Source organism: Haliotis rubra, unplaced genomic scaffold (genome assembly GCF_003918875.1).
Source record: "Haliotis rubra isolate DU_JTF1 unplaced genomic scaffold, ASM391887v1 Scf344, whole genome shotgun sequence".
In the NCBI taxonomy this organism is placed as follows: Eukaryota; Metazoa; Mollusca; class Gastropoda; order Lepetellida; family Haliotidae; genus Haliotis; species Haliotis rubra.
Genome location: NW_025767018.1, coordinates 962,223 through 1,106,401, shown reverse-complemented (window position 1 = coordinate 1,106,401; position 144,179 = coordinate 962,223). Strand labels below are relative to the sequence as shown.

The 144,179-nt window shown below is 39.7% G+C and overlaps 6 protein-coding genes across 6 annotated transcripts; 4 read left to right on the top strand and 2 right to left on the bottom strand.

Annotated features, from left to right (window-relative positions):
* Positions 1–40,448: 40,448 nt before the first annotated feature.
* Positions 40,449–42,940, bottom strand: LOC124284782 (zinc finger protein 383-like). Its single transcript, XM_046720894.1, is given in 3 exon segments — positions 40,449–41,781; positions 41,783–42,092; positions 42,405–42,940. Coding segments are annotated over 3 exon segments (786 nt in total). The 5' UTR covers positions 42,504–42,940; the 3' UTR covers positions 40,449–41,404.
* Positions 42,941–77,227: 34,287 nt separating this feature from the next.
* Positions 77,228–100,517, bottom strand: LOC124284789 (zinc finger protein 271-like). Its single transcript, XM_046720900.1, has 2 exons — positions 100,375–100,517; positions 77,228–79,882 (listed from the first exon to the last, which is right to left on the bottom strand). Exon 2 carries the CDS (start codon positions 79,588–79,590, stop codon positions 78,316–78,318), a length of 1,275 nt encoding a protein of 424 aa, XP_046576856.1. The 5' UTR covers positions 79,591–79,882; positions 100,375–100,517; the 3' UTR covers positions 77,228–78,315.
* Positions 100,518–100,616: 99 nt separating this feature from the next.
* Positions 100,617–133,877, top strand: LOC124284744 (zinc finger protein 845-like). Its single transcript, XM_046720849.1, has 3 exons — positions 100,617–100,873; positions 126,559–127,690; positions 132,469–133,877. The coding sequence occupies exons 2-3, from the start codon at positions 126,586–126,588 to the stop codon at positions 133,563–133,565; spliced, it is 2,202 nt and encodes a 733-aa protein (XP_046576805.1). The 5' UTR covers positions 100,617–100,873; positions 126,559–126,585; the 3' UTR covers positions 133,566–133,877.
* Positions 107,243–110,076, top strand: LOC124284746 (zinc finger protein 70-like). Its single transcript, XM_046720851.1, has 2 exons — positions 107,243–107,615; positions 110,006–110,076. The coding sequence occupies exons 1-2, from the start codon at positions 107,243–107,245 to the stop codon at positions 110,074–110,076; spliced, it is 444 nt and encodes a 147-aa protein (XP_046576807.1).
* Positions 124,306–125,400, top strand: LOC124284745 (gastrula zinc finger protein XlCGF8.2DB-like). Its single transcript, XM_046720850.1, has one exon. The coding sequence runs from the start codon at positions 124,306–124,308 to the stop codon at positions 125,398–125,400; it is 1,095 nt and encodes a 364-aa protein (XP_046576806.1).
* Positions 133,878–136,382: 2,505 nt separating the features above from the next.
* Positions 136,383–142,650, top strand: LOC124284743 (zinc finger protein 721-like). Its single transcript, XM_046720848.1, has 2 exons — positions 136,383–137,451; positions 140,423–142,650. The coding sequence occupies exons 1-2, from the start codon at positions 136,447–136,449 to the stop codon at positions 141,506–141,508; spliced, it is 2,091 nt and encodes a 696-aa protein (XP_046576804.1). The 5' UTR covers positions 136,383–136,446; the 3' UTR covers positions 141,509–142,650.
* Positions 142,651–144,179: the final 1,529 nt, after the last annotated feature.

Here is a 144,179-nt window from a genome sequence, read left to right as displayed (position 1 = left end):
CGCGATGGGTGGCCTTATTTCACTGCAAGGACAGGGATTCGTTTGAGGAGTGTTTGAGAGAGAACGATGTGATGAGTAAACATGATAGGGAACGGGTGAAGAAACAGCTCGCTGAAACTAAACATGCTAAGCTCGTGCTCAAGACCGACCAACCCGTGGCCTATAGGGTGTTTTAGCTTAGCAATGCTAAGTAAAAGCTTAGCAAATGCTTAGCGTTTAGCACTTATCATTTATAGTTATAGTTATGGTTGTTTTTGAAGTGTTCTTCGTGTGCAACTTAACCTTCATTTCTCTGTGTTTCGCCTATACCGTATATTATATAGTTAAAACTAAAACTTGCTTGTTACATTATAAGATGGAGTGTGATGAACAGCTCGAACAACTGTTGGTGCCAGTGGGTGATGATAAGAGTGATGACAAGCGAGAGAGACTGGTGGCGTTAGTTGTTGGTGGCAAAGCCAAACATTACTTTGGGGACTACACTCCCGATAAAATTCACAAAATGTCAGCCGAAGAAATCGATAAGCTGTACGCGAGATATGAGGCTAGACTCGGAGCCGAGATGACGAAAACTATAGGATCGGCTATGACCCAGATATACACTGGTATTGCGTCATACTTTCTTCCAATTCCCCCGGAGCGTCGACTTTACCTCTGGGAAGACCTTGAGAAAGACCCTTTTATTGAACACGCCTTGAGATCTATCAGCTGCGTGCTGTACCACAAATACGGTATGTTGTTAGCCCCGGGTGACGGCGGCGATTTTCACGGCAAAGCATTGCCAATTTAAGGAGGGGAAAAATAATAATAGTATAGATGGATACTGCACAGGAGGAGACCCCACAAATGGAGGAGACCACCACGTTGGGGGAAACCCCCAGGGAGGTGAACCCTCCAGAGGTGAACCCACCCCAACCCCCTATAGTCACAAGGCAGAAGAACCCTAAGAGAGTAGCTGCTGGTAAAAAAAGGTGGTGTCACCAACATAAAAGTAAGTACACTCGACTCTTGTTGATTGTAGGTGTAACTGCTGCCGTGGTGGCTATCTTATGGTTATATACACGGCCCAGGGATCCCCCGGAGAAACCCCCGTAATTAGAGGTCAACCCACATATCAATCAATAAAATATATATTTTTATACCATATACATAATGTCTGAGGGGAAAATGTTCGTCAACGACGCATACCACGCCCCCGTGGTCGCCAGTCTAGCCGTAGGGTACGCTCGGTTGACCAAAATGGTGCTTAAACAACCAACTATCAAGCTAGATTTCAACCTGCAGGATATGGGTATGCTCATAATGAACCTTGGTATGGCGATGGCCACAAAGGACATCCTAGTAAAACAAGGGATACTACCTGAACATATTATGAAGTAAATATAGGATGGCTACAATCGCCATGATGGTCGGTGGGGCGTTAGTAAATGCCCTAGCATTTTCCGGGAGTAATTTCCTCTTCTCAAAACTACAAGAGTCACACGCGGCTGAGATACAGGCAGAGCGTAAGAGGCACGACCTTGCTATTGAGAAATTACAGGCGGCACAATCCGAGAACGCTAAAAAACGTGTTCAGAGGATCGATTACATTAACGAACAACTCAGGCGTGAGAACCATGCTGTTCAAACATTCCATGATGTCGACGACGCAGCAAGAGAATACTACCTACTAACAGGTAAACAGCTGGAACCACTCAATAAACCCACACTCGCTCAGTACTACACACCATCCAATGGGCAAATGGACTGTGAACTGGTCTTCATAGCGCTGGGTATAGCAGCGACTGCGTTGGTTGCAAAAACAATTAGACTAAGTACTCATATAAGTATGCTAAAGATGAGACCTGCTCCATACCGATGCGAATACATACTTATAGGGAAGAAAGAAGCCTGTGGTAGGAGATGCAGGACTGAGGGGAACTGTTGTTTCCACATGGGAAGCCCTATAAACTACACGTGTTCTGTGTGTGGTATAGGGGTTAAAGGGCACTACTGCCTATGCAAAGCTCACGGAGCAAACGTAGTCAGACATCATCTCATCTACGAGAATAAAAAGGCCTACATAAAAGAACGTAGGCGACTTCACAGGATAAGTCCCCAATTAGAGACATCGAATCTCTGGTCAAAAACATACTCAAAAATGAACTCAACTTATGGGGACGCTTCAGATTTCAGGTCATATTGGAAGTGGTATGGATTAAGGAGGGTGTTAAGTATACTCTCCCCTTCACATGCGGGCCGGGGCATCACGACTCAATACCAGATAAATTGTTTTACAAGTATACAGGAATACCTACACAACTTCAAGGAATACTATATCCATCAGTGTAAGTACTGGATCGAAACGGCCCATCTAAGTATAGCTGATTGGGGCGACGGAGAGGATATAACCCTCTGATTTTATGAGTGCCTCACTATATTTTTTTATCAAGGTTGGAGGAGTTACCTCCCTTGCCGGCGGCCCAATTAGAGATTGATATACCTAGGTGTGTACGCAACTATGACTACTGTTAGTGAGCTCAAGCAGATCGCCAGGCACCGTGGTGTAATTGGTTATTCTCGAATGACCAAACCAGCATTGTTGAGATTACTTAACATACAAGCACCTCCCACGGTAAAACGATTAAAAGCCCAAGCAAAAGAGCTTGGATTCACGGGTTATTCCCACCTGGGGAGAGCCGGGTTAGTCGCATTGTTATCACATGACCCCGTAGCAAAACCTCCCACTGTAAAACAATTAAAAGCTGAGGAAACCACAGCTTGTAGAATTATTACGGCAGAATAGAGCTATTGACCTACAGTTCATACCCACTGAGCGCGCTGTAGGCAACTATTTGAGAGGCTGGCGCATGCATGTTGATAGGAACATAGACATCACAGATATCAAGCCTCTGATAGCTGATAAAGTCAACCAGGAACTAAACAATCTGGGAAGTATCAAGTTTCAGATCACAGTGAAAATGTCACTCGATAAGAACGTGGGGAATGGGGTCACTGAGTACATTCAGCCTTACTTCCGAGGTAAACAAGAAATCGTGACTCACACAGAGACCATAGACGCATCAATCGATACCAGTTTTCAGCAGATACGAGAATACCTAGAAGCTACACACACTTGGGGTCAGGGTGGGTTGTTGATAAAATCGATAATGTCTATCTAGACATAGCTAACTACGTGCCGTTCAGAGGCGGGTCATACCTAGACTTGCTCCCCCCTACTATAAAAAAAAAATGCCATGGTCAACGTCAAGAATAGAGGAGACGATTGCTTGAGGGTACCTATCAGGGCAGACTTGTATCCAGTTGACACTCATTCAGACAGGCTTTCTAGCTATCCCCAAGACGATGGACTCAACTGGGATGGTATAGATGAACCAACCCCCCTATCCCAGATCACCAAAGTAGAAAAACAGAATGATATAGCCATAAGCGTCTTTGGGCACGAAGGTAACACAACAATAGTACACAGGGTCAGCCCAGTGTTGGGGGAGGAGGGTCGCCACGTTACCAATATATTCATGACCCAGCGAGGTGAAAAGTATCACTACATGCGGATAAAACATCTCAGCAGGCTATTGCACGACCAGTCGAAACACGTTGGGAAAAAACACTTTTGTGTACGATGCCTGCACGGTTTCAGCCGAGCTGATTTATTAGAATCCCACCGGGAGGATTGCCAAGGTGTGCGGCAGACGGCCATACAAGTCGACATGCCTAAGGAAGGTGACAATATCCTAAAATTCGACAACCACAAGAACCAAATGTCTGTGCCTTATATCATCTATGCCGACTTTGAAGCCTTGGTCAAACCTGTTGAGGTTGCCGGGGGCCGGGCTGTTGGGGGTACCCCAACCACACAGAAAACACAAGAGCATGAGGCCTGTGGGTTTGGATACGTAGTCATCCGTTGTAATGGGGAAACGAAAGCTCCCGTAGTGTACAGGGGTCCCGACGCGGCTGAAAAGTTTCTAAAGTGTTTGCAGGAGGAAGAAAAAATTATTAGGAATGCACTGTATACAGTCGCTCCCATGCGTATGACCAAAGCCGACCGGCTAGCTCACACCTGTAGCACTAATAGACCGATCCAGTCTGTCAATCAAAACTGGCGCATGCGTCAATTTTGGCCAATCAGCAGGCCGGGCGCGTTGTGTGGATTTGTCAGACTTATTTCCAGGGTCAAACGATGCATCCGAAGCGATGTGCTTCAAATTATGCCATTTACACTCGCTATATTTATTACATATTGCTGCGATTTGATGTGTACCTTAACAAAACCATTACGGTCAAGACAACAAAAATGGAGGCGGATCAAGAAACGCGATAGGCCTGACGATCAGTTAAATGTCTGCACCATCGCTCAGGAAACCTACGCCTGCCTGCTGATGAGAATTTGCACGAATTTGCACACTTTTGCACATGTGCAAAATCATTACCAATTGATGACAACAAATAGCAGTTTAATACTTTGCAAGTGTTATAAACACGGACAATTCTTGTGACTACAAAATTGTTTTTGCTTCACGCTTTTAGTCACTACTAGGCATTGAGTTGGTACGCCACAAAGCTCAAAAGAGACAGGCGAAAAGCCGTGACACAATGTAAACAAATTTTCATTTCGGTTAGGTTCAACCGAAATAGCAAAACATGTTACATGAAAGAACAATGTGGCGGATATTGTCCCCTTCGCCTTAGATATTCTTCAATTTGTCACACATTTTAGGATGTTTTAAGTTTCATAAGCACAATCTGAAGGCCTACAGTATCTTGTTAACAGAGCAAAATATTCGATGAGTAATATTTTTTATTCAAACGGAAATATTGTCAGTGTCAGCAGTTGCCTATCATGCAATATCCAAGTATCAAAATTAGTTCATATGAGTGCCTATAAAACCATGCTTTAAATATTTCAGATTTTTTATAAAGAATTCCATGGGACTTTGACCTGAATTACCATCCTCCAGGTTGATCGAATACGAAAACTATGTGAGAAGAATAGTGACTTTCTGGAGTATTGGACAGAGTGAAATAAAGTGTATATCTTGTAAAGTGTACAACTGTAATTTTGATTAATTCACTGGAAATGATATCAAGGTACATGTTTTCAGAATCTTGCTTTTTTTAGTAAACGTGGAAGGGAAATAAAATTAATAATAATCTAATCAATAATAAATAATTGTTTAATTGATTGACATATCAGATTTTTAGATTTTAAGGCAGAACTAGGCAAACAAACACCATACATATCAAGGCAGGACAATCACTTGGTATTAACTTAGTTTCTTGGCTCCTGCTTTTAGATGTTTTTTTTTAAATACTACATTTACTAATAAGATAATTCTGAAAGTGATTGCTAGTATCATAACTCATTAAAGTTATTTTAACATCCAGAATATTTGAAAAAGCAAAGGCTACATTTTGGTCAAACCCTGGACAGGCATTATCTAGTCCTGGAACAGAATAACTTTCAAAAATCTCAGGTGACTTTTCATGTAATGGAATAAAGATTGAAACATATATTAAACCCATATTTGATGTAATTCTTCTGATAAATCATAAGTTTTTTAGGAGGTTACTACTATTTGAAGACTGAGCCAAAGTTAGTGTTTATTAAGATGGTGGATTTGGACAAATTGTTCAAGGTTTGTTGATGGTTATTTGCAAAATGAGCTTCATATTAAATTGCACACAGGTTTGTAGGAGGTGAACGCTTTCAGGACATTTTCATGTCTGTTTTCCTAAACCTTTGTTATGACTTTTACCAAATTTTGAATCAACTTTACTATAATTTTTATGACACCAGTAAGTATCTCAGAAAAGGAAATAGATCAAAATCAGTGTTATGTCCTCTAGGGATATGGTCTCAGATCTAATAAAACAAAGATTATCATTGTTTAATTAAGAAGCAATAATTGTATTGATAGAAGGCTTTGAACATAGGATATATTCTTTGCACCTTATTTACACTAGTAGTTAGCAGTTAAACATCTCTGATGAAAAAACAATAGATCTACATTTGTATTTTGTGTAACATTCTATTTCAATGCTAGTTAATTGTTCGAATAACTGTGGATTCTCTGTTCCAAAATTTTGCATCACATGTTTCCTATTTCTGGAAGATGGGTCAGCTAGTGTACAGGTGCAGACTGTATCTTGGATCTTCTTTGTGTTCTGGTGCTGTGACATACCTGTACATAAACGCTGGCAGTTTATGAAGTCCAGTATTGTGGAAGTTTGTATGTAAATTAGAATTCCACAACAAAGTACATATAGAAAAATAAATGGAAATGATGATTAAAAAAATGATTTCCTTATATTCAGTGTCATTTTATTATGGTGTACAGAGAGAAACTCGACTGAGAGTTGCTGCAGATCAGCTGTTGAATATTTGCTTCTGGGTATGTCCAGATACGTCCATGGAAACATATTGTTTACAAGCCCAATTACCTTTTCCAGATTTCCAAATAAGATCAAATAGGTTATGCTGTGATTGATTTGTTAACATTAATTGTACAGACAAATAAGGTGCATGAAGTAGTAGACGGAAATATTTTCTGCTTTTTATTTACCATTCTCTTAATTCATTAAAAGATAGAAACCCATGTTTTCAGATTATTGAACTACATTTGAACAACGCAAACGGATAAGTAAAGTAGCCACGCCGCAGTGTTGATAATCTATTTATAGATACCAAACGATGTGCAACATGACCATGTGGTTGTGTTCACGAAGTTTTAAAAATTATAAACCCAAACAACAAAATTCAGTTATCCTTTCCCTGCTAATATCTGTGACGGAGGTGAATTGCCAGATAGATTAATTGAGTCGAAAGAAATTACGCTTCCTACAGTCTCAGCAGCTAGTCGAGACGCCTTTTCAGCGGGCATGTAACTCATTTTCACTCGCCAGTTGTAATCTGCCAGCTAAAATATATTAAAAATCACATACGTATAACTTGCCTCTTTAAATAACATTCACAAACGACGGATACCAAAGTATCACAAGCAGAATTCATCAACAACGTTCGCAATCACGTAACGTTTCGCCGGCGGTGATGCCATTGTGATTTGCCAGTGGTTGTCCCCCCTAACGTCAAAAACGAAGTGGGCGGGGCTTATCGGCCGAGACTGGATCGGTCTATTGTCACGTGTGTGACTCACCACTGAACGGTGATTCGGTGAGAGATCACTGCCACATAACCGGTAAGTATAGAGGCGCCGCTCACAGCGCATGCAACCTCAAGCTTAGAATCAACCCCAAGACAATAAACATCCCCGTGGTCTTTCACAACTTGAGAGGGTACGACTCTCATTTGATCATGCAGGCCATCGCGAGGGTTGACGGCAACCTGACGTGCATCCCCAACAACATGGAGAGATGCATCTCCTTCAGCTTGAATTGTCTGAGGTTCATCGACTCGGTTCAGTTCCTCCTGTCGTCACTCGACAGTCTGGTCAAGGCCAACGATACCTTCCCTATCACCGATCGATACACCGACGCCGAGACTAGACCCCTGCTGATGAGGAAGGGTGTGTACCCCTATGAGTACATGGATGGCTGGGCCAAGTTCGCCGAGACCAGACTACCCCCCATCAGAGAATTTTACAGCAACCTGACCCCCCGGCAATATCCCAAGACGATTACTCACATGCTATTAACGTATGGAATAAACTGGGCTGTAAGAATCTACGTGACTATCACGACCTATACTTGAGGACAGATGTACTGCTGTTAGCCGATGTGTTTGAGACGTTTAGGCGGACATGTTTCAAGCAGTATAAACTCGACCCCGCATGGTATTACACCAGCCGAGGTCTGTCGTGGGATGCCTTGCTCAAAAAGACTGAAGTTAAGTTGGAATTGCTCACAGATTACGACATGCACCTATTCATTGAGAAAGGCTTGTGAGGTGGGATTTCCATGGCAACCAAACGATATGCGAAAGCAAATAATCAATACGTGAAGGGCTACGACCCGAGCAAGCCAACCAATCATATTCTCTACCTCGATGCCAACAACCTGTACGGCTGGGCCATGAGTCAGTATCTACCCACAGGGGGATTCGAATGGGCATCGCATGAGGTCGATGTTATGAGCATCGTACCAGATTCGAACAAAGGTTATATCCTCGAGGTTGACTTGGAATACCCCAAGGCATTACACACATCACACAACAGCTACCCCTGAACCCCGAACGTATGAGGGTTAACCCAGACTGAATGTCTGAGTATCAACATAACTTGTTAGGTGGGCGGGTGGCAGACGTTGAAAACCTCGTGCTCAACTTAATGAATAAGACCAAGTACATCGTTCACTATCGCAACCTACAGCTGTACCTGTCGTTGGGTATGAGGCTGACCAAAATACATAGGGTGCTCATGTTCAACCAGAGCCCCTGGATGGAGCCTTACATCAGAATGAACACAGACCTCCGAAAGCTTGCCACCAGTGATTTTGAGAAAAATCTCTACAAGCTCATGAACAACTCGGTGTTTGGTAAGACTATGGAGAACCTGAGGAAACGCGTGACCGTGAAGCTGGTTCGGTCGAATGAGGAAGACAAGCTCAGGAGACTGATAGCCAGTCCGGCATTCAACTGTAGCAAAATATTCACCCATGACCTAGTTGCCCTACACATGAAGAAAAGCCACATAAAATTCAACCGGACTGTTTACGTAGGGATGAGCATCCTCGATTTATCCAAACACCTGATGTACGACTTTTACTACAACGAGCTGAAGAAACAGTACGGCGACAGGTGTGAAGTGCTGTACACTGACACAGATTCCCTGTTGATGGAGATTCGAACCGAGGATGTGTACGAGGACATGAAGAAACGCCTAGATTTGTACGACACCAGTGACTACCCCAAGGACCATGCCATACACAGCACGGTAAATAAAAAGGTCCTAGGTAAGATGAAGGACGAGTGTGCTGGCACGCCCATAGCCAAGTACATAGGTTTGAGGCCTAAGATGTACTCCATCCTGAAGGCCGACAATGGTGAGATCCGGAAGGCTAAGGGTGTTAAGAAGTATGTGGTGAAACAACACATCAAACACGCCAGATTCAAGGAAGCCCTGTTCAAGACCCGTACCTTTAGGCATAAAATAAACACACTTAGAAGTGATGGGCATAGGATATACGGACTGACTATAAACAAGACGTCCCTGTCGCCGATGGACACTAAACGTTGGATAGCTATTGATGGGATAAACACGTACGCGTACGGGCATGAGAAAATTGAACCAAGAACATAGGTGTACATATTGGGATGTCACGGAACCAAAGAAAGTTTGAGGCTATTTACTACAGCCCACGTGGGTACTGGAAAGGAGCTAGCGCTGTACATAAGCTGGCTAAAATGGCGTGAGTACCCCCGGAGGAGGCCAAAGCGTGGCTTGAAAAACAAGCCCTTTGGCAGATCTATTTATCGCCACCACGCTACGTGCGTAGAAGGAAGTTTGGTATTAACATACCCAATAGCGTTCACCAGGCAGACCTCCTATTCCTACCCCACGACAGGGTGAGGCGCAAAACCTACAAGTATGCCCTGACTATCGTGGATGTGGCCAGCCGGTATAAGGAAGCGGAGCCTTTAACCGCGAAAGATTCGAATCAGGTGGCTCAAGCCATGGAGCGCATATACAAGCGCAGTCCACTGACGTGGCCAACAGAGCTCCAAGTTGACCCCGGCCGGGAGTTCATGGGTGTTGTGTCACACCTGCTGGATAAACACGATACCAAGGTCAGGCGTGGCACGGCCGGAGCCCATCGCTGCCAAGCCATAGTTGAGAGATTCAATAGGACTTTGGCTGAGCTCTTATTCAGGCATCAGTACGCTCAAGAAATAAGTCTAAATAAACCCAACACCGAATGGACCGCGTGGCTACCTCAGGTGGTGTCTGCCATAAACCATGAAATCACCCGTCTCACTGGTAAGAAGCCGACAGACGCTATCAAACTAAAATCAATAGTGGCAGAATCGGCTGCACCATTGCGTGGGAAAGAGAAACAGATACCAGATAGGGCCCTAGTGAGGTACCTATACCAGCCGGGGGAACACGAGGGTGATAGCCGTAAGCGAGCCACTGACCCAATATGGTCAGTCAAAACTTACAACATAGATAAAGTGGACATGAAAGACGACGAGCCGAACTTGTACTACTTGAGAGATGGGCCAGGGAGAGGGTTTGTTAGAGAAGAATTATTGATCATACCGTATGGTACAATGTTACCTCCTGCCAACGTGACATAGCGGCACAGTGCGGTACAGTAGTGCCACGTGTGGGCGGGAAATCAACGGGGGCTCAAAAGTAGTAGATGCAATGGTAGCAAGATCTAAGGGCCTGACAAAAGCCATATTTGTGAAATAAGGCTTTGCAGAGGCTTTTGTTGGACTTGGTCCAGGACTATCATTGTATATACTACTAATGCATTATTACGGCTTCGAAAAATAAAATACTAATAAAACACTTTTCTATGTAATGGTGCAAATTACTGAATGGCAAAACTATATATGTAAATTTATAAAATTACAAAATACAAAATACACAAAACATAACACCTCAGCAGCCCGTAATACAAATAAATATGAGCGTATTAGTGAAAAAAGAAAAATATTTCAAACTGGTGCTTGCAAAATATTGCGCATACGCCGGTATACAACTACTGGAAACTCTCAACATCGTTGGGCTTATGCAATGACATAGCTGGTAGAGATGAAACACCCGTGAGCGGAGCTTATACGCACTCGCTGAGCCAGACAACCGTGTTGCCATGCAGGCGTCATAGGGCATTGTTTCGAGAACGTGTTTTCGAACAAAATCACATTACATTACGTAAACGGGTATTATGACGTATTTTTAAAGTTTGTGGTCCTGTATTCTAAAGGTAGGCCAGCATATCATTTGCAGGCTTAAACTGCTTATCTCTTACGTACGTCAATATCTCTCCCGATGTCATTTAAGTGTCTTTTCAGGGCAGAACAAACATTTTTTAAAGTGTTCTTGTGATACTCGGCAGCATGTGCAGCCGGCATATTTTGGCATCTTGTTTCCTGGGCCCCGTTCCTCAAAGCCATCGTAGCGCTACGACTGTCGTAAATCTATGTTAAAGTATGGGAGTTACGATCACCTTAGCGCTACGATCGCTTTGTGAAACGGGGCCCAGGTTTTTAGGCTGTACCTCAGTGTAGAAAAATCTCAACTTTGTGTTAAGTTCCTCTGGTGTAATTGTTGAAAAATCCACAGTCCTCCCCTCGCTCTCGAACGACCAATCTAAATAAACAGAACGAAAACAATATCTATAAACCTGACTATGACAGACCCAACTATGTAAACTTTGAACTAGGTAACTTTATAGCAAATCCCTTTTCTCGGTTAGATCTACATGATTTAATCTCATTCTGATAATTGTTCCATTTTTAAAATTACAACTTTGTGCTGATGAACTGTGTTTTGTTTTGAGAAAATATACATAGGATGGAATTTGAAAATAATGTTTATATGTGTTGCGCAGTGGAATTGAAAACTAAACTAACTAAAATTAAAGTACCAAAATATACTATTTGGGGAACTAAACGTGACTCTCTTGATTAAACTGATGAAATACAAATGGGGAACTAAACGTGAATCTCTTATAACAAATGTTAATGAGGCAAGAAACTTAATGTGATACCTTAAATTCTATTATCTACACTATCTGGCTCTATTGCAGCGTAAGTCTACTATATACAGTATCTAGCTCTGTAGCAACTAGCTATATGGAACTTCTATTTCGATGCACTAATACATTCTTTATATCAGTCTATCTAACTACTATTTTGACGAGCTGTCACCCAACTCAAGAAACAACCGAACTCAAGGGAAACCTGAACTCAACTGACGTCTAAACTCAATTACGTCTTAACCCAAGCCTAACCTGTACACAACTGACCGATTTGACCGTTTCCCACGTGGTCAAGAGCACGTGGTCTGACTGCACGTGAAAAGTCATGCTTCTCGGTGAGCCACGAAGCATGGTGCGTTTTCGCGATCTGTTCCAGCTGTTTTGTCTTCAGACCAATATGAATTGTGTATATCTATCTTGGAATAGTTTAAAACACCATTTTGTGTTTCTTTTTGTGGATGTTGATTGTTTGTAGTCGTCCATTCGAAGTAAATCATTATTTGATAAAACGTTTGAAACGATGTGTTTGGGATGGCTTATCATCGACTTGCATTGCACACGTCATCTCGTGATTTGCCGATGTTTTAGTAGATCTGGTGTTATCTCTAACAAACTTTCAATTTCTTCCAGGTCTAAATCATCCGGAAAATCAATGTTATCCGTGCTAAGAGTTGCAACGTTTCCGTTGGATTGATCTTCGAAAATCGACTCAAAATTCCCCAGATCAAACTTCCGTACTTGGAATCGGCCATCTTTTTGGAATGTAAACAAGACAAGTTGCAGACGACTGTTCGCTGACTGCACGTGGTAACCTCAGTAACCAGTCAAATAACGTATTATGACAAACACTTTTTTTTATTAAATAAACACTTTATTAACGTTCACGGATAATTTTTAGTTGTTTGTTTATGTTAACCACAATGTTTAAGGTACCCGAGTACAAGGGAATTCCCTCGCTGTGTAAAGGTATTCCCCGACATTCCTCAGGTCCGAAAGTTGTCCGGTTCGGTGGGCGTGGCTTATTTTTTTCAGATTCATTGGGAAATGAAATCAAAAGAAATGTTCCCAGTTGACCAATCAGATTGCCAGAATTTTAGTGAACACAATAAAAATTCTTACGGAATGGCTCATATCTGTTTACATTTCGTCTATGTTATGATTTCCGTCCGTCGAAAGAGTAAAATGATGTTTCCGTCACTGCTTGTGATAGTGCCTATAGTTATTTTCTTCATTGTCTATAGTAAACACACGGCTGATACTAGCTAAGATACATAGCGTTCATGTCAGCACCTCCATTGGCCGCAATGGTGGAAATCCTTGGTTTCTTCTCTCAACTTTCAACCTTGAATACCAGTAAATAAAGTGCATATCAATGTTAATTATTAATTATCACTTTGATTTAACATGAGTTTGAACTTGTACCTTCAAAAGAATAAACTCCATGCACAATTACATATCCTTATCATTGTTTATGTTAGCAATAAACAGCAATAATCTAATGTTATATGAAGCATTGAAAACTCACCAGCAATTCCTTTGAAAACAGCTGTTGAAAGAGCAAGGGTGGTCTGTCAGTCTAGATTGGAAACGAAAGTCTCCGTACAATCGTTTTAATTGCCTAAAAATGTATGAACATTTGTTGTAAACAAGCAACGAGGTATGGAACACGTGTCACTATTTTAGGAAGGGATATCCCCATCGCGTCGCAGGTCACGTGATTCAAAATGGCAGCGCTCATATGTGAGCGATTGACTGAGACTGACTGACTGAGTTTAGTTTTACGCCGCTTTTAGCAATATTCCAGCAATATCACGGTGGGGGACACCAGAAATGGGCTTAACGATTGACTGAGATGTTTGATGGCTTGTAAATATATATTTTTAGATATCTTGATAACGAAAATAGGGTGCACGTGTAGGTATAAGTACAAAGAAGTCATTCATATAAGTTTTTCGTGCGCAAAAATCGTAACGAGTGCGCGAAAGTGCGACAAAGTATTTCCACTATTGCGGCCTATGGAGGTGCTGCGTAGCGTTCATGTCAGTGAACGCTATGTATCTCAGCTAGGCTGATACAAGGTCGTTGTAAGGGGGAAGAGTTGCGTGGGTCACAGGAGCGCATCCGACCAGAACAACAAGCCTGGTCGATAGTGGATATAGCGACTGGTAACACATAGATACCGACGATTACCAACAAACATGACCTTCAGAGGCATTTGAATTGTCATCTGTTGAATTTACTTACGTTCGAGTGGCAGCACTATGTACGAACTCCCGGCTTCGGAGTGTAAAAGAAAATATAACTACCAGATTTTCCGCTGTGAGCGTGGCTGTAGCTATTTTTAGAAAAGACTGGTTTCCTGTCTCTCTCCTCAACAACATGGTCCCCTGCCGGCTCCCTCCTAGTAGCGAAGGCAGTGTAGCGCCAGCGCAGAATACGTGGGGAACCCAGGCTGACACCTCAACAGAGGCCGGGACCAGTCTGTTTTCACTGTGACCATGTACTTTGCCTCAAAACAGGGTTCAGACATCACTTATCACCAAATCAACATTATGATGTTAACCACGCACAATATAGATTTAAAAAGTTAACATATATATTTATGTATCATTGTTATGAAACTAACCTGTATTTATCACGTGTCTGTATCTCAGTGCAAAGGTTAATTTGGAAGATGCGTAACGAATTTTGATCAAATATCATTTGAAGGTTATATTGCTTTGTTTTGTTATGAGGAATTTATCTTTATCGATTACATATCAATTCAGGCTTTCAATCACTGATCAAATGTTGGCCGGTTCAAGTTAGAGACATCCAATACACTATAACTGGAATCCAATCAGCCACCTAACCTCAGGTCTCAAGTTTTATTTACACAGCGTTATGTCGCACCTTTTGTATAAAATCAGTTCATCACTGCGCCAGGGTTTGTTTATCTTGTGATTGGAAAATCATTGTAAGGGTAAAATGCATATGACCATTTTAGCAAAGTTTCCGCAGTATCACCACGTATGACAACAGAAATGGGCTTCACACATTTCACCCATGTGGGAAATCGAACCTGTATCTTCGGCGTGGCGAGTGAATGGTTTATAGCTACGCCACAGCCCGGGACGATTGTTGAAATTGAGGATATCTAACCATTATGCTTTCTATTTGAACATAATAAATGAGCAAACGCACACTAAAACAGAAGCTAACCTTAATGTAACTGTGTTGTAATACCAGCTCCGGATTCATACAGAACTGTGGGACAAAATATGTTACTTTAAGAAACGTTGTTTTTTCATATTGTGATCAACTTCTTTTGGTGATCGAAAATACGATCTGGTGAAATCGGGGTTAGAACGGGATCTTAAGCAACTCATGCTTGTGGTAACAAACGATTAACGGGATCGGATAGCCAGGCTTGCTGACTTGGTTGATACATGTCATTGTATCCCAGTTGCATAGATCGATGCTAGCGATGTCAGTCACTGGCTTGTCTGGTCCAGGCTCAATAATATACAGACTGTCAACATATTACTGGAAAAGGGCTGAGTGCGGCGTTACATAAAGGACAACCAAACAATGTTAGCGTGTAATAGGTTGTCAACCTTAGGTTCAATAGTTGGTGTTAAAACATTGACAAAGAAACGTTACAACGGAATTCAATATACATTGAACAATAGCCTGACAAACATACGGACGAAGCTGAAAATATACAACGTTAACAGAATCTCAAGCTCAAGAAATCTAAAACAATAATCATAACCCATAGAACGTCAGTGCAAAAGAATACCAAGTCTTGACTAGCCTCAGAAACAAATTATGTTTGATGTAAAGCAAAACTACCTGTAAAAGTTATGTGAATGTATCACTGAAAATCAGTGATGACACCAGGTGTCACACTGAACGTATATGACACCAGGCGTCACACTGAACGTATATGACACCAGGCGTCACACTGAACGTATATGACACCAGGCGTCACACTGAACGTATATGACACCAGGCGTCACACTGAACGTATATGACACCAGGCGTCACACTGAACGTATATGACACCAGGCGTCACACTGAACGTATATGACACCAGGTGTCACACTGAACGTATATGACACCAGGTGTCACACTGAACGATGAACGTATATGACACCAGTCACACTTTCATTATATATGACACCAGGAGGAGTCACACTGAACGTATATGACACCAGCGTCACACTGAACGTATATGATAACTGATGTTGAAGCCCCATAAGAAAATGTGTCACCTTAAAAGAGAAAAAACGAGTTAAGGAGAAAATGTGTCTTCAGAATGCATTTGATTCCAAAATATTTGTTTAGATGTTGGCAGGCACTCTGCATCTATTTATACAGTGGGGGGATACACAGCTATCTCTCATTGAGTCTTTGTATAGCATTTCTATGTGATACACATTTAGATCTACGTATACGGAACACGATGTTTCTAACTGATGAAAGAGTAAGTATATTCTTCACCTGATGGAGTAAGCATCCTCACCACTATATGAAGGTGTAAGCATACAAACTAACGGGCAAAAGAAATCACTGATGTTACAAAACGACAAACCACGATTTGAAAAAGGGATTTCGACTTCCCCGTTAGTGTATTATATTCGTCACCTGATGAAGAAGTATGTATATTCTACACATGACGAAAGTGTACGTATGTTCTTCACCAGATGAAGAAGTAAGTATATTCTACACATGACGAAAGTGTAATGCAAGTGCTGTTCTTCACCAACTCTGATGAAGAAGTATGTATATTCTACACATGACGAAGTTGATTTTAGAGTATTATAACAAGGGCATCAGATCAGCTAAAGTGATTTCAAGTAGAACAGGCACCTCTTTGTCCACTGTTTATTGTGTTTTGAAATATATTGCAAATGGATATGGCATTGAGCACCGGGGAGGCGCAGGTAGGCCCAGAAAATTGACTGTCGGTGACAGGAGGCGGCTTGGTATTCTTATTTCTAAAAACAAACGAAGGAGTTTAGAAAACTTAAGGCTGGATATGATTGATAGAGGAACTGTGGCTGTCTGTAAGGATACAATTAGAACTGAGCTGCATGCAATGGGTTGGCAGAAAAGTCGAGGAATTCCATCACCGATCATGAAACCTGAACAAAAGGAGCGAAGGTTGAACTGGTGCTTACAGCATAGAAATTTTAACTGGGACAATGGGATTTTCTCAGATGAAAGTTCTATGTGGCTGTTTCCTAATACACTGAAATTCTGGACCAAACAAACTGAAAAACCTTTGTATCAGCGACAAAATACTAACTGTTTACCTGTCTTTGAATCTGAAGTAATGGTCTGCTAATATTCACATTTAATACGTGAGTAATGAGTGAAAAAAAAAAATATTTACAATCTTTAAATTCTCAATAATTTCTGGTTGTACTGTATATTCTTCACCTGATGGAGGAGTAAGTATATTCATCACCCAACAAAGGTGTAAATTATATATTCTTCATCTGATGAAGGTGTAAGTATATTCTTCACCTGATGAAGGTGTAAGTATATTCTTCACCTGGTGAAGGTGTAAGTATATTCTTCACCTGGTGAAGGAGAAAGTATACTGAAAGGCAAAAGAAACGTCGTAATATTAGAGTATCAATGGACATTTGAGTATCAATGGAGTACTTGAACCTATTTTTTTAAATATACACCAGAAGTCAAGTTTGAGGAAACATGAATCATGGTCGTATAGCCTGCATTGCCCAATAAAGTATTGTTTGAAATTGAAGTTAGAAATGTTTTTGTTTTTTGGAGAGGGAAAGTTCCCACAAACACAACATTGAAATCGAGATGCACGTGCATCATAAATGCATTCAGGCATAAATTGCCGGCTTGAATGGCAATCGTTCACTTGTTTTCTGAACACAGCAGCTATGACTAGGTTAACGAGATCAACCACAACAAGCTATTGGACGTCTGCACGCTGGTCAACATGCTCCAGTCATTGCTAATGACTTCAGTTGCAGTTTACGAACAATAGAACGCCTTAGAGAGTAATGATACAACTCCACCAGCAGCACTAATGACCGGCCCACGAGTGGTCAAACCCGTGTAACAACACGCCGCCAGGACCGGCCATATCGCCCATCAACACGCAAGACCTATTCGCAAGGGCCAGAGAAACAGCTTCGGTGACCATAGGAAACCACCAGCGACCAGTCAGTGACCTACCATTCGGCGACGTCTCCAAGCCAGGAACCTGTTTTGTCGATGTCCTGCCAGGAGACCTATATTCACCCAACGTCACTGCCAGGAACGTATCCAAGTGGACACAACAGCGGGTAAAACTGTCTGGGGGACAATGGAGACGGGTTATCTTCTCTCATGGAAGTCGGTACTGCATTTCAGAGGCGTATTATTTTTCAAAAATAGGTTCAAATGTTCCATTGATACTTAAATGTCATTTCCAATATTACGACATTTCTTTTGCCTTTTAGTATATATTCATCACACGATGAAGGTCGAGTTGCATATATTCTTCTAAAGTCATAAGTGTACTCTTCAAATAATGAAGGTGTGAATATATTTTTCACCTGATGGAGTAAGTATATTCTTCATCTGATGAAGGAGTAAGTATATTCTTCACCCGATGAAGGAGTAAGTACAATCTTCAAACAAAGAAACTTGACATAGGAACAATTTGAATATTTGGAGCTAACCAATCCATGTTGAGTCCCAACATGTGGAGAAATGGTTGCTGACAACAAAACGTTTAAACAAGAAAGGTTGAACAAAAACGTAACGTTACATTCATGTTTGTAGTGAATCGTAAAAACTCATCGTTGATGAAATGCACGTGCATCATGAAATTGTGTATAATTCTGAGCTGAAGGCTATGACTGTAGGCTTCAAAAAAGCCATATGAACGGTACACCACATGCATTGCTTTTAGTCAATATAGACAACAGAAGAATGACAACACTGCCAGAAAATCAACCACACAACGCCATCGGCTGTTTACATGGAGGGGGATCGCAGCATGAGGTGGCAAGGCACTTTGGCGTGTCCAGCCCGACCATCTCAAACTTATGGACCCGATACAACATTATTGACCCAGATCAGGTCGACCCGGATCGCTACATACGGTTGAGACATCTTCCTTCACGCATCACGACTGCAACATCCACAACAACCCAAATCCCTGGACTGCACTGAATCGGTTACGAAACGTCTTGCTCCACATATTACAAAAATTGACCGGCGACCTGTTGAGGGAGTCGTGGTTTTTGGTCAGTGTGTCATTCTCCAGCCTGGATTGTAATGCAAATAGGCACCCGATGTCTACATTATGTCAGGTGGTATGAGTCGTAGTGATTGCAGTCTGATAATACACGTCATACTTATTGGTTGTCAATATACTAATGTGTTTCATTAATATCGCAAGAATCTGACTCTGTACTGAAGTCAATAAGCCAATCCCGTATGAGACGAAGCATAATCCTAATCAAACGTACGATGTAGGTACTGAGTAATAATACAAGCCCTGTGTGCTTTTGCCATTCTGAAACACAAAATGCGTCCAGGATGTTGTCACGGTAGTACCGTCCACTGAGACATCCGTGTAGGACAAAAAACAGTACTGTTGCCAAATTACGTATGTGTGTATTCACCTTATAGATTATAGATGTAGAAATACACACCATGCTTATTGGTCGTCATCATACTTCCGTGTTTCATTGATATCGAGAGAATCGGACTCTATACTCAGACGAAGCATACTCCTAATTAAACGTACGATGTCGGCACAGAGTAATAATACTGTGCTTTTGTCATTCTGAAACACAAAATGCCTGATGTTGTCACGGTAGTAGTGTCCACTGGCACGTCCGTGAAGAACAAAGATGTTCTGCCACCCACAAATCGATCGTTCTCTCTGAGGTTAACGGCATGAAAACACCCATTCCCTCCACATCACACTCTGTCAAGGAAGTCCAAATTAAAATTTGATTCATTTGACAACTGGTCAAGTGCTGGACTTGACAGTAAATATGTCTTGCAGTAATATGACAGTCCGCCAATCATGGGATCACACGTGGACATCGGGCATGCAGGTGGTTCTGTGGAGCCAATAACAAATCGTCTGTCCACTCACTGAGACGCCTGCGTTCTACTGGTCGCCCTTAGTCGACCAGATGAACACTTGTCATTAGCCTTATTTCTCCCTCGTTATTACAATCTGCTAATTCTTACTTTGAAAGGATGAGAGCTCATGCCACAACACTTCGTCATGATCCGACTTCCTACATGCCAATTGCGTGTAGCAGTTCCTGACAGATTTCGCACGTCAAACAACATTTAACTGTGTTTAAAACCAACTTCAGTCACTTTGTGAATGCTCTTGTGTTTCTAAAGGTCAACTGATTGTGTAAGTTTTCCCCCAGATTCAACACATTCACATGACTTGATTCGTGTGTGAATCTTCGTGTGTCTCTGCAGACTATTTGATCGTGGAATTTTTTTCCCACATTCCACACATTCATAAGGCTTGATTTCACTGTGAATCCTCATGTGTGACTGCAGATGCCCTGTTTCTGTAAAATTTTTCTCACATTCAACACATTTGTAAGGCTTGATTCCTGTGTGAGTCTTCATGTGTTTCTGCAGAATGCCTGATCGTGCAAATGTTTTCCACATTCACCACATTCATAAGGCTTGATTCCAATGTGAATCCTCATGTGTCTCTGCAGGCTATTTGATTGTGTGAATTTCCCCCCCCACATTCAACACATTCATAAGGTTTTACTTCTAAGTGAGTCCGCATGTGTGTCTGAAGATAACATGATAGTGTGAATGTTTTCTGACATTCTGCACACTGATAATGCTTGATTCCTCGGTGAATCCTCATGTGGGACTGCAGATGACCTGATCGTGTAAATGTTTTCCCACATTCAAGACATTCATAAGGCTTGATTCCTGTGTGAATCCTCATGTGAATCTGCAAGCAACCTGATTGCATAAATGTTTTCTCACACACAATGCACTGATAAGGCTTGATTCCACTGTGAATCGTCATGTGTCTCTGCAGATGACCTGATTGTGTAAATTTCTTCCCACATTCTACACATGCATAAGGTTTTACTCCACTGTGAATCCTCATGTGGTTCTGCAGATGACCCGATAGTGTGAATGTTTTCCCACATTCAGCACACTGATAAGGCTTGATTCCACTATGACAGAGCATGTGCTTTTTCAAGTCACCTGATTTCAAAAACGTTTTCCTAAACTCACTACATGTAAGAGACTGCTTTGTTGGACCACTATGTTTTTCATGATTCTAAAAAAACATCTATTTCCAGGGTTCCAATAACAGTTTCTTGCATCAGATCACCAGTTTCCAGGGTTCCAGTAATGGGTTCTGTCATGATATCACCAGTTTCCAGTAACGGGTTCTGTCATGATATCACCAGTTTCCAGGGTTCAAGTAACGGGTTCTGTCATGATATCACCTGTTTCCAGAGTTCCATTAATGGGTTCTTCCTTGGGATCACCTGCAGTTTCCATGGTGTCAATGAAAACTTCTTTCTTGAGATCACCTGTTTCCAGTAAACCCCTTTGTTTCAATGACAGAGAAAGGATTCTGTTGATTGCAGTCAACTTCCATCATTAACTGTTGATGTTATGGTGTTTACTGCAAACGTATATTCACACTCTTATAACATCTTGGGTAGGGACCAAAAACAATATGATGGTAAAGTTTATTTTTCAATGCCAAGATTGTCACCAGAGGGCTGAGAACGGGTGTTGGGCATGTTACAGGCTTGGAAGATCAAGCAAGATTATTTCCAGATGATTTGGTTGCCATCATAAGACTTGCCAACAGGTACCAACTAACAGGAACCACCAGGGACCGCCAACGTCCAGGCCAAGCACGTTACCACCCCTCGCCAAGATAGAGACATTGCTCGGCACCATATTCAGGATTGTACGTTGCCGGCTGCCAGAACCGCCAAAGCTGTCCAAGGCTGACGTGGTATGATCAGTGCTTCCACCGTCCGACCCCGTCTCCGTGTGGCAAGATTACAGTGTCGACGCCCTTTTGTTGTACCCATCCTGACTGATAGACTAGCCGTGAACGCCGACGATGGGCTGAACAGCATTGTTTATGGTTGTTACCACGTTGGCATGGTGTTGTGTTCTCTGACGAGTCATGTTTTCACTTGCGAAATACTTAAGGGCGTCTACGGGTATGGCGCCGACGGGGAGAACGTTACCATTAGGAATGTGTTGTGCAAACTGATCGGTGGGGTGGAGGCATTATGGTGTGTGTGTGTGATCAGTTATCATCACAAAACCGCTCTGGTAGTTTGTCGTGGCACAGTGAATGCCTTTACTTCCGTGACACCATTCTTCAGAACAACATCGTTCCCTTCTTTAACCAACATCAAGCTCTGCACACATTCCAGCAGGACAATGCTTGAGCACACACTGCACGTGTGGCAACACAGTTTCTGCCAAACAACAACATTTCTCTACATCCATGGCCTGCATTGTCACCAGATTTGTCTCCCATTGAACACTTTTGGGATTACATCGGCCAACGCCTCTCACGTCGCCTACAGAACAACAACCACAAGAGTGGATTGCCTCAAAACATTATTCAGAGACTTATCAGTTCAATGAGGAGACGTTGCACAGCTTGTGTTGCTGCTAACAGTGGTCATACACGTTACTGACTTTCCAATTTGACTCCATCATTCTTTCATGGTCAGCTGCATTAAAACTTCACTGTGTTTTGCTGGATTGGTTCTTGTTTCTTTTCCTTACCAATCACTGGACTACAAAAGTATGTAAAATTTACACCGATTGCTCATATATGCTCTTGGAAATCCAAACTGATACATGTGGTGCGTTTTCATTGATGTTCAGTATATGTATCATTTAGATGGCAGATATCATAAGGAGTGACACACCCTATCATTCAGATGGCAGATATCATAAGGAGTGACACACCCTATCATTTTAAACACCTGGAACGTTTTTAGATCCAGTAACAGAATCTTTCGTGGGGAGACAAGTTTTAAACATAATTTTTCAACAACATGTATTGTTATCTTGGAATTAAATGTCGGGTCATATCGCTATGATCGGGAAAAATAATATATACACAGTTTAAATTATACTTCCTGCTGGATATGGAAAAACGTTGTGCTATGAAATTCATGGCCATTCAGTTCTGTGTATTATGTATACGAGTGTTAAAGACTCCAGTAAATTTATGTTCCTAACATACTAGTAATCCTTTAAAGATGTTAAATCTGCAAATGCACTTTGTGCAATTCGAACCCCCCCCCCCCCGAAAGAACTACATGTTTTTTCTTTATTGTTTTTTGCATTAACAACTATAACCAGGATAAAATGATAAATGACACAAACCAATAATTTTCGATGACTGAGCGGATGCAATGAACCAATCATCAGTTATGTGATTTTAACCAATTCTCAACACTAATCAACAGAATGAAAGGTGGGAAGGGTATATTGGAAATATAACTTACATCACACAGAATTAAAGGTGGGAAGAGTATATCGGATATAAAACTAACCCACACATAAAGAAAGACAGGAAATGTATATCATATATAAAACTAAACCACACAGAATGAAAGATGTGACAGGAAGGGTACATCGGATTTAAAACTGACCCACACAGAATGAAACACGCGAATGGTATATCGGATATAACACTAAACCACACAGAATGAAAGACAGGCGTGAATGGTATATCACATATATAAACATCCAAGGGGATAAGTGTTGATCAAAGATCAGCAGAACCTTTAATCTAAAGCTAATCTAAAGGGTGGGGTGGGGGGGGTGGGGGTGGGGATATTGTCTGGATTTGTTTGTTTTGTCTGTATGTTTTCCCCAAATCTGAGTCTCATGCGAAAACATACAGACAAATTGACAGATCTGAAACGTTAAAAAATATGTGCATGAACCCCTTCTAACTCTTTCAGAGTACCTCTGCAGCAAGATATTATTGTGTTGCCAAGTTTAATGGGTTAGATAATTTAAAAAGCCAAAGTGATTTGTGATTGGTAGGCTCAACTTCCAAGCATAGACACCTGATTGGATAAAAAGCCAACCAAGAGAGGTAATAAAGTCATCGGCTCGAGCCGTAGATGCAGCCAGGGTATAATGGAGATTTATCGGAATGTATACCCTGGAGATTATCGAGGATGGATAGAAGTTGGATATCCCACATATTTCCACATACCTGTCCTACTGAACAAATACAAGAGTTCACATGCTTCTGATCTGCATAACAAACATTTATTGAAGAATACCAAGCATTCCAAACTACATGTTATCACTATTCTTTCACAATTTATAGATTTCTATATTGTAAGAAAAACAATTAAAATCATGTCCAGGACCAACATTTTTACAGAATATTTTAAGATATTTATACATTGTTTTGTCCTAATTTCAATATCAGAAATATATGTGCCACTATCCTGCTTCATGTCATACCAAAAAATATTCTATTTAGCCTTATAGGGTATCTGACCAAAACCAAAAAGAATCTCAAATATAGTAAGCATTACATACACAAAAGCTGGTCTACTAATGTTACATTAATTATCATGTGGATTACATCAGAAAACCAGCCATACTTTTAAAAGCTGTACTTTCATTGCATTAAGATGGCATAACATTTGTCCCACCTGCCCTTGTGCACATGGGTGATCTTATGCTTTGTACCTTTGGCCATGTCACCTCTGATACTGAATAAAATCCTTGTTCTTGTTCTATTTTCATTGTCCTTTATTACATAAGTTTGGAAGAAATCAGCTTTAGAATGGTATGCTTTTACAATATTGTATAGAATGAAATGAATGTTATTTCCACAGAAAACATACAGAATTTTGCTTAAAGGCCGGGGTTCAAACCTATACACAGATGGGGTGTGGCCTCCTTGGATTGTCAAAGCTGTCCTTAAATGCAAAGCAATGTAGTATTCAAGTACATTCCACAAAATATCACAAAATGACTCACCGGTTCAGGCTGATATTAAGTCATAGTATAAAGAAGTATGTTGTGAAGACTCACAGCAAAAAGTATTGAAGCAGAGAGTCTACAAAACATACATTTTGAAAATATATTTCTCAATTTTAAATCCAGATTTGAATTTCCCACAGTGTCCGTCAAGTGGCTAGAGGAGGTGCGTTTCAAGGGCTGATAACATCTTCACTGCTGAGGGGAAGCAAATTGGAGACTATTTGGAAACCGTGTGTGTGTGTGTGTGTGTGTGTGTGCGTGCGCACGCGTATGCAGTGCGTGCAAGTGCGAGTGTTTTTTGTTTTTGGATGGTTGGTATTGGAGGTTTGCGCCCCGGCCTATCTTTTTTGTTTCGATTGAGCACACAGTACATAACATTGTTGTTCGTTTTAACAATGAAATACTACTCAAAAGTGTTTTTGGTTTTTGAAGCTGCATCATAGGTATGTCATACCATTAGCAATGAGGAAGTTAATGGTCATGATAGTCATGGGGTATCAGAACCTTTGGACCTGGGCTGCAGTCTAAGAGCTCAATACTTCAAGCATATTCCTATAACCTATTAAGATTGTTAGATAGGTTAGGAGATGGCAAGAATTACTTATGATAATTACCTTTCCCATCTTCAGTAATACCTGCACTCTGATAAATAGACAGACAGGTTTATTCGGTAATTTAGGCCCAAGGCCCATAATACATACATTTGGCAAAAGTAAATACATACTAAGTAAAGCTAAGTAAAGTTTAGTATTGATTTGTTTTACAGTTATTCATTCCTTCTACGGCGAACTTGTGAAAGATATTTACTCAATGATTTTAAAATATGTATATTGTCTGATGACAACAATCGGATGAAGGTTTCAATTGTCGGTGGTTGAATCAGATGTATTGAAAAACAATCAGATCTTTGTTGGGAATATTTTGGACATATTAATAAAATATGGAGTTCATCTTCGATGTAATCAAGGCCAGCAGCATGACAAAAGAGGCAGAGACGTTCATTATACGGGGTGTTTGTATGACGGCCACATTCCACTGCGAGTCTGAAGTTACAGCACCGAAACTGAGTTATGATTTTACGTTGATTTGGTAGCAATTCACTGGTTAAATATGGTTCGACGCTTAGAGATGATTTAAATTGTGAATAGTATTTACATTTGGGTGACGAAAACAGTGATGCATGCCAGTTTTGAGTGAAGCAGTCATAGTCATCTGAACCTGGGCTGCAGTCTAAGAGCTAAATACTTCAAGTATATTCCTATAACCTATTAAGATTGTTAGATAGGTTAGGAGATGGCAAGAATTACTTATGATAATTACCCTTCCCATCTTCAGTAATACCTGCACTCTTATAAATACATGTATAATATTCATGATTTTACTTCAATGCTTTCTTCTTGACAAAAAAATGATAAAACCCCACATTTAACATACACATGTATTTGAATACATTTGATCAAATTTACCAACCAAAATCACTGGATTGCTGAACATGTCAGTCTATCAACCGAAACTTTTCAAGATAAGACCTTACTCCACAGTCCTTCTTACATTTACTTGTCCAATAGTAGACATATTTATCAAAATTCATATTTAATACCTAAATGGGTCACACTTTAACTTTTCAACATATTTTATACATGGGTTAAAATCAAGGCAACATTATCTGTTTACATGCATTGAAAATTAAGAAACTACTTAACCATATACATTCCCATCCAAATTCATTCACAGATTTACAAATTATTTGACAAACATTATCATGTCTCCAACAAAATGTCCCATATGACATAACCACCTTGTTCAAATGAACAGTAGGTTCTCACGCCTTCCATAAAGTCAGTTCCTCCATGGAATTCTTGTTTCAAATCTAGTGCACAGCAACAGATCTCAACAGACAGTTACTCAGTAGCAATTAGGGAAGCATCTGTTGACATGTTTATGGCAAGTCTGCTCAGTCAGTGCTAACACAAGCTGGTCTCTATTCAGTTGATTGAGCCATTTTCAGCTTTAACTAGGAGTTTCCACTTTCACCAATTCAGTTCAGTTAAGTCTAGAAACAGACAAACACTCATATCCAAAGATGATGGTAATTCACCTATACATTTGTTCATTGATTATATTCAACCTTTGATATATTGTACATAATATCATCTGTCAAATACTGGAATGTGTTTCTGCAATACAATCTTAAAATGTTTGCAGCAAACGTGAGAAATACAACAAACATATGACTGTACTCATTTGAAACCAATGAAATGTTACTGTTTTTTTATAGTACATGTACATAACATAGCATTCATGTATAAGGAAAGCATCTTCTATACATGAGACACCTAAACTGAACTGATGACCTTATGGGAACTACACATGTGTTTGCTGTAAATTCCTGCACAGTTACTGTCATGTCAAAAATGAGTGTGTATTCCCAATCACTCAAACACAGCTGCCGAAAAATGCCACCAAAGTTGGTTGTGAAATGTTCGCACCACTTTCTCCCTCAGATGCCAAGACCTCCCTCCCTTCTCTACCCATCCCCAGTGTCAGTGTCTAACTGGTAACTAGTTGAAGGTTGTTGGAATTAATTAAGAGTGTAAAAACATTTCACCTCTGGGTTTATAACCAAAGAGTTCACAATACCTTTCTCAGATAGTACAATGTTTCCTTCATGAAAAGTTGTCATAGTTCAGGCACTGATATAGAAATAACTTCAAAGAAGAAGAACAAGAAGACAAAGTCATCAATATCCCCCGCAATGGCAAAATACTCTTCATGATTATGTCTTCGAGTTATGATTATGTCAAATATTTAGGTGTGTATATAGAAAAGTGGAAGGAGACTATTGAAAGGTTTTTAAAGTTCTGCTCAAGAAAGCAGCACTATCACCAATTTCAGGCTAAGTCAAACCTGTTGCCATGTAAATGCCAAAAATATTGTATTCAGAATTCCAAAACTACCAAAAGGCACCAGTACACCACCAGATCTATCTATGTGCCAAGTTTGGTGAAGAAATAGTGAACGATTTTAGAGTTCTGCTCCGGAAAAGAGCACTACCACCAATTTCAGTCAAAGCTGAACTTGTTGCCATGGAAACGCCAAAAATATTTAATTCAGAATTCCAAAACTACCAAAAGGCACCAGTACACCACCAGATCCATGTATGTGCCAAGTTTGGTAAAGAAATATTGAATGGTTTTAGAGTTCTGCTCCGGAAAAGACAAATGTGCACGGACAGACGGACGGACGGAGTCCATTTTAATACCCCCCCCAAACGCGTTGCGGGGCATAAAATGAAGAATGGCCATCTTCACCTTAACACCAACACAAATAGGTAAGTTAATATTTCATATGTCTACCAGATTTATGAAAACTGACTGAACTGTTCTGTAATATCAGCCTGCAATGTCAAAAATACTGTAATTTACAATTTCTTGCAATTTTTCCAATTAATTTTTGTGTTGGATTGTTTGACACTGTTATACATTCATAGTGAAGAAAGTCTTTTTGATATAGTAATTATCAAAATTCTATTATTATTGTTGTTATTCGTAATTATATATACAGGAGTGGAAATAACTTTAAAATTGCTAGTTTTATTCCGGTACAGTGACACATGTGAAATCATTTGCCCTGATAATTTTCCCACTATACTGGCTGATTTTCTTGTTGATTTCTTAAATAAACAACATAATTAACATTGGAAAGTCAACTGGACACCGGTACATTGGATATACAGATTTGCTTGCCCGACAGAAAAAAACACTGGTCTGGGATGTTGGGCAATGGGTTATTTCCACCCCTGAATATATGGATGGAATTTCAACGATATTTGTAAGAGAAACTCTGTCAATGAAGTCTATTATCCACTTAAAAGGCCAAGAGTAGGAAATGAAGATCTATTGAAGGTTTGAGATTATCTCTTACAAATGTATATATATTTTCATAAGGATGACCCCATGTGTTTTCAAGAATCTGATAATAGTTTATACACATAGTAACATGGGGCTTGAAATTTAGCTTTTGACCCTTCAACTGATTTAGGAAATTACAACACTGTATAAATAATCCAGAAGCTAAATGAAGTAGAAACAGTGGAAACTTATGACCTCAACCATGCTTGAACTTGAAGAGAATTGAAACATGAAATTAAACAAAACAGTCACTGGAAATATAAAGAAAAACACATATAAATTTATGAAGGAATTATGTGTTCTCAAACCTGATATGAGCGAGAGGAAAATGGCTTTTCAGATACATTGATGGTTTATTGAGCGAGTTAAAGGAAAACTTTCATTGAACAAGAAATAATAATTACATAATTCCAAAACTGTATTAGAGAAAACTTCAGAAGTATCAAAGAAGGCATGTTATCAAGTTTAAAAAAATATAGTATATCTTGGAAAAACAAGAAGATGAGATACACAGAACACTGATATGAATAGAATGCAATAGTAGAATGAGCAAAAAATATCCAAGAACATCTCACATCAAAAGAAACCCAATTATCTGATGTTCAACACATGAACAAGACCTCTCATAAATATATTAGGAATGATATACTACACAATATCAAGAAGCAATCCTAATGAAAACTAATAAGGTTCCTGGGGTGAGAACAATATCCAATGATTCATAAATTCAATGAAGATATCCTAAGAAACTGAAGTAGAGACCCACTAGTCTAATAGCCAAGTCTGGTAAAAATGTGTTTTTGTCAAGTAAGAACACACTCATTTTCCGCCCATAAAGTGAAACTGAAAATGCTGAAAATGCTGCCAATTTACTTTATCAGTCCAACAAACTTGACAGATTTTAGAACAGACTGCAAGTACAGCAACCAAAGTTATAGTGTGCCAGAAATAGATATATCACTCATCTAGCATAACATTTAAGGAGCTATTTTCTGTGAACTGTACACTGAATAATGTTATTCTCCTCAACATCAAAGATATTCTATGTATATGATGAAATCGAATCTACGACAAAGAAAATTTTGATTCAAGTACAGAAAATAGCAGCGTTCAACTCCAGAAACTATGCAAGTTCCACGAGCATTGTTTGAGAACAAGGTAAGTATGCAAGATGAATAACAATATAGATATTGTTTACCTTTCTAGCATTATACAGTGTCATGTCATGAGTTTACAGGAGTTGTTTCTACACAGTGTTCCTTGTTCTTTCTCCATGAGGTGAATCTTATCATGTATTGACAGAACCTGATACAGGGCAACTTCAGGTAAGAAAATCTAACATGTCTAGCTTGTTCCTATATCCTTGTTCCAGGTGTTCCAGGCATTGATGTGTAGTTATGTAACAGACTAAAACTAAGAAAGTTCTTAAAAGCCTCAAAGTTAAATGCATATTCATATAATTCACCTAATACTTAGGTTAACATAACTAAATGAAACTGCCATTCCTAATTATTCTTAAACAATTTCATGGTTTATAAGAAATGAGGTAGTGAGTCAATATTTCTTCAAACTCACCAATGCACGTCTGACAAAAAAGTGTTCTCTCCATACAACTTCGACAGGAATGGGTGTGGAGAGTCACACAATGTTTCTACAGAGATGTCTTATATCAGGAATTCTAAGATGCCTAGCGGTTAGAACAATCGAAAAAAAAATACATTATCAGACAATAAAGGTATAGATTTTTTATGACGTAACAATTGAATGACGTTATCCCGTCACTGCGCCATTCTAGTGTGCCCCCTCGTAATCGAACCATTTTACATTACGTCACAATGTAAGCGACGTCACGATGCATGTCAGTTGTCATCGCCTCGTACGGCCTCCTACAATAAACTACACCGTTGCATCCAGTTTCTTGGTTTGCTGTTGCTTCACGCAGCTAACATCACTGGTGGAAACATTACGTTTATGTTTTACGACGGTTAAAATGTGTCATTTCGACTCACAAGTTTTCAGCGACACGGTAACGTTAAGTAATGTTTACATTCCCACAATGCAATTGTGAAATGTCGCTGACTACTCAACTTCCTCTGGATGTACTGATCTAAACTTACGCTGGTAGTAGAAATGTAACGCTCATATTGCCCCATATGGTTTACGCAATGACAGATGTAATTAAAATAATTCAGAGAAGATATTTAATCCGAACGTAAACCGTCATCAAACTGTTATCATTTTTTTTTTTCTGGTAACGTTCATCTTAACGTAGGGGGCAGACACATCAATAGAACAGCGCGCCAGTTAGCCCTGTGCGAGGATTCTTAATTTAGGTCACCGACACCGTCGTTTGTTTTCTGCCTTAATTTAATCATAATTATCTTTAGAAAGTATTAAATTTGGCATCTTAGAAAAGAAATACACTTCGCCCTACCACCATTATAGTGTAATAAAACACACTTTCGCGTCCTCGTGCTTTAACTATAATAGTTCAGGGCAAAAGTGTGTTTTATTACACTATACATGGTGGTAGAGCGAAGTGTATTTCTTAAGTACAGGCAGGAATTGCCTCATGTTACATACCGTGTCGTACCATGTTTTCGGGGTATGTCTTTTCCCCGTAATTTCTCACGTACAGAGAGATGACAGCGGCACCTGTAAGCATAGTCTCCAGAGCAGAAGCTTCCGTGGCAACCGGGACACAAAATGTTTGAAATATCCAGATTTCACGTAAGTTGTCAAAGTACTAAAATTCTACCCTAGAATGTAATGCACTTTCAGAACCTTCATAAATGTGATCATAACTTTTGAAATAAAGCTCGTAACTTGTCAAGCGGACCATCGTCTGCTAGAGTGAAAAGCCAAGCATAAACATCACGTGACTCTAATGGAATGTTGCCGACATAATAAAAAAAACTAAGGAAGACCGAATTGGTACCGGTCATCTCTTACATATTTTTTTCGTGGTGCAGAATTCGTCTCGGCTTGTGACCACTGGGTTCATTTAAAATACTGCTGCGATGTCACTGTACTGCGCAGACAAGACGTGTTTTATCATGTTTATTGTCCCTGCCATGGCGTGCCAAGAATGAATGTGCACATGATTGAATAACTTACCTGTAAATATGTTTATTTTTAACAATTTTCACCAAAAATTACTCAAATAATCAAGAAAAAAATGACCAGTTCACTTGACTTTTCATTAAAATGCCAGGTTGTATTTGTTGACTTCTTGGGAGAAGAATGCATCACCTGGGCTTCCATACAAGGTCGTGACCCTGCGCTATAACGAGTAACCCAAAACATGGTACGTCACTTCTTGCGTTCGCGCTGGCGGACAGACACAAATGTTCGCTGCACACGATCTGCTTATCCTTATTGTGAATTTATAACATGACTGTAATATATAGACATTTTGTAGATTGCCAACGTCGATTTAGTATAATTTCACACACAGACACGCCCCAAGTGCGACCTAGTGTGTGTTGTCTGTCTCACTACACTTCACGGCAAAAAAAAAGATTCTGTATTATGCTACAACAAATGAATAAAAACAAAATGCAAATGCAAATATTAAAACAGACAACAATGTCAGGCTCTCCTTCCTTGTTCCAGGAATGTAGCCATCAATATCCACATAAAGGAATGGCATGCCATTCACCTTCAGCTGACAAAGAATCCTTGTAACAGAAGTCTTGTAACAGTCTAATATGAGAAAAAGTGATATCTCGTTGCAGATTTTTCATATTGGTGTAGCGTCTGATTGGTCACCCAAGATAGCACACCTGGCAACTAATTGCATGATGTCCACCATTCTTTAAAAAAGTAATTTAGTTAGCCAATAATGAACAATCAATCAATGTATTGGCGGTTAATCCTTTGAAGGAAGGATGTTATTTCTACAGAGGCACTTTACGACAGGGTGTATTCAGTATAGATGAGTAAATCTACATACACAAACACTACCTTTTGACAAATCCGCTGTGCATGATAAAGGCCATTAATCAATCAGCGAGTTATCGGTTAAACCTTTGATTGATGTTTGTTTTTGTAACTCAGCTGATAATCCCTCTTGCTGCACTTCCATGCGCATATTACATAAGATGTTAAACATTTGCCACATCAGACTTCATTCTATAATGTTGTGTATTTACTCCAGACACGAGAAGTGCCAAATGGGAACCATTGTCGGGTAATCTGAGGGTGTGACCACTAATTATACCTGTTATAAATTCATCAACTGACCATCAAGTGAATGATGACAAATAATGTGTAGGTTTACCACCAAACATGGGTTACAGAAAGGGAGTAGTAATCGCTGGATTGCATGCAATTTTGATTGCCTGACAAAAAACATATAGGCTGACACTGTCCTGAGGATACAAACCGAACTGCATTGTTGCGTAAGAAATACATATACACATTTTTGCTGTACATACCTATTTACCTAAGCAAATTTTCAGATTTTTCTAGCAATGGCAAGGTGGGGTTGTTTAGTTTATGGACTCAAATACATCAAATGTGTGTTTTTAATATCATAGCATGAGTAATAAACATCATTTGTTTACATGACATGATTGAATATCGAGGTAAAAAGCACAGAATTAGGATCAAATTGGATCAGTCATTATACCATCCAGGCATTAGAAAATCTCAAAATGTTTACACTGCTGGGATTCTTTATTAGTCTGACAAGAACTACCGGGGATATTTTCAAATAACGGGCGTCCACCCTTCCTAATGTCCCACTGTTTAGGTTGAAGAAATTCTGCAATGGTGGACGGTAGCCCAGTCCTAGCGTCCGTCTCGGTCGAGTGAGCAGGTAGTGATCAGCCTGCAGCTTGGTTTCGTAATTAGACTGTTGGCGGGAAACATAATCGCTCTGGATCATTGGCCCTTTAAGTTTAATGTTACACTTTTTAACAGTCCCAAATACCAGTTTGGTGAAATAAATGTTTGACGTAGCCAAAATTACTAGAATGCTTACACAAAAACAATCTCATCTCATATCACGCACTCCTCTCCGATCACTCTGCTCCGCTCCCCTCCACTCAATCCGCTCCACCCACTCAACTCCAGTCACTCCACTCACTACACCCACTCCCCTCTCCACTTCACAAAGTCACTTGGCTCCAGTCATTCCACCCTCTTCCCTCGCTTGACACCCTCCACTCCAAACGCTCCACCCTCTCTGCTCCAGTCACTCCACCCACACCACTCCACTCAATACACTAGGGGTGGGTATTGCAGGGAATTTCGTACTGCGATATATTGTGATGCAAAAGCATGTATTGTGATATGTATTACAATATATTGCAAGAATTATTTTTAACAAAAAAACCTACTTATAATCGAGTTAATGCTTGATTTGTAAAGCAAAACCACAACAAAATCACAATGCTTGATTAGGCTTTAAAAAAACTTTTAATGATGGCAAAATATAAATGTAAATAATCTTTGGCACAAATGGAAATATCCGAAGATTTTCGAGTGTTACGAAGTTTTCCGAATGCATGTCAAAATACCGGTTTTCGATCAGCGTATCGCAATACATATCGTTTTCATGTCTGAATCGGTAAATACCGGTAAACCAGTTATATTGCACAGCCCTACAATACACCCACTTCATTCTTCCTCCCCTCTCCACTTCACTAAGTCATACCTCTCCGCTCACTTCACCATCTTCCTTTGCTTGACTCACCCTGCTCCAATCGCTCCACCCACTCTGCTCCACTCACTACACTACCATCTTCCCTTGCTTGACTCACCCTGCTCCAATCGCTCCACCCACTCTGCTCCACTCACGACATCATCTTCTCTCGCTCCACTCATTCCACTACTCTCACTACATCCTCTTCCCTTGCTTGACTCACTTGGCTCCAATCGCTCCACCCACTCTGCTCTACTCACTACACCATCTTTTCTCGCTCGACTCACTCCACCCACTCAAATCCAGTCACTCCATTCTCTTCCCTCGCTCGACTCACTCACTCAACTCCTGTCTCTCCATATACTCCACTCTACTCACTACACCGCCTTCCCTCGCTTGATTCACTCCACCGACACGACTCCACTCACTCCACCCACTCTGCTTCTCTCACTACACCATCCTCTCTCGCTCGAATCACTTGGCTCTGATTGGTCAGTCCAAAAGGTTAGCTGACGCAGACCTTCTACTAGGTTTTGTTACACTCAGTATAGCAGTGTAACAAATAATACTGAGCCTAAGTTCACTTAGACTGCCAACAAATCCATCAGCTTTCCCTCACCTCTACACAACTCAAACAAATCATCCTCATTCTCCTTACAGCCATAGCTAAGCAGGTCAAATACACAAGACTGAAATCAAGCGACAAGCAAAAATACAACTCACCAACCGTGCGAGAAAAAGTTGTGGCAGTCGTAGTAACCCACTACCTTATTTGGAACATTCGACACGTGCGTCCAGAATTGACCAATCAAAGAAAAGGAACATCATCAGGATTTCCCCTTGATTACTAACGACTGGGTTGATGTTTTGGGACATTACTAAAATTCGTGTTTAAACTATCAGATGAAGTTTTAAAATAAACTTTTGCCACGAAAATGACTTCTAATTTCGTCTAAAATGTCTCCAAACGAAGATCAGCCCGCTCTCGCATGCTTCTCTTATACACATAATGAGTGAGTGAGTATGGTTTTAGGCCGCTTTTAGCAATATCACGGCGGGGGCACCAGAAATGGCTTCACAAGATGTAATTATGTGGGGAATCGAACCCGGGTCTACAGCGTGATGAGCGGACGCTGTAACCATTAGGCTACCCTCCGCTGCGCGCGTGGCTTACTGCCGAGGCAGTATAAACATGTGCCTTCGGCGCCTGCAAGCGCAAAGCTGTCTGTCTACTTCCCAAGGCAGGGACCCGTAAAGTGCAGGTGTCCCAAACTCCTGAAAATATACGCCCCCTCATAACCTGATAACTCGTTATCTTACGGCGGCCATGGTGGGAAAAACTTTTGACCCTTGTCCGTAAATTTAGAAAAGACAGTGAACGAGTAGATGTTATTGGATGCTCTACCTACGAATTGCAAGCTGTTGCATTTACTTACGTTCGAGTGCCACCGCTATGTATGACCTCTCGGCTTTGGGTTGAAACTCAAATATATATAGATTTCCGTTGCGAGCGCGGCTGTAGCTATTTTTAGAAGAGACTGGTTTCCTGCTTCTCTCCTCAACGACCTGGTACCTTGGCGGCTCCCTAATAGTTAGCGAAGGCAGTGTAGCATCAGCGCAGAATACCCAGGGAACCAGGCTAACACCTCAACAGAGGCCCGGGGCCAGTCTGTTTTCACCGTGACCCTCAAAATATATGGTTCAGAGATCACTTATCACCAAATCAATAATATGATGTTAACCACGCACAATATAGATTTAAAAAGTTAACATATATATTATATTTATTATTATTGTTATGAATATATCCTGTATTTATACGTGTCTTTATATTGTTATATTTGGTTATTAGGAATTTATTTTTATCGAGTACATATAAATTCAGTCTTTCAATCACTGATCCAATATTGGCCCGTTCAAGTTGAAGACATTCAATACACTAATTGGAACCCAATCAGCCACCTAACCTCAGGTCTCAAGTCTTTACGCAACATTATGTCTCACCTTATGTATAAAATCAATTCATCAATTTTCGCCGGGGTTTGTTATTAGCAAATCATCGTAATGATGAAATGCATGTCACCATTTTAGAAATATTTCAGCAATATCACCATAGATAACACCAGAAACGGGCTTCACACATTGTACCCATGTAAGGAATCGAACCCGGGTCCTCGGCACGACGAGCGAACGTTTTAACCACTAGGCTACGCCACCGGTCCGGAACGGTTGTTGAAACTGAGGATATCTAACCACGATGTTCTCTGTTTGAGCGTAAAAAATGCCAAAACACACAACAAAACATAGACTAATCTCAGTATAACTTTGGGGCGGTGGGGTAGTCTTGTGGTTAAAGCGTTGGCTCGTCGCGCCGAACACCCGGGTTCGAATCCCCACATGGGTACAATGAGTGAAGCCCATTTCTGGTGTTCCCCATTTCTGGTGTCCCCCGCCGTGATATTGCTGGAATATTGCTAAAAGCGGCGTAAAACCAAACTCAGTCAGTCAGTCAGTAGTGTAACTTTGTTTTAATATTGAATTGCGTGACAAAACAATTTACTTTGAAATGTTGGGTTTTTATATTATGATCACCCTCTTTTGGTGATCGAAAACACGATCCGTGAAGATGTTGTTATAACCTGATCTTCAGAAACCCATGCTTGTGGTAACAAGCGATTAACGGGATCGGATGCTCGCTGACGTGGTTAATGCATATAATCGTATCCCAGTTGCATAGATCGATGCTAGTGACTGGCGTGTCTGGTCCAGGATCAATTATCTACAGACTGTCATCTTTTATTTGGAAAATTGCTGGGAGCGGCGTTACACACAGGACAACCAAACTGTCTTAGCTTGGAGTAGGTTGTCAAACTTAGGTTGGACATTTGGTGTTATAACATAATTCAGTATATACTCGGCGTCATTAATGAAGGGTCAAATGTTTGAAATATGTACAACTGAACGCTTTACAAACTTTCTTAACAGTGTGGTAAAACACATGGAGCCGTTGAAATGTCATTCTTTAACGTTCGATACATTCTGTTACAAATGGCACATTTTTTTATTCAAATAGTCAAGATGGAAATCCATCTGCCACTTAATGTCAGTGATTTGCACGTGCAAGTCGCTCCATCCATGGAAATTTTAGGACAATACACATGCATTCATGCTTTTTCACTGTCGTTCACTGATCAGGTACCTGTTTGAAATCGCAGCTAAAAATGAGACTTGCTGAAAGGGGTGAGACTATAGGCCTTTTGGAATCTGGTCAAACGGAGCGGCAGGTTGCTGTCCGCTTTAATGTGAGTCAGTGTGCTCTTGATAGACTGTGGCAGAGATTTCAAGCCAATGGGTCCCTGCACGTTGACCAGGTCGCCCTAGAGTCGCAACAGTCCGAGATGATAGGCACTGATTAACACTGCGTTACATAACAGATTCCTTAACGCAGCAGATCTTCAGACAGAGCACTTCAGTGTTAACAATGTAACCTGCAGTTCGTCCACCACTTACACAACTAATTAACGTCACTGGTCTCGTGACCTCTTCACATATGAAAGCAGATTCAATTTGTCCTTCTATGATGGTCGGCAGAGTATTTATCGTCGAAATGGACAGCGAATCATAGATGCAACTGTGGCCACGCATAACCGCTTTGGCGGGGGGTCGGTCATAGTTTGGGCAGGGATAACGCCTACTGGACGTACTCCACTGCACATGGTCGACGGTAATCTTACAGGACAGAGTTATCGGGACGAGATTCTGGCTTCAATAGCAGTATCATTACGGCAAGCTACGCATGGTTATTGAGGTCGATCCTCTTTACTGCAAGAACGCTAGGCCTCATAGGGCCAGGATTGTCACGGAATTCCTTAGGCAGCAGGGTGTAGAGCGGTTGGAGTGGAGTGTTCGCCAGACCTCAACCCAATTGAGCATGCCTTTGATGCTCCCACAACGCCACATATAGCTCTATAGTTTGGCATAAAATGAATGTGGACCCGGTTTTTTGTAAATATATCTTCATCTAATTATCCAATCGATCTCAAACTGTGCAAGTGGATGTTTTGTCAGACAACCTAATCACAATGTAAATCACCGATTTTATGCATTTGTATGAAAGAATCTGTCTATGTAACTGTCAACAAAATAAACAGCAGAACGCAGACTGCTTGCAGAGGGAGGGAGCCAATGACCTGTTACAGCGGCAGTGTTGGGTCATGAAGGTAAATAGTTCATGATAGTTACCTGTGCACTGCACAGTGATAGACCGTTTGGATCATTCACATTGACGACTTCTAGCTGTCATCATGAACGCTTATTCAGATGATGCTAAACGTTTAATTAGAAATGTGTTTAATTTTTTTTAAAAGAGAGCAAACGTAGCAAACCGATTTATAAGGTGTCGGATTACATGAAACGCACAACTTTTGCTCTTGGCATGACATTATGATGACACTTTTACTTCTATTACTTCTGAGAAACCTTTCATTACATGTGCTATATATATGTGCGCCTAGTGGCTGCAAGAGTTGTATCTCCCCAGGGAGTTGAGATTGATAATACAATGTGCCGTTGAGACTGACATCCAATCATCGAGGGAAGAAATACCAGCGCTTTGAGCATGCACTAGTTGCCTGGATATGTGCGCTATATAAATATCCTACAATAACAACAATAACATTGAACAATAATCTGACAAACCTACGCACGAAGTTGAACATAAACAACGTTAACAAAATATCAAGCTCAAGAAATGTAAAACAATAATCATAAACCATACAAAAGAAGTTACGTTTGATTTAAAGCAAAAAGTAGCTGTAGATGTAGGCAGTCAAACTGCATCTGTTTATAGTTTGTACAGCTATCTCTCATTGAGTCTTTGTATATATTTTCCCAGTGATACACATTAAGGGGTATATCTACGGAACACAACGTTTCAGAGAATTTCTTATTAATGAAGAAGTATACACTCTTCACCCGATGAAGGGGTAAGCATATTCTTCACTTGATGAAGGAGTAAGTATATTCATCACCCAATGAATGTGTAATTGTATGTATTCTTCACCTGGTAAAGGTGTAATTATATTCTTCACCTGATGAAGCAGTTAGAGGACAGCTGTTCACGTAATGAAGGTGTAAGAATATCCTTCTGAAGAAGGAGTAGGTATACTCTTCACCTGCTGAAGGAGTTGGTATATGCTTCACCCGATTGAGTAGGCATATTCTTCTCTAGAGTAAGGAGGAAGTTTATTCTACATCCGGTGAAGGGATTGCTATATTCTTCACCCTGTGAAGGAGGAAGTACATTCTACATCTGATGAAGGGATTGCTAAATTCTTCACCCGATGAAGGAGTAAGTATATTCTGCACCTGATGAAGGAGTTAGTATATTCTTTACCAAAGGTGTAATTATATATATTTTTCTTCTGATAAAGGAAGAAGTATATTCTTCACTTGGTGAAGGTGTAAGTATACTCTTCAGCTCATGAGGGTGAAAGCAGTAAGTGTACTCTTCACTTAAGGAAGGTGTTGATATATTTTTTGCCCGATTCGGGAGCTTGTATGTTTTTCCACCTCATGAGCGTGTATTATCTTCTTCATCTGATGAAGGAGTAAGCATAAACGTTGCCCGATGAAGGTGTGTGTATATTCGTTATCTGATGGAGTATCGATATTCTTCACCTGCTGATGTAGTATGTATATTGTCCACCTGGTAAAGGGGTATGTATATTCTGCCCCTGATGGAATGTCTATATTCTGCACCTGATGGAAAAAGTGTTTTCTTCATCGAATGAAAGAGGAAGTATATTCTTCATCTGATGAAGGAGTAAGAATATTCCTTGAAAGGTCTTGCTCCACATATTACAGAAATTGACCAGACCTGTGTAGGGGATCGTGGGTTTTGGTCAATGTGTCATTCTACAGCTTGGACTGTAATGCAAATAGGCATCCAATGTCGACACTGTCAGGTGGTATGTGTCCTCAGTAGAAACGTGAGTAACTACCATTTGTGCGAGACATTCAGAAAGTATCGCAAAGATACCTTTGAATGGTACATTTATTCTATTTTGGGATGAGCAAATGTTTGCAGTATCACAGTCTCAAACGTGTACAGTTTTCATATCAACATTTGTGTTGGAATAATCTGGTTCTTCCATTATCATGTCTCTTTTCTTTGAGAGTGAAAAGTATGAATAAACAGTATATTTATTGAATGTTTTACCTAACAGATACAAAGAATCCTATAACTCTCTGAATTTAAAAACGTTGATAAGAAATCATACACTGTTGCTTCAAGCTCGGTTATAGTGACCTTGACCTTGACATGTATAACAGACATATAACGGGCCGGCCAGTCTGTTCCTGTTGACATCACAACGAAAACACATCACACTATTTCTTCACGTATGTGAGGTATACAGTGATAGGAAGTAACGCGGATTTTTACTGCCATGATTGAAAACCATTATGAATGGACACATATATTTGACTACTTCTGGAAGGATGAACATTCTGGAGTCACGCCACTATTTCTATCACAAAGTCACGTTTCAAAGCATTCAATGACAAAATAATTTGAAGAAGAAAACATATTACAAATTTATCTGTACGTCAACCTTAATTCCATTAACTCTTCATACACAATATTGCACAGCAAACTGTACTGTAGCCAAATTACATATGTTAATCACTTGACAGCATGAAAACACCCATTCCCTCCACGTCCCATTCTGTCAAGGAAGTCTTAATTATAATTTAGATTTGATTCCTCCGAAAACAACGACGACTGGTCCAGTGCTGGACTTGATCATAAATATGTCTTCCAGTAATATGATGCTCCGGCAATCGTGGGATCACACGTGGACATCGGGCATGTTGGTGGTTCTGTGGAGCCAATTACAAATCGTCTGTCCACTCACTAAGACGCCTCTTCCTAGTCGACCAGATTAACATTTGTCATCAGCATTATTTCTGTGTGGTGATTGCAATCTGATAATTACATACTGTGAAACGAAGAGAGCTGTTAGCCACAAGGCTTTGTCTTGATCCGACTTTCTACATGAACGCTGTGTATAGCAGCTCCTGACAAGACAGATTTTGCCCATCAAAAAAACATTTAACTGAGTTTTTGTCAGTTTGTGAATCCTCATGTGTTTCTAAAGGTCACCTGCTTGTGTAAATTTTCCCCAGATTCAACACATTCATATGACTTGATTCGTGTGTGAATCTTAATGTGTTTCTTTTGACCACTTGATTGTGCAAATGTCTTCCCACATTCAACACATTCAAAAGGCTTTATTCCTGTGTGAATCCTCATGTGTGACTGCAGATGACTTGATTGTGTAAATGCTTTCCCACATTCAACACATTCGTAAGGTTTTACTCCGGTGTGAATCCTCATGTGTCTTTTAAGTTTCCCTGAAAGTGTAAATATTTTCTCACACACCATACACTGATAAGGTTTGATTCCACTGTGAACCCTCATGTGCTTGTGTAAATTTCCCCCTGATTCAACACAATCACATTCAACACTTGATTCGTGTGTGAATCTTTGTGTGTTTCTGCAGATGACTTGATTCTGTAAATGTTTTCCCACATTCAAGACATTCATAAGGCTTGATTCGTGTGTGAATCCTCATGTGTCCCTGCAGATGACTTGATTGTGTAAATTCTTTCCCACATTCAACACATTCATAAGGCTTGATTCCTGTGTGAGTCCTCATGTGTATCTGCAGATGACTTGATTCTGTAAATGTTTTCCCACATTCAACACATTCATGAGGCTTGATTCCTGTGTGAATCCTCATGTGTTTCTTACGGTTCCCTGAAAGTGTTGTTTCAACAGATCACCAGTTTCCATGGTTCCAATCCTCATGTGTTCTTTCATAAGGTTCATCTGAAAGTGTAAATGTGAATTCTTGATTCACTCACCATACACTGATAAGGTTCTTTCTTGTGAGATCACCTGATTCCAATGTAAATGTTTTACCACATACAACACATTCATAAGACTTGATTCCACTGTGAATCCTCATGTGTTTCTGCAGATTACCTGATTCTGTAAATGTTTTACCACATACAACACATTCATGGGACTTGATTCCAGTGTGAACCCTCATGTGTTTCTGCAGGTTACTTGGGGCTGTAAATGTTTTCTCACACACCAGGCACTGGTGAGGTTTGATTCCATTGTGAATCTCCATGTGTGTCAGCAGAACCAGGGTTCCAGTAACGGGTCTTTCCATTGTTTCAATTGTTTGAAGGGTTGCATTCATGTATTCTTTCATGGGACAGCATGATTCCAGTGTTCCATTAATGGGTTATTTCTTAACAGCACCTGTTTCCAAGTTGTCCAGCAAACCCCGTTAAAAGATTTTATTTGTTTCAATGACAGAGAAAGGATTTCTGTGGCTTGCGTTCAACTTCCTTCATTAACGGTGGATGTTATGGTGTTTACTGAAAACATAAGGAACATTGTCACACTCTTATAACAAGTAGGGCAGAGACCATACACAATATGATGGTATGACACGTAGCATGGTAACAAACCTGATACTGCATAAATGTCTTCCCACACATACAACACACTATAAACAACTTTGCGGAGTGATTTTCAAAAACCGGTTTTGAAAATGTCAACGGTGGGATGCATAATTATCCTCTCTGTTGCCTCACAATGGATTATATTCAGTTGATACGTTTACCATACTTTTACTTATGTTACATATTTAAGGGCTATGGCGAGTACATCATCCCAATCAAAACCAAAAACAATTAGATGTCCTGCAAAGCGACGTACAGGTGATATACACCACTGGGTACAATTTGGTTTAAAGCAATGAGTATATTCGATCATTATTCCGTTTTGCTCAATATTTTCATGTGCACACCCAGTTTAAAAACTCTGCATTGAAATAATTCTTCATGTGAGCATAATTAGGTCTGCCTTTCATCAATATATTTACATAATGATATTGCATGTACAAAATTAATGCCTTTCCATATATTTATATCATTTAGATGACAGATAGCAGGAGTGACACACCCTATCAATAAACACCAATTGCCCTTTATTAGCAGCTTCGGTTAATTTATTGTATTTTTAAGGATTATTTTGAGGGGTTTAGGGTTAATATTGTAGGTAGGTGTCGGGTGCAATGAATGTGAACCGACTCTCAAAATAATCCTAAAAAATAACATAAAATGATTGAAACTGGGGTTTAGGGTCAGCTAGGGACTTATCCAATATGGTAGGTAGGTGTCCGTGTAATGTATATGTACCATCCGTCAAAATAATCTTAAAAAATAACATAAACTGACTGAAGCTGTGAATAACTGAATATGGCGGAAAGGGTCCTGTGTAATGCATTTTCCGCTGGGTATCCTTAATCTGAATGATGAATGACAGCGAATGACGAATGTATTTTTGCACAATGAAGTCTCCCTTGTCATTCGTTATTCTTCAGTTAAATTATCCGTAGTATCACCTTCAGTAAATGGAATGACAAAGATATGAGGTAGAATGACAGAAAACACTGTCATTCTACTTTATATCACTGTCATTCCATTTTCTGAGGGTGATATTACTGATAACTTTACAGAAAACACAGTCATTCTACTTCATATCACTGTCATTCCATTTACTGAGGGTGATATTACTGATAACTTTACAGAAAACACTGTCATTCTACTTCATATCACTGTCATTCCATTTACTGAAGGTGATACTATCGATAGCTTAGCTGAAGAAAAACGAATGACAAGGGAGAACTCATTGTGCAAAAATACATTTGTCATTCAGAATTGGGAGAACTTTCTCCGCCGAAGTACGTACTATGCGTAAGGTAGTTCCGGATCACTAACGAAACAACGACTGCATGTGCCTACGCGAAAAGATGTCTTAAACGCCTAAAGGCAATTTCTGTCTTAGCAATGTTTCATGTTACTCACATCAAAATATGAAATCGATACGATCCTGATTTATTATAGAAAACTGGGAAAAGAAAAGCTGCGCCATTACGGCAGTTGCGAATCATTTCAGGGTATTCCGGATCACGTGACAAAACGAGGCAGTGTTTGGTTACTGGTGCATGTTTGGGGCCAGAAGGGGCTGTGTCAAACAGTAACGCGTGTTTAATTGAACAGATGCATGAACAATATTTATAATGGAGTCTCATTTACGAATAACAAACACTGCAGTTGATAACAGCACCTGCTAGGTAGATAGTTTTAACACTTGCTGCTCATTACAACACACACACATATTCCAGTATCAGGATTCCAGTTACCAACGTGGGCTAAAAATATTCTCTTGGGGTTTATACATATGTGGTTTAAGGTAATGGTATCTTCGATAGTCATATTCAGAAGTTAATCATACTAAGGGGTCGTAGTGTTTGTGGCTGATGAATTAGGTAAAATTCACTAGACGCAGATCTGTTGTGTATCTAATGTACTATTTTAATATTTTGACGTGGCTTTGACATGCGACTTTAACTTGTAAATTACAACTATCAACACAAAATAATCCATTTTCTTTCACAAACTGTAATGCTTTTATTCAGTTAATATGAGCTATTTATTATCGTGAGTTACTGAGAGTAATAATAATAAATTAATACTAACATATTTGAACTCTCTATGTGTGTGTATGTTCATATGTCCTAAAAAGAAACAAACTCGTGTCTATTCCAGTCTCATTGATTCCACCGCTGGCATAAGTAACAGGGCATTTTTAGTTGTCATAAAGCCCAGTCTCTGTAGCCGTGGTTAATCACGTAATGACAAGCATGACCACTCCTCCTCCTTTCTCTGCTGGTGCAGGCCAAGGGAGAGAACTTGGAACAGGTTCTCCAGCTGCTCAGCGAACACACTGTCACACATCAAGAATTCGCCTGAATGACCCTGCAAGACCTCTTAGCACATGACCAATGGGTAGACCAGCTACATCCTTAAGTACAAGATTACGCTTCACATCTGTAACCAAATTATGCATATCTACTGGAAAGGTTTCAGTTGAGGGTATCCAGACCAGACATGCATTTAGGTCATGAATATTTGTCTGTTCCCTGTCCACTGTAAGAGAAGTCACGGGATCTGTTAACGGGGTTCTAATTTTAAACTTATGATAGCCCTTGATCACACAGTTTTGAAGTCTTATTGGCTGCCTTGAAGGTGCATGATAAGATGCTGCCGGTCTTAGTGATTGAGACAGTAATGGACGGACAGGTACTGCAGCAGAGTCTTGTCTTAATGGTTGTGATGAAGACCCCACAGGAGTAACCTAGATACAAAGGAATATTGCTTGACTAAGATCAAAGGAGAGAAATGTAAAATTAATGCGTTTAGGCACACTTGTCTTGTTTAAATGCCTTGTCATGAGAACGTGACATACGTTTCAAACATGCAGTCTCTGGGTGATGTAAATTACTTGCAAAACTTATTTTGACAACATGTAATGACGATACATACATTTATGGAATAGGTTTGAATGTCAAGTTAAAATGTACTCCAAGCGTTGTAAATAATACAAGGCCTACTTCTAGTCGGAAAAAACAATGCACAATCCCTTCTTTTAGAAATACGTATTAGTGAAAGTTATGTAATGTTTCTCTTTGTAAAGGATCTAATATAGTGTCAATGTGATATACCTAGTGTTTAGTACGATTCTCACACAAAGGACACATGAAATGATCATCAGCTGAAACATTGGGATGAGTTGAGCAGTGTGAATGTATCCATCCCTTGCAAGAAACACATTCCACCCAAACGTGACTGTATTGAGCTATACTGTATCTGTACTGTATATGTATACTGTAGCTATGTTTGTATCATACAAAAATACATAAAGTTATTAAACAAAAGAATTATATGAGTTGGAAAGAACAATCTTTTCAACACCTAAGCGTTGTGAAGTTGGTTATTTTCAAGTATTGATAACCCTTTACCTTGCATACTCTTATGTACAGCAAATTGCGAAACAGGTGAAATGAAGATTAACAAATGTTACGTATCTACTTTGTGCAAATTACATCCTCCACAGACCCTAAAGTAAGTATATGTTTTAAATAAAAGGAACCGATGTAACATCGTAAAAATAATTACTTTATTTCAACAGTTATTAACATTTGTCGGCAGTTGAAGGTTTTGAGATGATCCCTATATTCTGGTGATCCGGAACTGACTTAACCACGTGGTCCCATAAATTGCTTATTTCTCTAGAAATATGGCAGATGTAAATAATATTTTTGTTGCTTTATAAAGGTGAAATGTACATGTATGCAATGGAATGTTAACATTTAGCAACTTGATTCTGTTGTTATGTCACACGGGCAGTCCCGAATGAGTTACCTTTTCCTGACGTGCCAACGACAGATGACGCGATGATAGGTGTCCTCGTTACAGGGCGCGCAAGTAAACTTCCGGTTCAGACCAAGTGAAACAAAATATCCTTTATGATATTCAAATATCTGACGGATTAACCTCGTGTTTCACCCGCGACAGCAGGCTCTGAGTTCGTTAAGCTACGCCAAAGATCCTGAATCTTGAAGTGGCGTCATCAGTTTTCGTTCACTTCATTGGTTCTCCGTGAAAACACGAATGTAATCGCAGTATTAGTGCTATGCTGATATTTTTATAATATAAAGTTAATAAACATCCAGTCCAAAAGAATATTTGTAATAGTTCCAATAATAATATTAGAAACTATGGTCGTTATAATTTCATGTCAAAGTTAATCATGATAAGACTTCGCTAGTTACATCACATGTCCAGGCATGTTTCACTCTCCTCCGGTTAAGCTGACAAAGGGCACCAAAACTCATCAGAAGATCTCACTACACACATACGGAGGTGCACAGCTTGAGGTGGACCCAATGACAGCATGCAGGATGAGTACACTGGGCCCATGACACAGAAATATATCAATTGCAGTTTCGAAAATTAAAATCATTTTGAAGAACACTGCCGACACGGCTTTAAAATAACATATCATTTGAGTGTATAAATCCATTGAGGTTTACGGTTTCCAGGTGTTAATGTACGTGGAAGTGGTCCGGAATACCCGTGATCCGGAATACCCTTACCCGCTGTATCTCTGTTTACATTTCGCCTTTGTACTGACTTCCGTCCGTCGAAACAGTGAAAAATGACGCTTTCCGTCACTGAATGTAACAATCGGCGTTGTTGTCGCGATGAATAAACGCCTGTGTCAATAGTTCTTTTCTTCTTCTTATATTTAGTAAATATATGGCTGATACAACGACGTTGTCAGGAGGAAGCAGCTAATTCGACCCGAATTATTGCGAATAAGCATTGTCGACAGTGGACAGGTGGAGATAGCGAACGGTAACATGGACATAACGATCACCAACAAAGGAGACACTTCATAGAGTAGATGTTACTGAATGCTCTACCTTCGAAGGCATTCCATTTGTAATCGGTTGCATTTACTTACGTTCAAGTGCCACCACAATGCAGCGATGTACGACCTCTCGGCTTCGGGGTGAAACTATAGTATACAATGTACAACTACCAGTGTTTCCATTGCGAGCGAGGCTGTAGCTATTTTTAGAAGAGAATAGTTTCCTGCCTCTCTCTTCAGCGACCTGGTACCTTGGCGGCTCCCTAATAGTTAGCGAAATCAGTGTAGCGCCAGCGCAGAATACCCAGGGGTATAGGCTGACAACACTCCGGCGCAGTGATGACTGCATAATATCACTGCGATAGGCTAATTTTGCATATCACGTGACCGGACTTTTCTCTTATTTGTAAACAAACGAGCATATTCGTAAATAGGAAAAGACTGCGATTCGGCGCAGTCTGCATAATGTTTTATTTTGTCAAATAATACACTGCCGCCTTAGATTGGGATGCAGTGACTTAAACAGTGATAAGTATAATCGTTTCATTTCTGATAATGCTTCAGTCAGTTTATGTTATTTTTAAGATTATTTTGACGGATGGTACATATACATTACACCGGACACCTACCTACCATATTGGATAAGTCCCTAGCTGACCCTAAACCCCAGTTTCAGTCATTTTATGTTATTTTTTAGGATTATTTTGAGAGTCGGTTCACATTCATTGCACCCGACACCTACCTACAATATTAACCCTAAACCCCTCAAAATAATCCTTAAAAATACAATAAATTAACCGAAGCTGCGAATAAAGGGCAATTGGTAGGATGCATTCTTACCTGAGGCGTTTAGGGTGTGGGACCTTATCCAGTATGGTAGGTAGGTGTCTGGTGCAATGCACGTGTACCAACAATTCAACAGCGTTATATGTGTTCACACATGTCGACTCCCTTTTGTCACACACTCGTATACATAATGCACATAACTGAATGGCCATGAATATGGTTATTGTAAACATCATATATCTGAAAGAGGTCTAGAATGATATGACAGAATTTCCCACCACAACGTCTTTCCATATCCAGTAGGAAACACAAATATAAATTGTGTATTTATATATTTTTTGTCCCGATCAAGGCGATGTTATCCTGGCATTTTGTTACAAAGACAACCATACAGGTCATTGAAAAACATGGTTCAAACTTGTCTGATAAGTATAATCGTTTCATTTCTGATAATGCTTCTTGTTCCTGCTCACAAGATTATGAAGATGTATTCCACTATTTTTTCATGTGTCCTAAATATAATACCATTCGATACGAATCGTATTTCTATGGGAAAGGTTTCTCCCTGCGGGATGTGCTAAATGGCAATAACTCAGTATCTCATCAGACGAATATGGATATTCTACGGTCAGTCCATCAATTGATTATTACATCAAAACGTTTTGATTCATAAAGTTTTGTAGCTTCTCTTCTTTTTTATTTGTATCAACTGGCCACGAAACAAAACCAAGATAAATTGTTGATATCCATGATTGTTATTATTCAGAGATAACTTGTTATAGCCACTATAAATATGTACAACATTATGGCACAAATGTGAACCTTCACATGTATTATGGAGCGGCATTAATATAAGCCATTTAGGCTTGTTTGCCAATCCTTTTCTTTCTTCTTGAGTAGAATAAAATATGTTTAAACGACATATTTATATATCAGAGACTGAGTGGGGTTGCATCGATTGCTCTCCGTCGGCTTCGATGCACGTGGAGCCGTCAAATACATGTAAACAAAGGATCGCTACGCAAATCAAAATAGTGTTACACCTTTTAGGATATTTTCTCAGTGAAACAATGCCATTCTAACAATGATATTTGATTACATGTGCAGACTCACCAAACATAAAAGAGTTAAGATGATATTATAGATTATATTGAATGGACTGTGTAAGATGTGACGAATCGTCACATCTTTCTGGTCTGTGGCAGAGGTACAATCATTGGTGGCCGCATGGAACTCTGGGTAGGAGAGCGTAGGCTGACACCTCAACAGAGACCGGGGGCCAGTCTGTTTTCACTGTGACTGCACTTTGCCTCAAAACATGGTTCAAAAATCACTTGTCACCAAATCAATATTATGACACAATATAGATTTAAAAAGTTAGCATATATATTTCATGTATTCGTATTGCTGAAGGGGTCGTTGTCGGTATGGGTACTACATGGGTACTGTATACAGAAAAGTACCCTAGCCAAAATCGGAATACTGAAACATACCCTAGGACGATTGCATTCCCATTGTGTCGTATTCTTGACCGGAACTGTCATGCTGTTGTATTAGATACATTTGATTGCGTTATGTAAGTAATGAGAATACGCAGTAACGAATATTTCGCGATGCACATGAATACCACTCGGAATCAGTTGAACGGGAACAACTACATACGGTTTCGGTTTTGGATGTCGGAATATGGACTCGTCCGCCGTTAGGGGTACCCGGTACTTTTCTGTATTTTGACTTTGTTTAGAGTACATTTCTGTATACAAAAACGGACCTGGGGTACATAATGTAGTACCTGTGCCGACAAGGACCCCTTCAGCATTAGTACTGTTACGAATGTAACCTGTATTAATTCCTTGTCTTTATATTGTTATTTTTGGTAATTAGGAATTTATCTTTAGGGGATAACTGTACTGTGTTTGACGAACTGGGGACGTATACCGTTGGTTATATCGCCGATAAAAAGTTAAATTTGCGGCTATATAACCACCGGTATACGCCCCCAATTCGCCAAACACAGTACATTTAACATTATTCTAATTCAACTCATTTTACGCTTTTTTCGTGAAAGAAATTCATTATGTAAACCAGTTCAAAGCTCCTCCAGATCAAAAGGCTAATAATATCACTCTTTGAACACCATCGCGAGAAAAAGTAGGCCCCTTTTTAAACTTCAACAGACTGGATAACAAGTAAAAAATCACAATAAAAAGGCTAACGTTTATTATGTGTACACTGACTAAATCTGACAATAATGAATGAATCACAGTGTTATAGATAAGATAGACGGAATTATCATGAAACCGCCCTCCTGTTATCAAAAATGATTCCTGGGTGCCACAGAGACACGTATGTCCTTCCTCTTCAACCCTCACTTTGAAGTCCAATAAAAATAAAAATATCCCCAACGCACACAAATACACTTCACAGTTTCGCATTCTGTGGGAAATTTCCTGTTTCTTGATACCATCCACTATTATTTTAGAGAAAGCTAAAGTTCTGAAGAAAATGTCGCCATTTTTGACAAAATACGAAATCGCGATTCACAGCGTTATTTGCTGCATGTTTTGAAATGTGAAAATCGGATAATTACTGGGAGTATTGTATTTCAAATATAACATATTAATGATCACTGATATTAGTTTTTCATGAAATCACTTATGATAATTCTGAAACGTTGCCGATGAACATAGAATCGGTTGGGATGTTTTCGAAAATACATTTACACGAACGCCGAAGTGCGCTTTCCGCCATATTGGATAGTGTTTACAAAATCACGTTTTGCAAAGGCCGGTGTTGAGACGCCTATTACATCACGTATATTTCATATTCAGCTTCGATGCATCACTGAATTCCCCATACATTTTAGAATCAAATTGCAACTGGTCTTTGTCACCAATACCAACTGTCTAGTATCCAGGGAAGAATATCAGGATCCCAGCTGGCCCCACTTAATGCAACTTGCTTAACACTCGCACTGGTCAGTGAGATACCATTGCATCACAGTAATGGGATATAAAGGATTCCAGCTGGCCCCACAAGTGTGGAGTTGAACCCGCGTCTTCAGCATGACGAGCGAGCGCTTTAAAGGGGCACTGATCCAGAGCAATTTCCGTCGACTGGTTGTTGCTTTTGTTATTGTTTTTCTCCAGTGAGTACCCGGATGATATCCTAGAATTCATGATATCTACACATCTTATAGATTGCCAACGAGTATCATATTTCACACACACACACACACACCTAAGTGCGACCTAGTGTATGTTGTCTGTCTCATTACACTTCACGGCAAAAAAAAAGATTCTGTTACATGCCATAACAAATAAATAAAACAAAATGCAAATATTAAAATTAAAAAAGACTAAAGTTATATCAACAATATCAGGCTATTCCCTTGTTCTGGGTATGTATCCATCAATATCCACATAAAGGAATGAGATGCCATTCATCTGCAGCTGATAAAGTATCCTGTTCCATGTCATGTGTCTTGTAACAGTCTAATATGCGAAAAAGTGATCTATCGTTTCAGGTTTTCCACATTGGTGTATAGTCCCATTGGTCACCCAAGATAGCACACCTGGCAACTAATTGCATGATGCCCGCCATTCTTTAAAAAAGTTAGACAATAGTTGGTGTCTGCACAGGACGTCGACCCTTGGGTGAAATGTCACGGTTCAGTTAAGAAAAAAGGTCGACGTCCTGTCCATTTGACCATATACCAATTAACAGGGGATTCGAAAAGGGGATGGCCTAAAAGTCGGGCCGGGCCGGGCCACCGGGTAATACTAAAAATGGATTGCAGAATATTAAAACGAAACCTGCACATTTGGGTCGATACTCTTCCTGCCTTCACAAATGCATAGTTTGATTGAAAATGTGTAGTTAATGGTGAAAAAACCCACACAACAACAATGACTACTTACAGAGATTCCCGTAGAAAAGAAACCGTCTTGTTGTTATGTGTTTTCCTTGATATGTCTATGGGGGAAGGTTGCTTACTTCTCTTAGCGTGTGACATCCAGGGGTCCTGGGCAGGAAGTGACAGTGTTTTGACTGCTTTTCTTTCCTTAATTAAGATATTGGGGTTCCCTAATTAACCTTTAATTGTCTCATGCTGAATGAGCACAGGATGTTTATGTTAAAGAGACGTGGATATCGGCGAGTGTCAATGGGCAAATATGACATGATTATATATATTAAAAGAAATATTTGAAATCACAACATTTTGTAATATGTTAGAAAGGATCAAACAAAGTATGCATTCACAAACACAAAAATTCTTATGTGTTTTCATTGTAAACAATACCAGTCCAAATCAGATAGCCAGCGCGTATGCATATGCTTATATTTACTAATACACATGAAACACAAAATGGTATTATATGTACCTAAATACCAATTCATCAAGTAAAGTAAAAGTGAAGCCCCTTTCTCTCTCCATTCCCAACGATTTAGGGGAAAAAAGTCCTCGGAAAACAAAATCAAAAGTGTTTAGTTTTTGTTCGGCCCGACTTGGCCCGTGCTGTCAAAAACAACCTAAACCTCACACGTGTATCTTGAAATGTGTTTATATCCATAGATTAGTAATATATGTACCTACATATCACTTTACAGAGTCTCAAAGCGTTCTATTTGAAGCAAATACGTTTCTTCAAGTGAAGCCCTATTTTCTATACATTCTCAACGACTACACAGTATCACAGTCATGCTTTCGGTCCGGCTTGGCCCGGGTTCTCAAAAACAACTTAAACCCCACACATATGTCCTGATTTGTGTTTAATTCCATAGATTCGTATTATATCTACCTACATATCAATGTGTGATGTTACAAAATGTCACATGTAAAGATAACTGGTTCGTTAAAGTGAGGCCCTTTTCTCTCTCCATTCACAACACAGCCTCAATCAAAAGTGTTTAGTCTCTGTTAAGCCCGACTTGGCCCGTGCTGTCAAAAACACCTTAAACCTCACACATGTATCCTGATTTCTGTCTATATCTCTGGAATAGAGTTATATCTACCTAAGTACGTCTTTATAGAGTCTCAAAGCGATGCATTTGAAGCAAACACGTTGTTTAAAGTAAAGCCCTATTTTCTATACATTCTCAACAACCACACAGTATAACAGTAATGCTTTCGGCCCGGTTTGGCCCGGGCTCTCAAAAACAACTTAAACCACACACATATGTACTGATTCGTGTTTAATTCCATAGATTAGTATTATATCTACCTAAATATCACCGTGTGATGTTACAAAATGCCACATGTAAAGATAACTGGTCCGTTAAAGTGAAGCCCTTTTCTCTCTCCATTCTCAATATAGCCTCAATCAAAAGTGTTTAGTCTCTGTTCAGCCCGACTTGGCCCGTGCTGTCAAAAACAACTTAAACCTCACGCATGCATCTTGAAATGTGTTTATATCCATAGATTTGTATTATATCTAACTGAAAACGTCTTTATAGAGTCTCAAAGCGTAGTATTTGAAGCAAACACCTTGCTCAAAGTGAAGCCCTATTTTCTATACATTCTCAACAAAGACACAGTATCACAAGCTTTTGGTCCGGCTTGGCCCGGGCGCTCAACGCACCTTAAACCTCACAGATGTATCTTGAAATGTGTTTAAATCCATAGATTGGTATTATATCTGCCTCAATACCTCTTTATTGAGGCTCAAAGCTTTGTACATGTATTTGAATCTAACACGTTGCTTAAAGTGAAGCCCAGTGTTCAATCTGGCTCTGTGTGGGCTAATGAAATTAATACACCTGTTAATTACACCTGTATCCAGCTTGCTTAATTGCCCCTTGTCTAATTGCAATCATCTAGGTGTTGTGATTCAATTAACATACTCCATTGTTGCCCTTAATTACCGTTCAGGGGCCTTCAGTGTTATTGATTACTCCACCGTTTCTTCATAACGTTTATCACAGATGGGCATGTAATCACTGACTAAATTAGGAATGCTAAAAATGAGACATTTGTTCTATATATATATAATTATTTATGCTTCCACTCGTGTTATGCTGCGTATGGGATGTTCTCCGTACATGTTCCAGAGTATAAACATTAATGAATACTAGTACCGATACAGATGGCAGGCTGAAGCTATTCGTGATATGATTTACACATAAAATTAACTTAATAAAAATCAGAAGATATTATACCCAATTATATGACATGAAATGCTTGAAAGAGGTGGGTTTTTTTAGTGGTTCAGAATACAGGATGTTCTCCGTACAGTTTCCACAGTATAAACATCACTTCAGTCTAGTACAGATATAGATAGCCGGCTGAAGCTATTCATGACATGATTTGAACATATCAGTAATTTAATAAATATCAGAAGGTATAAGCTAAAATGACTTGCCGTATGAGATGTTATGGTTATATAATTTGAACATACGAAGTATGAAAACACATCCACGGCAATGACACTGTGTTGCCCAGCTCTGGCTCGGGAGAACATTGTTTTCACTGTGAGAACTTTGCCAAAGGTTACTCGGAGATGCCGTTTCCGGATGTTGTAAACTTCAAGCGTTTCAGATAATCCTGTTTTCCTGAACACGCATACAGACAATAGAAGTATTAGAGAGAGCAGTGGGAGAAGTATGTTTTCATTAAATCCACAGTGTCTCGCCTAGCTTACTCCAAATGCTAATGATATTTAGGTAGATATAATACTAATCTATGGATTTAAACACAAATCAGGATACATGCGTGAGGTATAAGGTGCGTTTGAGCGCCCGGGCCAAGCCGGACCGAAGGCTTGTGATACTGTGTCTTTGTTGAGAATGTATAGAAAATAGGGCTTCACTTTGAGCAAGGTGTTTGCTTCAAATACTACGCTTTGAGACTCTGTAAAGTGATATGTAGGTAGATATAACACTAATCTATGGATTTAAACACACATCAGGATACATGTGTGATGGTTTAAGTTGTTTTTGACAGCACGGGCCAAGTCGGGCTGAACAGAGACCAAATACTTTTGATTGAGGCTATGTTGAGAATGGAGAGAGAAAAGGGCTAACTTTAACGAACCAGTTATCTTTACATGTAGCATTTGAAAACATTAAAAAGTGATATTTAGGTAGATATAATACCAATCTATGGATTTAAACACATTTCAAGATACATCTGTGAGGTATAAGGTGCGTTTGAGAGCCCGGGCCAAGCCGGACCGAAAGCTTGTGATACTGTGTCTTTGTTGAGAATGTATAGAAAATAGGGCTTCACTTTGAGCAAGGTGTTTGCTTCAAATACTACGCTTTGAGACTCTATAAAGACGTTTTTAGGTAGATATAATACTAATCTATGGATATAAACACATTTCAAGATACATGTGTGAGGTTTAAGTTGTTTTTGACAGCACGGGCCAAGTCGGGCTGAACAGAGACTAAACACTTTTGATTGAGGCTATGTTGTGTTTGGGGAGAGACAAGGGCTTCACTTTAACGGAGCAGTTTTCTTTACATGTTGCATTTGATAACATTAAAAAAGTGATATTCAGGTAGATATAATACCAGTCTATAAATTTAAACACAATTCAAGATACGTGTGTTACGTTTAAGTTGCTTTTGACGGCTCGAGCCAACCCGGGCGGAAAATTGTGACCGAGATAATGTTGAGAGTGTGGAGATGAGATCGTATCATTTAAATGTGGTCATGCTTTAAATACGATGAATAGTGAATTTATGGGGTGGTATGTGATTGGATATAGATGTTAAAACATTTTCGGGCCGACGGAAATGTGTATCGGAATTGGTTGAAGTATTTATACGTTTTAAATCCCGTTTCGTTTAACGATTCCACTTTTAGAAATAACCTCGGTCAGCCAGTTCACAGGTTTCTCGTCTTCTTGAGTTTTAGCCGATTTACTCGTAATAAAGTTATTATGGTACGCGATTGTGGCTTCCGATTGATCATTATTATCATGAGTGTATGTTGCATTGATTAATTGTAGGCATGGTTTTCGTTAATGGGTTTATTAGCCAATAATAGATTGGCCCGACTTTTAGGCCATCCCTTAGAAAAGACAAAGAAATAATCCAGTGTTTTCGCAAGGCGATAATCCAGATTATGCGGTTGAGAACACAGGCAACAGGAGAAAAGTACTATAATTCGTCCATTTTATTTCGTATACAAAATCATCCAACATGAAGTAGGTGAGATGCACCATTTGCAAACTGGTTCATTTGAAAGATAGTAAAAGTAGATTTATTATTTCTTTTTACACATTCTTTTACACAGACCACGTTACACCAATCTACTGCTATATATAAATTGTTAGAATTGTTAACAAAATCTATTAAACGATATGCAAAACATGGTCACGTACATTATTCAGATTTGATATATCTATTTTACTTTTATATTTTCCTTAGTAACAGATTGAAATCAGGCATTGACAAGATGCTTACCTTTATGTCTACTTGGACACAGGGATGAGCATGGTCACCTTTCACCATCGTCACAATGTCATTGACAGTTGACGCAGTGAAATTACACCTCTTTTCTGTGCACTTCCAGGATATCCAATTTCGCTTCACTCATAAATCCACCAACACACAGGTATCTTCCACCACGAGATGTAACTGTGTATTTGCCATGTCGAAATTGAATGCAATCTACCGCGTGTTCCTTCCTTAAATATGTTCATCATTGTGAATTCACTCTCATATGTATGATAACATTGATGACATTTTGAGTGAACTATGTTCACGCCTTACACGATGCTCCGGTTATGGAAAATCTTAAAACAACACCTACTAGCGGATTAGCGTGACTCTAGCAACGCCTTCAACATCAAAGTTTACTGCGGGTCGACTTCGTGTCCATAAACCCAATAGTGTCCATAGCGCAAAAACAATGTATTGGCGGTTAATCCTTTGAAGGTCGACTTCTGTCCATAAACCCACTTCGTGTCCATAAACCCAATAGTTAGTTAGCCAATAATGAGCAATCAAACAATGTATTGGCGGTTAATCCTTTGAAGGAAGCACTTTATTTTTACAAAGAGACTTTACGACAGGGTGTATTCGGTATATATTAGTAAATCTACATACATAAACACTACCTTTAGATAAATCCGCTGTGCAGGATGAAAGCAATTAATCAATCAGCGTGTTATCGGTTAATCCTTTGATCGATGTTTGTTTTGTAACTCAGCTGGTAATTCCTCTTACTGCACTTCCATGCGCATATTACATAACATGTAATACATTTGCCACATCAGACCTCAATTTATAATGATGAGTATTTACTCCAGACACAAGAAATGCCACATGGGAACCTTTGTCAGGTAATCTGAGTGGTGTTATCACTAATTGTACCTGTTATAAATTCATTAACTGACTATCAAGTGAATGATGACAAATAACGTGTAGGTTTACCACCAAACAAGGGTTTGTGGAAAAATTTGCATCTGTAGTTTGTTTGATATTAATTATTGATTGTATTGTATTATATTTTATGGAGCGGCACTCACATAAGTCGTTGGCTTGTTGTGACAGTCCATACTCATGTCATGTTGATATTTCATGAATAAAATATGTTTATATCAAAATATGTCAGATTAAAAGATAAAGATGAGTTAATGAAAAATTGTGACTCCAGAATGCATTTCTTTCCAAGATATTTGTTTTGCTACTGATGAAGGAATAAGTATATTGTTTTCATCATGAAGGAGTAGGTATACTCTTCAGCTGATGAAAGAGTAAGTATATTCTTCACCCGATAAAGGAATAAATATATTCATCACTTGATAAAGGATTAACATTATTCTTCAACTGATGAAGGAGAAAGTACTAGTATATCCATCATTCAATGAAAATGTAATCATATATATTCTTCACCCGATGAGTACATTTTTCAGCTCATAAGAATGTAGGTATATTATCCACCTGATGAAGGAATAAGCTTCACCCGATGAATGAGTCGGTATATTCTACACCTGAGGAAGGAGTAAGTATATTCATCAACTGATAAAGGAGTAAACATATTCTTCAACTGATGACGGAGTAAGTATATATATTCATCACCCAGCGAAGATTTAATTATATATATTCTTCACCTGGTGAAGGAGAAAGTATATTCATTATTCTATGAAGGTGAAAATACAAATATTGTTCACCTAATGAAGCCATGAGTGTACTATTCAAATAATGAAGGTGCTAATATATCTTTCTCCTGGTGAAGGAAGATGTATATTCTACACCTGACGAAGGACTACGTATATTCTTCACCTGATGAAGGAGTATGTATGTTCTTCACCTGATGAAGGAGTAAGTATACTCTTCCAAAAAAAAAGAAACTTGACATAGGAACAATTTGAATTTTAGGAAAACGTAACGTTACACCTACGTTTGAAGTGAATCGCTAAAACTCAACCAACATGGAATGCAAAGTGCATCAAGAGATTGTGTATTAGCCAGAGCTGAAGCCTATGACTGTAGTTTTTAAGAAGACACATGAATTGCTTTAAGCCACAACAGAATGCCAAGACCGATAGAAGCTCAACGACACAACGCCATCGGCCGTTTACAAGGATGGGCATCTCAGCATGAGGTGGCAAGGCACTTCGGCGTGTCCAGACCAACCATCTCAAACCTATGGACCTGATACGATAATACTGGAAGTGTGTTTTTTGGTTGTGTTTTTTATATATATATATATACTACTCAAAACAAGTTAAGAGTCATGCGATGTCATAATGTAATGTTATTGATGAGGCTGGTTGCATTATACATGAATGAAATGTTACATTCCGTGTATGGTAGTTTATTCAAAACCATTGCAGGACATGGATAAAGGCTGCAGATAACCGTGGTGCCAATAGCCATCATGTGGTAGGGTGTTAAAAATGAACAAATTGAAACATCGAGTGCTTCACAGAAGCGCCACCACTGTGCTTATGGAAGATGATGCTTCATCATGAACAGCATTTGCACATGTTCTTCGTGGGATTAGTGCTGTGCATGCTTATTTTCCCTATAAAACTTGTAATTGTCGCATTGCTATTGTCACTTGAAATTCAACAATGACAAGACGTCAACTGAGCATAACAGACAGAGGAAGAGCTCTAGCTTGGCTTCCAGATGGTGAACCTCAACGCAGTGTGGCTCAGAGACTAGATGTGAGTCAGAGTGTCATAGGAAGGTTATGGCAACGGTTTCGTGTCACTGCAACGCTGAATAATCGACCACGTTCTGGCAGGCCTCCATCAACTGCGTGACCAACTGAGAGCTGCCACAGGTACCCTGGTATCTGATCAGACTGTCAGGAACCGACTGAGGAGGAACAATCTTCGGGCACGGCGACCAGCAGTACGACCACCACGCATTCAGCGAGACGGATGGCAAGACGTGACTCTTGTAGACGCCATGTTCGTTGGCAATGTGCTCAGTGGGCATCAGTTCTTTTCTCCGACGAGTCTAGGTTTACTCTACAGTTCAATGATGGTAGGACTTGTGTGTATCGGCGTCCAGGAGAGAGGTTTGCTGACGTTAACGTCAACCAACGTTTGCCATTGGGTGGCGGGTGTATCATGGTTTGGGGTGCGTTTTCCTTTCATCAAAGGACACCTCTCTGTGTCATTAATGGTAACCTGACCGGAAATCGCTATCTACGGGAGATTATCAGACCCCTTGTTTTGCCACGTTTACAACGTATCGGCGTTGGATCCATATTCCAAAATGACAATGCCCTACCACACTGTGCCCCTGTCGTGACGGACTTCCTTAGACAGAACAATGTTCAGCACATGGAATACCCGGCATATTCAGCAGATTTAGCCCTTATGGACCATGCTTGGGACGAGTTAGGACGTCGGCTTCGTAACATCCACGCCCCTCCAAACAACCACGCAGAACTGGCCCAGCATCTCATTGCAGAATGACAGGCAATACCCCAAGCATTCTTCCAACGTCTGGTGAACAGGATGAGACAGAGGTGCACAGCTTGTCTTAATGCTCGAGATGGTTACATGTTGGCGTTTGAATTTTCACTTCTGACAGTAGGTCACTTTGACCTTATTGATCAGCCATAACTGACATTCCTGCTGTTTTTGTCTCCCGTTATGGTTGTCATGAAATGTGGGCTCGAGTTGTTATATGATCACTACGTTTCACTGTTATTTATATTTGTAGTTATGGCCATTAAAAGTTTTGACCCTTAACTTGTTTTGAGTAGTATATATATTTTTATTTCCACTTCGTGTTATACATGTTTTATATATGATGCTTTCCAGACATTGATAGCTTCTATTTCAAGTTAAACATCTATACATTGTCCAACATGCCACACATACATACATATACATATCTACATATACATATACATATACATATACATATACATATACATATATATAACATTTTCTATACATTGTCGAAAGTACCAACTTCAGTTACCAGTACATATTATAACATCTTGTCCATACAATGTTTTCCATATAATTGTCAAAAGAACAAACATCTACTTCCACAACATGTTAAACATGTTATATGTTCAACGTTATCCCACATTGTCAAAAAATATAAGCATCAATTACCGCTTCATGCTAAACATGTTGTATATACAACGTTCTCCATATATTGTCGAGAGGATATATATCAATGGCTATTGATACAGGTATACACGCCATAATTGTAGGTTAATATCCACAGATATACTGAACATCATTGAAAACGCACCACTTATAAAAGTTTAGATTATTAAAAGCACGTGTAAGGAATTGATATTTTTTGAGTGGATAATAACAGATGGACTACTGACAAAAACAACAACACAGAAAAGACGCTCATTCATTGAAATGTTCCACAGTCAGAAAGGATCAAACACACGTGGGGTCAAATCGAAAAGTCAATATCGCGTGTCACCACCATTTGCATTTGCAGTTCAACGTCTCCTCATTGAGTCAATAAGCGTCCGATTAGAGTTCTTGAGGATGGCATTCCACTTCTGCAGTAGCGCAGTCTGAAGTTCACGGATGTTTTGCATCTGTTGTTGACCAATTTCGTCCCACAAGTGCTCAATGGGGGATACATCTGACGACTGTGCTGGCCAATGAATAACCTGGATGTGTTGCCGGGCCAGATTCTGCATGGAAAGTCTTGTTGTGTGTGCCCGTGCGTTGTCCTGTTGAAAAGTATGGACATCTTGGTGGTGATTGAAAACAGATACGATGTGATTCTGAAGAATCTGCTCATGGTAATAAAGGGCATTAACTCTCCCTTGACAGACATGGAGGCAGTCCTGTGATTGTAATTTATTCCACCCCAGACCATGACGCTCCCACCACCCAAAGGTCTGTCTGAACCACACACTCATCAGCATAACGTTCACCACGTCTACACCAAACACGTAATCGGCCGTCAGCATTACGTAGATGAAGACGTGACTCATCAGTGACTACCACACCATGCCATTGTTGTAAACTTTACTGAAAATGCCTGCTAGCCCATTGTATACGCTCATTACGGTGTCTGTGAGTCAGAATTGGTCCAACGTAAGGACGTCGAGCATGGAGCCCTGTAGCGTGTAGACGGCGTCGCATAGAGTCAGCGCTGATGACCAGTCCTGGCAGTCGGCAATGTTCAATCACTGATATGGACAAGGTCAATATGGCGATCCTGATGGAGCGTCGTAACACGTTGTTGCCAAGGTCATTGAAGGTCACGGGTGCTGCCTGTCTACTGATGTCGTCTATGAAGCCTAACGATGGTGGAGTGGCCAAGTCCAAGTTGTCGAGCAATATCCCCTGCTGCTGGTGCCAACCTGAATCATGCCTAGTGCACGTTCTCTTTCGTGAGGTGTTAACCTCGGCATCTCTGTCCTCGTTTCACAATCGTTAGTGAAGCAATGAGAATCGGTTCTCATACACCTGCTTTAAAGGTCACAGTCAGTATGATTTCAGAATGCAATTCGCGCTTTTTTCATGGCGTGGCTGCATGTTGATGCATTTTGGAATTAAGAGTCATACTGTGGACAGGAATTTGTTTCTAAAGCATTTTTTCAACTGGACATGCCCTTCGACTTCATGTTAGTTATATTTATTGATCATTGTCATGCTGAAATCCATCTTGATGAAAATATGGACAAGTTTAGACTGGTGCGTTTTCAATGATGTTCAGTACGATTACCCAGATTGTATAACTTGTAGCAATGAAAGGCAATGTTGACATAGATGCCATGGTTACATGTGACATTACTTAATAAATATCAGAAGATATTATAACCAATTGTATTGCTTGCATCAATGAATACTAGTATTGACATATATGACATGATTTACATATTCAATTCTCTTAACTTGATAGATTCAGAAGATATTATACTATTGTATGACATGGAATACTTTAGAGATTTTTTGGGGTGAATCAGAATGCAGCACTTCATAAATATAAGTTAAAAAATATTAGGTTCTCTTAATATTTTATGGAATGATGACCAGAATGCATAAAACTTGTCAAGCGTACATGTTGAAAAGGCACTATATTTTGTTGTTTCATAGTATCTGCTTATCTCCCTTTGTACGTGCTTGAAATTTGGAATTACTTCTTTTACCTTTTGGGAATATATGACTTGTTTAACAACGAGACATATGACATTTAATGAGTTATTATTCCTTCCTTTAAAACCAAGTAAGATATTTTCAGAGTTAAATTCAATATTACCTTCTGCTAAAGTTTTAAGCCATTTGGTTAAATCATTCCATATTTCTTTTACAAGGTGCACAATTCAAATTCTTCAATACCAATTCTATGTAAATACTTATTTGTAGGTATAATATTAAATAGTATTTTCATCTGTAACCATTTTAGGTTACTACTTCTAGTACATCTGTTTCCCATCATGTATATATTTTTATCATTTCACTATCATATTTTCTTTCAAAAAGACTCTCCCCTTTCTTTTGTGTACATATGATTTTTCGTAAGTTGGTTCTAGAAGAGAGAGATAAAAGTATCTAGTACCATTGCCGTTATTGATAAGTTTTGATATATTGAAAGGCTTTATTGGAGAAGTGGGTAATGGGTCTAAGTGTACAATATTATGTTTCTTCCTACGTTTCAATGGGTGATTTCATGCTTTGATATTTAAGGATATTTATCTTGATGTTAAAAACTTCCTGCAGTTCATCATGTGTATAGAATTCACCTGTATTTGGGTTGAACAAATCATAAACAAAGTGTATCCCTACATTGTACCAGTTTTTAAAAAAACCCGTTTCCTTACCCACTTTGAATAGGGTATTATTCCAAAGAGATTGCTTTAGGGAATCTGTTGCCTTTTGTGTCTTGTATTGTTTGTTTAAATGTGTGCTACATGCGATAGCTACATCTTTCCAAAAAGTATTTCTTATGTTAGGGATAATAATATTTCTTATGTATTCAGGGCTGGTTAGCCATAGTCTGTTGTGATTTAGTAATATACTGGAAGTGTTAATGACAGACCCAGGTCAACCTAGAGTTACCACCGCAGCCCAGGATCACTACATCCGAATCGGCTACAGGAAGCCGGACCTTTTGCCAGAAGACCAGTTCGACATAACGTCTTGACACGTCGTCACCGGACCGAACATTTACAATGGTGCAGGCAACCAGTGAGAAGGTCGCGGGCAAGATGAGGACAGTTTTGTTCACAGATGAGTCTCCGTTTCTTCTCAGACGTGCTGGGGCGGTGGGGTAGCCTAGTGGTTAAAGCGTTCGCTCGTCACGCCGAAGACCCGGTTCGAATCCCCAACATGGGTACATTGTGTGAAGCTCATTTCTGGTGTCCCACGCCGTGATATTGCTGGAATATTGCTCAAAGCGGCGTAAAACCAAACTCACTCACTCACTCACTCTCAGACGTGCTGATGGACGTTCACATATATATGTTACAGGGAATGTGTGAAATCAGGGATTTCATGTAATCCCCTTAAAGAGACCCCCAGAGATTTCATGTATTACTGAAATATTGGCTCAGGGATTTCATAAAATCCCTGCCCACCTTTATTGAAATAGAGAACACCAAATTTACATTGGCTAGAACCCCAGTTACAGTTCTGGAAACCCTGAGCATTACAATTCGACTGGGAAATCATCACAGACAGGAGAGACACCTTTTTAATTTTTTTATTCATTCAAATCAGTAGATACAAATACACAAAATACATAATGCAAAAGAACTAGTACACAATAAGACAGAAGCTCATATGGGTAGGCATAACACATGCTGGAAATTTCATTACGCTGGGAGTATATGCAATAGTGATGATCATTTTCTGTCAAATCATAATATTTGTCTTATTGGCAATAAACTTTTCCGTCTTGAAAATATCACCCAATATTTTTACAAATGTATTCTTATGATAACTTATTTTTTTAATACTTGATGCATGAATGTATTTTTAACCAGCATGGCCAGCAGTATATGATTCATTAGGTCGGTATTATTTCCGCCAATTAAGACAGTATATTTTTTCAGAGTAAAATTTTCTGATGATTTATCTTCAATATACTCTTTCAGTTTCAACAAGAATGTTTTCACACATTCACATTTCCAGTAAACATGTATCCACTTATTTAACTCGGAACAGATTGATGTAAATAAAGCCGAGATTCAAAAGCGGAGAGACACTTGTTTGTCCATTGTCACAACATTCGTAGAGAGCAGACAGTGAGTAACGTACTCCGGTGTGGGAGTAGCTCGCCTTCTGTTTCTAATCTTTCGATGACGTCGTTAGGCAGTGCGGATGACGTCAGGCAAATCTTAGCAGTACACCCAAAAACGCTTCATACGGACTTCAGTTAAAACCTACATGAAGTGCCGAATTCTTATGACATTGTATAAACTTGATTCCAATGGTCAAGAGTAAAGCCGCGAGAAAATGACCTCGGCACCCCGACTCAATGTAGTAATTAGCCAAGGGTGTCATATGTAAATTGTCAAAGTATTCAACTCCTATGAACTGAGGGATGAATTGAGACTAAACAGCAAATTGTTTTAGTACAAAAAGCTTTAAGCTACAAACATTAATTTCATATGTGTGTGATGGGACATCCTGAAAATCAGTTACTTCATGAAATCCCTTGAAATTTAAGGAAATATATGAAATCCCCGGGGGTCACAGTGATTTCACGAAATCAACGACTCTTTTATGGATTACGTGAAATCCCTGGTTTCACACATTCCCTGTAACATATACAGACATCGGAACGAACGTTACGCCGATAACTGTGTACAGTCGATAGATTTGGTGGTGAAAGTGTCACAGCTCTTGTGGATTGAATGGGGTGGATTGAATGGGGTTTGCTATGTAGACGAGATTTTGCAACGTCACGTCGTTCCCTTCATCAACGTCAACGGTGGATCTTTCCAGCATGGCAATGCTCGACCTCACGTTGCACGCGTTTGCCAGGACTTTCTCCAGCAAAACAACGTTCAGGTGTTATCATGGCCTTCTCGATCACCCGATTTTCTCCCCATGGAACACGCCGCTTTTAGCAATATTCCAGGCAATATAGGCAATATTCACTCTGTGTGTGTGTGTGTGTGTGTGTAACCCAAAAATGGGCTTCACACATTCAGAGTAGTTTCTTACGAATGAAGGAATATGTAATTTTCTGAACAAAATTGATATTTTATACTTATCCTGACTCATGTATTATTGCTTGTCTCCTTCCTCTTGCGAACGTTAGTGGAACACTTGTGTCTCCTATTGAAGCTCCCTTCAAAAAAAAACAGACGTAAAATCACTACTCACCAAGAGTTATCTGTCTGGCCGTTTTGGCGGGAAAGCGGCGCCACCGTACTCCCATGCTTCACTCTCTCCGAATTATGAGCGCGACACTTTAATTTACAGGGAAATCCAAAGTGTCTAGTGGGGAGGTTGGGAGGGCTTACCTCATGATTCAGGATAAGTATAAAATATCAATTTTATTCAGAAAATTACATATTTTTCCTTATCCTGACTCATGTATTATTGCTTGTAGAATCCGTCGGATTTGGTGGTGGGTCAAGCCACTTCTGGATTCCATGTAGTGATTTACGTCTTGCATACCCCCCTATGGGACCTTCCTCGTAGCACTTCTTTTACTGCTAGGCTCTGCTGCTGCTGTAACCCTTCACTTCCAGCTTTCTCTGATGGGGGGACCACAATTGTTAACTTTTTGGTCCTTGCTTCTGTTAACATTTTATGTGGATTTTGCAACTCCATCTCTTGATGCGAGCATCAAGTGGAGAAGCGACCCTTTCCTGTACGAGTATGTCCTTACAAGTACTGGGTCATATCACTTATGCTAGTCTGTCCGAGACGTGCATATAGACTCTAAAGCTGAACTCTCCTGAGTGTAGGCTTTTGCAAGTCATGTGATAAAAGGGCGAGACTCCGTCTCAGCGCCTTTGTGGGACTGTCAATTGTTGTGCTACAACAAGTGGGCCGAAATGGTGAATGCCAGAGACGTCCTCGGTGGCGATGTCCCTCAGGTAGTGGTTGGCAAACACCATGTCCCATTTCCAGAAGCAGCCCTCCATTATCGTGCTGATAGAGCAATTCCCATGTAGAGCGAGTGTTGACGCCAGAGCTCTAACTTCATGTGGGTTGGAGGATCAAGTCCTGCTGCGTTGTAGGCCCGTAGTATGACAGTTCTGATCCAGATTGATATCTTAGAGCGGAAGACCTCCGTCTGTGTCGCTGTCGATATCGGGACGAAAAGACGCTTGAATTTCCGTCTCCTGGACCTGGATCTTTGTAGGTAGACTTTCAATGCTCTCACTGGGCACAAGGATAGGTCCTGCATATCCTGTGGTCCAAGGACTGATGATAGTGTTGGGACGTGGAACTGTCTGTCTGGATGACCTGGCAGTTGATTCTTTGCTATGAAGTCCCATCTCAGTCCCATATGCACGATGTTTTGATTTTCATCAAATCGTGTTTTCTCGAAGTCCAGAGCATGTATTTCCGACATCCTTGCTGCTGTTGCTAAGGCGATCAGGAACAGCGTCTTCTACGTCAAGAACTCGAAGGATGTCCTCTCTAATGGTTCGTAGATGTCACTGGTGAGATGTCGTAGAACTAAACTGAGGTCCCACGCCAGAGCTTTAAATCTCTGTTGTTGGTCCTCCAATTTAAAAGGGCGTAGTAAGGCCACTAACTCTGGTACTTTCGTCAGTTGCACTCGTCCTCATGATGATGACTGAGCTCAATGCCGCTAGGTATGTTGAGTATGTTGACCCTTTTAACCGCTGCGTTTGTCTAGGTGACAAAGGTAGTCTGCGCCTGCTTTGTGTGAGGATGTACTAGTAGATTCGTCCACTCTGGTAGTTGCAGTTGAGGCAGTCCTAGTTCTTGTATGAGAATGGGGAACCATATTCTCGCTGACCAGTAAGGTGCGACCAAAATCAGTTGTAGGTCCTTCGTCTGACTGAGTTTCTGCAACACCCTCGGTATTAGAGCTGGTGGTGGAACCGCGTAAGCATTTAGTCCTTCCCAGGAGATGCTTAGAGCATCCGTTGCCCATGCTCGTGGATCTGGTATTGGTGAGACGAATGTTATCAGTTGATTGTTGAATCTTGTGGCGAATAGGTCTATTAGTGGTGCTCCCATGTCTTGTATGATCTGCTTGAAGAGCTCTGCATGTAGCATCCATTCTGTTGAGGATGGCTGCGTTGGACGGGATAGTGCATCTGCTATCACATTCTTGGCTCCTGGAATGTGGCATGCTCTTATGTGGATGTTCAGGTTGTCTGTTATGCTGGCCAGTTGAAAGCAGAGGTCCAGAAGGTTCGCTGACCTTGTTGATCCTTCTGTGTATGTAGAACGCCACTGTGGAGTTGTCTGTATGTACCGTCAGATGAGCATTCTTCAAAATGCTGGTCCAGTGGAGTATGGCGTTCATCACTGCTTTCATTTCCAGCATGTTGATGTGCAGATCTTTCTCTTCTATGGTCCATATCCCAGCTGACACTTCGTTGTCGAGGTGTGCTCCCCAACCTTGGAGAGATGCGTCCACATAGAGATGCGTCTTGCACTCCGGCTCTGCTAAAAAGGTGCTTCTGCGACCATCCGATCTCTGAGTCCACCATAGTAGATATGGTTTTAATCTGTCCGGGAGTCCGGATCGTCCAGTTGTACATTCACGAAAACCTGTAGTGGGCGTAGTTGTAGACACCCTCTGCTTGTCATGTCCTGTGCTGATGTGAGAAGACCCAACAGACTCTACCACTTCGTAGTAATAACGGAGAGAGTAGTGCTTGTCCGACTCTGTGACTGCCATCGTTGTGAAGTCGATATAAAGTAGTCTGGCTGCCGTCACCCAAAGTCCGTCCAACGTATGTTGCTGCAATTCGTCTGATGAATCGTCTTTAATGTTGACAGGGAAGGTCTCTAACCCCGTGAAGGCAGCCAAATCATGTAGGTCCCGTCTAACTGGACTGTAATTGAGGCCTTCCTCTCTCGTTGACAGGTTGTTGTCACTTGTAACCCATTTCCTAACATGTGAACTACGTCCGACCTCTGCTCAGGGCGTTGTCTCTCATGGTCCAATCAAAATAACCCAGCAGGCACATCAACGTTGTTTCGTTGAAAATAGGTTGATCCTCAACGTTGAAAATAGATTGAAAATAGGTTGTATATGAAAGTTTTTTTGGCGTAGATATCCGGCGATGGAATCAGCGCTTGAAGTTTAACTGATTATCAACGTTGAAAAAGGTTGATCCTCAACGCTGAAAAATAGATTGAAAATAGGTTGTATATGAAAGTTTTTGACGTAGATATCCGAATGGAATCAACGTTGAAGTTTGACCGATTATCAACGCGTTGAGAATAGGTTGATCCTCAGCTGTTGAAAATAGATAGAAAATAGGTTGTATATGAAAGTTTTTGGCGTAGATATCCGGCGTGGAATCAATGTTGAAGTCTGACATATTATTAACGTTGAAAATGGGTTGTTCCTGTAGTTGTGTCTGGGAGGTATTACGCTTTCCCTGTACATACTTTCGCATTTCATCTTTAAACTACAATAAAGTAGCACCAAACTCCTGCATCCAGCTAAAATGCCCAAAAGCTACCTGCAATAAACGGTGTTCAAACTGAAAATTGCAGTAAAAATATTACCTGATAAAATGCTTGTTTAAAATCCACATTCAATATAATGTTCATTTAAGTTTTATGTCAGTTGGATTATAATTCCAGTAAGAAGAAAAGAGTATTCCAAATTAAGAAAACTATTTACTGTTGTATTGTTACCTTGAAAGGTGAAAAATTGTCGAAGACATTTTGTCTGAATTTCAGCTCTTAGACAGACCCTGAATAAACACAATGCAATTACTTTCACCATGAAAGGGATCCAAGATGACCAGGAACTATACCTGAAGACAGCCCATAAAACAAGTCACTTTTCATGAAATCTTTATGAACACACATCGCACACAGAAAGCGTGGTTTAATGCATAATGTAAAACATCACACATGACATAGTCTGTAGGTGATCTCTGTTGTGCTAATAACACAATATCATCTGCATATAGCATCAAAGTGACATTTACGCCACCAATTTCAATACCACAGTTCAGATTTTTCAACACAATTACAACTCCAAAACACAATTATCAGCTCCTCTTCTGCCTGGCGGTCAGGTGGATACTTCCAGAAACGTTCCTAACTCTTTCTTGAAATTTGCTTCGGATGCATTCCCATCTCATTCCCTTGAGATAGGACACATTCTGAAATTTTATATTTAAATACATGAATAAGTTATATGGAAGATATATTGTCTTAAATGATTCAAGTATTTGTTTAATCAATCACTTGAAAGGTTCATTTCCTGCTGTAACTTGGCATGTGAACATATGAACAGCATCAATACAAAATATGACCCGAAAAGTGTAAACAATTTATATTTTCAACCCGAGAAGGAATGGAAGTTTTCTTAAACATTTTCAAAGAAAATCCTCAATTACAAAGTTGATTATTTAATTAGACTATGAATTACTGGTAGGATGAATTAGACTGATGCTTTACTGTCATATATTATTTGCTATGGTCATGATGAAAATGCTGCACTTGGTAATTAACTTACCAGAGATGATTGAATACAACCTTGTACTCTTAAAAGAAAACTTGCCAAGTTTTGCCCCATCAACATTCATTCTTGACATCAAATTGTTTGACATCGCCCCTGCAAAAAAATGGAAGATTGTTGTTATTCTGTCAGATTTAGTTTTCTTTAGAGATTCTCGAAATGATTATTTCAAATTAATAGGAGTTGAACTGATGTAGCAATTTTGCTACCAGGAGTCATAAATTGTAACAAAAGCCATTTTACATTAAATGATAAGAAAACAAAATGGGTGGTGGTTACAGAGTCCAAAAGAACAAGTCTATTGTGGGAGGTCTCCCAACACCATTTGTTCCCAAACACAAGGGGAAGTATGGATCATGGAGTTCACTGAAAACAATAATGAGCTCTCATAAGTATACAATATATTCTCTATATCTACTCTCTCTCTCTCTCTTTGTCATTTGTACACTCATAAAACTCAGATGAAATACAACTTTTTTTATAATTCGTGAAATGTTTAACTTAATCTTATAGGAACGCTTAGAAAATCTCATATAATGAATTATGTGTGCTGTATTATCTGCTGACGTCCATAACTATGCTTCTCTGAATCATGAACAATACAATAATGAGATTAAACTCTACATTGCCAGAAATAATCTATCATACTACATGAATAATAAGACATTGAATAACATCTCACATACACTCCAATCTACACTCAAAAGACTTAAATGTACTTTCGTAAACAAACATCGCTGGCTAACGCTAGAAATTCTTGGAAACAGTGCATCATTGACTCCTCAATTCCAAGAAATGGAAGTCCTACTCTCATTTGACCAAAGGGGGGACAGGTGGCCAAAACATATTGAAATGTAGGTCATACACTGAAAATAACTCTTGATTTAAAACACTACAAATATACACCTTCTCTCCTAATATACTAGGAGTAGATGATCTTAACAAGGGAAAATGTACATAAAATGCTGATATCTAACAACACCTGTACTTTTAAATAATGCACTCTTCCAAATCTCAGTATATTTCACTGCACACATATTAGATTGCAAATAATGAAAAACCTACCCTTTGACAATAATAAAAACATCATATTCAAATTCTACAGCTGACTAAATACCTGAAGAGTGTGTGTTCCCAGCAATAAACATCTCTAATATCTATAAATGTATGACTTCTGTCCTCTCAAGGCTATCTTGCATCCAGCTGTTTTACGGGCGAAAACAATATAGAAAGCGCCAAGCAAGGAGTGCTCATTAAACTAAACATCTCCGAGAAATCATTGTCAATAATTTTTTCTTAAATGATCAACCTTAATATATAAAATGAAAAATAAAGACCAACTATTATCACCAAAAAGACCAAACATTATCACAAATATTCAAACAGTGGTAAATGAAAGAGCATTATCATCTTTCTCTCTTAAAACTTTGTGGTGGATATAATTCGGAAACAAGTGAAATGTTAAAACGTGTTACCTTAGCCTTTGCTCCTTTATGTGATCCACAAAATTGCTGCCACCCAGTCTTCGAGATGAGATTTCTGCAAATTCCATTAAAATAATCTTATTTCATATATTAAATGTTCCTTACATTAAAATTACTTCTTTGTATGTAAGATTTTAACCTTTAAGAGACATGAATTATCATATCCCTTCCAAACAAGTGTAAGAATGAAAGTCTGTGGGTGCAGTTTTGTTAATTGTCCCATCAAAGAATCATTAGTGAAGTTACACTTTTGTGTAAATAAATAAAAGTTCAAATAAATTATATACAATTTCATCCTTAACAAAGACTTTCACAAGACATTTTAAAGTGAAAATTTTCGTTGCATTTCCTTACTTATGCGCTCTCCACCACACCCCTCCCCAATAATATACATATGTTGATAGGTTCAGGGCGTGCTCAATGCATCAGTTACTGATAGATCTATTCAAACTTAACAAATGTTCATATAATAATGGGATGCAATATAAAATGTTGATTAATCCTATCCGATTTTGTATAGCTGCCCTTTAGGGACCGCTTCATAAGGTATGGCTTTGGGGTGATGTTGATTTTCACGCGACAATGTGAATTACAATTCCCCACCCACCCACCCCCAAAAGTGTATGAGTATGTACAGAATAAGAGACGGCCCACCCTGCATGTCATGTACAGTATCTATGACGCCCTCTCCCCTTCCCATAATTTCTAAACATAAAGTGCGGTGTACAAAAAATGCTGACCCCTTTAGCTCCCCCTGAACAAAATGGGTGACACCCCCACCCCACCCTCCAACCCTTACAATCAACACCCCCACCCGCATTTCCATATATTTAATTATGAACGGTTCCTTATATTGATGTAATTTCATTGATTATTTGAAAATGTATGTTTGCAAAATTCAAATCAGGTGATGGGTACGAAAAGGAAATCTTATTCGATTATATAATAAAATGCCAAATATATGCATGCAAATATATTGAAAATAACAAAACAAAATTTTGAGAAACATGTACCGTGACATACCGTAACCTTGTGAGATAAAACATGAGCCCTAATTCGAGTTTCTTGCTACTGCTAGATTTAAAACGGCATTCCTAATGCTTTCATTATACATGAAGGACATACTTACCAAATAAACACCAGCTTGCCGCGGAAGATGGTGAAAATAGAACGATATTGCGTTGAACTTCGCCAAAAAGTGAACTGACAACGATCAGCTGCCTTTGCGCTCGATAATTGTGCGCATGTCCGGATATGGCCAAAGCGAGGCGCGTCGAAGGTCAACATCTGGCTTGTGTTTGAAAGCAAATTGTCGGAATTATACAATTTTCACAGTTTGTGGGAAAATATCAAATGTAATGCAATTTGGATAACTGATGACTTTATACCTAAAACTGCGATTTACATTAATATTTCCGATCCGCTGATCGATGCACAATCAAATAATATATAAGATTATATCTGTCACTAGCTCGATCTTGATCTTTTATGAAAATAATGTTCCGAAGGATAGTTGCTAAGTTGGATACCTATTACCAATATGAATTATGTGTCAAATTTGCCAAAGAAACAATTAGTTGACATTTTGTTGGTTCCTTTACGTTGAAACAACGCTTGACAACTAAACGAATCTCGACTTAACTTTCTTTGGTCGCATGATAAACGCTTGAATCAACGCCTATGAAAGGTTGATCAACCAAACAACCAAAATTCAACGTTGATTCAACGTTGATTCAACGTTATGTGCCCGCTGGGGAAAGCATTTTGATTCCTTTGGCTTCCCGCGATGTGACGTCACGGGTGTAGCAGGAAAAAGGTCCTTGTAGAATCTAGTGCCGCCATTGATATCTTATCACCACTCGGTCTCGTCCATAGCCTTCCGGAGTTACACGAGTGACCACGTGTATCGAGGGTTGAATGGTAAACCCGCAAAATATTTCGCCGCGTAATACCGATGGAGGTAGGCTGTTTTCCTGGCTGCTGTGACTGTTACTTCAGTCCTGAAGATAATGCAGTCGCCCTTTTATACAGATGATCAGCTGAAATCTTCACGTCCTCAGTGCTGCTATTGTAGACTGCATACATCGATCTCCATGAAGCATCGTAATTGTAGAGTTGATGCTGAACTTTGTTGTAAATTCTACCCAGGGAGTCGTTGATGATTTTGTAGTTTCCTAGCCTTAGCAAGGCTGCTGCTGAACCACGCCAGTGTGAATATCTGCCGATCTGTACGGAAGTGAAGATCTCTGTATGGCCATGAGTCTTCTGAGTAGATATATCAATCTATGTGAATCCCGTCCTGGATTCAGTCTGAAGGTCCGTGCCGGTGATGAATTCGGACAAGAGTACCCCTCTTGAACTGCATTACATGTCCCTCAGTCTTTGTGCCGGCGAAGATCTTTCCCTTCTAGGGTGACGCTAGGTCCAGTCCACCATCGTGTCCTGGTTGAATGTCCTTGAAGATCTGCATAGCGATCTGCGTGGCGGTCTACGTGGTGCGTCTGTATGGCGCCCTGTGTGTATGTCATTGTCCGTTAGTCCGGCGGATTGCCTTCCTGTTGTTGATGTCCTTGATGTAGGTAGTCGGTAGTCGAAGGTCCTTTATTAGGCTCATCATCTGTTGACGGTCTCTGAAGATTGTGCCGTCCTGCGCGCAGGTTGCTGACGCCATGTAGCGTTCTGTTGAGAGTCTGAGTACTGCGACGTCTCTGCGTTGTAGATGGCCTGCACTCAGGCTCATTGACGTCCTGTAGAGTTGAGTGCTGCATTCTCTTCCTTAGAGGGTGACGTCTGTATCAGGTCCACTGTTATGAGATTGTTGATTGTCCTTCGCTGGGGATCTGCGTGGAGACCTGCGTGAAGACCTGCGTGGAGATCTGCGTGGAAACCTGTGAGGAGATCTGCGTGAAGACCTGCGTGGAGACCTGCGTGGAGATCTGCGTGGAGATCTGCCTGTTGAGCTGCATCTGTAGGGCGATCTGAGACCTGCGTGGAGGTGAGCGTCTCTTGGTTCGTGAACGCCTCGGTGAAGCCCTTGACGATCTGCGAGATGTTGATGACGTCCTTGAGGCTGTGTCCGAAGGCCTTCGCGAAGGCTGTTCATCTGAGTCATCATCTGAAGATGAGCGCGCCGTCCTGCGCAGATCTGCTCCTGGTTCTGGGTGTCGCTTCGCTGGAGGGCCTCTCCGAAGTATCGTCAGTGTTGGGTCCTTCGTGCAGGTCCAGGTCGTCTCTGCGGGTGATGACTTGAGCATGAGAGCCCTGTGGCTGTCCATCATGCGATGCTCTTCTTTCGGGAAGCGCTTCTCCATCATCTCCATATCTGCTGAGAGAACTGCTGCATGAAGGCCCCGGGTTGAAGATCTGCGATGATTGTAGAGCTGCCCTCTCTGCGCTGGTAGCGATATGGTCCAGGGATCGCTCATCTGCCACCCTCGGACTGCGTGCTGTATCTCTGGGATGATCAGCAGCGGCTCATCATGAAGTCATCTCTCTTCCATCTGGACGATGTCAGCCGAAAGGTCCCCGTAGAGCTGCTAGACGTCTTAGGGGTGTGAGGCTTCATTCTGCGTAGAGGATGGCTTCTTCTTCTTCGTCTGCGTGGAGGGGTTGTCAGATGTAGAGGACCTCTTCTTCGAAGTAATGGCGGACAACATCCCAAGCCCATCCTCCGAGGACACCTCCGGCAGGTCACTGGATGGAAGTAAGTCGTCTGAAAGCAGTAGACAGCTCGTGAAGAACTCAGCCGGTTTATCCATGACTTGTAAAGTAGCCTGGATTGTCACCAGTACGCCTAAGTACAGAGAAATTTTATTTATTAATTTGAATTTCTGTTAAATGCTGATAAAGATTACATCGATAGCTGGAAGTACATGTTGTTGTGCAGGTAGGCCACAGTCAATGCGGGTCTGCAGCAGCGAACCTAAACCTACAACGAAAACAGGTTTTGGTGAAATGTAAACAACTGAACAATCACGTACAAAAAAACGTGAATAAACAGTGAAAATACGAATAAATTTCAAACCATATTGTTGAAGGATACTCCCTAAACCCCTATAAAGGTAATTTATAGGGTAATAACTAAATAATCAAAGGATATAGTGCCGTATAGGAGACACAGGTGCTCTCCCAACCGTCCACTAGGGCGAAGAAGGAGAGAGTGAAGCATGGGAGATACGGTGGCGCTGTTTTCCCGCCAAAACGGCCAGACAGATAACTCTTGGTGAGTAGTGATTTTACGTCTGTTTTTTTATTGAAGGGAGCTTCAATAGGAGATACAAGTGTTCCACTAACGTTCGCAAGAGGAAGGAGACAAGCAATAATACATGAGTCAGGATAAGCAAAAATAAGTAAATTCTTTACCTGATGAAGGAGTAAGTATATTCCTCATCTGATGGAGGAGTAACTATATTCACCACTAAATGAATGTGTAATTATATATATTCTTCACCTGATAAAGGAAGCAGTATATTCTTCATCTGATGGTGAAAGTATATAAATTCTCCACTTGATGAAGCAGTAAGTGTACTCTTCACCTAATGAAGGTTCTAATATATTTTCACCTGATGAAGGAAGAAGTATGATCTTCACCTGATGAAGAGGATGGTATATTCTTCAGCTGATGAAGGAGTAAGGATATTCTTCATCTGATTAAGAAGTATATTTTTCACCTGATTAAGGAATATGTACATTTTTCACCAGATGGTGTGAGTATATTCTTTACGTGATGAATGAGCATGTATATTCATCTACTGAAGGAGTAAGAATAGTCCCCGAAACATCTTGCTCGATACATTACAGAAATTGACCGCAGATTTATTTTAGGGGCTCATGGTGTTTGGTCATTCTACAACCTGACATCTGATGTCAACATTATCTTCGGTGGTATAATGGATTACTGAGCCACCCACAAATCGATCGTTCTGTATGACTGTCTGCCAATCGTGGGCTCACATGTGGACATCAGGCATGCAGGTGGTTCTGTGTAGCCAACTACAAATCAACTGTCCACTCACTCAGATACCTATGCTCTCTGAAGCTCATCTCCAATTTGAGAGGCACTTTGTTGCCTTTAGTCGACCAGATTAACATTAGTCATCAGCCGTATTTCTCTGTCGTGATTGCAATCTGATAATTCCTTACTGTGAAACATTGAAAGCTCACGCCCTAATGCTTTGTCTTGTTCCAATATCCTACATGCCAGTTGAGTGTAGCAGTTCCTGACATGACAGATATCGCATGTCACAAAATGTTTAAGTGAGTTTAAAACCAAATCAAAACAACTTCAGTCTGGTTTAATCACTGAAATATACAGAATGTCATTGACATGTTTTACTGTAAATTCACGTGCAAATCATGGTAAATGCTTGAACAAATTTGGCATTTTAAAAATAGCACACATCCCATCTCTATGCATCAGAAAATGGATTAATTAAATGACAAAACAATAACATATTGGCTGATTTACCGTTTACACACTACACTGATGAGATTTCAATGTACTCAATCAGTTGATTCCACAAAGAATCCTGGGGCAGTTCGGGTAGCCTAGTGGTTAAAACTTCAACATGCGTGTGTTAAGAGAATCTGATTGCGTAAATTTATCCCCACAATCAACACATTTAAAAGGGTTGATTTCTGTGAATTCTCATGTGTTTCTAAAGGTCACTTGAACGTGTAAATCTTCTCCCACATTGAACACATTCATAAGGCTTGATTCCTGTCTCTGAAAATCACTTCTACATGTAAATTTATTCTCACATACAACACATTCATAAAGCCTCATTCCTGTGTGAATTTGCAGGTGTTTCTGAAGGTCACTTGAACATGTAAATGTTTTCTCACACACAATGCACTGATGAGGTTTGATTTCAAAGTGAATCTTCAGGTGTGACTGCAGATGACTTGATTCTTGATCTTTTTCTCATATACAACACATGCATGAGGCTTCATTCCTGTGTGAATTCTCATGTGTCTCTGAAGGCCACTTGAATGTGTAAATTTTCTCCCACATTCAACACATTCATAAGGCTTAATTCCTGTGTGAATTCTCATGTGTCTTTGAAAGTCACCTGAACGTGTAAATTTTCTCCCACATTTAACACATTCATAAGGCTAGATTCCACTGTGAATTTTCATGTGTCTCTGAAGGTCACTTGACCTTGCATATTCATTCCCACATTCAACACATTCATAAGGCTTGATTCCACTGTGAATTCTCATGTGTCTCTGAAGGCCACTTGAATGTGTAAATTTTCTCCCACATTCAACACATTCATAAGGCTTAATTCCTGTGTGAATTCTCATGTGTCTTTGAAAGTCACCTGAACGTGTAAATTTTCTCCTACATTTAACACATTCATAAGGCTAGATTCCACTGTGAATTTTCATGTGTCTCTTAAGGTCACTTGACCTTGCATATTCATTCCCACATTCAACACATTCATAAGGCTTGATTCCACTGTGAATTCTCATGTGTCTCTGAAGGTCACTTGAACGTGTAAATTTTCTCCCACATTCAACACATTCAACACATATTCCACTGTGAATTCTCATGTGTCTTTGAAGGTCACTTGAACGTGCAAATTTATTCCCACATTCAACACATTCAAAAGGTTTCATTCCTGTGTGAATTCTCATGTGTCTCCGAAGGTCACTTGACTGTGTAAATATGTTCTCACACACAATGCACTGATGAGGCTTGATTTCACTTTGAATCTTCATGTGTGTCTGCAGATGACTTGATTCTGTTGGCTTGATTCCTGTGTGAATTATAATATGTCTCTGAAGGCCACTTGAATGTGTAAATTTTCTTCTACATTCAACACATTCATACGGCTTGATTCCACTGTGAATTCTCATGTGTCTTTGAAGGTCACTTGAACATGTAAACTTTCTCCTACATTCAACACATTCATAAGGCTTGATTCCACTGTGAATTCTCATGTGTCTTTGAAGGTCACTTGAACGTGCAAATTTATTCCCACATTCAACACATTCATAAGGCTTGATTTCACTATGAATTCTCATGTGTCTTTGAAGGTCACTTGAACGCGTAAATTTTCTCCTACATTCAACACATTCATAAGGCTTGATTTCACTATGAATTCTCATGTGTCTTTGAAGGTCACTTGAACGCGTAAATTTTCTCCTACATTTAACACATTCAAAAGGCTTGATTCCACTGTGAATTCTCATGTGTCTCTGAAGGTCACTTGACTGTGTAAATGTTTTCTCACACACAATGCACTGATGAAGCTTGATTTCACTTTGAATCTTCATGTGTGTCTGCAGATGACTTGATTCTGTTGGCTTGATTCCTGTGTGAATTCTTATATGTCTCTGAAGGCCACTTGAATGTGCAAACTTTCTCCTACATTCAACACATTTATAAGGCTTGATTCCACTGTGAATTTTCATGCGTCTCTGAAGGTCACTTGAACGTGCAAATTTATTCCCACATTCAACACATTCAAAGGGCTTCATTCCTGTGTGAATTTGCACGTGTTTCTGAAGGATACTTGAACGTTTAAATGTTTTCTCACACACAATGCACTGATGAGGTTTGATTTCACTGTGAATCTTCATGTGTGTGTGAATGTTTTTCAAGATTTCCAGGGTTCCAATCATGGATTCTTTCATGAGATCACCAGTTTCCAGTAATGGGTTCTTTCATAAGATCACCTATTTCTAGGATTCCAGTAAAGGGTTCTTTCATGAGATCACCTGTTTCAAGGGTTGCACTAATGGGTTCTCTCATGAGATCACCTATTTCGAGATCATCTGTTGCCAAGGTGATATTAAATATTCTTTCTTGAGACCTCCTGTTTCCAGCAAACCCTTTAACAGATTTCATTTGTTTCGGTGACAGAGAAAGGATTCTGTGGATTGCTTTCAGCGTCCCATCATTAACCTGTTGAAGTTACGTTGTTTACTGAAAACATAAGAAATGTTGTCACACTCTTATAACAACTAGGGTAGGGACCATACACAATATCATGGTATGACAAGTAGCATGATAACAAACATGATACTGTAAAAATGTCTTCACACACACAACACACTATATACAACTTAGCGGAGTGATTTTCAATAATTAGTATGGAAAATGCCAATGGTGGGATGTATAATTATCCGTTCTATAGTCTCACAATGAATTGTATTCAGCTCCAAACACAACAGCTTAGTGCATGTGGAAGACAGACTTCGGTACTGCTCCCCGTTTACTCTAAAACTCCCGGCGATCTATGCGCGAAATATGATTCAGTTTATGTTTTTTGTTAGGAAACACATATTTCCATGTTCCTTTGGGATTATGTAACTCACATTTCATCCTCCACCATAATTTGGAAGCACCATAAGGGTTACTAATTATTTTTTTACTCGTCAGTTATTCACTTGTTTACATCATGCAGTAATACCCATTCAAGCAAAACTCAAACAAACTTGTAGAGGTTGCTGATTTGTTTTAATAGAGTCCTCCTTGGGGTACATATCAGCATTAACATGTCCATTTTTAATTCCTACTCTGAACAAAGCATTTACAAAATAAAAACTAGGTTTTTGTCTTGTTCGACCACCCCTACAGGGCCTCATGGACCCCACACAGACAAGAGCGGGTAACTCTAGGCCATAACCTCGTACCTCACTTCCCATGCTGAACATAATCAGACAGAATGTGGGGAGGCGGATGGCCGTATCCCAAGGAGGACTCTTATTCAAAGAATCTGCAACCTCTACAGGTTTGTTCGATTCTTTTTCATAAAGATCCTCCATACATATCAGCATAAGACAGACATATCAGCATAAGACAGACTCCTAAACACTGAGTCTTGGGAGTGGCATTATGGCTAGTAAAACGGACCTGATAACAAAAGGAATTCCCGAATTATAAACAGAGTAAGAAATCTCACTTATCTTACCAGGGTAGGGGGTCGAACGTACCAGTTTACAAGCGAGAAAGTCGTAAATGTATTCTGCCAAAATATCTCCCCCTCCCTTCAATTTAAAGGAAGCGGAGCTAAGGGGAAACTGACAATAAACCCAAGAAGAATTTGCCCATATAAGCAAAGGTTTCCAAGGAAAATTGTTTGAGTGCAGTACATAACAAGTGTTTGCCACTGATGTGGCAATGTCCCCAGCCGCTAAAGAATGGAATATCTATATTTACTACTTTTTAATTTTTGGGTCACATACAAGATGCCTGAAATGACTGGTGTCTGCATAATCACCCAATGTAGACTGTCAACATACTTGAAAACATTGGGTGCAATTTTTTATGAGATATCGCCTTTTAGAGCTGTGTATCGTGGTCTAAGTGGCGAGACGATATATCCCGATACCAGTTTACTTAGGCGAGCCGATATATCATGAAAGTATTGGCAAGGAACCTGCGAGACGATTATCATCACGATACAATGGTGGCGATACGATACGTATCCCGATACTTTACAATTTCTAATAGCAGAACATATATGATAGATAAAATGACTTTATCTTTAAAATCTTTATTTCTTATACAGTAGATCTTGTGTTACATTCACACACACTTAAAAAGCTGTTCATTTAATAAAGTTTCAGCATTTAATGCTTTTAAAGTACAGTCAAACATATTCAGTATACTTTGATCTAACATATATAAGTTTGAAACCCAAGCTTCCTTTGGGAAAGTGTGTTTCTGCACCGATGATTTCACAAACAATTGAATGTAATTTATATCAGAATTCAGAATCACTGAAAAAAACTCTTAAGTATGCTTTCTAAATTTTATCTTCTCTTTGTTCTCTTTCTTAACAAAGCTAAGACGTCGTTCGTGTATGTTAATAAATGGTGTTATTTGTCAAACAACTAAAACATATTTCAATTACTAAAGACAAGTATTCTACAGTTCACAGAGTTTGAAACATGTTCACACTCTTTCACTTATACACCAACTCCTTTGTCCATGTAACAAAGATAACAGACACAAACAAATTCCTAAAAGGTTCAATTTGTTTTTAAAATTCAGAAGAATTTCAAAGAGACTCCCTTCCTATTCCTAATGCAATACTCCTTACAACTTTAACTAGTATTGAAGTTGTATCGGGATATATCGTCTCTTGTGGTGATACATCGATGTATCGTGGACCCTTGCGATATAAATATCCTGATATATTGCCTAAATGTGTTTTGTATCGATGCACTCGTATCGCGTAGTTGACGATGCAAACATCGATACTATCGATGAATCGTTACACCACTATCGCCTTTAACGGTCAAAGTATCGTGGTGGCCTTGAAGATAAGGTCAAGGTCACCCAAATAAACTGGTGTCTGTGTAATACCCCAATGTACACTGTCACCAAATTTGAAGACATTGGGTACAACAGTCCATGAGATATCGCGTTAACAAGAGTTAAAAGTGTGAAAAGTGTTGTGGTGACCTTGAAGATAAGGTCAAGGTCACCCCAAATCAACTGGTGTCTGTGTAATCCCCCAATGTATGCTGTCACCAAATTTAAAGACATTTGGTAAAACAGTCCATGAGATGCCGTGTTAAGAAGAGTTTGAAAAGTGTTCAAAATGCCGTGGTGACCTTGAAAATAATGTCAAGGTCACCTAAATTAACTGGTGTCTGCGTAATCACCCAATGTAGGCTGTCACCAAATTTGAAGACACTGGGTACAACAGTGCAGGAGATATCATGTTAACGACAATTTGAAAAGTGGTCAGTGTCGTGGTGACCTTGAAAATAAGGTCAAGGTCACCCAAATCGACTGGTGTCTGCGTAATCACCCAATGTAGGCTGTCACCAAATTTGAAGACATTGGGTACAACAGTTCATGAGATATCGTGCTAACAAGAGTTTGAAAAGTGGTCAAAGTGTCGTGGTGACCTTGAAAATAAGGTCAAGGTCACCCAAATCGACTGGTGTCTGCGTAATCACCCAATGTAGGCGGTCACCAAATTTGAAGACATTGGGTACAACATTTCATGAAATATCGCATTAACAAGAGTTTGAAAAGTGGTCAAAGTGTCGTGGTGACCTTGAAAATAAGGTCAAGGTCACCTAAATCGACTGGTGTCTGCGTAATCTCCCAATGTAGGCTGTCACCAAATTGGAAGACATTGGGTACAACAGTTCATGAGATATCGCGTTAACAAGAATCGGGACGTACGTACGGACGGACGCCATTGAATACATAGTCCCCCATTCCGCGTTGCGGCGGGGGACAATAATGCAAGCTTTTGAGATAAGAAAACACCACCATAAAACCCAACACCAGGGATAGAAGGTAGGCAAGTTTAACTAAAACCCAACACCAAGTAAACAAGTGTTTGCCACTAATATGGCAATGTCCCCCACCGCTAAAGAAGAAATAAATATTTATAACATATTTACTACTTTTTATTTCTTGGTCACATACAAGATGCCTGAAATGACTGGTGTCTGCATAATCACCCAATGTAGGCTGTCAACATACCTGAAGACATTGGGTGCAATGTTTTATGAGATATCACGTTTACACAAAAAAGTGATTAAAGTGTTGTGGTGACCTTGAAAATAAGGTCAAGGTCACCCAAATCGACTGGTGTCTGCGTAATCCCCCAATGAAGGCTGTCACCAAATTTGAAGACATTAGGTACAACAGTTCATGAGATATCACATTATCACACAAGAATCGAGACGCTGCTGAATACCTTGTCCCCCGTTCCGCGCTGTGGCGGGGACAAAAGGCAGAAAATTGAAAACCTCGAAAGCTCAAACGGCTAGAGAGGTGGAACCCTGCCCACTGGTGAGAACTGACTGACCGAACTGAGCACACTCGCTGGAGTGTCTGTCAAGTTGGTAGTGATGGATGAACGTACTGGGTCGGCTCCAAAGAGCCGCAGAGCAGATCTCCTCAATGGGCAGGGACACAGCGTATGCTTTAGACGTGGCAACTGTCATAACCAAATGAGCTTTTAAGACCTTAAGGTGGGATACGACCTTTGTGAGTATAGCCCATACAAATGGCAGAGACAAGCCACCTAGAAATGGTCTGCTTGTTTGCCGGAAGACCAGCCTTGCCCCTGCCGTAACAACAAAACATCCTTACGGATATCCTTTGTTCGTTTGATATAAGCCTTAAGGGTCTTACGGACATCTAAGACGTGAGCACGTCATAGAGAGGTACCTGGCAGGGAAGGCTGAATGAAAGCTGGTAGCTCAATAGACGCTGTTACATGAAAGGTGTTATCTCTCTTAGGACGAATACTAGCCCTGTCTTTATGAAAAACAGTTACCGTGGGATCAGTGGACATTGTATGAACATCGCCTACCTGCCTGCCAGAAGTCACAGCCAGAGAAAAGCTGCCTTCCAGTTGTAAAAAAAGTGGACCAGACAGCCAATCGAAAACGATTGACAAGCCCCAAGAGTGCACCTTCAACAGGAATGTGGAATGACGAAACAGCAGTGGAATTAGACTAACGCTTAGTCTCTGAATATATATAACTTTGATAGTAACAAACAAACCCATTTAAATTGAAAAGGAGCCCCAGGGAGACCAGTGCTGGGATCATAATCAACAAGCATTGTCACTAAGGTGACATAATCCCCTGCCGCAAATTATCAAATCAAACTTATAAAGTAATGAAAGTTTAAGTTAAATGTCAACAAAAACATGACCAGTCAACCTCTCTTGATGTCTTGCTCTTAAGGTGTTCAAACACACACATATTTTCAAGACTGACTTTGACATGAATGTCATAGGGTATGAAATATGCAAAAATAGTACTAAAGAAATTGCTTTTTGAAAATTATTTAAGGGAAGTCTTGAAAGTCTTTGAAGAAGATCCAGTGAACTGTTTTTGAAATATCTTGCTGACAATTCAGGTTAACATGCTCAAATCTTCAAAGGGTCTCTGTGACCTTGAAAATTAAGTGAAGGGCACCAAAATTGACTGGGCCCTGCGCCTTCCCTAGATAAAGCTTGGTTTCATATATGAAGAAAATCCAGTGAACGGTTCTTGAGATAGCTTAACATGCAGGTTTACATGCTGAAATCATCAAAGTGTCGCCATGACCTTGAAAATTATGTGAAGGTCACCAAAATCGACTGGGCCCTGCGCCTTCCCTAGATAAAGCTTTGTATTGAATATGAAGAAAATCCAGTGAACGGTTCTTGAGATAGCTTAACATGCAGGTTTACATGCTGAAATCATCAAAGTGTCACCATGACCTTGAAAATTATGTGAAGGTCACCAAAATCGACTGGGCCCTGCGCCTTCCTAGATAAAGCTTTGTATTGAAGAAAATCCAGTGAACGGTTCTTGAGATAGCTTAACATGCAGGTAAAACGTTAAAGTCCCCTTGTGACCTTGAAATTAAGGTCAAGGTCACCAAACCTGACTTGGACCTTTCTTATACTGTGATGAACCTAGGTACCAATTATGAGTGAGTGAGTGAGTTATTATTTAACGTCACATCGGCAATATTTCAGCCATATCGACCAATTATGAAAAGAATCTAGTGAATGGTTCTTAAGATATTCCAATTCGTACGTACGTACATACGTACGGAGCCTTATACTATATCCCCCGCTTTGCGCTAAACGTGCGGCGGGGGATAATTAGAAGTCACATCATACAACCATCAGATAATGGTATAAGTGACAGGCATATCTATTGGCCCTCGTGTTAACCTCTGTCCCATCTGTTGTCATCATGTGGCTCAGTCAAGCCCCGCTACTGCCTAACAGTTTACAGTCTGGAAAACTCCACAAAGCTCTTGACTGCTCTCAATTCTAGCACATTGATGTGCAGGCTGACTTCCTGAGACTGAATGGCCGCCCAGGAGGCATCCATTTGAATCGAGAAGCATGGTGTCGGGGTGTCCAGAGGGATTCCCCTGGATAAGTTTCCGACTTCCGTCCACCACTGCAAGTGAGGAATTAGCCACTTGCGCGTCTGGAGTAGCGATTCGCAGCTCTCCGAGTGGGGCCACAGCTGAGCTAACACCTGCTGTATAGGTCTCATACTCAGACGTGCATGCCAAACCACATACACTGTGGAGGAGACAATTGCCTGCTCCGTGTTGTATCTTGTCACCATGAACACCAGATCCTGCGTCGGAACGAGTTCTGATTTCTTGAGGTTGATAATCCAGCCCCGTTTCACAAGAATCTCCATCACGCGATGTGTGGAATCTCTGCTCAACTGGTGGCCTAACGCCCTTAGCAGCCAGTCGTCCAGATATGGGTAACAACACCTGCCCTGTGACCTGGCTAGCTGAGCTGGGATTAACATAAGTTTGGTGATCACCCTTGGCGCCATGGTGATGCCGAAGGGGAGCAGGGTTCCCCTTGACACGGAAAACCTGCATATATGATGCAATAAAATTACTAATCAAAACCAAAAAGTTCAATGCTATAGGAAATAAATGTAACTAAATTGATTTCTGATTTCAAACTGATTTGAAAGTACACACGTCGCTTACGCGAAGCTGACATACATTTCTAAACATAAATCCACGTCACTTAGGAGGATCATTCATTTACATAAAGTTCTGTCTCATTTGCACAGAGACAGGGACATCTTTGTAAATCATGTGCCCCCAAATTTTGATTTTGACTCCCCCCCCCCCCAAATTTTGGAGAGTCAACCTGACCCCCAAATATATATGTCTAGGGGGAACCCTAGGGGAGCACACGAAACTGGTAGCAATGCCTGTCGAAGGAGAACTGAAGGTACGTCTTAAGTCAGGGTGCATTGGAACATGGAGGTATGTGTCTTTGAGATCGCTTGACGTAAGCCAGCCCCCTGTCTCGATGGATGAGATCACTGAACGCAGTGTATTTATCTTGAAAGATGGTACCTCTATTAATTCGTTCAGCCCTCTGACATTCAGAATGGGTCTGAACCCTGCAAGGCTGACAGGTAGACAGAGTGGACTGTCACATGAAGTTGCTGTGCTGCACACCGGTAAACCTACTCAAAGGAGCGGTATGCAGACTTGAGTATGGGAGTGTTGGCCAGAAAGGGTGGCAGCCGCCGGCCCTGCCTGGCCAAAGCCAGGAATGAAGAGGTGGCCCAACCGAGGGTAACTCAGGCGTACACACACTCATGCAACATTGGTGGCTCGATTAGTGCCTCCTCCCCTAATTGGTAATGTTTGCCTATCTCAGGTGGATCAAAGCATGAATGTGAACCAGTCAGAAGGGTATTAACTACCTCGCTCACCACTGACGGCAGAATGCGTAGCCTCACCTCAGTCACTCAGATGGGCGCAAAAGCCTCACCCGGAAGACTATACTCCTTGGGGGCAGGCTCTGGCACAGGAACAGAAACCTGAGGCAACACTTCCGCAATGCGCTCACGGACTGGCCTAAGGGACGACCTGAAGGAGTACGTGACCTCCGCCTCTGACCCGTCTCTCCCCTCATCCTCTTCATCCACCTCATTGCGCTCCTCCGCATCCGGACTCTCATAACCGAGAGAGGTCTCAGAATGCACCACAGACGTCGAGCATGAAGGGCTCAGAAGGTCGATCAGGGACAAGAGACCCAAGTTGCCCTGTCCCTGGTTGAAACCCAGGTGCCAGGGAAGAGCCTGCCCCTACTGTTGTAGGAATTTAAAATGGACATTTTAATGCTTAGATGTATCTCAATGAGGATCTCTATGAAAAAGAATCTTATGTTGTACGAGGTTTCATTTTCACTAATTGTGCTATATTAAGGTGCAAACATAATGTAATCTACATCACTTAATAATATCATATAATTGTCAACATTAATTGAAATAGTTCAAACATTAATAGTTCGCTTCATGGCATCATATCCAGGCACATTACCTGCTCACGGCGCTACGGACATTACTATCCCTGGTCATAGGACACCGCCATACTATATGATATTTCTTCAACTCCCTAGGGATCATACAGCCATGCTGCCTGTTACGCGCAATGAACTAATCACTCACATTGACAGCACATCCTCACGGTAGTGTTGGGAATCGGTTGTGATTTCATAATCGATCATCGGTTACAATCGGATTGGCTTAACCGATCAATCATCGGTTAATAATCGGTTAAATGAAATGACAAGAATAACCTCTGAATAAAACATATGTTACACAAGACCATGTGTTTGGTATTGTCTCAGACTCCTAAAGGTAAGTAAGTTCAGTTCAGAGACAGATGGTTGAATTTGAACAAAAGAAAAGAAAAAGAATTTGTTCTTTTTATGGTTTATTATTTATTTACCATCAATGCCAGAGATGCCAACCTCAACAATTTTATCATACTAGTGGCTACAAATTTTAGCCTAAACTACGCCAATACGTTTCACTAGAAATTCTACGAAATTGGAAGAAAATTCATTGAAATTCGAAATATATAGACACAAACATATATTTTCGTGGACTAAGTACAAGACAAATATCAATTATGTTCTTGATTTCGACAAATAAATAATCTCTTATCATTTATGAAATCAACTTTCAGGATTTATTTCATATATTTTATGTTTGCAAGTAGATATATATCCAAAAGTGACTCTGACATAGCAAAGTAAAAGGGTACTCAAGTTTTAACCTGATTTACGATAATTCATGTCACAAGGCCTACATGTCATTCATTTTCAATAACGTTTCAATTTGTTTGTATGTATTCTGTAGTTTCAAATTTCGTACTGATAGTAATAGACTTATGAGTATGGACGGATTCATATAATATGATGATACAGTAAACAACGCATTCATAACATCTTAAAGTCATCTTTACCTTCTATTTCAAATAATTCTCTATTAGACCATTCACTTGATAGTATCACGAAATTATGAGTAGATACCTTTGTTTGCGTATTCCTTTCGACAAATATGACAAATCGCCTTTGACATGTCAAGTTTTTCCTTCGTTGGGGACCCCTGACATTTCTTCCAACATCCGAAACACTTCCAAACGTTGGATCTGCCTTTCCCGCAAGCGTAGTTGAATATTTCATCGACATCAACCCGGTCGGCAGCCGCCATTTTGTTTGGCGCGAAGCTAACAACAATTATGATTTCACCAAAACTTCGTTATTTATCTTAACACATTACTGGCAGATCATTATTTATTTAGACTTTTTGTTCCTTTTTGTTTATTTTATATTCTGCAGCTGGGTTATTATGTATTTAGATACGTCCGTCATGAACAAGGTAAGCAGCAGTTGTACGCTCATGGAATGAGGTAAACATGCAAGTCATCGCTGCGCCGGAGTGTGCATGCCAGTTTGTTGTGATCGACAGCTACAATAAATATGACATTAAGCGAAACAAAATATATACACTGTGTATCCATTTTCAGTCAACTTCACTTCATTTCAAGGCGTAAGTAGACGCAATATGATTGTGAATTTTGTGAATAATGCGGACCGAAGTTATAATCATCTGTAACTGCCAGTTGTCTTGTGGTCTGAGTTGGGTATTCATTACAGTTTTCGTAAAAATTATTAGCGACAATCGATTATGAAATTTTGCAATCGATTGTCGCGTTGGAAAAGGGTAACCAAACAATTTTCGATTATAATCGATCGTTGGAACACCACTACCTCATGGGTACCCATATTACAGCTGGGTGAAACTGACACAATGTGGATCTAAGTATCCACCTCGGGACCTGAACCTAGGTGCCTCAACCGGGGATTGAACCTGGGCCTTCAGCGTGATAGGCAGACACCTTAACCACTGCACTATTGCCTTCCACAAACACTTATTTGTGTTTCTTAAATAATTCTGATTCTTGTCGTAATTAGGTTTGTAACTGTGAACAATTTTCTGAATTTAGGTATTCGTGGCCCAGTTTTAATGAGTTGCATAGTTCAGCTGCTTTGGGTACAGCTCAAAGTTGAAGCCAAACAAATTCCATTAGATGTTGAGAACAAAATACTGGGGTGTGTATATCGGCTATGTTATACAATATCATTCTAACTGAAAGGAGCAGAGGGTGTGTATCGGATATATAACTTCCATCACAGAGAATAAATGGCAATATATAAATAGAAGCGACCAAATCCTTTCCACATCCATAAGTAATCTCTACTAAAAGCACCACACAGAATGAAAGTCAGGAAGGGTATATCGGAAATATAACAAGCATTGTCACTAAGGTGACATAATCCCCTCGCCACAAATTATTAAATCAAACTTAAAAAGTAATGAAAGTGAAGATTGAAGTTTAAGATGAAGTTAAATGTCAACAAAAAGTATTACCAGTCAACCTGCACCTTCCCTAGATGAAGCTTGGCGTCAAATATGAAGAAAGTCCAGTGATTGGTTCTTGAGATATCTCGCTGAAAAGGGTAAATGTTAAAGTTCCCTTGTGACCTTGAAATGAAGGTCAAGGTCACCAAACCTGACAGGGACCTTTAGCATACTGTGATGAAGCTAGGTACCAAATATGAAAAGAATCTAGTCAACGGTTCTTAAGATATTCCAATTCGTACGTAGGGACGGACGAAGCCTAATACTCTATCCCCCGCTTCACGCTAAACGTGCAGTGGGGGACAACTAAACCACACAGAATGAAAGGCAGGAGAGGTTGTATACACGCTATGTTATGACATTAATATAATATTCCTGATGGAGTCAGGAAAGAATGACATCACTCAATGTACGAAATAGTTTCTAAATTTTGCTAGCCAGTCAGGCTTGCTATGCTTGAAAGTTACTAGCCCACACAATAAGTCACTTGTCCGAAATTTGAATGTCCGAATTTGACAGAGGATTCATCATTAAGGTGCTAATATGATGAACATTTTTATCAGGCCATAATCCTGCATGATTTGAAAGTGTGTTAACAAGTCGGAGAGAGTGGCATATTTTTATAAAATGCCCCATGAAAATTCACTAGCCAGTCCAGCCATTGACCGTGGAGATTTACTGGTCAGACTGGATTTTTACTAGCCACAGGCTAGCGGGCCAGTGGCTATTTTGCACACTGACATCACCATATTTCCAATGGGAGCTTAGCAGCATATAATTTACCATCAGTAACTAAATGGTAAGTTGAATGGTCCTTAAATTGCAGAGTTAAAGGTGTTATCCAACTTTTGGATGAGGGAATAGGTGTAATAATAGAGTAAAAAAACTCCTAAAAATAGTACTATTGTATTCTCATTCTGCTCACACGTAGATATATGATCTACTATCAGCAGCAAGAAGGAAATCTTAAGACTCCATTATTGTTTATCTTAAAGGTGTTTTCCTACTTTGGTTAAGGGAACATGACTTATAATACAGAAACTAATCTCTTAAAAGTTGGACTGTTGATTTTGTAAGTCTAGCATTTTTGACACCAGCAACCATCTGCTGAAGTAGCTTATATTAGTAGCTGGTCTACAAGATGCTGGGACACATTTGTATTGTGTTTAATAACTGAACCAAATTTTAGACATTATTCTACCAATTATCATTGAACATTCCTATGGTTGATAATTTGCAATGGAGATAAGTTGGATAGCCCATATATTTTCACAAACCTTCCCTGGTGAATATGCTCCTGATCTGCATAACAGGGGCGGTGGGGTAGCCTAGTGGTTAAAGCGTTGGCTCATCACGCCGAAGACCCGGGTTCGAATCCCCACATGGGTACAATGTGTGAAGCCCATTTCTGGTGTCCCCCGCCGTGATGTTGCTGGAATATTGCTCAAAGCGGCGTAAAACCAAACTCAGTCAGTCAGTCTGCATAACAAATATTTCACTGAAGAATACTAGCCAAGCAATCCACACTGCTCATTTCACAAAACAGATCATCATCACTATTCTTTCGCAACTTATAGATGATAAGGTTATATAGATGACTAGGGAGAGCTGGTCATGTGGGCAGGCAGTGGTGTGTGCTGCATGCTTCCCAGGAGTTATCCCAGACGCCCTTATAAGGGGGCACAATGGAGTGCTTGGGCAAATGGACAAGAGAGGCTTAGGATTTTATTTGCAGTTTGTTTCCACTAAGCAGGTCGAACTGAAGACGTGGGATTAGTTTAAAATTGGAAATTTTAACTATAAATTCTATATTCATATACTTCACGATTAGCACTTATCCAACGGTTGGAAGGTGGGTCGCAGATTACCCTAAGTAAAAAAAGCACTGAGAATATACACTGTATAGGCTAAAGAGAATCGTAGATAGCAATGCACAAGGGAGGCCAGTTATGACAAGCACAGCACCTATGCTTGTGATGGATTCTCCTAAACCCCTTAGCTTACTAGGCACAACCATTCCCAAGGAGAGGGTGCTCCCAAGCGATGTGATGTTCGACCGCAACCCTCACATAAGCAAAGGGACGCAACTCGGCAAGCAAATTTCGCCTTGCCACGATTATCAGAGTACCCCTGTAATTAAAGTCTTTTGACTAATAATCGGGCCAGTCCCTGCTTCGGCAGCCTTCCAAACCCCAATACATAGAGGGGAGGAAGAAACTGAATCAGAAAGCTCACAAGTTTAATGTTCAGTACAAAAACAACACTAGATGACTTCCACTACTCACCAAAGTTAGGTCAAAACAGTGTGCTAGCGTACTTAGGAGCCAGAATGCAATAAAATCCAGAGAAATTGGGAAAAACTCACTACACTGACATAATTGCTCCATCGTGTAGGTCAGTAAGCGAGATTGTCAAACACTTCAACATCGCAAATTCGACAAACTAACAGTCTGCAAATCTGCATAGGAACAAATTCCAATACAGTCAAATCCTGATGAGTCAAATGCCGGTGTCTCGAATATTATGCATAACTCAAAGTACCTGTCGGTCCCCACCATTCCCTGTTATAGTTGTCATCATTTGATTACCGGTTACACGAATTCGTCTCATAAATACACACGATGACTCGAGAAGGAAATTTGGTCCTATGACATTCAAACAACCAATCTTGTATACATAAGCCGAAGTCAGTCAATGAGAAGTTGATGGGTGTAACTAACTGATCCAATTAACAGACCAGCGCGGCTCACACCTCTCCGCCATTGACAGGTGAGTTCAAAAGGCAGATTAGTGATTTTACGGAAGTCACTGTCGGTGCTAATCAGACTGGAACTGATAAGGTGCCCCTATTAGTGATAGGGAAATCTGCTAAGCCACGTTGTCTTAAGAAAGTCAAATCTCTGCCGACTTCATACTGTCACAGCAAGTCTGCCTTGATGATGTCTGGTTTATTTGTGTATTGGGTAAACTCATTATATAAACAAATGCTCAGGTGGAGGAATTAGGACTGGATCATCTTTTTTTTCTTCCCTCATAGACATACCTATGTCTCGAATACATCGATAAGTCAAATTTATTACTTGGTCCCCAGCGATTTGACTCATCGGAATTTGACTGTCTCTCCATTAAAACTGAGTGAAGAGTTCTAATCCCAGAACAAATTAGAACTTTATTCACTATATACATTAGGGCTGTAACGATGCATCAACCTATCAATGGATTACAATTGCTGAGTCTACGATAGCAATTAATGAATTTTAGAAACAGAACTATCGATGCATTGTTAGTATGTGTGACTATCGATAGTTTAATAATTGACTTCCGTTGACAAATATTTATGTTGTTTTGTATTTATTTATTGCTTGGGAGCACATTTGCAGCTCCATTGAGTTTATGTTTCAACTGTTTACTTGATCAGGGTGTTAGGTTTCCTGTCAGTTATTAGAAGACACTGAAACTACTTCAACTTGCTTTTATTTTATATAAACTATACATTCATTTGGGAAATTCAAATGAGACAATGCATTTTCTCAATGAGAAAAAAACTATTGCAATAGTATTGCAATAGTTGGTCACAATAGACTATTGCTATCGCAATAGTATGTTGCAATAGATTATCTCTGTTGCAATAGTTGTTCCCCCTTCAATAATTACCCCAATATACATAAAAGCTGTCGAATGAAAGTGCAACTGCCCTCATCTGCTTTGATGGGCCGACGACAACTGCTGAGGCAAAATGAGTAGTCCAAACTGATGCATACCTTGGATGTCTGCAAGTCCCTCAAATAATGTGAAGAGAAGACCGTGTCTGAATGCCAGAAACAAACCTCCATGATGGATGTGAGGGAGCAATTGCTATGTATGGCCATCGTTGAGGCTAATACCTGGGTCTCATGTGAATTGGAAGGGGCTGGGGGTGTGAGCCCAGCAAAAGCGTACGTCAAGCTTAACATCAAGTGCATCTAACTCTGAAATACGAGCCGCAGTAGCCACCGCTACTGGGAAGAAAGTTTTAAACGTTATCTGTTCAAAATTCTTGTCTGGTAACAGTTCGTAGTCACTAGATATCAAGTGACGAAGGACGACTGAAAGGACCCAGGCAGAAGGCCTAAACTTCCTGGACTGGTCAGTAAGTCCTGCCACTGGAGAAGAGTTCTAGGTTGGACCAGCGCTAGTGGTATGGTACACTGAATCTTGTACCACCCGTCCTTGTCAAATACCGGCCAGACAAATTGTAATCTCAGGGTTGGTTTTAACTCCGATTTCTCATAGTTCTGTGGAGATGAAGGACAACTGGCTCTTGCTGGGCTTGAACACAGTCTTCGATATAGCTCTCGAATGTCATGTCTCGACAATGCAGGTAGGTTGTTATCGGTTTGGTTATCTGAGTAAAAAGCCACAGGGCTGTAGAAATGCCAAAAGGCAGGACCCTTCATTGGTAATGACGCCCTCGAAAGTGAACCGAAGATGGCTTGGATGTATTGCATGTGAAGGTAGGCGTCTTGCAGTTCAAGGGAAATGAGATAGTCCCCTTTCTTCAGGATAGTGAGAAGCAAATTGATTGACACCATCCAGATGTGGGGTGGTGGTAACAGAAACTAGGTATTGAACCGTTTGTCATGATATAACCTAAATAATAAGCCACTCCCTGATCTCGTAAAATATTGCATGCAATGAAGGCTCCCTGAGCACGTGTTTTACGCCCGCCATGTTATGAGTCCGTAGATTGTCCTGGTCAGTGTGTACCTGCCAAAAGGGAACTATGACGATTAAACGGAATGAATTGGAAGCCTCTCATGTTATCACATGGTGTCAGAAGTAAACAAGTACACAATTATGGCCAAGTTTAACCCTCCAGAGAACTTCGACTTCGCTCAGCCAGGCGAGTGGCCAGCATGGCGACAGATATTCGCGCGGCATCGCACTGCCACTAAACTCAACAAGGAAACAGTGGATGTTCAAATAAACAGTTTTACCTATGCCATGGGTAAGGAAGCTGAGCACATATTTAACTCCTTCACATTTCAAGAGGGTGATGCTGGAAAATATAACAAAGTCTTGGAGAAGTTTGATGAACATTTTGTGCCAAAATGCAATGTCATTCACGAGCGTGCTAGATTTCATCAACGCATACAGAAGCCTGGGGAGGGTGTTGGGACATTTATTAGACATTTGTATGAATTAGCAGAGACCTGTGATTTTGGACTTTCGAAAGATGAAGCAATTAGAGATCGTTTAGTGATTGGAATTTCTGACAAGCAAGTGTCTGAGAACATGCAGTTACAATCCGGACTGACTTTAGAAGAGGCTAAACAATTGGCTAGAGAGACAGAGTTAGTCAAATCTCAAGTTAGAAACCAGGATGTTAAAGACATTGAAGAGCTTAGGAGCAGGAAAACTTTTAATTCAGGTGGAGGAAAGAAAAGGGGTCATTTCAGAAGTAACACAGGTCAGCCTAGGAGAGGTATCAAGCAAGTAGAGGTCAAACACAGCATGCTACACAAGAACAACAATGGTGTTCCAGATGTGGTCAATCCCATAGGGGGAAATGTCCGGCAAGTGGTAAAATGTGTCTTAACTGTAGGAAGATGGGACATTTTGCTGTTATGTGTCGCCTATCAGGGAGAAGACAAGTGAATAGTGTGAACGCTGTAAACACACCAGAATTCTTCATCATATCAGTTGATTGTGAAAATGACAGTCAAGCATGGCTTGTGACACTTTATGTGCAATATACACCTGTGGTGTTCAAAATAGATACAGGAGCAGACGTTACTGTTATATCAAGAGCCACGTATTAGAAGATGTATAAGTCCCAAATAAATAAATGTTGTGGTTCCGATTTCCTACATTTCAGAACTAGGGTAGGTAGGTAGGGTGTGTTTTTTTTGCAAAATATTTTTACATTATTCATGTGTCAGAAAATAAATTTAATTTATTATGTGGTGAGTAAGATTGTTAGGCTCAGCGGGAATATTTAGGGTCGGTCGGGAAATCGGAACCACAAGCTTTTTTTAAGGGCTAAAGAAGCTAAGCTACAGCCTCCAGATAGGAACTGTCGGGACATAGTCACTCAATTGACTGTATTGGACAATTTCCAACAAAAGTGAAATATCATGGAAAGGACTACAACTTCAATGTGTGTGTGACCAATGGCCTCAACAATCTGTTGAGTCGAGCTGTTTCAACGAAAATGGGACTTGTGGAGCCACATATCAATAAAATCAAGTCTGATGTATTTGGACTGTGAAGCAGTTAGGATCAAACTGAGACCAGACGCACAACCTTTCAGTATCTCGACAGCTCGTCGTGTACCATTCCCCTTGATGATAGAAGTGAAGGAAGAATTAATCCGGATGAAGGATGCAGGAATAACTGAGGAGGTAACAGAACCAACTGAATGGTGCACTCCCATGGTACCAGTACAGAAGAAATCAGGAAAAATCAGGATTTGTGTCGACCAGAAATGGTTAAATGAGGCTGTGAGGCGTGAGAGATATATGATGCCAAACCTTGACGACATAGCCCCTAAAGTTGTCGGGAGCAACAGTGTTTTCCACCCTGGATGCATCAAGTGGGTTTTATCAAATACCACTTCACAAGGATAGTTAGAACTGACCACATTTATGACACCGTTTTGAGCTACTGCTTTTAAACGCGTACCATTCGGGATCACTTCTGTCCCTGAGATTTTCCAAAGGAAAATGTCTCAACTCCTGGCAGGGCATGATGGGACTGACGCTATAATGGACAAACGAGAACATGATGAGAGACTGGATAAGGTGTTAAAAACTGACTGGCCTCAAGCTAAACAGAAAGAAATGTAGGTTCAACCAAACAGAGATCATATACTTTGGTCACAAGATCACTAAGGATGGGATATGCGCTGACCCCAGCAAGATAGAAGCAGTGAAGAAATTAGCATCACCAAAAGATGTCGCAGAACTTCTGGGTATGATCAACTACCTCGGAAAGTTCTTGCCAGACCTGTCCTCTACTGCAAAGCCATTAACAGATCTTTTGAAAACTGACTCAGTCTGGTTTTGGGGACCAGCTCAGGACTGTGCATTCTCACACAGTCCAGTTTATGTGGTGATTAGGGTTCGATTGGATGTGATCAGAGATGGCTGATTTGCTGTCACCTCCCGCCGATAGACCCAAGCCTGATTCAGCCTCCATCAAGATCTCTATTTTGACATTGGTAAACAATCACACCAAATCAGCCGACTCCTAAAACAACAAGCAGGCATCGATACCACCTTCTCATCATCCTCCAGCCTCAACAACCTGCTTCATGCTAACGGAAGAAAACATCCAACTTTCGACAACAAAAGCCCGAAACGTGTGATTTACAAAATAAAATGTGATTGTGGACAGAGTTACAAAGGCGAAACCTCCCGGCCTATCAACACCCGTGTGAAAGAACACCGGACCTCGGTCACCAAGTACGACAGCAAATCAGCCATCTCTGATCACATCCAATTGAACCCTAATCACCACATAAACTGGACTGACATCACCATTCTGGCCAACAACCAAAAGGACTTCACCAAACGAAAACAAGAGTCATCAGAAGATGACATATCCCCCCGGCCCCCACATCTTTGAAAGAACAAATCATCTGACAGTTACTTAAAGTCCAGCTTGATTTTAGACTAAGTGCAAATCGTTTCCATGGAAATCATGAAAAAAATAAATGACAAAAATATGCAAATAGCAAAAGGGACCACTTCAAGATCTGACTCACATATCTGCCAAGTATTGCTGAAAGATATTAAGAAGTTTTCGCGTTGTGCTCCGGAAACGAAAACCACCCCTTCCTTTTGACACTAAGTCCGAATCATTTCCATGGAAACCGAGAAAATAATAAATCACAAATATCTGCAAATAGCAAAAGGCTTTTCTGCCTCACTATCTGCCAAGTCTGAAAGATATTTATTTTCGAGTTGTGCTCCAGAAACAAGCCCACCCCTTCTAAGTCATGGAAACCGGGAAAAATAAAAATGCCAAAAATCTGCAAATAGCAAAAGGCACAACTTTAGGATCTGTTTGATATATCTACTAAGTTTTGTTGAAAAATATTATATGGTTTTTGAGTTGTGCTCCGGAAACGAAAGCAATCCTTACTTTTTGAGACTAAGTCCAAAATGTTTCCATGGAAACAAGAAAAATAAAAATGACAAAAATCTGCAAATAGCAAAAGGCACCACTTAAGGTTCTGCTTGATATATCTACCAAGTTTTGTTGATAAATATTGAACGGTTCTTGAGTTATGCTCCGGAAACGAAGCCCACCCCTCACTTTTGGGACAAAGTCCGAATCGTTTCCATGGAAACCGGGAAAAATAAAAATGACAAAAATCTGCAAATAGCAAAAGGCACAACTTTAGGATCTGTTTGATATATCTACCAAGTTTTGTTGAAAAATATTGAATGGTTTTTGAGTTATGCTCTGGAAACGAAGCCCACCTACCCCTTTTGGGACTAAGTCTGAATCATTTCCATGGAAACCGGGAAAAACAAATATGCCAAAATTCTGCCAAGTAGCAAAAAGCACCACTTAAGGTTCTGTTTGATATATCTACCAAGTCTTGTTGAAAAATATTGAGCAGTTTTTGAGTTATGCTCCGGAAACGAAGCCCACCCCTCTTTAAGACTAAGTCCAAAACGTTTCCATGGAAACCGAGAAAAATAAAAATCTGTAAATAGCAAAAGGCACCACCTTAGGTTATGTTTGACATATCTACCAATTTTTGTTGAAAAATATCGAACGGTCTTTGAGTTATGCTCCGGAAACAAAATGATTACGGACGGACGGGCGGACAGATGGACGAGGCGACGACTATATCCCCCCGCATTACATGCCAGGGGGATAAATATACTAACTTTAATACTGAAACTATCAAGGATGTAGCTACCATGGAGCCTCACTATCACTATAAAAAGAAACAGGTAGGAGGGGTCGTCTCAAAAGCAAAACCAGGATGAGTGTCACAGACGGTGGTGTGGGTCGTACTGGGGGATCAGCTAAGATAAGATAATCCTTTAGGGAAATTAAACTGGGGGAAGTAAACGGCATGTCTTAACAATTAACAAATAATATCCAGTCCTGTCGATCTTGGGGTTGTCTTGCCACCTATATATTTTGAGACATTTAATACGATAGTTGATTTAAGCTTTTCTATGGGTATCATATTGTTTTACATATCTCAACATAAATGTTATGAAAGACGCGTAAGATGATAATCAATAGATGAGACATATTCAATACACATGTAAAAAGCATAAAATATCTTTGAGATGACCCCTTGTGCCTGTAGGCAGCACATGCATTTCATGCCAGGTGAGTCGACGGTCCGTCATACCTGGCTGAGGGACCTAATTACCATCTATGATCTATTGTTTTCAGCAGCTATTTGTATTTTTTCTAAGTTTTGCCTGATTTTACGAGTAAACATGCATTTCTAGATATCCTATTACACATCCCACTAAACACCCAGTTAGGCCGATGTGGGTTATTTCGACATATGCCACTTGCAGTTGTGTTTTTAGGGATACAGACTAACAGCCTAAAAAACAGTTTTTCCTATTTCCGACAGTACTTTAGTGACAACCATATGCCGCCGTCATGAACGAACTTAATTCACCTTGGTGTACCGCTGAATATATTCTTATGCGAATGCTCGATTCTCTTCATATAAATTCACGTACGATTTGCTTCTTTTTTAAGAGTAATTTTAAGAATGACATTATATGATAAAGAGTGTGTGTTTCCGTATAATTAATACCATACATTAGGAATAAAAATTATGTATTAAGCTCGCCAAATACATTTTTATTCCTAATATATGATATGAAATGATACAGAAACACACTTGGTATGTATGTAAGCTCAAAATAACAACATCATAATAACAATATATGGGGTATTTTTAGAAGTTGGATTATCTTTCAGTATGTTCAGATTAAATTAAAGAAACATGTTAAAACTCATCCGATTATATGATATGTAATAAGCTAGAAACACAGCCAGACATCAGGGCTGGTAACTTCAAAATGTAGCTTCGCGGGCTCGCCCGTAAGTCCGCTTTGCCCCTTAAACAATGTCTGAAAAAGACTTATTACATTTAATTGATCATATAATATCCACTGGTTCAGCCTTGTGGACTCCATCGAGCATTGCCTCGAGACGAAAAAGCTACGATCACTAACAAGCGAAACACACTACCTTGGAAGTATGTAATCTGTTGCAGCACTCGCATTCGCGCGTCGACTTTGTGTACGGCTGAAGCGACGAAGAACTGGGATAAACTATAGTAAAACCCAATTTACTGTTGTGCTCGTTGGTTATTCAGTCATTTATAATCGTGCGGCAACATTCCCACTCAAGCAAAACTTTAAGCTGGGCGCCGTCTCGCATATCGCAAGGTGGCGCGCGCAAAAGCAGCTGGGAACCAGCTTAACAAAAACGCTCGCGTGAAGGGAGCCAGGAACCAGTTTATGATATAAAACTAGCTCCACAGTAGTTACGCGCCGCAACCAGACGCTTTCAGCCTCCTAGTGTAAGTAGGCAGTAACTCAGTCCAGAGATCTTGAGGAACCAACGGTCAGGCGCAGTGGTGCTGCGAGGAACTGCGTGGGAGAGAGCAGACGTCACCCGGTTTGCAGAGGACTCGTTTCCTATCGAATGAATTGTGTTGATGAAGACATCTCCTGTGAATACAAATGTAAGTTTTGATTCATTCATCTCTCGTTCTATTAACAGTGTTGCCTCAACTGTTCGAAAACAGTGACTGCGACTGCGAGAAAAAGATCGAAGCCTCACAGTGTGCTGAGACAGTGTGTTGTTCAAAGACAAAGACGACGCTCTGATTGATTACAAGTAACGACAACAGATTCGAAAAATATGTTTCGGGTACACGGTTTGACCTGATGTCATTTTAATGTCTGACATCCACCATATTTGTCAACTTGGAACCTGCATTCACGTTATTTCAGTTGCTGACGAAGTCCAAGCCCTATGAATTCCCATGATAAAACAATGTCGGAAAGAAGTGCACAGTGGTACTCTGCTGTCTTTCTGGTAATAATAAACGTTTATTAGATATCATCCATATGTCTGTATTTATGTTTGGAATCCCTCTTTTTATTTTATTCAAAATTTCTTTCTATAATGTTTCAATATTAGTTTCGTGGAAATCGTGTGGGAAGCAAACGGGCCAAGTAATCAACAGAGAAAATAGCACCAACAACCACTATTGATGCTGAATGGGTCATTGTCGCAGGTACTACATATATGTACCCCAGGTTTAGTTTCTGTTTACAGAAATGTACCCTAAACAAAGTGAAAATACAGAGATGTATCGGTACATTAAACGGCAGACGAGTCCATATTCCTCAACCAAAAGCCATATGAATTTGTTCCTGATTGCCAGTGGTATTGTGCATCGTGAAATATTTGTTTTTTTGTATGCTCGTTTCTTATGTAATGCAATCAAATGCATCGTATACAACAGTATGACACTTCCGATCAAGAAAATGGCACAATGCGGAATGGACTCGTCCTAGGGTAGGTTTCTGTATACCTGTGCTGACATCAGCCCTTTCAGTTTCAGCACATTTGACGCCTTGAAACCAACCTTATTTGACTGAGAATAGATATCATAAATACAGTACCTTAATATGTTAATGGTTGTATATGTTGTAAATTGTAGAGAACATATGTGGAAAGCTAATTTATATATGAGGATTAGAAAATACACACCATACATCCATGACCATAACCTTTATGCCTGATACATTATCTTGCAGAACAGGAAATCCAGGAAAATGGTTAATCATCATGTCTAGTAAAATGTTTTCACAAATTCCACATATTTATATGGAACAAGTTCAATGTCTGTCCATTTATATATGTCAGAATATGTTGATTTAGTTTACTTTTTTGATAGGCATACTATGCCGCATAGTTTTCATCTTGCTCAATAAACCATTTGCTTCAAAACACTGAATCCCATAGAGGGTGTGTGCTTAATACCTGAGTGTGAACTGTACTGAATAATATACTGTGATGCTGAAACGTTATCACAACTACCACACGAAACAAAATAATCTTTCCATTATCTTACCTCATCATTTCTTTGACATTTTGTGTGTACTGTAGGTAATTGGTTTCACATTTCAGAAATCTTTATGAGGCATTGGCATTACTGTAGTAGTAGTAGTAGTAGTAGTAGTAGTAGTAGTAAGTAGTAGTAGTAGTAGTAGTAGTAAAAATTCAGCAAATTTCATTTGGAAATATCTCCCTTTCTCAGGTGGTCAAATTCTTATTGGACTTCAGTTCAAAGATCTATGCCTCACTAACCCCCTTAAAGTTAGCCCTACACAAGATTGCATTGGGTATGACTTCAAAGGTAGATAATTTGACAATATCTGCTTATGGAGTTTTGCCTGGTTTGTTGGTGATTGTAGCCATTTACTTTTTAATATTTAATGTACTGATAGTACTCACTCAATCTTCTGGCTGATGAGTGATGACAAGTGTCATATCTGTTTTATCATTGTCATCTTACAGAGTTTTACGCCAGGAAAAGCAAACCCATCTGACTCAATTACAAAGATTCCTTAAGGCCCTGACTGTGAATATATTGCTATCAAATATATATGTACATGGTCCTTTGCAAAGGCTTTGGGTTATTGGCCAAAGTTTCAGCAATGTTAATTGGTTGTTCTAAGGGAAGCAACTCTTGCTTGTTCTGTAGTATCCAGTATGTTAAAGTAGTTCACACAGTATGGATGACATGGTTCCCACAATTCCTTGTTTAGCAGACACATAGCAATCATGGTGACTCATGTCAGTTGAAAATTACATTCAAAAGAAAAGCAAATGATAACATACTTCTTGATAGTCAAAAAGGATTGTTATATATGACAAGACTTATAAATCCATCCATCAAGAGAATTTTCTATCACATTTATTTAAGAATTCATAGTTGCTAGACTTTGATTGATGGCAAATCAGAATTAATGTTGTGTGAATTTTGTGAAATCACAGGTATTTCTATTGTTGGAAATACTGACTTTGTAACTAACTTTTGGAAGTTTACACGAGAGAATATTTAGAAAAAGTCATGTTCCTCACAACTACAGAAAGTGTGGAGACAACATCTCAGTCAACAACTGGGAACAACTTCATGCATCAAATGCCAGGCCCAATCAGAACAATGTGGATGAACTGAAGAATAAATTCAATACTGCATATTGTATTTTTCCAAGAGAGACATAAGATGAAGTAAGTTACTTCACACTGATGATTGATGGGGCTACAGGCAGCTCACATTTTGGATGATGATGATGCAATGAATCTACTTATGGAAAGGTCTTACCGCTTGGTGTACCTGAAAACAAGTTACTCTAACTGGATATGCTGAGAACTTGAACAGGCCCTTGCTGATGATCTTTTATCTATTGAAGAATCACTGTCAGCCAGTGTCAAGAACATTATCAACATTTACTCACTGGTTTCTGTGTTGTTTCCTCGACATAGTTCATAGTTTCTCAGCTTGCCTGATACAGTTTTCTGTCGTAGATCGCCTTATTTCAGCACCAGGCAGATTTTGAAAGTACCAAGATCTGATTTTACTGAGCTTGGGATGGAAATTGCAACTCTGCTTACTAGACAGACATGCATGTTTATCACTTACAAAGTGGATGTTTCTCTGCAAATTCTGTCATAACTTTGTGCAATGGCTTGTTTATACTTACCTCCTATCCAGCAACTTTCTTTAATCATCACTCCAGCTTACTCAAAATTAGTTTGCACAGTCAAGGATTCTATTTTCTTTTTATGCAATTTCAGTATTACAGCACAAATGGCACAATATGTCATTTAGTCATTATAATAACGAAGGGAAACATTTGTTGTGAATGAAAGTATGTGTAGATTTGAATGTAAACCATAAATATGATCACAAACACTTCATATATGTACTTTACCCAATATACCGGTTCTCAGAAAAAATATTGCAATGTGTATCATTTGAAAAGCATATTGCAATATACCGGTATATCAGTAATACCGTGCAGTCCTAGCTGTGACACATGGTCTGCCACTCCGAGGTCTGTCACAGGTTCTGCCAGTCTGGTGGTACTGATGGAACAACTTAATGATGGTCTGACGTGAGCATTTGAAGGCTCTTGCAATATGTGTCTTTAGCGTCCTCATCATGGCCATGCCAACTGCTCTCTCCCTCTCTTCTGCACTTAAATGTGGCATCCCTCTGATGTTTGGCTGATGTGACAGTGTGTGACTATTTGGATTAAGATATGTAGTGGTACCTGTATTTAGATTGCATGGAAAGCCGTAAAACATATTATTAAATAGAAAAAGAATAATGTCAAAATTATATCTCCAGGGATTTCCTGGACACAAAATATTGTGTAGAATACGCAATAAATTTAGAGATGTACTCGAAAATAGAACGTCCTGCGGCCTCATGGATGCAAACAAAATCAGTAATAATTCTAATGGATATAACTGTAAAGTGGAAATAAAGACATGCGTTCGTTAGACTAAACTAACTTGCCAGCTAAACTTGACTGACACTTGAAAACGAAACTAAAGTAGAGTGAGCTCCCTTTCTTAATTTCACGACACGCCCCTTCGTAGCTACTCATCCCTTTCCATAAACTTTTCGAGCGAACAGTGCGAGTTAATTTATTCAAAATCGTGACGTAAATTTTCATTGGATAGATATAGGTCAACTATCTCAGTAGATTTCGTGGAACTACAAGTAATCTCATTGGCAGATATTTCTGGACTTTATCTTCGATTATTTCAGTGAGTGACAGTGAATTTTTTCTGAAATGTTTGAACAATGAAATTGAACAATTGATCATCCAGTTACAATAAATATGACATTTAGCGAAACAAAATGTAAATTCATGTCCATTTTCTGTGAACTACACTTCATTTTGAGATGTGAGTAGACACAATATGATTGTCATTTCTGTGAATAATGCACACGGAAGTTATAACTTTCTGTAGATTGCCGGGAAACGTGTGCACAGCTGATTGCTATAATAGTATATGTATATATATATAGGCATCGCTTAACATTTGCTAATGCTGTTGTAGAGTTCGGGCGCCATGACGAATTATCATACGCAAGCCAATTTAGTTAATTTAGGAGAGTACGCAAGGTATTATAGACCTATTGGGTATTAAGTGAGTCTTAAACGTTTTTTTGTACTCCCAGTGAGTAAATGTGATTTTTATTGCGTAAAATATGCAAATATGCACCTTTTCTGGAGCTCTGTATACTGTTTTGATACTGATTCTTTGTGCATAGATTAAAGTTTGAAATAGATGAAGTCTCTATTTCTAATCAGATGGGTAAATCTGTGCAAGGGAAATGGCTTTGAAGATAATTGAAAAAAATCAGATCATTGATACAGAGCTACAGATAACTTTTTGGGTCATTGAGTTATGTACTCCCTTGTCTTCATCTCAATTGGGTATCTTAATTTTCCTTTGAGTAAATAAATAACGAAATAAATTGTACTCACCTCACCCAAACTCAATTGGGTATTTTGCCATTTTCCATTAATTTGAAAACTATAATAAAGTTTAATAAATGTTAGTGTTTGTGATTTACATTTGATCTGTAATATGGGAAACGATAGAGACTGCAAGTTGTCAAGTTCATGTCCTGAAATAGAACCTCTCATTATACTTTAGTTATTTTAAACTATCCACCGGTACGCAAGCTACCATTTGACATTTTTGTGTGTACGCATTTAAGATCACAATTATTGAGTATTTACAAAACTTCAAGCATACTTGTACGCAATAGACTTAATAGGAATTGAGTTTTCACATAAATATTTGCGTAATTTACGAAGATACGCAGCTTATCTGTACCTCTGTTGATATATGTGAAGGTAAAGCTCCCTTATTACTCTGATTTGACTGCTTGAAGGAACAAATAGCAAGAAGAGCTCAATTTTTGCCTATGGGGATGTCTTTCCCTTGCCAAAATGTTGAATGCCAAAATTTCACATAGATATTTACAGTAAGGAATATTATGTTGTTCCTTGGTAAACTGTAGCATTTGCTTTCATTCTTGACATGACGGAATCCATGGTCACCATGTCTTGTAATAAAAGCAGGTTTGCAGTGAACAATGTTGATGTAAATACCAGGTATACATTTCATTCTTTTAGTTGTAATATGCCTACATGCTGCACACACTAACTAGCAGTCGCTTGACTGCTGATTGTCTGTTGACCTGTAACCACATGGTCACAACTCAGTGATCATATTGCGAGCAAATTAGATAGTTCCTTGCAATATTTGTCTTTACAGAAAATGGCTTGTTTTTGTCTTGGCATACACGTAGCTATGTTTGTCAATTACTCCTCACAGTATTTTTGTAATTCCAATTCAAGTTATAATGACTTTAGTTGTGGTGGTGTTTTTGTGGAGACATCTTTCGGAAATGCATTAATACAGTACTGAAAAGTGACAACTAGTGTTGGGAACTGGTTAAAGTCTCATAATTGACGATTGGTTCATTACAACCGATCAATCATCGAAAATAATTGGTTAGGGTAATTCATCAAATTTTCCTGTTTATGTTTGTTTATGTACAAAAAATAAAGAAAAACAAAACATTTAGTTCATTATTGATTTTTTTTGGCAATTTGCACAAAATATAATTGCAAATTTCACATCTTTAAAGGATGACTAGTATGTTAGGAACATAAATACCCTGGAGTCTTTAAGATAAATTCATTCATGACTTGGAACGAGCTTGTAGTGCTTATGAAATGTAACAGACAAAACCACCCTTGTGAAAAACATTGTTAACGCAAACAGGTGTTCCAAAATGGTTTGCGTTCAATCATGAGAAAACATGATCGATTGCTCGGTCGTTTAGTCATTGCGACCAATCTTCGAATATTTCACTTAATCGGAACACCACTAGTGACAACTCTTTTATGTTTTCAGTGAACAACTTAACATCCACAAGTTACTTAAGGAAATACAGAGCCAACTATAGATTCCTTTATCTGTTACTCAAACAAGCCTAATCATGGACTGTGAGAGAGTACTGGGGGAAAGAGATGATGTCGAGAAACAATCTGTTACTGACATGCTGGAAACAGATGATGGGAAGATATGCAGGGGAACTGAGACTTACAAGTGTGTTGAATGTGGGAAAGACTTTACACGGTCACGTTACCTTCAGAGACACATGAAGATTCACAGTGGAATGAAACCTTATCAGTGTATTGTCTGTGGTAAACAGTTTTCAGAATCGGGTAACCTGCAGAGACATATGAGGATTCACAGTGGAATCCAGCCTTATCAGTGTGTTGAATGTGGGAAAGGATTCACAGAGTCTGGCAACCTTCAGAAACACATGAGTATTCACACTGGAATCAAACCATATCAGTGTGGGGAATGTGGGAAAGAATTTACTCAGTCACTTTACTTACATAGGCACATGAGAGTTCACAGTGGAATCAAACCTTATCAGTGTCTGGAATGTGGGAAGCAATTTTCAGAGTCTGGTAATCTGCAGAGGCACATACGGATTCACAGTGGAATCAAACCTCATCAGTGTGTTGAATGTGGGAAAGGATTTACAGAGTCAGGTAACCTGGAGAAACACATGAGGATTCACAGTGGAATCAAACCTTATAAGTGTGTTGAATGTGGAAAAGAATTTACACGGTCATGCCACCTGCAGTCACACATGAGGACACACAGTGGAGTCAAACCTTATCAGTGTGTTAAATGTAAGAAAACCTTTACACAATCTTGTCACCTGCAGACACACATGCGGACACACAGTGGAATCAAACCATATCAGTGTGCAGAATGTGGGAAAACATTCACAGTGTCAGCTAGTCTGAAGACACACATGTGGAAACACAGTGGAATCAAACCTTATCGATGTGTTGATTGTGGAAAAGAATTTACACAATCGTCTCACCTGCAGAGACACATGAGGAGTCACAATGAAAAGAAATCTGCCCAACACCATGCTTCAACATTGATACAAAGTTGATTTTGGGTCAAGATCAGGCTGATCATTTCTCATCAGACTTTAGGTTGTTTTGAATTGATTTCAGCTGATTTTGTTGAGGATTTGTAACCATGACTACGTCTTGGGTTAACCTTAATCAGCTAGAGACTAAACAATATTTGGGTTGGCATCTTATGTCCCCAAATGAATATGGAGGCAACAACTGCTTTTCACCAGAGTTATAATAAACTGATTAGGAAACTGATGGCTAAATGTCATGGACAACTGTTGTGTGCTTTTCCATCAGTTCTCTGTGGTCTCACTTGCAACCTGTTGTGGGTGCAGAGATGGTCTTTGCATACACAATAACGAGATGGCTGAGGTTCTCCTCTCTGCCCAATGTTTTGTTCATTACAATGGTGGAAATAGTGAGATATCTACAAACCAGCATGAGACAGCTTTCATGGAGCTAAAGAGATGATGCTTCGTTATCTATGAGCTGGAAGCAAGTTACCGGTTCCATCTGCTTCCACTGAATCCCAGTTAGGAGGTCGGCTTCGATTCAACTCTGCTATCATCATTAACAAATTTTGAGTTGTCACTGAAAAGAACAAAATAAGAAGCAACAACATGATATGACCAAACATACTCCCATGCCTAGAGCCGAGTTACACAAATGACTTTGTGATTTGATTTCACAGACGACTCTGCAGAAATCACTACATGAAAGTTCAATATTCATCTACATGAAAGTTCAATATTCATCTACATGAAAGTTCAATATTCATCTACATGAAAGTTCAATATTCATCTACATGAAAGTTCAATATTCATCTACATGAAAGTTCAATATTCATCTACATGAAAGTTCAATATTCATCTACATGAAAGTTCAATATTCATCTACATGAAAGTTCAATATTCATCTACATGAAAGTTCAATATTCATCTACATGAAAGTTCAATATTCAAAGCATGATGGGATTGTGTATGGGTTCCCATTTAATTTGGTCAATTTGGATTTGAAGTTCCATTTGTGCACATAGTGTACCATCAACACACACTGATTGATGTCTATCTGATACATATAATCTGATCCAGTTCACTTCCTTAAGTGGCATATAGAAGCTGGTATGATGTCTATCCATAAAAAGTGTTCCACTTGATCCAGTTCAGTATCGTTCCAGTTAATCTAATACTTCCAGTGGTTCCACCAAGATACTATGAAGAATACTGAGGTCAAAAGTATTGAAAGCAGCTGAATCGTCAAGCCTTTTCAATATTGCTGTACCCTCAGTGTCAATGTATGCAAGAATGTTGTTCTGAACTTGAAGTGAGGCTGTCCCACTACCATGAAATTGCATATAGGCTGACTTGAAGGTGTCATGTAGTTTGAGGATTTGTAAGTATCTTGGCTTAAGTCCCCCTTGTAAACACATTAAACATTTTTAATGAGTGAGTTAGTGAGTTTGGTTTTACGCCGCTTATAGCAAAATTCCAACAATATCATGGCGGGGGACACCAGAAATGGGCTTCACACATTGTACTCATGTGGCATTTTTAATGAAGCTATGTGAGCAGTTCTGATATTGAACGCAGTGCTGCTATAATCTTGTTGTGATTCTTGGTTGAATTTGGTCCGCAGCAAGTCTTCTTGAAGATTAGCGTCCTTGCATCTGTTGCATGATGCAACAGTGTTGTAAGTGGTGGCAAATATTATTGGGTTGTCAGACTCACAAATTTGGTCGACACCCCATTGATTGATGCACATAGCTTCAATCTGGATTATGATGTTAATCATGTTAATTGTGAACATATTTACAGATCGGGATTGTTCAGATCAGGGCTCAGGTGTCAAACACTATTTCAACAGCCAGGCAACAGGAGCTGGTTAATCAAGCTAAAATTCATCGTGTAGACATGATCAATCTGAACATAAGTTACCTCTACTGGGGAGATATTTCAAACTAACTGGAACGTAAGCACAACTTATACCACAACACTGTGATTTGATACAGTTATTTGAGAAATATATTAATCGAGCATTTTTGTGTGAGTTTTTCCAAAAGCTGTTATCCCAACAACCTAAGAAACCGAAATTGTTTGCAACCAGAGTTTGACTAACATAGTATATATACTTCCTTTCAAAAGTTTAGACTCACTTAAAACGCTCACTATATGTTATGTATATGTGTATTGAAGGTTGATTTCTCCACTTACTTGGGGGAACCAACTGCAAGCCTTATGCAGATGAACTGCACGACGGTCGTGCATCAAATTGCTGAAAAGCATGTGCAAATATCGTACATGTGAACAGCTGCTTTTTGGTGTAAGTTTTGTTAAGAATTCACCTTTTCAATGTTACAAATTTGTTTTACATCAGTTCATGTGTAAACAGCACCTTTAAACAGTATGGAATATTTTGCAAAATTTAGTTTAGAACAGTTGCCTAAGGTAAGTGGCCATATTTACACTAGTGAGTCTAAACTTTTGAAAGGAAGTATATGTTGAGCCATGAGCCCTCAAAATATTATCTCATGTTTCCATAATGCAGCTTTATTGTGGTGCTTAGAGCAAGATTAGTCATTTGTTAGTGTTAGACTATTCACTGCTACACCAGTGCATCATGATGCTTTAAACATGTTAAATGTCCACCAAGTGTTACATTGATAAAGAGGCACAAAATTATAGAAGGGAACTGTTATTATAGCTGTTGTCATGATGTTACATCTTTGAATGACGATGCATTAGATTTCTATGTGTCCATTTCTACATTTTCTACTTTTCTGCATTGGATTCATACAAAGAGTGACAAATATCATTTCATAATAGTATTTTTTTTGTATGTGGCTATCATTTTCTATATTGGTGTATTGATGGAAATTGGTAACATTTATTTTGCCATAATAGTAAGAAATCTGTTGAAAGCAGAATTGATTGTGTGATTCTGACATTATTAAGGGGTGCTTCTGAATCACTCTCAAATATTAATATCAGGCATTCACAAAATTGTGAGCATTACCTGCCCCATTGATTTCACCCATCACTAACAAAGGCAAAGGAAAGTCCTCTTGGAAAGCACACAGGAACATAAATAACAAAGTTAAAATAGGGGATTGCAACAGACACCATTTTGTCTCTATTGTGTCAAATTTGAAAATGTCTTCCACATGCTTTCCATAAAGCATTTTTAAAGCATTGCTCAGGTGAATATTGTAACCTTGATCAATATCTTCTGAGCAAGGGTTTTATTATGCTCTTTGAAATTTTGCTAGAAGGATCATGCTTGGTTCTGTCTCAAAATTTGTGAACTGGAGAAGCAAAAGGCTATAGCTGCTGGAATGCTGCTTGATATAAAGAGAAAATTGTCCATTGAAAGGTTAAAGGAGAATATGAACGAAAACAAAACTTTCGATATATTGTAAAGGATATTCTAAAAGTCACCTTCCGTGATTAAAAGTGAACAAAAAGTTTGTAAAATAGTAATAAAACACAAAACGTACTCATATTTCTGCCTATTACGGAAACACCCGACAGTTAATGAGCAGAGGGGGTATTACGTGACAAGACGTCATATGTGGCTGTTGCTGATGGCTTCCTCTTTGATTTTACCTCACAACTTAACAGTGTCCATGGATTCTGAAGCAGTAAAAGATGTTCCTGATGTCATTTCTGAAATGGATGTTAGACCGTATCAATACAATCCCATTATACATCTTTCAAGACAATCTTTCAGTGAAGATGAAGAAGAAGAATCAAGCAAAACGGAGGCACTGCTTGAGGTCAAAATAAATTTTAAAATAGACCATATCATTTAACAAGAATACTATTAGTCAGCATTTTGTGATACAGTTCCAACTAGCAAACTCACCCCTACAAATATATGACCAGTCCCTAAGAATTTTTTTTTTTTTAAATGTGATTGCAGTTCCTTTTGTGTCAAATGGGTGACTGTAGGGTGTCTGGGATTTGAAAACAAAATAATTATGCTTCAGACGGGAAAATATATATTATCTGCTACAAAAATTACAATGGAATTATTTTGTTGAAAAATATTAGGATCCTAATTCTCATTAATAACATATCAAGTCTCCATACAAGATCCCAGTTTGGTCGAGCAGAGATGATATTCGCGACGCAGACATGTAATTCCCCGAAAACTGGTGAATTATAAAATACTAGTCAATACAATATGTTTGCCTAGTTTTTGGTTATGGAAATAAAAAGTTTTTGGTTATGGAAATAGTTATGGCACTTGGTCATAGCCTTAGAATGACATCTTGTCGGCCAATCAGAATACAGAACAACTTTCATGGCACACAGTACTGACAAATAGCGAGTCTGATGCCAATGTGCGTAATTGGACAAAATGGAAAACAATGAAAGCAACAAGTACTTCATGATTTGCCATTGTATTCAGCAATGTTTTGGGTAGACTGCAGCATTTAGGGCGCCAAACCGAAAAGAACGTTATAGCGAAACATGTTCAAGCTTATGTGAAATCTCTCACTGATTTTGATAATATATATCTCATGGGTACCAGTCGAACTGCCCCAGCTACAAAGTGCCCCAGCAAACTTGGTTATTCAATTTGTAGTACTTCTTCCTTCTTCAGTCAAGCTTTTGGATTTTCATACCCCCATGTGTGCATGTCTCATTCATATGTGTCCGACTCCGAATAATCGGAACATTTCTCCTGCCTAATTCTGTCTCTTTACTTGGAAAACGGAAGAAATGGTGGCTCTTTCCATTGTTCGATGATTCCGTGCACCCCCAGGCAACGGAATACACCATCATACAATTTACGGAAACAACACGATTTGTATTACTGTAGCCCTTGTTCTTGGGCAATATGGCGGACGCTTGTCACAAATGACGTCACGAGCGGAAAGGTCACGTGAGTTCCAGCGGAATATGCATAATGGCCAAAGCTCAGATAACAGAAACTGTTTTCGCGATAAAAACATAATAAACCATATTTTAGAAATAAAAATTGGGGTACATGTTTCTGATGACTTTATCTTTCACCCAGCAAATTATTGCAATTGCCTAGTATTCTCCTTTAAGCCATCACCCTGGTCATGCAGTTTTGTGGAGAGATGACTAGTACTATAGACATACAACAATAGACTTACCAAAGACCGAACATGTTGCTGGGAAGGGGAGAGCAAGTCTGTAGATACTTCTTTCTTGACCAATATTAACATTGTAAATGCAAGGTGCATATTTCACTCTTTCAGTTGTAATATATGTATACGCTGCACTACACATTCTCGCAGGCACTCACTTGACTGCTGATTCTCTGTTGGCATGTAACCACATGGTCTAATTTTGATTATATTCATCACAAGCAACATAGATATTATTTAAGAAATACAGTTCGCTCTACCACCATGTATAGTGTAATAAAACACACTTTCGCCCTGAACTATTATAGTTAAAGTACGAGGACGCTTGCGTCCGAGTGCTTTAACGTTATAATAGTTCAGAGCGAAAGTGTGCTTTATTACACTATACATGGTGGTAGAGCGAACTGTATGTCTTTTCTAAGATGCCAAATTTAATACTTTCTAAGGATAATTACGATTAATTTAAGGCAGAAAACAAACGACGGTGTCGGTGACCTAAATTAAGAATCCTCGCACAGGGCTAACTATCGCGCTGTTCTATTGATGTGTCTGCCCCCCTACGTTAAGACAAACGTTACCAGAAAAAAACAAATGATAACAGTTTGATGACTGTTTACGTTCGGATTAAATATCTTCTCTGAATTAATTTAATTACATCTGTCATTGACGTAAACCATATGGGGCAATATGAACGTCGCATTTCTACTACCAACGTAAGTTTAGATCAGTACATCCAGATGAAGCTAAGTAGTCAAGCGACATTCCACGATTGCATTGTGGGAATGTAAACATTGTGAATGTTACCGTGTCGTTGAAAACTTCTGAGTCGAATTGACACATTTTAATCGTCGTAAAACATAAACGTAATGTTTCCACCAGTGATGTTAGCTGCGTGAAGCAACTGCAAACCAAGAAACGGGATGCAACGGAGTAGTTTACTGTAGGAGGCCGTACGAGGCGATGACAACTGACATGCATCGTGACGTCGCTTACATTGTGACGTAATGTAAAAATGGTTCGATTACGGGGGGGCACACTAGAATGGCGCAGTGACGGGATAACGTCATTCAACTGTTACGTCATCAAAAAACTATACCTTTATTGTGTGATAATGTTGTTGTTTTTTATTGTTCTAACCGCTAGGCATCTTAGAATTGCTATTTCTGTCATTGCCGTAAATAATATTCCTTATTTCTATACTGAAATGGCTTCTTTTCACTTGATTAGTATTGGCAAATATGAATGGTTGGTTTGTAGTGTAAGGCCGCACTCAGCAATACTACCGCTATAAGGCGGCAGTCTGTAAATAATCGAGTCTGGATCAACATCACGAGCATTGTTCTACTCAATTTTGATACAATGACATGTGTCAACCATGTGTCAGCGAGCCTGACCACCCGATCCCGTTAGTCGCCTCTTACAACAACCATGGGTTACCGAAGATCATTTCTGAAATGGACTGAATCTGCTCAACAGGTATTGGCATACATGTCACCGTCTTCATTACTTACTCGTCACAATATTTTGTAATCCTCCAGTCATGAAGACTGTGGTTGTTATTGGTGGTGTTCTTCTGGAGACCTTTTGGAAATGCCTTGACACAATACTGGAAAGTGACAACTCTTTTATGTTTTCAGCGAACACCTTAACATCTACAAGCTTATAATGGATATACAAAGCCAACCACAGAATCATGTTTCTGTTACTGAAACTAGCCTAATCGAGGACTGTGAGAGGGTACTGGGGGAAAGAGATGATGTCAAGAAACAGTCTGTTACTGGCACGCTGGATGCAGGTGATGACAAGTCTTACAAGTGTGTTGAATGTGGGAAAGAATTTACACAATCACGCTCCCTTCAGAGACACATGAAGATTCACAGTGGAACAAAGCCTTATGAGTGTATTGTGTGTGGGAAAAAAATTTCAGGTAACTTGCAGAGACACATGAGGATACACAGTGGAATTAAGCCTTATGAGTGTGTTCAGTGTGGGAAAGGATTTACAGAATCTGGTAACCTACAGAAACACATGAGTATTCACACTCACACTGGAATCAAACCATATCAGTGTGGGGAATGTGGAAAAGAATTCACTCAGTCACTTAACTTACATAGGCACATGAGAGTTCACAGTGGAATCAAACCTTATCAGTGTGTGGAATGTGGGAAAGAATTTTCAGAGTCTGGTAATCTGCAGAGGCACATACGAATTCACAGTGGAATCAAACCACATCAATGTGTTGAATGTGGGAAAGGATTTTCAGAGTCAAGTAAACTGAGGACACACATGTGGAAACACAGTGGAATCAAACCTTATCAGTGTGCTGAATGTGGGAAAGAATTTACACAATCATGTCACCTGCAGAGACACATGAAGAGTCACAAGAAAAAGAAACCTGAGAAACCTTCCCAAAGTGATGCTTCAAAGTTGAAATCAAGTTGATTTTTGGTCGAGTTCAGACTGATGTCTCTCATTAGAATTTAGATATATTTGAATTGAACTGATTTTGGTGAAAGATTTGTAACCATTACTGCATCTTTTTGCATTTGTGATAACCTTTGTCAGCTGGAGACTAAAAAATAGTGAAGATGTGGAAAGCTTGTATGTTTTCCAGTGAATAAGGAGGTAACCCCTTTCTGTCAGCAAGTTGATGGCTTTGACCAGTTTTTTTGTAAACTGCTTAGGTTACTGCATGAGAATATGGTGGCTAAATGTCGTGGAAAACTTTTTTCCACCAGCATAATGTACTTCTGCACAATCCTTTGTCGCTGTGATTCTGCTTATTGAACATCCTACATATTCACCATTATTCGTGCATGGGGTGTGGGGTAGCCTATTGGTTAAAGCATTGGCTTGTCATGCTGAAGACCTTTTTACGATTCCTCACATGGGTACAATGTATTAAGCCCATTTCTTGTGTCCCCACCTTGGCATTGCTGGAATATTGCCAGACGCAGTGTAAAAATAAAATCACCAGAATTCCTGCAATAAATTCTATCACAACATTGTTCTAATCCTGTATTCTGGTTGTCATCACACCTATATTTGTCAGCTAATTCCACCTCCCTATTCCATTCTTTCGGAATACCATGAGAGAAGCGCATACACATAGGAATCAGTACACATGTTTATAGGAATCGGTTAGTATCAGAAGTTTTCGATTGAGTTGAATATTGTGAATATCTTCAGAGTTTTGGTGTCATGCAGGACATGCTACGAGGATAGCGTGCAAAAAGTTCTTCAGAGGCTGTTCACTGAGTTTTATGGACAGTGTTATCAAAGTTTTGCTACTAAGCTATGTGACCTATACGGCCGCAGGCCATGGTCTGTTCGTCTGGATTTACCAATGTGGCGATGGGGGATACAGTAGGTGGGGGAAAATTTAATTAAAACATTAAATGAGACTTACCTGTGTATATGTTCATTCCACTGACCTATGGAGTACAGAGGGATCACATGAGATGTGTGCATGCACGTGAGTAGTACTATCAGTATTTATCTTGAAAATATGATTCTTGAGTACCAAGGGAGGGGTACAATGGGTGGGCATGTGATCCCTCTACTCCATAAGTCAGTGGAATTTATATCAACCTTCAACTTACAGGTAAGTCTCATTTGATATTTAAATTCCACTTCCCTCTTCTGTACCTCAGAATCCTATAAGATATTAGAGCAAGAAACATATTTTCTACATTATACAATCAGAAAGATCACAAAATCATAGTGTAAATCCAACATTTTGATAAACTAGAGAAATATTCATAGAGAGCTACTTAAGAGTTTCCATAGTTATAAAAATGTAAACCATACTGTTATAACCAGTCAGACATTCCTTTAGCAATAATGTCACTATTATTATAAGTTAATCATCACTCTGGTCATTAGCACTAAACTCCACTGTGCATCACAGTGTTCACGAATGGTGTTTCAAAGTAACAGGACATTGGTCCCTCTTAGTTTCAGATGTCTGTCTGACCCACTGAAAATTCACAGGATCCATAGAATACAATTAAACACACATTTCAGATTTAACATTTCTTATAATTGGCATTGAAATTATTCACAAACATAAGATTTATAAACAGCAAACAAGTGTCACATGTCACATGTGACAACTTCAGTCAAAGTTTTTGTGAAATATACAGTCAGACACTGGGGCCGGCATGTTGTAGACTTCTATCGGAGCATTGGTGAATCTGCCGGATTTGTCAGAGGGTCAGATGCTATTAGTGAACACTGGCATCAGTGGTTTGTTGTAAAACTGTCTGAACACACAGTCATAGCTCCATACTGCAGTCACAAGATTGTGCTCAGATGCACCCTCACACAATCAAGTTGCAGCTGACCAAACACTATGGGGCCTGAAAATGCCCATATTAATGCCACCACATGTCATTACATGTTTTATCCATCTGTATGTTGTGTCTTTGTTTATGTGGCTTTCAAACACTAATAAAGAGTCTCATTACCCCTTTAACTACTTGTAACATGCAGGTAATCACCTAGTACTCAGTCAAACTATACACAACTAAGGGTCTGAGACGCCAGGCAAAGTTATCTCCCTTTGGTGATATGAAACCCAAGGCTGTTTCAATAAGTCCCCAAATCTGAACTTCGCACCCTTCTCTGTAATATCAATGTTTCTACAATCAAGTAGCTGTAGTGATTGCACCCGCTGCCAGAGAGCAAAAGCACCATCATGGCAATTTGAGTGTTCAATGAGTGTTTAGTTCATTCTTGGGCACATCCTTCAAGTGTTGTAGAAATACTACTAGAGTAACATAACATGTCACATTATACATAGGTAATGCAGGTCTAAGGTGGAAGATCCCTTTCATAAAGCGGATAACTAATTCATGCTGTCCAAAACAATTGTCAATTTTCACAAATGTTGACAAGGCTGATCGAGCGGTGTTTATAGTTAAGTAGCTCAGGCCTTGGTATAGTCTTTCCAAGAAGTTAAGACCCTCTGCTACAGATGCTGAAAGGGGATTAACACATCTCTCACCACTAAACAACACCCACTTTTGGATGTAAGTCCAATACTGCTTGTGGGTGGAACTTTTCCATGATTGCAGTATGATGTTCATAACTGAATGAATGCCTTGACTTTCCATTACTTTCCTGATTAGCTGAATGCTGTTAGCTTTAGCTTCCAGTGCAATTGATGTACTGCTTTGACGTTGTTGGCTAGTGTCACTGTCAGAAGGTACTTGGACTTTGGTGGCAACCTTGTACAGTCTGTTGATAATTCCAGTAGTTTGCTGAACCAACACTGAGTTGGCATTAGTGGAGCTATCATCAGGACATCGGCTTCCTCCAGCTTGACTTTCTGCAGCACTGTCCTGATGACACTGAATGGGCAGAAAATATAGTCAGAACTAGATTTCCATGGCAACATAAAAGCATCCACAGCTTGTGCATCAGGGTCAGGGAACCATGAAACATATCTTGGTAACTGGTTATTCAGTCTTGATGCAAATAAATCTTTACATGGAACTCCAAACACCTTAGTTTATAGAACACTCAAAGGGGCATATTTCAAACCAGATCCAGTTGCGAAGTTTCCCTATTAATGCTGCCAATTCCCTAATAGACACATGAGATGTCTTTAAGACATCTCTACAATCTTGTTTAATATTATCAGTCTTTTCTTGTCAGGCCACTGGTAATGATGAAGCCCAAATAAGTGATCTCTTTTAAGGAAACCAGCACCGATCTATCCTGGTGTACAGTAAACCCTAGTTTGTCCAAAAGCTGCACAGTATACACAACATTATCAGTACAATGCTGCCTGTCCTCACCCACCAGTAGAGAGTCATCGATATACACATTATTTGAATAACCAAACTGTGTAATTGAAGAAAACACTGGTTTGAGCAATTTCGTGAAAATCCTTGGAGTTGATGAGAGCCCATTCCAAAGAAATCTCATGTTTCCTATCTTGTTCGCTAACAGAAATTGAAGAATATGCATTTTTGAGGTCTATGGATGCAAAGTAGCAGCCCTTATGCACTACATTTAATACTGTTTGGAAAGTATCCATCTTAAAATGAGGTGAATCAACAATGCCATTTAGAGATTTGAGATTGAGAATAAGTCGCAAGGAGTTATCCTTCTTGGTTCTCACAAATATGTTTGAAATGTACTCCCCCGATGAATGGGAGCAAGGTTCAATAATACCTTTCTACAACATAAAACTTATCTCAGAATCAATTTCCAGCATTTCTGTACATTAAACATTATTGGTTTTGGGGTATCCCACTGTGCAGGCACTTCAATTAAGAGTTAAAGTTACCCCTGCAATACTAGGTAACACCCATTGATCTATGGTAATGCCATACCAATTTGTCAAATATTGACTGGTCTTGCCTGCCACATAACTATCAGGGGTATTCAAGCAGTGAAATGTGCACGTTTGAGTTCACACCACATGTACACTATCCCCTGTTTGGAGGTCAGTGTTCATTTCCGAGGGTAGTCCATCTGGTGTTTGCTTCAAAAAGCATTATGGTGTTGGCCTCTGCCTCTGGCTGCTGATTTTCCTCTGTTTTTTTAAGGAGTGTTCTGGTTGATATACTGGAATGTCTGCCCTAGTCTATTGGTGGCATACGGTTCATATCTGTGATGACTTTTGGTTTTTTGTTCCCGGAAGTTTTATTGTGAAATCTTCATCCCGGGATGATTAGCCATGAACAAATCAAGAAGCAAGACAATATGAGCAAGAAGTATTCACATGCTAAGAGCCTAGCAGTTGGACAGATTATTGTTCCCGCAGCAATGCATAACGGGGACATTGTATTCAGCAGCATCCGTAGGTATGTACGTGCATCACGATTATTGTTAAAGCGATGTCTTATGCACTGTTGTACCCAATGTCTTCAAATTTGGTGACAGTCCACACTGGAGGATTACACAGACACCAGTCAGTTTGGGTGACCTTGACCTCATCATGACACTTTTACCACTTTTTAAACTTATTTAAACGCAATATCTTATGAAATGTTGCAACTAATTTAAGCCTCCGAGAATGAAGAATATATTGCCATTTCTTACAAATTTGATGTCAGGAATTAACATATCGAGTATCAGGGTAGGATAGGAGGCTATTAGGAGGTACGGTAGTAGGATAGAAAATTTGGACCCGTCCCAGCCCAAATAGACACTGATATTGACAATGGATGTGTACATCTGCATCTGTACATTCAAATCTACCACATTCCTGAAATATCTTCATAGTTAGAAGATTCTGAGAAGTGACCATGACTAAAATCTACATCACACAAAAGGTAATCTTCTATGTGGCCAAAAAATGAAAACTAGTTAATATGATATACCTGTGTTTCATTCTTCTTTTGCGGTGGGGGACATTGCGATGTTTAATAGTGGCTAACACTTGTTTTGTGTTTTGGTTCCATGGTCGACATTGACATGTTTAACAAAGGAATGGCTGACATGAGCATTGACTTCAGATCAAAGTGGACTTTCACTGAAAATCTACAAGAGTGTGATGATGGTCAACTACTGGATTATTTCAATGGGGTAAAAGAGGTGGTTTTCTTTGAATTATTAACAATGATGACTGTTGTTTGATGTCCATTATAATGCAGTTTGTTAAAGTAAAAGTTAACAGTGAGTCATAATTAATTCAAGAATGAAATAATCTGTTGGCTGATTTGTTGTCGTTCATTATTTTACTCTTTTAGCAGAGATTTCTTTTGGAAACGGTTTTGTCACTACTATTTGCTAGCTGTATGATGTTCAGGGAGAGTGTGGGTGGGTACTCCAAAGCTGAGAAGTCAGAAGAAGACAGTAGATGGAATATGAATAACTTCAATGAGAATACATGTATGTGTGTGAACGTGATGAACAGCACAAATGGGAGTTGGTTGAGGTTAACCATGTCAACATTCGTTGCGGAGAGATGGTCATTATGAATATGTGTTACTGCCACGGGGAAGATACCAAATCACTGTGATTAAATAAGTTATTTGGGAAATAAATTAGTTGAGCATTTTCGTAAGTTTTTCCTGAAAGCTGTTTTCAGTTAAATGTATCATGTTCATTTAATGCAGAAAATGAGTTTTGACGAAACACATATATTCGGTCATGAGCCTTCATTGTCTCCCCTCATATATGTTTCCATGTTGCAGTTTGAATGTGGTATTTATTGCACAATCATTTGTTAGTGTTTGATTTCATTGTACACTAAAAATACCCCGATGGGTATCACCCATCACAAAAACATACAAAGGCAAGTAAACTGTTCTGCGCATGTGCCCACACACTCAGAGAGAGAGAGAGAGAGAGGGGGAATTGCTGCAGACATTATTTTGTCACTTAGAACCAGATTTGAACAAGTCCTAGACATGCCTTCGATAAAGCATTTTGAAAGCATTGTTGTGGCCTTGAATATTGTAAACTTGATCAAACATCTGAGCAAGGGTTTTATGATGCTATTTGAAATGTTGCTAGAAAGAGCATGCTCGATTGTACCTCAAAAGATGTGAAATGGATACGTGAAAGACTGTTGCTGCTGGACTGTGTATAGTGCTGTCAGCTCGATGAAGAAGGAATGTGGCTCATTCTATACTCACATGTTCCCCTTCGCAAGTGTTGGCTGCACAACTGGAGACAACGTTGATGTTCTGCTGTCAGGCTGGGCATTTTGCATGGCTGATGTGACAGATGCAGCATGTCAAAATACTTTTAACTGAGTTTTAGACAGTATCAAAACAACTTTCAGTCTGTTTTTCATCCCTTAAATGTACAGCAACACACTGACACATATCACTGTAATGTAAATTCTTACCCTGGCTGTGTCCATTTCACATTTGGAAAAAAAACACAAAATTGGCGTGTTTGCATGGACTGCCGAACAGGCTGTGAATGGAATAATGTACAAGTTCATTCCCCCCAAAAATATTAGCCTAAATAAAATGTCCCCAACTTTTTTCTAGTGTATATCATTTTTTGGGATACTAAAGGAGTATTTGCTATCATTTACAAATTTTCATGAACTTCTGAAGTTGACATGGCTATCTATGGGATCATGTTTTGTAACAAAAACAGTTATATTTACCTGTGAACAATGTTGCTGTTAATACCAGATGTATACTAGCCACATAAAGAAACTGCATTGTCAAAATATTATCCCAGTTGATAAGTGTGATAACAATGTCAAAGGTACATATAAACTTTAATGGAGGGATCATGAGACCATAACAAGTCGGGAGAATTTCAATTGAAAAGTCAATCACAATGACGTCACGAGTCCACAAGCGGGACAGGGGTCAAACGACCATGTCACAAGCTCAATAACGGGTATGTCCACCATCGGCATTGAGAACAGCAGTGCATCGACGATGCATAGAGCCTATCAAACGTGCAAGGAAGGCTTGTGGGATGTCACGCCAGATTCTCTCAAGTTCTGTTGCAAGGTCAAGGACGTTATCTGGCGGATGAGGAAGACGACGTAGACGTCGATCCATCTCGTCCCAAACATGCTCTATCCGGTGAATTTGCAGGCCAAGGCAGTAAGTCAACGTTGTGGTGTTGCATGAAATCCATAGCAACCCTTGCCGTATGAGGGCGGGCATTGTCCTGTTGGAATGTTAACCCAGGGCCATGACGTTGCAGAAAAGGAATTGCCACAGGTCGAAGAATCTGATGCCTGTAGCCCACACCAGTTAAGTTGCCCTGAACAATCACCAAAGGAGTTCTTTGGCGTGCTGTTATTCCACCCCAAATCATCACGGAACCACCACCAAAGCGATTCCTCTCCAAGACACAGGCCTGTGCATAACGCTTCTCCAACGCTGTCTATAGGCACGCTTAACATCCATCACTATGGGAAATGTTAAACCTGGACTCATCTGTAAAAGCAACATTTCTCCACCAAAACAAGGGTCTGCGGACATGATTTCGGCACCACATTCGGCGAGCTTGTCGATGACGTTGTGTCAGGATAGGCCGTTTGGCGGGACGTCGTGGTCTGATCCCGTGATGACGTAAACGTTGTGGAACTGTGTTGGGGTGGATACGACGAAGTCCTGGGATGGTTCGGGCAGTCATCACTGCAGTCTGAAATCTGTGGCGAAGATGGGTCACCCTTATCCGTCTGTCCTGTCTTGACGTTGTTACACGTGGACGTCCAGAACGTGGCCGATTGATGACGTCATGTGTGTTCTGGTAGCGTTAATGTGCAGCCACTTGTCGTTGAGACATTCCCCCACGGACCATCCCAATGGCCTCATGACGTTGTGCAGACGAGAGCCTTGGCATGCTATGCGTTTCAATAGCCGTTAAATTTTTTGAACGATCGCAAGGGCAGGGGTTGAGCTTTCCAAAGTGACAGTATTGTGTGGCATTCATTTGCTCTGTTTTGCATTCCCGGAATGCACGTGCAACAACGTATTGCACGTCTCAAGGACGAACCCACTGACGTCACGGAACGTGGCACGTGCATGCATGTTGGATACATGTCACTAATCTCTGAGTTTAAATCATTATGTGTCTACACAGGTTTGATAAATTTAGATTTGAAATTTTTGTGTGCACAGTTTCTTTATGTGCCTAGCATACATTTGATTCTTATAGTTGTAATATATGAACATACAAACTTGCAGCCACTTTACTGTTGGCTCATAACAATCATATTTATTGCAAACAATATGGATGTTTCTTAGCAAATTTTGTCATTTCTGTAATTAATATTCCTCATTTCTGAAATGGATTGATTTTGCTCAACAAGTATTGGCATACATGTCCCCGTCTTCATTACTTACTCGTCACAATATTTTGTAATCCTCCAGTCATGAAGACTGTGGTTGTTATTGGTGGTGTTCTGAAGACCTTTTGGAAATGCCTTGACACAATACTGGAAAGTGACAACTCTTTTATGTTTTCAGCAAACACCTTAACATCCACAAGCTAATTATGGAAATACAGATCCAACCACAGAATCCTGTTTCTGTTACTGAAACAAGCCTAATCATGGATTGTGAGAAGGTACTGGGGGAAAGAGATGATGTCACAAAACAATCTGTTACTGGCATGCTGGAAACAGAAGATGTCAAGAAAGAATCTGTTACTGACAGGCCGGGAACAAATGATGGAAAAAAACAATCTGTTCCTCACATGCTGGAACCAACTGCTGTCAAGAAACCATCTTGTTCTGACAAGCGGAAAAGAGGTGATGTTAAGAAATGCAGTGGAATTGAGTCTTGCAAGTGTGTTGAATGTGGGAAAGAATTTACACGATCACGTTACCTTCAGAGACACATGAAGGTTCACACTGGAACCAAGCCTTATGAGTGTGTTGTATGTGGAAAACAATTTTCAGAATCAAGTAACTTGCAGAGACATATGAGGACTCACAGTGGAATCCAGCCATATCAGTGTGTTGAATGTGGAAAAGGATTTACGGAGTCGGGTAATCTTCAGAAACACATAAGGATTCACACTGGATTCAAGCCTTATCAGTGTGGAGAATGTGGGAAGGGATTTACAGAGTCAGGTAACCTGGAGAAACACATGAGGATTCACAGTGGCATCAAACCTTATAAGTGCGTTGAATGTGGGAAAGAATTTACACGATCATTTCATCTCAAGTCCCATGTAAGGACTCACAGTGGAGTGAAACCTTTTCAGTGTGCTGAATGTGGGAAGACATTTGTACAATCATGTCACCTCCGGAGACACATGATGATTCACACTGAAATAAAACCTTATCAGTGTGCTGAATGTGGGAAAGGATTTACAGAATCAGATAGCCTGGAGATACACATGAGGATTCACAGTGGATTAAAGCCTTATCGATGTGCTGAGTGTGGGAAAGAATTTACACGATCATTTCACCTAAAGTCACATGCAAGGATTCACAGTGGCATCAAACCATATCAGTGTGAGGAATGTGGGAAAACTTTTACACAATCATGTCACTTGCGGAGACACATGAAGAGTCATAGTGGAATGAAACCTTATAAGTGTACTGAATGTGGGAAAACATTCAAATCATCAGGTAGTCTGAAAACACACATGAAGAAACACAATGGGATCAAAGCTTCTGAGCAGGCACAGGAACATTGAATCTGTGATGTCACCTGAGGAATGAAGTGGAATGAACTTCCCCAGCAGTCAAATAAATGCCATGCTTCAAGTTAAAGATGAAATTGATGATAGGTCTGTTTTGGTTGATCATTTCTTTAGATTTTTGTTTCTTTTGTATTTGACCCATCTGACTTTGTTGAACAATTTATTACATGGATATTTTGTAGCAGTAAAAGCAGTAAAAACATGTAATGTCTTCTCTGAAGAAGTGTTGCATCAGCCTATGAGGTGCTGGCATTTGTTTTCCAAAGGAACTACCTCTGGAAAGGTCAGAGCATTTAGGACTAATATCTTGGTAATCTGCCTTGGTAGCTGAGGATCACGCCAAAGACCCGGGTTCGAATCCCCACATGGGTACAATGTGTGAAGCCCATTTCTGATGTCCCCCGCCGTGATGTTGCTGGAATATTGCTAAAAGCGGCGTAAAACCAAACTCAGTCAGTCAGTAAGTGGTAGCTGAGGAAGAATAGTGAGGCTAAATAAAGTGGAAAATTCACTTAACATTTATTGTTCCATCAGGACAGTGTTGTCTACCGGGATTTCAAAACAGCTTTGGCTAATAAAACATATATAGTTACATTCAGAGTTCTTTCTCACATACTTTGAGTCAAACATGCAACAATTCACTCATAGGGATACTAATGAATTATACATACCGGTTATGTGTTTTTGTATTAAATTCTATCTATTGAAATTCATGAATTACTGAGAAAGTGTTATCCCAAATACAATGTGCCACATGTTGAAATTCACTAAAATCTGCATTATTTATCTTTACACACAAGTTGCTGTTAATATTGTCTCTCTTATAGCATGTAAAATCAAAAGTATTGGTATTTACTTTCTGTCCATTATGAACATCTTGCTGGACAGGGTAAATGGGAAGTGCACATTTGAATTAGGAATATGGGACAAGAGTTAGTAGGGATGAAACGGTATACTGCAGTATAAGAAGAACCGTGGTATTTTGCCTTCGGTTCGGTATACCGTAATGGTATCTGGGAATATCGTTTTCAGTATTAGATACTTTACCATGATACAATTCATATCATCAAGTTCTGTGTGGTCCAAGACCCAGTTGTTATTGGAAAAACATACACTTGATACAAATATGTAAAAACTCTTTTATGTTTTCAGTGAACATCATAACATCCATAAATAATAATGGAAGTACAAGGCCAGAAACAGAATCTTGGCTCTGTTGCTGATACATGTGGAATCACAAACTGTGAGACAGAATTGAAGGAAACAGATGATCCCTGGAAACATTCTGTTACTGACAAGCTGGAAACAGGTGGTGTCAAGAAACACAGTGGAATCAAGCCCTATCAGTGTGGTGAATGTGGAAAAGAATTTACAGGATCTTGTAGCCTGCAGATGCACATGAGAAGTCATGGTGGGTCAAAGCCCTATCTGTGTGATGTGTGTGGGGAAGAATTTGCCAAGTCCAGTGACCTGCAGACTCACCTGAAGAGTCATGGTGGAATTAAGTCTTATCAGTGTGTTGAATGTGGGAAACAATTTACACAGTCATACAACCTGAGGAGACACATGAGGAATCACAGTAGAATGAAGCCACATAAGTGTGCTGAATGTGGGAAAGGATTTACAGCGTCCGGTAATCTGGAGAGACACATGAGGATTCACAGTGGAATCAAACCTTATCAGTGTGTTGGATGTGGGAAGAAATTTACAGATTCGGGTAGCCTGCAGACACACATGAGGATTCATAGTGGTGTCAAGCCTTATCAGTGTGTTGAATGTAAGAAACGATTTACCCAATCATACAGTTTGCAGTCACACATGAGGTCTCACAGTGGAATCAAACCATATCGGTGTGATGAATGTGGGAAAGAGTTTCCTGTTTCAAGTAGCCTGCAGAGACACATGAGGATTCATAGTGGACTCAAGCCTTATCAATGTGGTGAATGTGGGAAAACCTTTGCAGTATCAGGTCAACTGCACACACACATGAGGATTCACACTGGTTTGAAACCTTTCCAGTGTGTTGAATGTGGAAAAAAGTTTTCGAGATCAGGCGTTCTGCAGAGGCACATGCAGATTCATAGTGGAGTCAAGCCATATCAGTGTGATATATGCGGGAAAGAATTTACAGAGTCAAGTTCGAAGAAGAATCACATGAGAATTCACAGTGGAATCAAACCTTATCAGTGTGTTGAATGCGGGAAAAGCTTTACACACTCATCTAACATGCATAAACACAGGAAGCTTCACAACAGAACCAAGCCTTCCCAGCCTTCACAACAATGTTGAATCAATTGGTTTCATCTTTGAAATGAGATTGAAGTTTGACCCTTGTCCAGATTGATCATTTCTTGTGAGAATTGAGGATGTTTTGAATTTACCCCAGATGATTTTAGAGCCATTTGTTATCATGGGTACGTGTTTAGGTCCTTTTTTATTAACTAGAGACTTAAGATCTGACATCCTGTTGGAAGGCTGTCATCAGAAGAGAAGGCTGCAATGTGATAAGGATCCATGAAAGCAATATATGATTTGTTTCCTGATACAATACTTTTATTCATATACGCTAACATATACTCCCTTTCTGCAAGTGAATAATTTTCTTTTAAATTTCAGAGAACAAAGATGGGATATGATTGGGTAGAAAAATGTAAACATAGTGCACTGTGAACATAATGTTATTCACACTATCCAGGAAATGGGAGTGAGTGAATGACAGTAAGCATGGTTTATGCCGGTTTTAGCAACATTTCAACAATATGACCCTGCTGCTCATGAAGCCATGGGATTCACCCATAGTGTATCCATGTGGGGTATCAAACCCAGGTATTCGGCTTGATTCGCGAATGCTTAACCACCAGTTTTACCCCACCGCTGGAAATTCAAAAGATTCTGGTACTTTGTGAGGTGAGGTGAGGCTTAACGTTGTGCTTGAGAATATTTCACTCATATGACGACGTGCATGCGTGTGTATCTGTATGTGCGGCTGCTTGTACTAGCCCAGACTGAAGCTGGTTTTATAGTGCTAGCCCACTGAGATACCATGCCACAGTGAAGCATGAATACCCCACTCAGACACATTATACTGACTCCGAGCCGACCAGTCCTTATTGTACCCATTAATGCCGAGCGCCAGGCAGGGACCAACAAGTACCATATTTTAACGTATTTTGGTATGACTTGGTCGGGGATCGAACCCGCGATCTTCTGATCTCTGGGCGGAAGCTCTAACCACTACACCACTTAGGCGGTCTCTGGTACTTTGTGACAGTTTCTGTCTTTATGCACACGATTTCACAATCAGTATAACTTGTAGTGAAATGTTGTCATATGTATTGTGATATACTTGTAGGAGTTGTTAACCGATGTATTGTATCATGAGCCTAGTATTGCAATAGAATACTGTATTGCTGTATCGTCACACCATTAAAAAAACAAGATTCTCAAAAGAAAGTTCTTTTTACTGTCAGCTGATTGTAATTGGTTGTGGATAATACTTTTCCAATTTTCTGCGAAGCACCAGGAGTAGAAAACATTTCCACCTTCTTAATAAATGTATGTCAATAGCAGCGTTAATTGTACTGTATCAACTATTCGTGAGCATGTGTTTATCAGTCACTGTCCAATAGTGATGATTAGGGCTGTAACGAATACACTATGTGGCGAATATGATACGTATCACGAATATTGGGTAACGAATACAAATAATTATTCATGAATACAATATTGAAGTTAAGTGATTAATGCACGATATTGAATGCCCATGTTGACAGTGTTAATTTGTCACAGCAATAACCAGTGATCTCATGACACTCAAATTTGGTATCTAATAGTTATAGCTGACAGTAACATGTGTGGAAAACTAACATGACTTGCGGTACTACAAGGCTAGTACATATTTCATTCTTGCATATCTCATTTTGAAAAAGGACATTCATGAATATTCGGTTCTGGTGGCCACGAATAACAAATTGAATTCATGAAGGGCTGCGGTTCGATTCACTGAATATGCGAGTGAATCGTAACAGCCTTAGTGATGATACGGGTGTAATTGTAAAGGTGAGCTTGTCTTGCACTTCTAGTGGCTTTCGTCACAAACACATGGAAAGACAGGTCAACAGTTAACCTGAAAAGTAACCATACATATGTCCAAAGGAGGAAAATGGAATTCCATCTGACATCGTTCTGTATAGAAGCCGTGTATTTTTTACGCTTGACCGTACAAGGTCTTAGTGGGAATCCTGTGATACTGATGGTGTCCGCCCGAGAGAAAGCCATATTTGAAAAATACCAATTGCTGCTAAAGCCACATTTCAGGTACAAACCTCGGTGCCATGAATCACTGTGAAAGCCACAATGAGTAAGGGAATCAATACCATTGGGTTTTTTCAAATAAGCATCACAATGGATTGAAATTGTTTTAGTGACTTGTTCTTTGTTGGTTTAGTTAACATATGATAACTTATGTTCTGAGATAAAATGATGCATGTTAATGGGTCATTCTGGGGAAAAGGGCAATTTCAGCTTTTACTCTTAAGAACATTTTATTTGTATTTTCTGTATTTTTATGCCTTCATGTAAACTACTTTGGTTTGTATGATTGGTGTATTGCATCAGCAGAGAAGTTTGGACAAGAATTTTCCATCAAATATATTGTGATGTTTTAACTTTTAATCAAAATGTCATTACTGCAACAGCGGCAAAATTACTGATTTTGGAAAATCTTGTCATTAATTTTGCTTAAAAACATCTATGAAATGGAAAGAGTTATGCATCACATGTGTAGCTGTTTTTAAATATACTGAGTCAAAAAAGAAACTTCACATTCTTTCTTCAGGGCACTATAAAAGAACAAGAGATGGTAAGACGGTTAAATTGTTATTATTTCATTCCTGAGATCTGTGTGATGTACTCGATACACTGACAGTGCCATAATCAGTTCCATTAGGCTACACCGCCATTCCAAAACATGGGTATACAGAATGTCAAGTCACAAGAATAAAAATGCGAAATTTCTCAGTTCAATATCGTGTATGGCCACCCCGCGCATTCACCACTGCCAAACACCGTCTCCTCATCGACTGCCTGATGCTTGTGAACTCGTGGTTGGGGATTCTGCGCCATTGCTCTTGCAAGGCAGCGCCAAGTTCCTGCAAATTCTGAGGTTGGTCCACGAAGCCTTCTCCCAAGTGCATCCCAAACATGCTCTATTGGATTAAGGTCAGGGGACCTCGATGGCCAGTCCATGACGTTGATTCCAGCGTTTTGAAGGAAATTTTGTGTCAACATCGCGGTATGCGGCCGAGCATTATCATGCTGGAACTGTAGACCTGGCCCATTAGCTGCCATGAAAGGAACGAGTTCAGGGGTGAGCACCTGGTCGCGGTAAGCAGCTGCTGTGAGGTTTCCACGGATGACCAGAAGTCGGGAACGGTTGTTCCCACAGAAAGCACCCCACACCATGCAACTTCCGCCCGCGAATCTGTCGACTTCCTGTACACAACATTGGGCATACCGTTCACAACGTCGTTTCCAGACTCTATGCCTGCCGTCCGCGAATCTGAGGGTAAACCTGGATTCATCGCTAAAGACGACTCGATTCCAGTCTCTCTGGGTCCATCGGAGGTGACATTGGGCCCACAGCAGACGTTGACGTTGATGAAACGGCGTCAATATTGGCCCACGATATGGACGTCGAGAATGGAGATTGGCAGCCCGCAACCGATTTCGAATGGTCTGTGAGGACAGTCGACCTCTAAACATCTCAGCCCTGGTTCGTGTAGCCGGCAGAAATCTGTCACGTAGGTGACGTAGGACGATTTGACGGTCTTCTGCTCGTGACGTCACACGTGGACGACCCGACCTTGGGTGATCAGAAGTGGTGCCAGTTTGTTGTAGACGACCTCGCAAGTCATACACAGTACGACGGCTGCATCCTATTGCTCTTTACGACATCAATAACTGATCTTCCCGCTTGCAACATGCCAACGGCACGCTTCACGTTGCACATTTGACAATCGTGGCATTTCAAGTACCGTTAGAACTGTGGTTTAAAAGTGTTTTTTCAATTCTTGAGGCCAGTGCAAACACGTGCATATGAAGAAAACTTCGATGCAAAGATCACGTGATCGACTGCACGTGCAAAACCTGATTTGGCACTAACGTCATTTGCACGACGAATGGATGGGTTTGAGTGGGTTTTGCTAACGTTTTTCTTGAGTCGAAAGATAGGGATCCCATTTCGGATACATAGATGTATCATCAGAGAAAAATTATTAATTATTTTTCAATTACATTTTGTGAAGTTTCTTTTTTGACTCAGTATATATTTGTGCAATAAATGGTAATTCTTCAAAATGTTTTAGTTTTTTTTAGGTTTTTAGCATGAATGTTAACATAATAACTGAGAGCACAATAGCTCTTATCTCAAACAAGGATAAAACATTGAATTTTGACCCTCCCATAAGTTAAAATTCTTCAAAGGGTTATGCTTTTATAGCTTGGGAAAGCCACATTTAAAAAAAACAGGATTGAAAATGGTGTGGCTCATCCAGCAATGGGCATGGTTGAGTGATCATGTGAATGTGACTCTCCGGCAATGCATTATTTGCTAGTCCATGCTACCGTAAATAATATTCATTATGTAAAATCTAGAAATCCAGTTGAATTGTTGGGGAAAAGCCCAGATCACGCAAATAAGCTGCCTCACGTAGGAACTCAAACATCTTTTACAAATTATTTATGATTATACGACCAATTATTTCTTTGAAGGGTGTCTGCCCGGAAAGCCACGTTTAAAAAATACCAATTGCCACTAAAGCCACCTGTTACCTTTTAGGTATGGATAATAGCTCACTATCAGTGGGTTATATGGGAAAATTGTCTTCAGTATTAGCTACTTTGCCATGATACACACCATTTCATCAAGTTGTGTATGGTCCAAGCCCTAGATGTTATTGGTGGTGTCCTTGTTTAAACATCTTTTGGAAAAGCATCCACTTGATAAAAACATGTAAAAACTCTTTTATGTTTTCAGTGAACATCATAACATCCATAGATAAATAATGGAAGTACAACAGAATCGGAATCCTGAAACATGTGGAGTCACGAACTGTGAGACAGAATTGGAGGAAACACATGATCTCAGAAAACATTCTGTTACTGACACGCTAGAAACAGGTGGTGTCAAGAAATACAGTGGAATCAAGCCCTATCAGTGTGGTGAATGTGGAAAAGAATTTACAGGATCTTGTAGCCTGCAGATGCACATGAGAAGTCATGGTGAATCAAAGCCCTATCTGTGTGATGTGTGTGAGAAAGAATTTGCCAAGTCAAGTGACCTGCAGACTCACCTGAAGAGTCACGGTGGAATTAAGTCTTATCAGTGTGTTGAATGTAGAAAACAATTTACACAGTCATACAACCTGCAGAGACACATGAGAAACCACAGTGGAATTAAGCCACATAAGTGTGCTGAATGTGGGAAAGGATTTACAGAGTCCGGTAATCTGGAGAGACACATGAGGATTCACAGTGGAATCAAACCTTATCAGTGTGTTGGATGTGGAAAGAAATTTGCCGATTCGGGTAGCCTGCAAACACACATGAGGATTCATAGTGGTGTCAAGCCTTATCAGTGTGTTGAATGTAAGAAACGATTTACACACTCATACAGTTTGCAGACTCACACGAGGTCTCACAGTGGAATCAAACCATATCGGTGTGATGAATGTGGGAAAGAGTTTCCTGTGTCAGGTAGCCTGCAGAGACACATGAGGATTCACAGTGGACTCAAGCCATATCAATGTGGTGAATGTGGGAAAACCTTTGCAGTATCAGGTCAACTGCAGACACACATGAGGATTCACACTGGTTTGAAACCTTACCAGTGTGTTGAATGTGGAAAAAAGTTTCCAAGATCAGGCGGTCTGCAGAGGCACATGCGGACTCACAGTGGAATCAAGCCGTATCAGTGTGATATATGCAGGAAAGAATTTACAGAGTCAAGTTCAAAGAAGAATCACATGAGAATTCACAGTGGAATCAAACCTTATCAGTGTGATGAATGTGGGAAAAGGTTTACACAATCATCTAACATGCAGAAACACAGGAAGATTCACAATAGAATCAAGCCTTCTCAGCCTTCACAACAAAGTTGAATCAATTGGTTTCATTTTTTAAATGAGATTGAATTTTGGCCCATGTCAAGATTGATCATCTCTTATGAGAATTGAGGATATTTTGAGCTGAACCCAGGTGATTTTAGACCCATTTGTAACCATGGGTACGTGTTGAGATCCTGTTTATTAACTAGAGACTAACCAACAGCCAAAACAGTGCAAACATCTGACATCCTGTTGGAAGGCTGTCATCAGAAGAGAAGGTTGCAATGTGATATGATTTGCATCACAATACAATACTTTTATTCATATACAGTAACATACTCCCTTTCTGCAAGTGAATAATTTCTTTTTAAACCTCAGAGAGCGAAGATGGGATATTATTTGGGAGAAACATTTAAACACAGTGTTCACGTGTAGCGCCTGACCCTCTGACAAATCCGGCAAGCAGACGGTCCGGTGGAAGCCTACAACCCGCCGGCCCCAGTGTCCGACTGTATATCTCACAATGACTTTGACTGAAGTTGTCATATGTGACACATCACACTTGTTTGCTGTTTATAAAGTTTACGTTTGTTAATAATTTCAATGCCAATTATAAGAAATGTTAAATCTGAAATGTGTGAATAATTTTTATTCTATGGGTCCTGTGAATTTTCAGTTGATCAGACAGACATCTGAAACTTACAGGACCCAATGTCCTGTTATTTTGAAACACCATTCGTGAACACTGTAAACATGGTTCACTGTGAAGATAATGTTATTCCAGCTATTCAGAAAATGTGAGTGAGTGAGTGACAGTGAGCATAGTTTATGCCAGTTTTAGCAACATTCCAGCAATATGACCCTGCGGCACACAAAACCATGGACTTCAAACATTGTGCCCAGTGGGGTATCAAACCCGTTTGACCCGTTTAACCACCAGTTTTACTCCACCTCTGGAAATTCAAAAGATTCTGGTACTTTGTGACAGTTTCTGTCTTTATGCACACATTTTCACAATCAGTATAACTTGTAGTGAAATGCTGTCATATGTATTATGATATAGGAGTTGTTAACCAATGTATTGTATCAAGAGCCTAGTATTGCGATAGATTACTGTATTGCTGTATCGTCGTACCATTAAAAAAGAAGATTCTCAAAGAAAGTTCTCTTTACTGTCCACTGACTGTAATTAGTTGTGGATGACACTTTTCCATTTTTCTAGGAATATCACCTGGAGTAGAAAACTTTCCCATCTTCTTAATAGATAAATGTCAATAGCAGCGTTAATTGTACCATATCATCTATTAAGTGAGCATGTGTTTATCAATCACTGTCCAGTAGTGATGATACGGGTGTTATTGTAAAGGTGAGCTTGTCCTGCACTTCTAGTGGCTTTCGTCACAAACAATGGAAAGATAGTTACCCTGAAAATTAGCCATGCAGGAGTATATGTCCGAAGGAGGAAAATAGAATTCCATCTGACATCATTCTACATTTGTATATAGAAGCCTTGCATTTTGTACTCTTGATCATAAAACGTCTTAGTGAGAATCCTGTGATGCTGTTTGGCATCTTAATAGAAAGAACATGCACAGTTATAGCAGGGAAAAGTGTGTGTTGTAAAGTTGAAGTCACCTGTCTTCTCATACATGGGTAATGTATTGTCCCTCATACTCTTTGAATCGTGATTATTTCATATTCAGAAATCGCACAGCAGGAGACTAAAAGATGCACCTTTCTCACTGACTTGTTTCCCGCCATGAACACAAAGTCTATTATGTGCACCATACGGTGAACATTCTTTGTTCAGATTTGCATTCAACAATAAACTTTGTGCGTGCGTGCTTGCTACCTTTGGTACACTTCATTAACATTAAAGTATTTAGAGTGAGTGAGTATGGTTTTACGCCGCATTTAGCAATATTCCAGCAATGAACGGATCATCAGCGTGACGAGCAAACGCTTTAACTACTAGGCTATTCCACCACCCGTGTAACATAGAATGCGTACACGTTTCAATTTATCCAGAAGTTGATTACAGTGTACATTGAATATTATACAACTGGAGGCAAACATTGTAATCTAACAGGACATCAATACATACACCTTTTACACTGGATAACCTACTGGAGGCATCTTCCCATTTAGTTGGGTGATAAACGGCATGGACATTGATCTACGCAATTGGGATACTATGACATGTGTCAACCAAGTCAACTGCAAAGTATGTGTTAAAAGTTATTGCACCCCTCGGATACATAATACACATAATTGAACAATCCTAATTATGAAATATTGTTAGTATCCTTATTTCAGAAAGTTTATGATTCAAATTTCCACGAGTATGCATTTCAGTGTTCAGTGAAAATATTGAACATACTGGGCCCCATTTTAAAAAGTGACCATAGCACTAAGGTGATCGTAACTCCCATACTTTAACATGGACTTACGACAGTCGTATCGCGATCGCTTTGCGAAAAGGCCCCCAGCACAATTATCAGAAAAATGTATGTAAGTATATTTAGCCTTTGTAGAAATGCCCATGTTAAATGGGATCAAAGTAAAGGATGCATTCATTTTATTTTAAAATCAAGTTGGTGACATAGATAACTTTCCAAACATCCAAATGTATTGTTTTACATTATCATGCAGAAGCTCTTGTCCGTTAAAAATATAGAAGTTAAAATCAACTGAAGACATATCAGTTTGGGGATTACACAAAGTTCATTCCACACCACCTGTTACCTTTTAGATATGGATAAGTATTAGCTACTTTACCATGATGCATATCATTTCATGAAGTTGAGTGTGGTCAAAGCCCCAATTGTTATTGGTGGTGTCGTTTAAACATCTTTTGGAAAAGCATCCACTTGATAAAAACATGTAAAAACTCTTTTATGTTTTCAGTGAACATCATAACATCCATAGATAAATAATGGAAGTACAACAAAATCAGAATCCTGAAACATATGGAGTCATGAACTGTGAGACAGAATTGAAGGAAACACATGATCTCAGGAAACATTCTGTTACAAACACGCTAGAAACAGGTGGTGTCAAGAAACACAGTGGAATCAAGCCCTATCAGTGTGGTGAATGTGGAAAAGAATTTACAGGATCTTGTGGCCTGCAGATGCACATGAGAAGTCATGGTGGGTCAAAGCCCTATCTGTGTGATGTGTGTGGGAAAGAATTTGCCAAGTCCAGTGACCTGCAGACTCACCTGAAGAGTCATGGTGGAATTAAGCCTTATCAGTGTGTTGAATGTAGGAAACAATTTACACAGTCATACAACCTGAGGAGACACATGAGGAACCACAGTGGAATCAAGCCACATAAGTGTGCTGAATGTGGGAAAGGATTTACAGCGTCCGGTAATCTGGAGAGACACATGAGGATTCACAGTGGAATCAAACCTTATCAGTGTGTTGGATGTGGGAAGAAATTTGCCGATTCGGGTAGCCTGCAAACACACATGAGGATTCATAGTGGTGTGAAGCCTTATCAGTGTGTTGAATGTAAGAAACGATTTACACACTCATACAGTTTGCAGTCACACATGAAGTTTCACAGTGGAATCAAACCATATCGGTGTGATGAATGTGGGAAAGAGTTTCCTGTGTCAGGTAGCCTGCAGAGACACATGAGGATTCACAGTGGACTCAAGCCTTATCAATGTGGTGAATGTGGGAAAACCTTTGCAGTATCAGGTCAACTGCACACACACATGAGGATTCACACTGGTTTGAAACCTTACCAGTGTGTTGAATGTGGAAAAAGGTTTCCAAGATCAGGCGGTCTGCAGAGGCACATGCGGACTCATAGTGGAATCAAGCCATATCAGTGTGATATATGCGGAAAAGAATTTACAGAGTCAAGTTCAAAGAAGAATCACATGAGAATTCACAGTGGAATCAAACCTTATCAGTGTGATGAATGTGTGGGAAAAGGTTTACACAATCATCTAACATGCAGAAACACAGGAAGATTCACAATAGAATCAAGCCTTCAGCCTTCACAACAATGTTGAATCAATTGGTTTTATTTTAAATGAGATTGAATTTTGGCCCATGTCAAGATTGATCATCTCTTATGAGACTTGAGGATATTTTGAGCTGAACCCAGGTGATTTTAGACCCATTTGCAACCATGGGTACGTGTTGAGATCCTGTTTATTAACTAGAGACTAACCAACAGCCAAAACAGTGCAAACATCTGACATCCTGGTGGAAGGCTGTTATCAGAAGGGAAGGCTGCAATGTGATATGATTTGTATCCCAATACAATACTTTTATTCATATACAGTAACATACTCCCTTTCTGCAAGTGAATAATTTCTTTTTAAACCTCAGAGAGCGAAGATGGGATATTATTTGGGAGAAACATTTAAACACAGTGTTCACGTGTAGCGCCTGACCCTCTGACAAATCCGGCAAGCAGACGGTCCGGTGGAAGCCTACAACCCGCCGGCCCCAGTGTCCGACTGTATATCTCACAAATGACTTTGACTGAAGTTGTCATATGTGACACATCATCACTTGTTTGCTGTTTATAAAGTTTACGTTTGTTAATAATTTCAATGCCAATTATAAGAAATGTTAAATCTGAAATGTGTGAATAATTTTTATTCTATGGGTCCTGTGAATTTTCAGTTGATCAGACAGACATCTGAAACTTACAGGACCCAATGTCCTGTTATTTTGAAACACCATTCGTGAACACTGTAAACATGGTTCACTGTGAAGATAATGTTATTCCAGCTATTCAGAAAATGTGAGTGAGTGAGTGACAGTGAGCATAGTTTATGCCAGTTTTAGCAACATTCCAGCAATATGACCCTGCGGCACACAAAACCATGGACTTCAAACATTGTGCCCAGTGGGGTATCAAACCCGTTTGACCCGTTTAACCACCAGTTTTACTCCACCTCTGGAAATTCAAAAGATTCTGGTACTTTGTGACAGTTTCTGTCTTTATGCACACATTTTCACAATCAGTATAACTTGTAGTGAAATGCTGTCATATGTATTATGATATAGGAGTTGTTAACCAATGTATTGTATCAAGAGCCTAGTATTGCGATAGATTACTGTATTGCTGTATCGTCGTACCATTAAAAAAGAAGATTCTCAAAGAAAGTTCTCTTTACTGTCCACTGACTGTAATTAGTTGTGGATGACACTTTTCCATTTTTCTAGGAATATCACCTGGAGTAGAAAACTTTCCCATCTTCTTAATAGATAAATGTCAATAGCAGCGTTAATTGTACCATATCATCTATTCGTGAGCATGTGTTTATCAATCACTGTCCAGTAGTGATGATACGGGTGTTATTGTAAAGGTGAGCTTGTCCTGCACTTCTAGTGGCTTTCGTCACAAACAATGGAAAGATAGTTACCCTGAAAATTAGCCATGCAGGAGTATATGTCCGAAGGAGGAAAATAGAATTCCATCTGACATCATTCTACATTTGTATATAGAAGCCTTGCATTTTGTACTCTTGATCATAAAACGTCTTAGTGAGAATCCTGTGATGCTGTTTGGCATCTTAATAGAAAGAACATGCACAGTTATAGCAGGGAAAAGTGTGTGTTGTAAAGTTGAAGTCACCTGTCTTCTCATACATGGGTAATGTATTGTCCCTCATACTCTTTGAATCGTGATTATTTCATATTCAGAAATCGCACAGCAGGAGACTAAAAGATGCACCTTTCTCACTGACTTGTTTCCCGCCATGAACACAAAGTCTATTATGTGCACCATACGGTGAACATTCTTTGTTCAGATTTGCATTCAACAATAAACTTTGTGCGTGCGTGCTTGCTACCTTTGGTACACTTCATTAACATTAAAGTATTTAGAGTGAGTGAGTATGGTTTTACGCCGCATTTAGCAATATTCCAGCAATGAACGGATCATCAGCGTGACGAGCAAACGCTTTAACTACTAGGTTATTCCACCACCCGTGTAACATAGAATACGTACACGTTTCAATTTATCCAGAAGTTGATTACAGTGTACATTGAATATTATACAACTGGAGGCAAACATTATAATCTAACAGGACATCAATACATACACCTTTTACACTGGATAACCTACTGGAGGCATCTTCCCATTTAGTTGGGTGATAAACGGCATGGACATTGATCTACGCAATTGGGATACTATGACATGTGTCAACCAAGTCAACTGCAAAGTATGTGTTAAAAGTTATTGCACCCCTCGGATACATAATACACATAATTGAACAATCCTAATTATGAAATATTGTTAGTATCCTTATTTCAGAAAGTTTATGATTCAAATTTCCACGAGTATGCATTTCAGTGTTCAGTGAAAATATTGAACATACTGGGCCCCATTTTAAAAAAGTGATCATAGCACTAAGGTGATCGTAACTCCCATACTTTAACATAGACTTACGACAGTCGTATCGCGATCGCTTTGCGAAAGGGCCCCCAGCACAATTATCAGAAAAATGTATGTAAGTATATTTAGCCTTTGTAGAAATGCCCATGTTAAATGGGATCAAAGTAAAGGATGCATTCATTTTATTTTAAAATCAAGTTGGTGACATAGATAACTTTCCAAACATCCAAATGTATTGTTTTACATTATCATGCAGAAGCTCTTGTCCGTTAAAAATATAGAAGTTAAAATCAACTGAAGACATATCAGTTTGGGGATTACACAAAGTTCATTCCACACCACCTGTTACCTTTTAGATATGGATAAGTATTAGCTACTTTACCATGATGCATATCATTTCATGAAGTTGAGTGTGGTCAAAGCCCCAATTGTTATTGGTGGTGTCGTTTAAACATCTTTTGGAAAAGCATCCACTTGATAAAAACATGTAAAAACTCTTTTATGTTTTCAGTGAACATCATAACATCCATAGATAAATAATGGAAGTACAACAAAATCAGAATCCTGAAACATATGGAGTCATGAACTGTGAGACAGAATTGAAGGAAACACATGATCTCAGGAAACATTCTGTTACAAACACGCTAGAAACAGGTGGTGTCAAGAAACACAGTGGAATCAAGCCCTATCAGTGTGGTGAATGTGGAAAAGAATTTACAGGATCTTGTGGCCTGCAGATGCACATGAGAAGTCATGGTGGGTCAAAGCCCTATCTGTGTGATGTGTGTGGGAAAGAATTTGCCAAGTCCAGTGACCTGCAGACTCACCTGAAGAGTCATGGTGGAATTAAGCCTTATCAGTGTGTTGAATGTAGGAAACAATTTACACAGTCATACAACCTGAGGAGACACATGAGGAACCACAGTGGAATCAAGCCACATAAGTGTGCTGAATGTGGGAAAGGATTTACAGCGTCCGGTAATCTGGAGAGACACATGAGGATTCACAGTGGAATCAAACCTTATCAGTGTGTTGGATGTGGGAAGAAATTTGCCGATTCGGGTAGCCTGCAAACACACATGAGGATTCATAGTGGTGTGAAGCCTTATCAGTGTGTTGAATGTAAGAAACGATTTACACACTCATACAGTTTGCAGTCACACATGAAGTTTCACAGTGGAATCAAACCATATCGGTGTGATGAATGTGGGAAAGAGTTTCCTGTGTCAGGTAGCCTGCAGAGACACATGAGGATTCACAGTGGACTCAAGCCTTATCAATGTGGTGAATGTGGGAAAACCTTTGCAGTATCAGGTCAACTGCACCCACACATGAGGATTCACACTGGTTTGAAACCTTACCAGTGTGTTGAATGTGGAAAAAGGTTTCCAAGATCAGGCGGTCTGCAGAGGCACATGCGGACTCATAGTGGAATCAAGCCATATCAGTGTGATATATGCGGAAAAGAATTTACAGAGTCAAGTTCAAAGAAGAATCACATGAGAATTCACAGTGGAATCAAACCTTATCAGTGTGATGAATGTGGGAAAAGGTTTACACAATCATCTAACATGCAGAAACACAGGAAGATTCACAATAGAATCAAGCCTTCACAACAATGTTGAATCAATTAGTTTTATTTGTGAAATGAGATTGAATTTTGGCCCATGTCAAGATTGATCATCTCTTATGAGACTTGAGGATATTTTGAGCTGAACCCAGGTGATTTTAGACCCATTTGCAACCATGGGTACGTGTTGAGATCCTGTTTATTAACTAGAGACTAACCAACAGCCAAAACAGTGCAAACATCTGACATCCTGGTGGAAGGCTTTTATCGGAAGGGAAGGCTGCAATGTGATATGATTTGTATCCCAATACAATACTTTTATTCATATACAGTAACATACTCCCTTTCTGCAAGTGAATAATTTCTTTTTAAACCTCAGAGAGCGAAGATGGGATATTATTTGGGAGAAACATTTAAACACAGTGTTCACGTATAGCGTCTGACCCTCTGACAAATCCGGCAAGCAGATGGTCCGGTGGAAGCCTACAACCCGCCGGCCCCAGTGTCCGACTGTATATCTCACAATGACATTGACTGAAGTTGTCATATGTGACACGGATCACTTGTTTGCTGTTTATAAAGTTTACGTTTGTTAATTCCAATGCCAATTATAAGAAATGTTAAATCTGAAATGTGTGAATAATTTTTATTCTATGGGTCCTGTGAATTTTCAGTTGGTCAGACAGACATCTGAAACTTACAGGACCCAATGTCCTGCTACTTTGAAACACCATTCGTGAACACTGTAAACATGGTTCACTGTGAAGATAATGTTATTCCAGCTATTCAGAAAATGTGAGTGAGTGAATGACAGTGAGCATAGTTTATGTCAGTTTTAGCAACATTCCAGCAATATGACCCTGCGGCACACGAAACCATGGACTTCAAACATTGTGCCCAGTGGGGTATCAAACCCGTTTAACCACCAGTTTTACTCCACCTCTGGAAATTCAAAAGATTCTGGTACTTTGTGACAGTTTCTGTCTTTATGCACACATTTTCACAATCAGTATAACTTGTAGTGAAATGCTGTCATATGTATTATGATATAGGAGTTGTTAACCGAGGTATTGGGTCATGAGCTTAGTATTGCGATAGAATACTGTATTGCTGTATCGTCGTACCATTAAAATAGAAGATTCTCAAAGAAAGTTCTCTTTACTGTCCACTGACTGTAATTAGTTGTGGATGACACTTTTCCATTTTTCTAGGAATATCACCTGGAGTAGAAAACTTTCCCATCTTCTTAATAGATAAATGTCAATAGCAGCGTTAATTGTACCATATCATCTATTCGTGAGCATGTGTTTATCAATCACTGTCCAGTAGTGATGATACGGGTGTTATTGTAAAGGTGAGCTTGTCCTGCACTTCTAGTGGCTTTCGTCACAAACACATGGAAAGACAGTAACCCTGAAAATTAGCCATGCAGGAGTATATGTCCGAAGGAGGAAAATAGAATTCCATCTGACATCATTCTACATTTGTATATAGAAGCCTTGCATTTTGTACTCTTGATCATAAAACGTCTTAGTGAGAATCCTGTGATGCTGTTTGACATCTTAATAGAAAGAACATGCACAGTTATAGCAGGGAAAAGTGTGTTTTGTAAAGTTGAAGTCACCTGTCTTCTCATACATGGGTAATGTATTGTCCCTCATACTCTTTGAATCGTGATTATTTCATATTCAGAAATCGCACAACAGGAGACCAGAAAATACATCTTTCTCATTGACTTGTTTCCCGCCATGAACACAAAGTCTATTATGTGCACCATACGGTGAACATTCTGTGTTCAGATTTGCATTCAACAATAAACTTTGTGCGTGCGTGCTTGCTACCATTGGTACACTTCATTAACATTAAAGTATTTAGAGTGAGTGAGTATGGTTTTACGCCGCATTTAGCAATATTCCAGCAATGAACGGATCATCAGCGTGACGAGCGAACGCTTTAACTACTAGGCTATTCCACAACCCGTAGAACATAGAATACGTACACGTTTAAATGTATCCAGAAGTTAATTACGGTGGACACTGAATATTACACAACTGGAGGCAAACATTGTAATCTAACAGGACATCAATACATACACCTTTTACACTGGATAACCTACTGGAGGCATCTTCCCATTTAGTTGGGTGATAAACGGCATGGACATTGATCTACGCAATTGGGATACTATGACATGTGTCAACCAAGTCAACTGCAAAGTATGTGTTAAAAGTTATTGCACCCCTCGGATACATAATACACATAATTGAACAATCCTAATTATGAAATATTGTTAGTATCCTTATTTCAGAAAGTTTATGATTCAAATTTCCACGAGTATGCATTTCAGTGTTCAGTGAAAATATTGAACATACTGGGCCCCATTTTAAAAAGTGACCATAGCACTAAGGTGATCGTAACTCCCATACTTTAACATGGACTTACGACAGTCGTATCGCGATCGCTTTGCGAAAGGGCCCCCAGCACAATTATCAGAAAAAATGTATGGTCTCTGAAAGGGATCAAAGTAAAGGATGCATTCATTTTATTTTAAAATCAAGTTGGTGACATAGATAACTTTCCAAACATCCAAATGTATTATTTTACATTATCATGCAGAAGCTCTTGTCCGTTAGAAATATAGAAGTTAAAATCAACTGAAGACATATCAGTTTGGGGATTACACAAAGTTCATTCCACACCACCTGTTACCTTTTAGATATGGATAAGTA

Coding starts and splice junctions, on each gene's coding strand:
- LOC124284745 (XM_046720850.1), top strand. CDS start 124,306: ATGGATTGTGAGAAGGTACTGGGGGAAAGAGATGATGTCACAAAACAA.
- LOC124284789 (XM_046720900.1), bottom strand. CDS start 79,590: ATGAAAGAATCCATGATTGGAACCCTGGAAATCTTGAAAAACATTCAC.
- LOC124284743 (XM_046720848.1), top strand. CDS start 136,447: ATGGAAGTACAACAAAATCAGAATCCTGAAACATATGGAGTCATGAAC. Junction 137,452..140,422: donor CTTATCAGTGTGATGAATGT/GTGGGAAAAGGT, acceptor CATAGATAAATA/ATGGAAGTACAACAAAATCA.
- LOC124284744 (XM_046720849.1), top strand. CDS start 126,586: ATGGAAGTACAAGGCCAGAAACAGAATCTTGGCTCTGTTGCTGATACA. Junction 127,691..132,468: donor TTCCCAGCCTTCACAACAAT/GTTGAATCAATT, acceptor TCCATAGATAAA/TAATGGAAGTACAACAGAAT.
- LOC124284746 (XM_046720851.1), top strand. CDS start 107,243: ATGGACTGTGAGAGAGTACTGGGGGAAAGAGATGATGTCGAGAAACAA. Junction 107,616..110,005: donor ACCATATCAGTGTGGGGAAT/GTGGGAAAGAAT, acceptor ACATATTTACAG/ATCGGGATTGTTCAGATCAG.